At 37.7% G+C, this 144,179-nt stretch overlaps 7 protein-coding genes across 7 annotated transcripts; 2 read left to right on the forward strand and 5 right to left on the reverse strand.

The window, feature by feature from the left end:
• Positions 1–2,887: 2,887 nt before the first annotated feature.
• On the reverse strand, positions 2,888–13,710 carry LOC140142267 (uncharacterized). Its single transcript, XM_072164235.1, has 7 exons — positions 13,512–13,710; positions 12,228–12,475; positions 10,187–10,331; positions 7,717–7,823; positions 5,609–5,867; positions 5,279–5,328; positions 2,888–2,919 (listed from the first exon to the last, which is right to left on the reverse strand). The coding sequence occupies exons 1-7, from the start codon at positions 13,622–13,624 to the stop codon at positions 2,888–2,890; spliced, it is 954 nt and encodes a 317-aa protein (XP_072020336.1). The 5' UTR covers positions 13,625–13,710.
• A 2,850-nt stretch (positions 13,711–16,560) lies between these two features.
• Positions 16,561–26,259, reverse strand: LOC140142268 (uncharacterized). Its single transcript, XM_072164236.1, has 5 exons — positions 26,171–26,259; positions 23,795–23,877; positions 21,613–21,754; positions 19,698–19,750; positions 16,561–18,930 (listed from the first exon to the last, which is right to left on the reverse strand). Exons 1-5 carry the CDS (start codon positions 26,257–26,259, stop codon positions 18,320–18,322), a joined length of 978 nt encoding a protein of 325 aa, XP_072020337.1. The 3' UTR covers positions 16,561–18,319.
• LOC140142025 (uncharacterized) lies at positions 26,188–39,268 on the reverse strand. The gene is made up of 5 exons (XM_072163929.1): positions 38,983–39,268; positions 36,339–36,430; positions 31,026–31,197; positions 27,490–27,550; positions 26,188–26,463 (listed from the first exon to the last, which is right to left on the reverse strand). Exons 1-5 carry the CDS (start codon positions 39,066–39,068, stop codon positions 26,380–26,382), a joined length of 495 nt encoding a protein of 164 aa, XP_072020030.1. The 5' UTR covers positions 39,069–39,268; the 3' UTR covers positions 26,188–26,379.
• A 5,558-nt stretch (positions 39,269–44,826) lies between these two features.
• On the reverse strand, positions 44,827–45,348 carry LOC140142269 (uncharacterized). Its single transcript, XM_072164237.1, has one exon. The coding sequence runs from the start codon at positions 45,346–45,348 to the stop codon at positions 44,827–44,829; it is 522 nt and encodes a 173-aa protein (XP_072020338.1).
• An 11,799-nt stretch (positions 45,349–57,147) lies between these two features.
• Positions 57,148–86,031, reverse strand: LOC140141989 (all trans-polyprenyl-diphosphate synthase PDSS1-like). Its single transcript, XM_072163889.1, has 10 exons — positions 85,860–86,031; positions 79,583–79,641; positions 78,661–78,760; positions 75,996–76,129; positions 74,319–74,460; positions 72,432–72,543; positions 61,236–61,345; positions 60,543–60,737; positions 59,768–59,848; positions 57,148–58,665 (listed from the first exon to the last, which is right to left on the reverse strand). Exons 1-10 carry the CDS (start codon positions 86,028–86,030, stop codon positions 58,525–58,527), a joined length of 1,245 nt encoding a protein of 414 aa, XP_072019990.1. The 5' UTR covers position 86,031; the 3' UTR covers positions 57,148–58,524.
• On the forward strand, positions 66,907–68,822 carry LOC140142954 (zinc finger MYM-type protein 2-like). Its single transcript, XM_072164981.1, is given in 7 exon segments — positions 66,907–66,994; positions 68,253–68,485; positions 68,488–68,547; positions 68,550–68,638; positions 68,640–68,691; positions 68,694–68,734; positions 68,736–68,822. Coding segments are annotated over 7 exon segments (585 nt in total). The 5' UTR covers positions 66,907–66,971.
• A 2,691-nt stretch (positions 86,032–88,722) lies between the features above and the next one.
• On the forward strand, positions 88,723–116,730 carry LOC140141996 (ankyrin repeat and MYND domain-containing protein 2-like). Its single transcript, XM_072163895.1, has 10 exons — positions 88,723–88,905; positions 98,842–98,912; positions 99,751–99,889; positions 101,802–101,975; positions 102,774–102,859; positions 106,141–106,361; positions 108,045–108,180; positions 109,622–109,750; positions 111,935–112,130; positions 114,689–116,730. Exons 1-10 carry the CDS (start codon positions 88,830–88,832, stop codon positions 114,904–114,906), a joined length of 1,446 nt encoding a protein of 481 aa, XP_072019996.1. The 5' UTR covers positions 88,723–88,829; the 3' UTR covers positions 114,907–116,730.
• Positions 116,731–144,179: the final 27,449 nt, after the last annotated feature.

Genomic DNA, 144,179 nt, shown 5'->3' on the forward strand with positions numbered 1-144,179 from the left:
GAAAATCGATAATCGATAATCTTCCACTAGTGATTGCTCGTGCAATTAGTCAACATTTCATTCTTATGCAGGATAACGCCCGTCCACATATCGCTCGTGTTGTGATAAACTTCGTGGAGAATGAGGGAATTGAGACTCTGGACTGGCCTGCAAGGTCACCTGATCTGAATCCAATAGAACATGCTTGGGACATGCTTGGGACATGCTTGGTAGACGGGTAAGACAACGGCAACAAGTTCCAGACAATGTCCAGTCACTAAGAGATGCTCTGATTGAAGAGTGGATGAACATTCCTCAGGACTCTCTCCGCATCCTGATCCAGAGCATGCCGCGACGTTGTGAAAGGTGTATAGCAGCCCGAGGAGGTCATCCCATTACTAGGCACCATTTAAGAATGATTTTGATTTCAAAACTGTTTAAGTTTGGAGAACCTTTTGTAAGCAAAAATAATGCCAAAATTTGACAATTGGACACTCCGATACTCTGAGGACCAATTTTTCAATGTATTTAAGTTTTATCTTTGATGAAAACATGAAATATAGGTTTGTTCCTCTAATTTCTTGGAGTAGTGTACATATATATTATTATAGGGGCCTTTTTCATGAAGTCAAACAGGAAATCAACAACCCACTTAATAGTAGTTTCAGTGAGCAACAATTTCCCGGTATTCCCCCGTGAATACATTTTCTCAATACAGGAAATAATACAGTTAATTTCCTTCAACATTGGTCCTAAACTGTGGTAAAATGAATGTTTTTAAACAGATGTCTCAACAAAATAGTGACTTAATTTCATCACCACATCCGTGGGACTTCATCAGAATTGTAATGCTACTATAGAAAAAAATGAAGGTTTTATTTCAAACTCTAATGGTGACCCGCAGGTCAAATTGCTAGAATTGTACATTAAACACACCTAAACATACACAATGCAATTTGCAGGCAGCAGCTAAATCAGCGCCAATATTGCAACATTGAAACAAACAACTATATACAAACATCCAATCCAACCCAACCACATCCCCCAGTGAGGCAATGTGGATAAAGTGCCTTGCCCAAGGACACAACACGTTGGCACGAGCGGGGCTCGAACTCACAACCTATGCATTATGAGTCGGGCGCCTTATCCACTCGGCCACACGTGCTCCACATAGCATTAACAATAGGCCTTTTACGTACAACAGCACAATTTCGTAACACATTAACATTAACCAATTTGCCGACAATCACATAGCTTTCACTACATTTGCCGACAATCACATGGTTTTGACGACAACAGTCGATTTTTGCCGACAAAAATTGTGTATTGGGGGTTTCCTTCAACATTGGTCCTAAACTGTGGTAAAATGAATGTTTTTAAACAGTTCTCTCAACTAAATAGTGACTTAATTTCATCACCATATATGTGGGCCTTCATCAAAATTGTGACTAGAGCGGTAAAGCTAATCACGAGACTCAGAGGAGACCCGAAGTCACGTGACTTGACTAGACTATTCAATAGTCGAAGCTTGAGAAATAAAAGATACATTATTAATTATTAAGCTGAACTTAAAATTATAAACTTGTTTATCACAAGTAAAGTATTCGATAAATAGTCACGATATCTTGAAAAAGTGAAAAGATATCAGTCACAATGATATGATAGTTTCTTCTGGAACCACTGACTTGAACCGTATTCACGGTCGTTGTTTAAATAGGTCTGGTTTTTTTTTCAAATGAATGACATATTGAAACGACGTATCCATAATTTGCATTACCTTTGAGCGCATTCGTCACGCTTGTCCGTGTACGAACGAGCCCATGCATCATCAGTGGAAGTTTATCACTTGCTAATACTAATTAGAAACTTATATCTTTGCTTCTAGTCCACGGTCAAGTTCCATCATCTGCTGGTGTTGTTGCTTGAAGGTACCCATAACCTATATCACATCCCACCCCAGACGTATTCGGATCCTTTGGTCGATTCAATCCGTCACCATGAGCTTTCTTTGGAACTTTTGCGTAATCATTTGCAGGCATGGCATCTTCACTAACAAATAGTACACGATTGGAGGAAGGTGTTACATAATTATTTAGCAGAGTTGACGAAATACGTGTTACATTAAGACTAGAAGCATCGTGGCTTGACATTCCTGGTAAAACATCAACTGTGGTTACGCTATATTGATGATTATCAACCGAATCCACCTCTTCGTATGCAATTGCGCCGCTTACTTTTATAGATGCATTTGAAGTCGGTAATTGAGGATCGATGTTGAAATCAGGTATGTCATATGCTTGTGTATTGCCCGTACCCCCTCCATTTGATAGTTCCTTCGCTTCCTTTGGTTCCGGATAAGTTTGTTCTGCTGATGAACTATCTCCTGGAATGTTACTTAGATCGGGTTCTGCATATACAACAGAATCGTGCTTATTAGATAAATTCCCTCTCCTGGTTGGTGCCAGCGAGAGATCACTCACTCCAGCCTCGGCATCTGGACTATGCTGAGTCTGACTAGTCAGAGGAAGCGGAGCCGGTACATGGTAACGTACCTACCCAAACTCAGCTCCTGCAAAGTTACAGAAGTACTCGATTAGCGTTAAGCGGGTAAAAGATTAAGATGTCTCATTAAGAAATCAGCAATTAATAAAATACATGAAATAACACAAACCCCCTCCACAAACACCCATCCCCACATACACCCACACACATCTAGCATGTCTAATCGTAACAGAAACGCAAGTATTGCAAATACGAAACTCACAACGGAACAACAACATTCATTTAGTTGAAATATCAATTGAATAATCACTGTTGTTTTAAAAGAAAGAAAACCATGTCGATTTACCTGTCTGTTTTTGTCGGTTTCTAGCTTTGCTCTTATATTTGATAATTGTAGCTGTTACCATCATGACACGTAAGTATCGGGTGAGAGTTTTCCTGCATGATGTGGGATGGAACAAAAGAATTTAATAAGTCGAGGAAAAGGAGCTATTGCATACTTATAAGGAACGGATAAATGTTATCGCTACAAATACTGCCCTACACTTTGCTGTGTCAAATTACAGCTATTCAAATCCAGGGATTCAAATTCAATTTTCTCAGCTATTGCTTCAAATCTACATTTTTTTCTTGAAGACAGAGATCTAGGTAGGCAGAACAGATTTAAAAAAAGGATATGCTCAATAATTAAATTTTGAGATACAACCCGCCGTACGGGTTGGACGCTTTGAAATCGTCCAAACCTGAATCTACATGAAAAAAGGCCACGGATTTACATAGCGCAATTACATAAGATCCGGCGTTGCGCATTACAGAAAGTCGATGACCACTTTAACCCAAAACACACCTTACATACCATTTAGTATCATGCAGGGACGGAGCTCTATACAAGCGCAAACACTCATGGTCAGCCTTCATATAATAACCATCGCAGCCAGGATCAGCTCCCTGAGCTTCATATGGATAGACGGGGACAATTAAATAAGTTCCCAGTTGTGCCCAGGAAAAAGGTAGCTCAATTTTCCACGAGAACATTAATAGACACTGCAGGACTCGAACACGTTCCATCAAGAACTCTCGCACACACTCTTAATACGATCTACTCAGTTTTGAATAGACATTCACAAGAATGATGAGAAACTCGTCAACTAGATATTATTTGACAACATTGCTTTGTCATTTTAAAACGGCAATCTTGTCAAACATTATAGAATGAATAGACTCTAGTCGATAAATGACTCAACTTATCAAATTTGAGTAGTTTGACAGACATGACAGAGAGGGATTTAACAGAATCTTGTCAAAATGAAATGGATAAGCTTGTCAAATGTGACATGATCACGGGGAATGAGTCGCATGTCGACCCTGATCGAAAATGAGTTTTACATATATATATATGTTTCTAAAGAGGACATTTATACACTCTCAGAAAAAAGTTCAACTTAGAACCTTTTTTGTCATGTATGCAGAACCCTAAGCAGTAATAAGGTTCTAAAAAGAACCTTTAAAAGTTCTATAAAGAACCTTAAAGATTTAAATATGCCTGGGGACATTCTAATTCATTCATTCAGGGACTCATCACAAAGTTAAGAAAAGTAAAACGTAGGTGTTAACCCTTTTTGGTATTAAAAAATCATTTTCTTGGATAAAGAACATTTTTTTATGTTCTACTTAGAACCTTTTGAGGGTTCTTCCTTTAAGATTCCTTAAAAGTTCTTCAAGCTTAAGGTTCTACAAAGAACCTTTTTCTTGGCTACAGAACTTTTTTTGGTTCTACAAAGAACCCCATTGGGTTTCAATTGGGTTCTTTGTAGAACCAAAAAAGTTCTGTAGCCAAGAAACAGTCCCTGAATGAATGAATTAGAATGTCCCCAGGCCTATTTAAATCTCTATGGTTCTTTATAGAACTTTTTAAGGTTCTTTTAGAAACTTATTACTGCTTAGGGTTCTGCATACAGGACAAAAAAGGTTCTAAGTTGAACTTTTTTTCTGAGAGTGATAGAGCTGTCTGAAACTGAAAACCTCGTGTTGATACGATATTTCTTTGCAAAGTTACATCAATTTATCAATTGCTGAAAATAATATAAAACAAAAGAATTTTAAACAGTTTCTTTGCCAATATCTCAAAATCAATATTAGCGACATCCGACTCATTTCCCTTGATCGTGTCACAAATAATGAGTTGAAGATCTTGTTAATTTAAATGGGATCCAAAATAAATGAGTACGGATCTATTTTTAAAAAAATTACACTACAAAATTATGGACTGCATAGTCTAGTGCCTTACCGATTGAGCTTAGTGGACTGCTAAAACATTAGGCGGTCAACCACGTGTATTGAACAATTTTATAAATATAAAAAGCCTGAAAAATCCTAAGTGACACAAGGAAATGAATTTCCTTTCGATAGGCCATTTAAAATATACATTAATACTTTGCTTTAGATACTAGTTTGCAAGAATAATATAGGCCTATAATACAAACATTGTATCTTTGTATTAAAACTTTGTAGGCAATAATGTTAAAATAATATAATGATAATTCTAAAATCTTAATCTTATTTTAACAGCGTTTGCTAAACCAATCAAGTGCTTTCAAATGTACAGAAAACTTGATGGTATTCAATTGCCAAAGAGGGCGCTTTTCACTTGCACAATTTTTTTTGAGACAGGCTGTAAGTACAACGTTTAAGGGATGTTTTAGCATTCTATAAAGTTGCAGTGTCAGTCAGGATCATTATAAAATCTAAACCGCATTTTCTCAGCTTATTGATCTCGAATGCAAAAGAATTAGCTTACCTGCATTAGATTCTGGGCTGTATTCTGCACTTTCCTTAGACATGTTAGAACTGGAATGACAAAAAATACAGAGCAAGTGAATTTCCGTTTTATATGTTGAAATAATTGATCACAATTATCAATTTCTGGGAAAAAAAACTAACAGATAAACCATTGCAGTGCCGATCTATCCCATTGGCCATGTGATGATCTGCGTCTCAGAACTGACCAATCAGCTTACATATACAGTCATGCTATTATTAAGTAAAGAATGATGTCATTGGTTTAAAATCAATCGTTCGTCAATAATGGTTTTAAGTATAGCTCGACGACTTCAATAAACCAACTTACATTATACACTGAGTTGAATATGTATCCCTAAACTCTTCGGATCGTGCGCTTTTGTCGCTTTCACGTACGCTTTTCCCGCCACCTTCCGCAGCGTCAGAATCACAATCACATATCTTATTATCTCCATCTTGATTACAAATACAAAACATCCAAAATGTACAGTTGTATGTCTGGCCGTCGTAAAAATGACCATAGCCACTCGTCGGATAACATGTCCTGGTGTCACGAGTCATGTACGTCCCTAGATTCAAATCAGAAACTGAGTAGGAAAAAAGCATAATTGATACAGAGTGTCAAGAGAAATTTCTACATATTTTTACAATACAATTAAACGTTACTACCTGTCTTAAGTATTTGTCCTAATTAAACACACTTAAAACGACGGGGTCAAAATATCAACCCTTTTACGGGGTTAGTTTTATTTAACCCTATTCGTTGTTGAAACCAACTACGGTCGGGTCATTTTCTGTTGTTTGGCATCATCCCACCAAAAATTGCTTTTGTTGCAAACCCCCATATATAAGTGATTTTTTTTTGATGATTTTTTGATGTGTTCTCAAAATTCGGCAAGTGGATGTAAGTGGTTTTGAAACTAAGCTTTTCAAATACCCTTTTAATTATAATGAAAGACAGAGATAAAAAGACTTTATCGCGTCTGACGTCATCTGTCTCGAGCACGGTTTGTTTACAAGTGTCGTGATGATGACTTGCTGAACGCGGCGGTATAACCGGGTGCCTTAATTGTTAATTTTGCACCTTCAAACATACAAACCATCTCAAAAGTTAGGTCTTTATAGTAGGAAACTTTCGTTCCCGAAGGCACCATGTCAACAATGCCGAGAAAAGCTGCTTTTTGCCTTGTAAAAGTACGTAATTTTTCGCCATTTTCTGCTATTCCTTTTCTCCGATCGATCGGCACCAGATAAACCGGCCTTCCTTTTACGCGTTATTAACCAATCAAGGATCGTAGGGAATTTGATTGACAGTGACGTCAGACACGATAAAGTCTTTTTATCTCTGTCTTTTATTATATTACCGGGAAATTATTTGTTTTGGGTTGGTTTTTGTTGTTGTTGTTGTTATTATCATAGTTGATGCAAATATCAACTTCCACAATAGACATGGGCACACCGACATCGCCTGGCTAATAATTACTTGGTACAGCAGAGATACTAAAATAAATACCCGGGATCAATACACGTGAATGTGCTATGCACGATTTTGATATTCAGACGAAAATCTTTGGATACCGGGGTAGAAAATGATGAATATCTCCCGTAAATGATTTCGTCTGAAGAATCCAGATCTGGTTCCTTGTACTTGAATATACGTGTTGAACATATATGATAGTCGTTAGCTAGCGTCTTGAGAAAGAAGCTTGCGTCTTGACTCAAAAACTGACCAAAATTCTAATTTTATATTGCGTTGGTCCTGTATGGACTACAGCGCGTAGTAGGCTATATAGCTGCACTCACTAGGCCTATTCCCGTGGAGGCAGTATAAAAGTTGATGACCATTGAATGGCGTATACAAACTTACTCACGCACAGAGAAATCAATTACCCGGCTATTGTGAGTAGCCTTAGTCATGTCCTTCGGCTAATTATGCGTCTCAAAGGTCGGAACAAAATGGCCATGCGTGGCTGTGGATTCAACCTACCATGGCGATTTCTGCCATGAAGATATCGGGGCGATGACACTGTGTAGGGGGTATTTTGCCATGCAAATTAGGCTATTCCAGTTGAAATCCACACTACCCTTGTGGAAGATTTTGGAAATATCTTCCATAGGGGGAGTATGAATTTCAAATGTAATTGGTGAGGACTAATCATTTTGAAACCCATACTCTCCCTAATTATTGTTTTACCTATATCTTCAACAACTGGAGTGAGTATTTCAATGGAAGTTACTCAGTTGTCTATTCTATTTGAAACTCATACTCCCATGACTGTGGCTTCCATAGGGGTAGTGTGGATTTTAAATAGAATAGCACAATCTTAGACCATGAGAGGGCTTACCAAAATAAACACATATCAACTCATATTAATGGATATCCGCATTAAACCATTGCTTCTACTAGCACTTATTCGGGTTGAAAACAATGCTTACGTGGAATTGTGCAAGTGTCAGAGGCGTTTTCTCGAATGTTTCCTTCTTTCTGAATTGATGAAATCTGGCTGTGACGATGATTACTCTCTCCGCATGTACAATTGGATCTGTAAAAATTAGAATAAATAAATAAGTGAATAAATGAATATATAAATACATTTTTGACGCACTCTTCTCCCTATTAAGAAAACTTGGGTTTGAAACTCCTACACTCTCACTTCTGCTATGCACGTGTCACACTCACATGGCTTATCAATTATGTCTTTCATGTCAACTCCTATCATCTTCAGAATATACAGCTTCATTTTCCAGCGCACCCATTGAAACTGAAGGCTTTCTCAAAAACGAAGCAGATAAATCGGAATTCTTTGCCATATTCAGGGATTCTCTCGCTGAACGTCCTCATTACTCCAATTTCTTGGTACCACGGTCGTTCCTGTAGCCAAACTGGGGCCGGGGGTTTGCAATGACATTATCCTTATCCTTTGAATTCACCTGCTGGTTGACTGATTCAAAGAATTGTCTTTCAGAATCGAATCAGACATATGGTTCTGTAGTCTTTGCACTCTGTGGTATTTTTGGTTTTGGTTTTGTTTTTGTTTTCAGTAAATTCAGTGAAGCTGTCATGTAGTCATCTGGCCAGTCTAATGTGTAGATTTGCTTACGGATTTCCTTCAAATCCTCAGGGCCCTTGTCTCCAAGGTTCTTTATCATCTCTACTAGTATATCGTCTGTCACTTCTGCTTTCTTCTTTTTCAAATACTCAATTGCTGCAGGTATCTCTCTTTCAAGGATATCTGGGCCTTTGCTGTCATCATCAATTGCATGTGCTTTTTGCTTCCAAATTAATACTCGTATGGTTTACCTTCATTGTCTTATAAGGGGGATGTCATTTTCTTCGGCAGGGGAGGGGTCATGAATATGTCGGTGACCGGAGTAAATTTGTTTATGACCCCCCCTATCGCGGGCAATTTTTTTTTACGACCCCCCCCCCTTCCGCGAGGAGCGCACCAAAACTTTAGAGCGAAGAAAGTGTGCGGAGTGTGTTAAAATTTGATTGTGTGTGTAAATAAGGCGCAAACATTTTGCATTATATAACAAAAGATTGTGCGCACATTTTGATTGTTAAATTTTGAGTCAGCAGCCCTGAATAATTCTATAACCCCCCCCTCCCATTTTGGGTGTTGAAAAATCATACCCCCCCCCCTCCTATATTTGGCCTACAAATTCTATGACTCCCCCAGTATATTCATGACCCCCCCCGTACTTCAATCATCTCCGGTCCCATCAATAACTGCCCGATGATCTATGATTACATTGCATGCATTGGCTACTACTCTTCACTCCACCTATCAGATCTCTTATTTTGCCATAGACTAAATCAGATCTTCCTTTTCTCTCTAGATCTTCCAATTCATTACACTGTTCTTTTCGCCACTTTTCTCTTGCCTTTTGCTCCAACTGATCCTTACGCTATTGTACCTCCTTCTTCCTTTTTCAGAATTTATTTTCTTCCACTTTTTGTAACATTATCTGAGCCATATATTGTTTTTTGTGGCTCTGCTCTTAGCCAATATTGGTTTTTGCACACATTAGTTACTTGTTCCTTCAATGTAATGCATTGATCTCTGAGTTCCACTTTCTGATCCACTTCTGGTTTCTGGTTCTTTTTCAGCTTGTTTTACATTGTATGACTAACAAAGTTGTAATCTGTTTTGGCTGGATATGCACATTGCACATGTGTTACGACTCTTCCCACTATTCCTGTATTTTTACCTAACCAGGATGAATTTTATTTTGGTATCTTCCGGTGTCCCCTAGTGTCTTCCAGATGTAACGCCTTCTATTTGGTAGTGGGAACTTGCAGTTGTTTGGTAATCATCAATTTCCTTAGAATTCCATAAGCTTTTATCCCCTATTCATACTTTCACTTCTTTACCATATTTGCCTTCTCCCACTGACATGAATAGGTCATCCCAAATTCATGTAATGGTAATGTTATCGCTTCCTATTTCTGGCTCCTGAACAGCAGCACAATTTCATCATATATCTTAGTTATCTTCTTCTCTTTGAAAGCAGAAGTTAAGTACAATTAGATCAACCAGGCCTGCTTTTAGTTTGACAAGCAACATCCCATCACTGTGTTGGATAAATTAAACGACGCTCTTTGACGTTTCTTTATCAAGTAATATTACTACACCTCTCTGACTTTTCTGTCCACCTACATGGATCACTCTGCTCATTGATGAAGTCACCAGCCCCTCTCAACCTTACTTCACTCAGTCCAAACTGACAACTAGGTCTAGTTGCCTTAAAAGGACCGGAAGGAAAGGAATTGTTTAACGTTCAAAATTGCAATTACGTTGCAAACCCCTAAGAGAATATTACATTTTACACCGTCGCGACGGTGAAACATGTAAAATGTAACATGTAACCGACGCGTCGGTTGTCATAAATACTCATAACTTACGGGTTACAGTCACAAGTTAACGATAAATCTGGTGATGGACAGACTCCTTCTGATAGAGAACAGCCATCGTCGTAAAACTGTACGTCAAAACGTTCGTTCATACTGTCGGAGAAACCTTCAAGGCACATACAGGTATTGTTGGAATCTATAAGAGATTGATATAAATCATAAAAAGAATGCTGAAATCAGACAACTGACTTCTTTTAGGTATATGTATTTGAAGATGAATGTATATATTGTCAGTTCATCAACTCGTAAGCTGTCACGGTTACTGTGGCGTAGCGTCATGGGGGCAAAGAAAGGACACTCACCAATCAAAATGAAAATTAACAAAAATCCTATTGGAAATTGCCACTGGATGGACCCTCGGCTTATAATAGGCGAAAACAAGTTAGACTCATAACATTGTGTATTGATATAGAATAACATGTACGCAGTTGGGCGTAGCACTTACGCTATTTGAAGACCAAATTAAAAAGACTAGTTTGTGTATGACGTCCAGTCAACCAGACCAAAAATGCCGTACTGCGCAGGTCAGCAACCAATCACGCCACGCCTTTGCCCACGCAGACGCGAACTAGTGCTTTTAATTCAGTCTTCAATTATAGTTGCGAGTTGGCGTCACGCGAGACTCAGCACGCGTTTCTGTGAATTTACGTGAGCGTAAGTTGGTACTTAATTGACGCGCGCAGTAACAAAAACCGAATAATTTTACAGTCTAGTCACTGATAAAAGGGACGCACGGCATATCCGTGATTCGTCAGTATGAGCACATCAGAGCTAAGAGGTACGAAGAGGCTGCTAGCCAAGCATGCTAATAATTAGAACCTAATCACCGATGACATCATTTGTCACTTTTAACTAGTCCGTCGAGATGGAACCTACAGCGTGTCAGCGCGACAAACATCCACTATAGTTCTTCAACAGCCACGCATGGCGATTTTGTTTAATAGGCTCGAGATATGGGCCGAGGGACTCAGGCTAAGTATAACAAAAAATACGATTGCCGCACACCACCTGTACAATAGATACGTTCATTTCCCACTACGCATGCGCCGCTTCCCCTCATCAACTAGAAGGACTCATTTTTACAATATTCGCAGGCTAATTTCGCATATTTAATGTTACCAACTCAAGACTATTCGATTTTTGTCAGTTTATGTTTTCAAGGCACAGACTAGGAGTTTAAAGCACAGACAGAAGCTTACAATATTCTTTCAAAACCTATTCAACTGCAAGCGTTACAATAGATTTTTTTATAGATCGAAGCGAGGTCGCAACCGTCGCATATGCATATTTAGCCAGTTTTGAAGATTATGCACGTTCAAAATGAACGTGGAGACATCGTTGAAAATGCACGAAATTTGTCCATTTCACAATATGTTAAAGACAGTCAAATATAATGAACATACGGAGGAAAGTCTAATTATTATAATAATTTATTATCCTTTTTGTTTGTAACAAATCATTATAATAACGCTACAGCGATGTGTTAAAAATTGACTTCATTTATACGCGATGTTCATACGCAGAGATTGTCCATTGAAATGTGTGTGATACTTTCCGTATAAAAAATGACATTGCGATTTCACAATTTGGACACGGGTGGCGTTGATATGCTGATTTTTACAGCATGTCGAGGTTCATGCAAGGCGCCTAATTTTCACCACGAAAACGTCTCATTTTGAAAGTAAAGTCATGATAATGGATGCAACTAGAATATTTGGGAAGTACTGAAATACAATTACTTTTAAGCAGCATGTTAACCTTTTTATTTGTTTTTAATCAAAATCAAAAGCATGTATTGTAAGTAGGCAGAGGAATCGGTGACCATTAAATTTTCATTAAAAATCGCATCGCCCTCTAGTGGCCAGATCAGATGTTAGTCTTTGTTCCAGCCGCCGCCGTGTACTCCTTCGTGACGAATGAGCTCAATCCAGCTTTGAACCGAGACTAGCAATATTTAACGCCGGTTTGAACGTCGTATAAACGCGCGGCCCACGCATCACATATGTATCATCGCAATCTCTCTAATACCTACCTGGTATCCGGAGATCACGCCTGTAGTAAAAATAAAGAAACGTTCGCTCTTTTTCAAACCCGGCAGAAGTTGACGTAACATTGAAAATGTTGAGCCCACAGGGTGGGATTGTAATATTTGATGGGTTCGGTTCTATAAACATGCCTGATGTTGATGTCTCTGGTGTACCTATTATCGTCAAGTTGGTATATTGTGAACAATAAGAATCCAATCCAGAGAATTCAATCCGGGATCCAATCCAGCAGGCTCTATTCAAGATAAATAACTTGTTTGTTATTCGGTCAGATTTAAACGATTAAATAAATCATTTATTGAATGGGGACCTAAAGACTATGAGAAGCAGTTTTTGGCGGAGATTGTTTCTGATGTTCATGTTCTTAAAAATATCACCTCTTCTAATTTTCATACATCGTGAAATGATAACAGCACTCGTGATTAATTAACAACATGTCAGTACATAGTTGGAATTCTGTTGACTGTTTTTTGAAGTTAATTTCACTTGATTATTTCCATGAGTACGTTTCTCGTTTGTGTTTTTTTTTTTTCATAATCATTCTAATTTGCACTGTGATTTGCGATGATCGGTATGTTGCATTTTTCTCTCAAATTATTGTATAACTGCAGGGCCCCTATCCCCCAAATGCCATCCCAGTGGTTAAGATCTATGTGGACGTATCTTGGAGGACCATTGGCGGAGGAATCATTCCTCCAAATATGATCAGCACCAGTCAACGCCCAGATTTATTCATCATAAAATAACAACACCAAACGCATTCAGGTTGCCGAACTCACCATCCCTTTCGAAATGAATTAATAAAGCACATAGTAGAAAAATGGAAGAAAATAAATTTAGAAAAATAATGAACGATTTTAAAAAGTGTCCCGACTTCAGTTCAGAACCTTTGAATCAAATGTTTTGTGTGTAAGTTATTGATGCTAGCCTTTTATATAGCAATTTTTATGTTAATTTTTGGTTAAAATAGTCTGAAATTGGTTGTTTTTTTGCGCGCTTCGCGCGCATATTAATTGTAAAATCTGAATAATATATGCTCGTCTTCATCTAAATTCAATTTAATGCTTCCGCCGCCACTGTCTATAGACCTAGCTCAGGCCCCTCAAAAGGCAAATCCGGCACTGAATCAGGGTAAGTAACGGTTGTTGTATTACAACGTAACACTGATCCGTATTTACAACTGGGGGAACTGCAGAATGTAACTTGTACCGGCAATTTGATGATCTATGAAAATGATAAGAATAGGTTAGAATACAAAAGTATTTACTCACATTTTATCTGGGTCCGGTATTTTATCCCAGATTTTCTTCAAGCTGAAGCCATTGGCGCAATCCATAACACAGAATATCAAGCTAACTGTTAGACACCATCGTAACACATTCATATTCCGTAGTCAACAATCTGCTCGACTTATACTTAATCAATGGCGGTTTAAATATCAGCTAATATCACCTAAGTCGTCTTAGAAGCACTTCAGTGTTTAGTATTAGGATTTAAGAAAACATTTAGACGGTTTTTTTTTGCCACCGATGAATTTTGACCAATGAATGAATGGGTTCTTGACAAAAAGGAAACAACCTAGAGCATTGCTGGGATCAATTGCACTTCGCTAGTGACTGCCAGTTACCACCAACACAAAGCTAAAGACAACATTGTATCCTTTGGTGGAATATTTCCTGTTTTAATAGTAGAAAGTGAAAGTTCGAGCCAGCATTCTTGCGCTGATAAGAGTCAGAACTTTTAAGAAATAAGATCAAAGATTAATTAAACCTTTTCCTTAATTTAATGACATGGCAGAGTAATACTAACAAACTTTCAGATTCCGAAGTGTCCATCAGCGTAGCCAGGATTTTGGTATGAGGGGGCAAAGCCAAATTTTCGTCCCCATTTAGGGGGCAAGGCCGGATTTTCGTCCCCATTTAGGAGGAAAAGTCAGACTTTCCGTCCACATTTGTCAATTGTTTGTCCCATTTTGGTCATTTTAAGGACATTTTGCTCTTTACCGTCCCCATTTTGTCTGCCCCCTGCGCCCGCCCCTGGCTACGCCACTGGTGTCCATGTGTTTTTCCTCGGTGGAATTTTGGGCCAGACACCCGATCCTTTCACATAGAGCCCTAAGTTTATCGATTTACGGTTTCCCCTGCTTAGGTTACAAATACGTGGCATTCGTTACGGTACCTCGGCCTAGACAGGAGTATCTGTGCAATATAACAACGTGACCACAGGGTTATCGGCTATAGAATTTGGGTTATCATGGTTATATAAAGACCTGAGCGCAAGAAGACCGTAAGTCCACTTGGCCCCTCAACATGTATACACTCAAGATGCGTATAGTTTGGTAATGTTTTATACATGTTCAGGGGCCAAACCAAATCTTTCACAACCTTTTATGATGTTTTCACCCTTGAACATGTATTAAACATCATAAAACCCAAAGAAACTATACGTAACTTTCGTGTATACATGTTGAGGGGCCAAGTGGACTTACGGCCTTCTTGCGCTCAGGTCTTCATATAGGCTTGCTTTTATAGAGTTGTGGTTACTTAATCACAAAATACATGTACTTAATGTACTTCCCCATCATGAAATGTCGAGCACGTAAGCAAACTGAATACACTAATAAATAATTAGAAGTCCTGCTTCTTTTTCTTTAATAAAATCCCCATGAATCTCGCATACAATGTGATATACAATCAATAAACAAGGAAAGAGGAAACGTTAAAAAAATAAAACAATTTTAAAAACGTAAAATTTTATACACTTTAGGATTACATCATAGATATAGTTTTCGGAACAATAGTATAAGCAAGACACAATCGCTGGCTCTGCCAGGACGCCAGCGGTTGACCGGTAGTTGAGTTTTGAAGACATCCCTAACATTACTGCAATATCGTAACTACAAAATTAGACTTGTGGTGAACATACATTGCGTCATTCTGCTACGATAATTGCCCAAGTCATTTTTTTGTAATTTTTAGAGCAAGTACAAAATATGGTTCAAGCATGCATCAGTTACAATAACCCTATTAATTTCTGATTAGGCTATTCCTTTTAATATTGGTGAATAAATATGTTAAATGCACGTTTGAACCATTTTTTATTTGTTCTCAAAATGACAGAAAATAACCCCAGACATTAAAAGACTAGGCTAGTCCAAGAAAATATATACAAAATGTACTACATAGGCTAATTGTTTAACAAGAAATGTCTTTAAAAAGACAACACCATGGATGAAATTCATGTTTCATAATTTTACATTGACAAGTACTTGGAATGCTAGTAATTTTTTGTGTGTAGCACATGCACAACTAACCGCGTTGGAAATGTTGTTACCACGAATACCACCAATGACATACTATAAGCCACAACCCAGTCTGCTTGTGGCTCACTCGCAAACATACACGACAGAAACCGGCTGTGAAGGAGCCTAATGCACGTAAACAACTTCCTTATAACATGTATAATAAAATCCGATTTTGAGTATAATAAAGAAAGTCATGCATATGCAAAATGAAGCAATAACCTATTGCTAACTTGGTAAAATGCATACTCGTAGCCCAATCTTGTACATCATAGCACCCAATTTTGGTTTGTGGTTTCGAAATGTTGCAATTAAACATTAGTTCTTTCAAATATGAAACGCTAAAACCCAAATCTAGAACAAACAATCATATATTTAGAAAGATATAGCAAACTTTCCATGATAGAGATTGGGCCCAAGACAAAGTACACCCAAATTAAGTGTCAATTCAGAATTATCCCACCATGGTGGAAAAAATATACAGCTAAAGGAAGATTCAAATTGATAATGAACATAAACAGGAAATCATCAACCCCTGATAGCAACATCACAGGTAAGGTTAGTTGAACAACATTTTCTCGGTATTTCCCCGCAAACATAATAAATGTCTCAATACAAGACATTTTACACAGTTCTGCATGTAGTTAGGCATACATACCCTTCAACAGTGGTACCCACTGCCCTATATGTGAAGCAGTTGTAAAATACATTTTCACATGCTTAATTGTTTTACAATAACATTTTCTCGTTGGCCCCTTATATATTACCAGGAACAAGCAGATCCCCTGTAATAGCCCTATTGGCAGCCAAACTGTCTCACAAGCTTATCTTATGTACCTCGTTGACCAATCTCAGGGTCATGTACTGCTTTTGGCTATATGTGACCGTACACGGCGAAAGAGCCGTAAATTCCCCCCGGTCAATTTTATTTTATTTTGTGTTTAGAAAATATACATCATAAGCTTTAAAATGGTATATCATTTGACTTCAAACGATATCCAGAAGCGGGGTTATGTTACATACCTATACAAAATACAATGCCTGGTAACCAACCACTTGAACAGGTTTTAGCCAAAGCAAACAAAGACCAGAGCTAATACAATTCTATAGCCATCTAAGGTAGAAGCTTATTATCTACTTCAACAATAGGATTATTGATTGGTGTTTGACTATCAAAATGAAATACTTAAAAGATAAGTAGGGGATAGGATGTCCGTAAACGTTAAAACGAAAGCAAAACTTAGTATTAGCAACCAAATGTGGTTTTGAGCATCCCCTAGAGAAAAATACATTAGGAGCATTGACACCGTGGGAAAGCGGAAAGAAACTTACAGCCGTTAATGTGTTGGTAACTACGGCATACTGGCGAATATACAGTAAGCAAAAGAATTAAGGTACCAGTTGTGTTCACCCCTGTATATCCTAAATAAAGACAAATGTGTCCAAATTAAATGAGAATTAAAGAAACGGTGATCCAAAACCTAATGAAGATACGAAATAAAAAGTTGCACTTTTGTGTTCTAATCAATGAAAGCACGACGCTAGATCTCTTGTTCGCGAACAATTTGGCAAGCTGCAACTTTGCAAATTTGCATCTTCCTTGGGTTTTTGGATCGTCGTGTCTTTATTTCTTGAACAATTTCAACGAATGAGGTCTTAAATACGCGCTAAAAAATGCAGCTATTGGCCGTTGGTTCCAATTATGACATATCTGCCTTTGTTTAGGATATAGATGGGGTGAACGTAACTGGTACCTTAATTATTTGGCTTACTATATTACGGAACAAAAGTATTAAACGGTCAATATAGACCAATGAACGATACTGAACTGCACACAGAGTTAGACATGTTAGATGACGCGATTTCTTGAAGATATTAAACTCAATAAGGAAATCAAATATTGATAAATTGGTTCTGCGTATTTTGACCCCGTATTTAATTCAATATAATTTAAGCAAGTTAGGATATGGAAATATTGCAATTATTGAAAAGCCACATTTTATCGTTCAGCTGGACATTAACTGATTGAAATTGAGTCATATCGTGACAAATAATGTATCGAAATACGTGGAACAAAATTAATTTGTCTATTTTGTAGAACCATTTGACATGATTGTCTTATTGAGTTCGAAGTGTAACAATACCGTTGGTGTGCAGGGTAGTTTCATTAGACAGTGAGTATATAAATACAGCAGCACTAAGTTACAATATATTATCCTGCTTTACCAAGTGAAACATATATCAGATATCCGATAAGTACTTGATGTTTTGACATATATTAGATATAAACACAACACAAAAATAAAGTCCTCATTTATGTAACCCAGCATAAATCTAAACATGCAAAATATGTTTTGAGGATTTGATTGAAATTTGAAACAATCGTGTGCGCCATCTTGTTAGCTTTAATTTGATACCATAAATTCTACCAAAAGTTTTTGATACCAGTATATAAAATTTAGTGCATTTATGAATGTTGCAAATTAAAAAGGGGATGGTAGAGCCGTAGAGGTGAAATGTAGAGCGTGGCCGTTACAAAGCCCGGAACGACCGGTAAATATGGATCGCATCATGCCTACGTGTACAGCAGTAGACATGGTAGAGCATTTAACAGATTTCGAAGATATGATTTGAATGTTAATAAAACGGTATACATAACCCGACATTTAAACGTTTTCAATAAACATTTTGTGTTTGCTGAGTGGTGTCCTCAAAAATTAATATTGTTCCCAAGTCTACTCTGGGGAAAAGACTAACTCATATCAAATCAAAATTATGTCAATTAAGATGTTGATAAGTGTCCTCAGATATTGTCGGTTCCAATTTTACCTGTGCTGAAGCTTGACTATTGGCAGGACTGATCACATTTCCACGTTGAAAAGTATCATACTGTCCATTAATTTCACTTACATCCAGATAACCATAATTATCTGCTTCTCCATTATTATCGCCATCCGTAATAGTTTTCGCGTAATCCCCGTTTTCTTTAAGAGAATCAGCTCTTTCAAGTTGAAAATACACAGGGTCAGCCGCGTCGTCACTTTCTTGGAGATAACCATCGTTCAGTTCGACATTAGACTGGGCATTGCTTGGAACATGTGTGTCTTCCTGCTTTTGTACAGTCCCATTTTGATTTCGGTTGTCGTATAGAGGTTCATCCGAGGGTTCAATCGGTTCTTGTCTATTCGGGTTGTTGTCATAGACAGGTTTAATCGGGGTTTCAATCGGAGCGTCTTGTCTATTCTGGTTGTTGTCGTGCACTTGAGGTTTCAGTGCCGTGTATACGTTATCTGGTTGCTCGGTTTGGGTCATGTCGACGTAGCCATCAGGTCCTACACCAATGCTTTCGTCTTGACTGTCCTTTTTGTAAACGAAAGATGTGCTGAACGCTGTTATTAGAAAAAGCAATATAGTTGATTAACTCTTGGGAGCAACCTCACACGCATTCCCAACAAGTGGTGGAATAACATTCTGCTTTATACTCAATCAATGTAATTTATTACAAATCATCTTCACATTACGTTTCACTACCTGGAGAGAATTGATCAAATATTGAATTCCCTCCTGAAGTTCTGTCGATGAGTTGACCAGATCACAAGGATATCATTATATGCTATAGGCAGTATATAACACAAATGGGTCAATGAGTTACTTAAAAATGTAATATATTTAGTTCCCAGGAAGTGAGTTTTGCCTGAAACAATTTGTGGTTAAATGTTGATCCCTTACTACAAGAGTTATTACCATCAATTTGGTTGAAAATGGAGGTGAGACATGATCAAATCTCTCCATAATAAAACGTAATGATTTATTTTGTTTCCTTACACATAACAAATCCTTTGTGAAACATTTCGTAACAAAATGTAGTCAACATAGCATTACGAATCTATTTAATTAAATTAGGGCTAAACGAAGTCAAGTGATCCGTGGCAATATGAAAAAGGCATATAAATTTTCTTTTATCTTGTATCCTGATGAACACGTTCCTAACAGGGTGGATCCAGGTACCGAACAAATGACCAAAATACAGAGGGGCTGAGTTGCTACAAATTGGCTCAACTAAATACTGATTTTGCTGGGGCTAGAGCTCCCTTCGTACACCCATTAGCCACAGCTGATAATGGTTTTACAAACCAGTTTAGTAGATCGAACTTACCGTGTCCGGACATTTTTCGCTCTCCTTCATTCGTCGTTGGCTCATTTTTGTCCCTGAAAAAGAATAATGAACAATCAGTAAAGGTTATATTTAAAACAACGTCATGAACTTTAAAAAACGCAACTCAATAGAGTAGATCTCTGAAGTTCCACTTTCCAGACCACTGTCTGTATAGTGGCCTCAGGCCTAGCAACACACCCTCTTCCATTAAAACCGTCGAAAAAGTTGTGTTTTCTCTAAACTGTACATCTTCACATTGGAGATATAGGTAGTACAACACAATACACAGGTAAATAATTGTGATTGGTTTGTGTTGAGGTAATATGCTATTTTTAGAAATGAAGTATACTGATTAATGAGTCTGATTGGCTTGGGGTGATGTAATGATCTATTTTAAGAAAGAATATAATGTGCCATAATATGGGATGATTAAATGCTGTAATATGCCATAAATAGTTAAAAGCCTGATATGGGAAATGATCTTGAGAAGCGGTATTAAGTTCTAAGAGGGAACTCTGTGAAATTTATGTTAGCCAGTAGTGGTACAAAGGTTACCCTAATTGAAGTCTTCAAACTTCGGTTCGAGGTTCTTGCGTTGGAGAGAATAAAATACGCAAATGGCGGTAGTAGAGGTAATAGTGCTATTCTGCTGTCGACTCAAAGAAGCGGCAGACTGAAATATCTCCATCATCGAACTGTGGTATTTTACTGGACTAATCTGACTATGTTAACTGACAGAAAGCTTGCTCAAGAGATCTCACGAGAGAGTTTACGGTCAACATAGAAGACCATTTGGAATTAGGGACTGAGATTGTGGTAAACCATTTTGGCCTGGGCCATTTTAGTGATCATAACACTTCAAAAAACGAGGGGTTTATCTTGGGTAGACAGGATCTTGGATATTGCCGGATCTTGGATCAAGAACTGAGACCATCAAAGGAATCTCATCAGATCTTCAGCTGATCAAGATCACCAGCTGGCTTAGATATAAGTAATCGTAGTAAAAAGACATCTGTGTAATATGATTCTGTATTGTTATTTGATTGACAGCCATGCTGCACTAATAAATAATAATTTATTGTATATAATAAACAGTGTGTTCATGTGTTTGCTGTTGCGTGAACTCGGAAGCAGGTGATTTTGGCCTGGGTCATTTTAATGACCATAACACTTCAAAAAAGACTCTGGTACGAAGATAATTTTTGCTAGTTCGAAAAATAGTTCCGCAGATGAAAACCACCAACAGACGACATCGGGTGCATTACATATTGACGAAGCTACACAATACGGTAAAATCCATAGTGACGGATGTTGAGATTTAAAAAAAAATGTGAAATTCATAGTGACAATAACTTTTGCAATTTATTACATATGTAAGATGTGCGATTTCACAACATTTTATCGTTTTGAATATAACTTTCAAATGTCTACTTTAATAGACATATGAACATTAATGGCAAGTTTAAAATCTATATTAAAATCCATGTTTACTGTTAAAATCTATGCCCAATACAATTCACCACCTCAACGTTTTCCCGATGTCAATTTCTTGATAAATCTATCTGCGAACGACATCCGTCACTATTATATATGTAATGCACTTCGGATTTGACATCCGTCACTAATGCACCCGACGGACTCTCTCTTCATCATCATGTTCATTGGTCACAATGCTGGCCAAATACAACATGCAATTTGACACTTTCCTGTTCTGTTTAAGCAAACATTGTGTTTTGTTATATTTGCAGTATTTTCTTTTTCTGACTTCTTTTGCTTTTTAGTGCAAGGAAATGCTCTTCGAATTATATCTATAAAAGTTGTAATATTTGCATATGGTTTGAGAAATTTTTCAAAATGGTTAAGAACTCCTCTATAGGTTGATTTTAATTATCTGATACACATCTGGCACACTTACTGTTGACGATTCTTAGACAGGACGCAGCATAGAATTATAAGAAGAATTATGATGATACCTATCAGCACTGCTCCACCTCCTATACCTGCATACACGGGCAAGTCAAGACCTGACTGAGCCGCATTCCCGTTACCAGCCGGTGCTAAAAAAATAATAATCAAAGTTATTCTCAGAAAATATTCTATAAGTTCATGAATTACTTTAAGAGGGTACTACACCCATTGATTTTTTTTGCATTTTTTGCATTTTGTGAAGAAATTACAAAAAAAATGGACAAAGTGGTATGCAAAATGAAGGGGCAAATCTTCTCGTTTTATTGGTGGCATCGGTATCAACGTAGCTTACATGCTTTTAAAGGTAGAAGCCAAAAGGAGGTACATCACTGATGATTTAAATTCACTTCATTTTGGAAAGCTTACTATCAACGGATTTCGTTAAAATTTTGGATATGTGTTGCTAACACATTAGGGAAATAAAGTTGATATGTAAAATGGGAATAAGTGGTTCCTGATTTCTTTTATGACTTCATGAACTTGGTGCTCCACAACTATCAAAAAGGAACTGGTTAAAATGCTTCTATTTTCAATGTTGAGCTATATTTTGTATTTTTAACTTGCGACATTATTTCACTGAAACTTAATTAAGCCATTGGGAACAGGTTACCACAACCTGTCTACAGCAATGTTGAAATAAATTGTAATTCTTGTCACCTATATCACCATATTGGGTAGTTTTCCGTAAGCTTAACTTTTGTGATTTTGTTAACTATTTTATATTTATTTGTGAAATTGTACTCACCACTTACATCCCAAGGTATATTAGTATATCCACCTTGTACTTCTCGATATATATCCAGTTAAAGACAGAATATCAAAATTATGCCTCATTATGATATCACAGACTCTCACATGTGTATTCAAAATTGATGCTTAAATTTGACCTGAACCAATTGACCTATAACCTGACATACGGTGACCCTAATAGCCTTTTCTTCTCCTAACAACACATTATAGTATTAAATTGACTAATGACTAATGACTATGCATCCATTGTGTAAGTGTTTATTTAATTTATTCAGTGTTATATTTTGCATGCACCACTAGATTTTCTATAGATCGGGGGGAGAGAGTATAACAAAGGATTTAATGTATTCTATTCATGTACTCTACTTGAATATGTTCAATAGAATAAATTATGGTTTGTTATGAAACACACATCTGAGTTACTAGGATACAGTAAACAAAAATATATAGGGCTAAAATGACTTACTAAAATGGTTTAAAAACACTTTGTATGTAGATATTTTATAAGTTCAGGACATGAGGTGATGAACATATTTATGTACTTCATAAATTTGCAAGAAAAAAAAGAAGAGGGGTACTGATGAAAATCAGGGTATTATTCCCCCTTAAGACCAAGTCGACTGCATTACCTGTTTCATGACTGGGTATTGTAGACAAACAATGACCACCTTTTGGCTTCTGTTTTGGATGCCCGTACAATTTTAATTTTTTATAATTACGATAATAGCGTGTAATGGTCCACCAAATGGCTTCAATATAGCCTGCCTTTATTTTCCAACTTTCCCAGCCGAAATTGTACACAATATGGCAACAATGCAGGCCTTGCCGTCTAGATTTTAAAGGCGAGTGGTTAATCACTCGCTAGCATGATGCTAGGCGAGTGGTCGAATTTCCACAAATATCATTTATTTAGGTATAATCAAGTACAGCTTTGGTCTTAAAACGGTATGTATGAACTTATGTTGAAATGCGCGCGAAGCGCGCTAAAATTTGACACTCTCCGCTTGGAGAGGGCACAGAATCGATTACATGCTGAATTGGCTGAGTTCAATTGCTGATTTTGGTAGATTTGCAGCGAGTGATATTTAGTGTCTATGGCGAGTGGAAAATCGCTCGCTAGAAATCGAGTTTAGGCGAGCGGTGGCGAGCGAGAGCGATCGCTCGCCTCAAACGGCAAGGCCTGCAATGATCCACCAAATGGCTCCAATTGGGCTTTCAGTTTGATTTGTTGCCCAATTCTGAGGGACCTCCACCCTGCATTATCGTGCTAGGTTGTCATGGCATTTTATACATTTCGTGAGCACACATTTTCACCCGTAAAAACATTCCTGTACTATACGCCCTTGCTAGTGTTCTTGTATTAAACTTTAAAATCTTACTCGTGGTAATGCTTTCAGGCGATCCCGAACCTGCTGATGGATCTTCTGCTGAATCTTCTGACGAATCTTCTCCTGAAGAGCCACTAAAATCAAACAAAATGTGTACCACAACGGTTATGACATGCTATGAACAGTGCCGCCGAGAGCCATTACGGGCCCGGGGGCAATGTGAACGCACGGGCCCCTTTGATCATTGATGACGGTGCAGGACTTCATAAGTGTGTGGGGGGGGGGGGGGCAACAGTGGCATAAATTTATGGGGGGGGGAGGTTGGTGTAAAATCCTTGAACATATGTTGCAGCGGAGCGAAAGTAGCATGTTTAGCTACCAATAATCAAATATGAACATTGAAGGAGACAAATGCCTGCGAAGTGCGCACAAATTTGCAATTCTCGCTATTCGCAATAAGGGCGCCGCCAGCGGTTTGCGATGATCGTGATGTATCATGGGATGTAATCGTGATGTATCATGGGAAAAGGTCGACATCCAAGTCCGCGCAATACAAATATTACCATGCTATTACATAGGAACACGTGACAATATCGATACTCAATAATACTTAATAATATGATTTGAAATGTGCACAATTAATTTTTCTCTATCGATTTGCGTGTAATACCGTTATATTGACAAACTAAAAAATATTGTCACATGTTCCTATGTAATAGCATGGTAATATTCGTATTGCGCGGACTTGATGTCGACCTTTCCCATGATACATCACGATTACATCGCAAACCGCTGGCGGCGCCCTTATTGCGAATAGCGAGAATTTGAACGGCATTTTGCTCCTAGATTAAGTTTCTCTGAACGACTTCCACGCGCAAAAATGCAAAAAATTGCAATTTAAAGCCAATTTGAAGCTAAAATGATCCAAGTATGAACTGATGAATTGGACAAATGTGCGTGAAGCGCGCAAAATTTGTAATTCGAATTAGCGACGTTTGCTCCCAGATTGGACATATTGAAAGAAACTCCGTGCGAAGCGCTGAAAAATTGCCAATTTTAAGGTAAATGATAAAGAGCACAATGCGCGAGAAGCGCGCGAAAATTTGCAATTTGTGTTCCCACGATTAAGCTGCACTCCCCTGATTTCTCGACGATTTCATTGTATCGAGGATGATCATTTTGGCAAAAGCAAAGAGTAAATTCAAGTGAAATATTTATTAGAGTGTGTGCTTCAAAGGCTATCTTGTATTTTTTTATAACATGCACGTCTCTTTTCTTTGTTTTTTACGGGCCCGTTACTTTTGTTTAGTTTTTATGGGCCGTAAGCTAATAGGCCTATATGCATGCTGGCCTAGATAGCTTTGTTTATCAAAGCTATCTAGGCCAGCATGCATATATTAGCCTACACTGGCTATCCAGGCTTGTGCATTTGTATGAGCTTGGAACGGTCCATGGTTTTCCATGGATTAGCATGTGTTCCTCACGGACCAACCTGGGTAAACAAACAAACAAACAAAAGAGCAAAGAAAACAGACCTTATAAACAGGCCCGTAAAAATCAAAGAAAAGATACCATAGGCCCGTAAAGGAAAGAAAAGAGACCTTAGTGAGTATGTAAAAAAGCTTAATAAGCAAAGAAAAGATATATACCTTAATGGACCCATAAAAAAGAGACCTCGGAGGGCCCGTAAAAAGCAAAGAAGAGATACCTTAGGCCTAAGAAAAAAGACCTTTGTCGGCCCGTATAGTAAAGCAAAGAAAATGTGTCTTAATTGCAAGGTATCTATTCTGAACCTTTTACGGGCCCCTGATGTCCGCTTTCTTTGCTTTTACTGCCCCATAGTAAAGTATCTTTTCTTCACTTTTACGGGCCCCTAGGACCCCGGGCCCCAGGGTAACGCCCTGGTTACCCCCCCACTTGTCGGCGGCACTGGCTATGAATAAGAAGACATAACGTATGGTATACACAAAAAACTACATTGTATCAGGTAAGCAGAGAAAGGTTTCCGATCCGTTCAAAATATCACTCTTTTTATATCACTAGGCCTAATCCTATATACCATAGAGGAAAACAGACAAAAAAAGAGAGAACCCTTCAACGACATGGCACAATTCAATGCATTCAGAATCTTGAGTATAGGAGGCTATTACTCCCTAATATATTTTATGCTAATTTTAATAAATATTAGTTATAAAATAGAATTGAAAATGTGTTGCTGAAAGTTAGACTGCAAGCTGCTAAATTGAAATTGGTTAATTCCCTTCATTTAGCTTCCGTTTACTTGAACCGTTGAGTTGCAGGTGATTGGTAGTTATAGTTGCGTAAAAGGGAGGCGGATTAATCTGGCGCCTTCATCGGATCCCGGCATCTGATAAAAGGAATCGCAGAAAATGATAAACGATTTCATAATTTGGAATTTTATTATACTAGGCCCGTACCTTTGAAAACATTTTTCCAGTGTCAGTGTTGGTTCCTGAAACAGGATGGTAGTCCATCAGCTGGTTCTTCTTCAACATCACATTTGCATGCACCAGGGTATGGCTCCCTCAGAAATTCGCAAACGCAATATGTCCAAGTCGAAGCAACGCACCTTCCAGTGTCGAATTCACGAGGACAAGCAAGGCCGCGGCCGTTTATTAAAAAGTGCTCCTCACATAGAGGGAAGCACACGCTGTTGTCGTCAGTGACGTTTTGTCTGATGGCAAAATTATAAATCGGCCCTATAAATGGAAAAAATACAGAATCAATGTGAAAAAAGTGTACCCGTAATATTATTGACTGCTGAACAAATTGATAACATCCTCGGATTTTAAGGGACATTCCCAGATTTTGAACTTTTAAAAAATCAGTTGACAACCCCGCAAAATCCTGTGAATGTGCCTTTAGAGGATGTCTCCGGCAATCACAACATTATGCCTTATATATTAGAAAATTAATTATCAATCATAAATCGCGTGGTTTCATTTGAAACAAACTCATATTGACCATAAAAACGAATAAAAACAGCCGTCTCTCAACGCGCGATATTCAAAATTCCCGGGCGCCGAAATTGTCCAGTGCAATGACGTCCCAGTAATACAATGAAGGCTGGCAACAATTGAGCACAAATAACCATGACGTCATTGCACTAAACAATTTCGGCGTGATTGCCGGAGACATCCTTTAAGTCCCATTCAGTGATCCTAGCGAAAGTACAAAAAAAATTAAAATTGTGCATAAGTCCCTTAAAGGTCATATATATTGCTCGGACAACATCATATCATTGACAAGCTAATATTATGAGGACAATAAAAATGACTCTTTTTTGAGAAAATAGGACGTTTAAAATTGATATTCCGCAAAAACCAACTTAAGCGATGAGTTCTTTCGAACGAGACAGATTTGATCTAGAAAAAAGTTGACGTCATGAAATGACTGTGCCTGCTTTGCGAGAAAGGACTATAAACATTCTCAATGCACAGAACGTATGCTGTTGTTGTTCACAGAAAAAAAACCTCTGAATGAAGTATTACAACTTTAATGGATTTTAAACATATGGATAAAATCAGCCGCTTCTTTTTTTTTTTATATTAGTAAATTGTGATATTACAATTCATATGTATATCAATATCATGAGAAATATTTGGGCTAAAAAATTAAAAAAATAATTTGAGCTTAGAATGTCAGCGTGATCAATCTGAGACTAGCATATAAACCGTGTTAAGTCCAAAAACTCATGTATTTTGTGAAAAAGCAAACAAACTTACAAACTGTTTCAACTTTACAGCGATTTTCACCCAAAAATAGCATTCACACACTCCAGAAAATCTGCAAGACAGGAGAGAAAGGCATTTCACATCAATTTAGGCTAAAATGGCCCATACATCCATATCAAAACGATGCACTTGTCGGCTGTTACATGTGTCTCATTTTACATAATAGCTAGGAATAAGTACCAGACTTTATCTGAAGCGGAGGTCACTTAAATCATCCCCAAATAATAATAATAAATAAATTTTGGTTTTATAAAGCGCCTTTCTCCAGATCTTAGAGGACTCAAAGCGCTGTAATTTCGCTGCAATGGTGAATCATCACAATCAGATCGCATCAACTAGGTTGCTGCCGAACGGCGCACACCTATCCGCTGTTCTCTGTTTTCCTGAACCATGTGACTTGGAGACTTCTACTTCTTCTACTGCAATACTTGGCATAGTCCATCAGCTTGGATTTCCCGCCAAGGAATAAAGTTGTACATGTGCGGTGAAGGTGCCATCAGTGCAGAAAATTACATATGTGCGAGTAAACAGACCATGGGAAATTATGGGTTGGCTGCAGCTACTGCTCCCCTGAACACCTCATAAGATGGTGATGACAAGGTGCTCGCTGGAAGGGTATTCCACCACACCACTGTACGTGGGAAGAAGGAGTAGCGATACAACTGGATACGTGCTGGAATACGTTGGAATTTGTCGGGATGGTAAGACCTTGTGATGGATGGAGCCATTGGAGTGAGGTAACAGGCTGGATTTACTGCCACAATGCTGTGCTTGATCTTGTACAAGAGGAGGAGGCTAGATGTTTTACGCCGCTCTTCTAGTGAGGTCCATTGTAGCTCATTGGAGATGATTTGATGTAACCTCCACTTAAGATATTAAAAGTCTGGTATTCATTCCTAGCTATTTGTAAAATGAGACACGTGTAGCAACCGACAAGTGCACCTTTTTGCTACGGATGTAGGCCTACACCAATATAAAATTAATTTGGTCATTTACGCCTATCACCATTTCAACAAATCCGGGCAACAAATGAGGTCTTAGATGTATTGGCTTGTGGTTTTGATTTGAACATATTTTTCTTTGTTACAGGGGTGAATATAACTGGTGTATAGATCTGTACACGCCTAGCTATTTAACGTCCCTTCCGAGGGACGGAGTACTCTCGTGATTCATGTGCCCAATTTTAAATGCCCCATGGGGAGAGTAAAAGTTTGAATTTAATATACAGATGTTGCTAATTAAATTGATCCCCGTAAAAATTACCACCGTTGGGAACTTTCGATCGATTCACAATACGATGCGCCTCCAGCGTTTGCTGGGCTGAGGTCAAAATACGCAGTGCATAATGGGAAAATGTGGAAAATTCTATTGATCACACCGAATCCTTCGCACCTAGTCTTTGTCAAAGACTGACTCGCGATAGTATCGGACTCGCGATCAAGGGGGGGGGGGGGTTGTGAGCGGCGAATTCGAGCCGCGTAGCGAAGCGGCTCGCGGCGAGTGGTTTCCGAGAGTGTGTGGTTCCCAGTAGTTTCTCTCCCTATGGATAATATAGGTACACGGTCTGTAACACAGACTATTCGCACCGGCCCTTCGCAGAGCTGTTTGCAACATAATTATTGTCACACTCGCGTGAAAATCCAATCGGCGATGTCGACCCTGAAGGTCAAAAATTGGAATTAATTAGCTAGGCTCTGACCTACTACAAAAATACCCCAATTTTGAGCGCAAAATATGAGTTTCAACCCCGGGGGGCACTTCAATTTGAAATGGATAGGGAGAGCGGGAGTGTTCGCCCTAGGGGCAGGTTCGCCCACCCGTTGTTTCTCAGCACTACGGCTATCGGGGAATTTGGTGATGGCAAAATTAGGTGACATAGGTCATTATAAACTTCTCATATTAGCTACGCGACATATAGGGACGTGTTCATCGAACTGCAGCCAAAACAAAAAAATTACACCAAAACGTAATTTTTCTTGCATTAATAATGTTGTATTATCATTGATACATAAATACAGATGGTTTTAATGGAAATCTGTATTTGGAACATATGGGATTTGTAATTTGTTAAAGATTTAATGCAGTTAAACTCCTTATTCGATTTGTATTTTGCATACCCTGAAGAAAATACAAAATGAGCACAAGGGCACGTTCACCCTTTTGAGGATGGGGCTTGTTCGCCCTTGTTCTTCCCGGACGGACTTACCCCAAACTGCAGGGCGCGGCGGACCTGCCCCATCAGCGTATTATGCAAAATATTGATAATTATACCATTAAACAATGTAAAACTACTGAAAAGCATGTTTTTAAAGTTATGTGGTATCAGTATTACTCATACCACCGTTTATGTCCTAATCCATAATCCCCGTGAAGTTGTAAACATGATACGTTTAAGCTCACTTTGGACCCTTATACATTTTATCCTGACCCGAACCCTGCACAAATTTAGTGATTCCCCAGAAGAGAATAAATGCCCTGTATACTCTTGCAAAATGTTTGCATTGAATATGTTATTTTTACGCAATGTTTAAACCTTTTTTTTTGTGATTAGGGTGAACTTACCCCACCATATGGGCGAACCTGCCCCAATATGGGGCAAGTTCGCCACTTTGCAAAACTTTTTTGTTTGCTCTATCCTGTTGCTATTGTAAGGCCTATAGTTCTGGAATTGTGGTCGTATATAGCTAAGAATAAGACATAGGGCTTTCACATGGGCTAATCAGGTCATCCCTAACCTTACAATTGACATCGCTAGGCTGGTCAGAAAACAATATGGCGAACACTCCCCGCTCTCCCCTATAGGTGTAGGGCTGGAAATCGAATTTCTAGTTCTAAATGGCTTCAAATTTCTTTATTTTTTTTCAAAATTAGTAACAAAATCAGCGATAAATGAAAGTTGCTGTTCAAATTGAACTTGTAAGGGTCTTTGGGTGACAGATCAAATGGAAAAATAGGGGGTCTTCGGGTGACAGAGCATGTGTTCGTAAAAAAATATGGGGTCTTTGGGCGACAGCGATGCTGAAAAATGGGGTCTTCACAGCCCTACATACGCGTCACTTCCAAAGTTGGAGTGCCCCCCACCCCCGGGGTTTCAACCGTCATCCTGATGAGCTTTATATAAGAGCAACTACAAATTTTGTCTGCTGAGAAACTACACTGCAAAACAGCAAAGCAGCACTTAATAAACACAGAACATTTTGTTCGTTCAGAGAAGGTATAAAGGTGTTAATTTATAAACACCAACATATCACTAAAACACGTAAAAATAGAAGATGTTTATGTTTTTAACACAAGATAGTGTTAAGTGTGCTTTTTAACACTATCTTGTGTTGAAAACATAAACATCTCATATTTTACGTGTTTTAGTGTCATTTTAGTGTTTATACATAATGGATGTAAATGAACATCCTATACCTTAACTATACAAACAAGTGTTTATTAAGTACAAACAAGTGTTTATTAAGTGTTCAAGTGTTTATTAAGTGTTGCTTTGCTAATTTTGCAGTGTAATTTATAGTCATACTTACGTTTGGAATGGACAATCACATTTCCATACGGGTTGGTCAATCGAACAAAGCTGTTGGTTATTATCGTATTCACAGGGTCCAATGCTGAATTGAAATCCCGTTACTTCCCATTTGTTGTTAATAACAGAATTCAGACAGAGACACGTGTTATCTGGAGCTGTTGGCCTTTCTTCTGAAAGAGTAAAATGACATATCGCACCACCCGGGTAGGGCACTTCAATATTATGAGGTAGGTAGGTCTACAGGTGTTAAGGTCCGTTCATGCATCGCTGCATCTGCGTTGCGAAGTTACAATGTACCGATATCTCGATAACAATTTTAACTTCATTGCGATACTGCAATGCAGTAGGCCTATTTTGGGAAGAGACTGCAATATTAGGGTAACGCAACTCACCGCAAGACTTGCAACTAATATGGTTCCAGTATAAAAGAGCCCCGCAGGGCTTGAAAGCCAGACTAAATATAACAATTTGTGACACATATCAATGAGTAAATTGTTAAGGTAAAGCATCCCGGGAGTGTACGGGGGGGGGGTGTAACAAGTGAGGCTTGATTGAAGCGATTGAAGTTTTCCCGCACACACCTGGCATACAAAACAGTCTGGAACATTAATTTCTAGTTCTATTAAAATTGCTTCAAATAGAATGGCTTTGCTATTCAACATCAGTGGGAAATGAAAGTTGCTATTCAAATTTTTGAAAAATAAGAGACTAATAAGAATGCACACCAGTAAATACAAGTCTCCTACACCCTGGGAGAAAAAAACCAGTGTTTAAAACTAATAAGAATGCACACCAGTAAAAACAAGTCTCTTACACCCTGGGAAAAAAAATCAGTGTTTTAAACTAATAAGAATGCACCCCAGTAAATACAAGTCTCCTACACCCTGGGAGAAATCAGTGTTTCAACTTAATTTAATACATTAGAAAAGGCTTAATACTATTAGGCACTCGTTCATATTTAATCCTCATAGGCCTGTGAAATAGATTGTCTGTGAAAAATGAGCAGGATCCGACTTTTTATAACGATTTGGCTAAACTTTCAAAATGTGTTACATTTCAGAAACACCAAGCTATTCGTGAGGTGGTGTAAGCTGTAGGCCTATGGGCTATAGGGTAATCTAGTCGGCATTTTTCTGGGAAAAAATGCTGGACTCCGTATATAATTTCTACAATAGATGACTTCATTTGACCTTCTACTTGCAAAAGGGGTAAGTTTTGAAGAACTGAGTCACTCTGGAATAAAAAAAATGACGTTTTCCTGGACCCTGTTTGCACAGAAATTAAATTTACTGGTGTGCACCCATAAAGGCCTTTGAGTGATAGAGCAAATGGATAAAAAAAAAAACGCATTTTTTTTTTGGCCGTTATTTCCAAAAAAATTAACATTGTCAAATATGAAAATTTGACTTTTATTAGGCTATCCCAAAAAAAGATGCACACACCCACATAGAGGAGTTCAGATTTCCGGAAAATTATTTCAGAAAAATATTTAAAATATCCTCAATTTGAGAGACTTATTAGACAATTCCGCGATTTTTCATTCGTTTAGCTGCACTTCCAAGCTTTTTCCAGTAACCATGGTAACATTGGCAAGTGGAGCGCACAATATTTGGTGGGACTTGAAAGCATATCAGACACACCAAATTGCATTATGAATACGAAGAATATCCTGATGATATAATCAAATAATGTTGATTTTTTTAAAAATTCGCGATAGCCTATAATATAAATTTTATGGCAAATTATTAAAAATAGATATTTGTTTATATTTTTGATATTTAACAGTCCTCAAAGTAAACTTTATAAATCCAATGATATGTGCTTAAGGGTAGACGAGGTATTGTTGGTCGAAGCAACCTAAAAATCGATTTTCATTATCTAGATCAATATATTATTGAAAAATAACACCTTGATGTTTTGCAAAAGTTCATTCTACAAATCGTATACTTTGCAAACTTGCTTAATTTATTGTTGTTAATGAGTTATGTACGTTTTACAAAAGTGTTGTTGTTTCAGCCCTCTTTACAACGTAACTCAAGAACCGCAGCACCTATAAAAGTGTATCTGTGATATTTTAATTCTTCTACACACTCGCTATGAATTGAGCAATGCAGTTTTTGCCAAAGCTCACTACCATTCGTAAGATGCTGTGAACTACCAAATCACAACAGTTTAAAATAATTAATAACCTTAAGGGATCTAAAATGAGCGTTTATTGCGTTTCGACAGAGTTTTTTGGGACATGAGAGCACCTCAGACCTATCGAATTGCATTCTGAATACGAAGCATGTCTTTCTGATATCAAATAATTTTCATTTTTGAAAATCACAATATAATACAAATTTTATGACAAATTATAAAAATTTGATATTTTTCAAATTTTGATATATAACAGTCCTCGAAGTAAATTATATAAATCTAATGACATATTCTTAAAGTGTATGTAGCAGGGAGGAAAAGCCGACGGTCAATTGAAAATTTTAACCTTTCATATTGAAGATATGGATTTTTTTCCCAAAAGACCTAATTTTTTTTGGTGTTTTGGGAAAAAAATCCATATCTTCAATACGAAAGGTCAACATTTTCAATTGATCGTCGCTTTTCATCCCACCTACATACACTTTAAGTATAAATCATCAGATTTATAAAGTTTACTTCAAGTACTGTTAAATATCAAAAATATCAATTTTAATGATTTGCCATAAAATGTGTATTAAATTGCGAATTTCAAAAATCAAATTATTTGATATCAGAATGACATTCTTCATATTCAGAATGCAATTCGATATGTCTGATGTGCTCTAATGTCCCAAAATAAATACTGTCCAAACGTTCATACCCCAGCCCTTAAAGTAGCTGGGAGGAAAAGCTTTCATATTTAAGATATACATTTTCCCCTATATTTTAGGTGTTTGGGGGATGTATATCTTCAATACGAAAGGTCAAAATTTTCAAAAGATGGACGGCTTTTCCTCCCAGCTTCACACACTTCAAGTATACATATCATTCCCGATACCATTAGATTTAGAAAGTTTACTTCCAGTTCTGTTAAAGGCCCATTCAGTGATTTGCTCATCCGGACGATCGTAAAAATCATCAAAATTCAGATTTTGGTACCTTTGTAATTGGCATAGATGTGCTAACATAGCCTGCTAGTGGTTCGGTCGAAAGCCGTGTATTTTAGACAAAATAAAGCATTTGCATGATTCTGGACTTTTGCATTACAACAAGTTAACATGGGCAAGAGGACAAACTATAATTAGCTGATACCCCAATGCTTAATTTACATATAGCCAATCATAGTGCACTGCTGTTTCAGTAGTAATGAATAAACAACAGTTGTTGGTTGAGCTATCACGCATTGACCTGATGTGACCCCATGCGAGTAATCAATTTCGTATGTAAATGAGATAGAGAGGATCGCAAAGCGCATGCACATCTATCAGACTGCTGTGGCAACGCACAAGCAAATGAGGAGAAACTACAATCATTATTTGGGGAGGGGTGATGTAATTCGTGATGCCCTCGTCCCCCGCATGTTATTGCAAAAACGCAAATAAATGGAATATTTTTCTTCTTTAATATCTGTTCGTAAATTGTAAAGGCCTACGGAAAAGAAAACCAATAAACAGCATTTCCAAAATACAAAAACTAGGCCTATAAAACCCCGGTATAAAACATCAAGTCCGGCCAAATAACATTGTATCGTGTATTTACAGTAAATGAATATTTTATTTAGTTTATATTCACAGATTTTATTTCAACGTAATATTTCCCAAATTTTAAAACCTAATTTTGGAATACTGATAATAATTCATTAGTCCTAAAGTAAGTCACGATGCACGGAAAAAGAGAATAAAAACCAGGAACAAATTGCTTTAAACTATCAGTGAATATTATAGTACCATTAAAATGGCACGAAAAGCGATATAAAAGAAACCCCAATTGAAAATGCGTTCACCCAGATCCCATTGTGTATATAATGACGTCATGCCATTCATAACGTAACTATCACGCCCTGCACGGTGGGTCATTAGCATGTTATTTGATGGAATGTTTGAGATCGAAAGATGCCTATGAATATTGGACAGGTACCTATGGTAAAAATATGTCGAATGCCTTGATATTTGGCTCGAATGTGCTTTAGGGTCGACAGGAACTATTGGGCGTGTTACTATGACTATAGAGTACATGAGTGACACATAAATCGACTCTGGCCGCTGAGGTCTTGCTTCATCGATGGGTAGTTCTCATAGCATGTGTTTTCAATGGAACTTGACCGGAACAGAGGGTGGCGAGTTGTAAAAGTTATAGGTTTCGAAGCAATGGGTACATGCATATTTTTTTCACAAAAGAATACATGTTTGGTATTGATGGTTAGAGGAAATATTGAATTTACATAGGAAACAGTTACTTTATCAAAAATTTGTTTCTGTTGGGAACAGGAGATTCTCAAAAACGGGGTACATGCATTTAGCCCATACCAAGCTATGCATGAAATACGGCGTGTTATTGACAATGTGTTTTGCATTGAAGGATGTCCATTTACTTGTTGTAATGGATACTGACAGTACAAAAAGTCCGACTCGAGATCGAAAGAAGCTCACTCTCCACGTACCAACACGCGTTGCGTATTGTTTCTACTACTTATTACATCAGTAGCTACTATTTTAAACAAAATACACAATTTTAACTGTTTTTCATATTTGAATTGACCGTTAGTTTGCCTCGGTGATCTTTAATTGCTTATTTTGTTTTCTACTACAAAATTGTAGCTTAAAAGCGTCTGTTTTAAATCAATTTAGACTCTACTTCCCCGTGTTAGAAACACTGGACTAGGAAGTTTTTCCAGTCGATTGGTGGCGCACTGTACGAAAATCTCGATTTTCTCAGAGTTGAAGTAGAAAACCTTTCTAAAACTTCTGTTTTTTTGACTAATTTGTCGATGTATTCAGGGGAAAAGTGGTTTAATGAAATTCTGTAGACTTATTCTTTATTTCTAAGCAACTCTGACAAATTTCCATTTTTTTTAATGTTCCTGTGAAATCACTGAAAGGGCCTTTAAATATCAAAAATATCAATTTTTTAATCATTTGCCATAAAATGCGTATTATATCGCGAATTTAAAAAAAATCTAAATTATTTGATATCAGAAGGACATTCTTCGTATTCAGAATGCAATTCGATATGTCTGATGTGCTCTCATGAGTGTCCAAACGTGCATATCCGGCTCTTAAAGTGAAATTGAAGCCGTTGGTACATGTATTTGAGAATATCAGTAGGCCTACTCATTTACCAATTTGATACGCACCTGTACTTCTCCATACGGTAAAAATTGTTCGACTCTTTCGGGTAACTCTGTCAATTTGCGGAATTTCCTCTAGAGAGTCACATTCAATAACTCTGAAATAAAAAGAAAAAACGTAAGTAACGACGTCTCTAATTATGTTGGACTTTTTGTAATTATGAGCCCCTGGAGTAAAATTTCCAAACGGCGTGCTAAAAATTGCCCCCCCCGGTCGGTCTCGGGGGGGGGGCACAAGTAGTGCCCCCTTACATATGATAATATGACCTTAAAATAGTCACATTTTGCCCATTTTTGCAACAAAAGATCTTTGATATAATGTCTATTTAGTATGGAATATTTTTTCGCAAATTTCCAAGACTGGTCTGGAAGGGATCTGCATAAACCGCATGGGACAAATATTAATTGGGGTGTGTCGGGAGATGGTGTAAAGTAATTGTTTGACAGAAAATGTGCTTTCCATTAGTTTACATTATGGAGACCATAATGTAGTGAATTAGCCTAAAATGGTGGATTTAAGGAGACTGAATTTGATTTTTGTAGGGGTAAAATTTCTGAATTTGAGCAACGTTATTCTGATATTATCAAATTTAGGCCTATTGAGGTTTGAGGTGATATTTACTGAACCTAAATACCATAAGTGTTCGCGAGAACTGAAACGCACGTGTAATCTACCAGTTTGGAAAGTGGGAGGACAAAATATGGCTCTAAGTGGTACGCGCTCATAAAGTTTGAATGGCCCCCTGGGGTCAAATGTTATAAACTTACGGTACTGTACACAAAGAAACATCGTGAGTTCATTGGACAACCAAGAGCCCGCGCAGTTGTTTTGTACCGTAAGTTTATCCGCCATTTTAGGCCAGTTCGCTACATGTCATGAGCACCATAGGCCTATAAATGTAAAATATTTCATACCAAATGTCAAGTCTGTATTTCCAACCAATTAAAAGTAGGCCCTATACCATTCTGCATTAAACAGGAACTTCTGAGGGCCGTAAGCCTTAAGGGTAGATGCGGTATTGTTGGTCGAAGCAGCCAATAAAATCGATTTTTATTGTCTGTATCAATATATTATTGAAAAATAACACTTTGCTATTTTGCAAAAGTTCATTCTTCAAATCATATACTTTGAAAACTTGCTTAACTTATTGTTGTTAATGAGTTATGTACATTTTACAAAAGTGTTGTTGTTTCGGCTCTCTTTACAACATAACTCAAGAACCACAGGACCTACACAAGTATTTCTGTGATATTTGAATTCTTCTACACGCTCGCAAGGAAATGAGCAATGCAATTTTTGCCAAAGCTCACTAACATTCGCAAGATGTTGTGAACTACCAAATCGCAACACTTTAAAATAATGTATTACCTTAAAGGAATAATTTGATGTTTAAATAAGTTAAACATCAAAATAAATATTCCTTTTTTTCATTAGTGTGTAAGCAGAGGTCGTGACTTACGGCTAAATATCTGAATGTCTCGGATTAGTGTTTCTAAAAATTAAAAAGTAACTTCTAAAGCAACTTTTTCAGTTAAATAAGACAAAAATTGTTACTTTTTTCTTCGAAAATTATAGGAAAAGTTTTCTTTTAGAAATGTGCCAAATTGTGGTAAAATGGGACGCCATTGATTTACTGTGTGCTAACTCGCACTGTCCCATCTTGCCCCGACAAAAATCCCATAGTAAATCAATGGCGTCCCATTTTACCCAGCTGTCCCATCTTACCCCGCTGGGTCCTATTCTTTACAGCAACAATTTCGCATGGGGTAAAATGGGACGCCTTAATAAAATTAATTGTTATGTTTTTCTTTATATCTTTATTTCAATTTGGTCATATATTTGTATTTTGGCCGCTCCACATTTGTCATGGCCGCCCCACATTTTACAACCTTGCTACGGCCCTGTTGGTGATCACAGTGGTTGGTGATATACATTTTGTTTTGTAGTGGTCACTTGTCGGGTATTAGTCACCCGGGGGGGGTTCTTCGAAAAATTTTGTACGGGGGTGTGCCACGCAGACTTTCGGATGCTGGCTTTCTCTATACCTACTTTTTGCTGTTTTGCTACCCATCAGTATACCAATTTTCAAGAAAAAGCACCCAAAAAGCACCCAAATTTGCCATAATTGGGCGCTTTAATGGCATTTTTGCCCAAATGCGCCCAATTGGGCGCATTGGTATCCACTGAAAACCCACCCATCGATATACCAAAATCGCTGAAAAGGTACCCCAAAACCGTGGCACATCCCCGTATACCTTCAACCAGGAAGAACCCCCCCCCGGGATTAGTCATGGCCGGGTAAAATCTGGCGTCTCATTTTGCCACGTAGATGGACCAATTTGCCCCACTTCCCCCAACACCAACATACTATTCAACATAAGTTTGTGTTTTGTTTTGTATTTGACTACACCATGGACGTATTTAGTAGGCCTACGCCAATGACCACATACACCTTTGGTAAAATAAAATCTGAATCATCAACAACTTACTTGATTTTTAGTCACAATATGGCCAATTTTAAGATTAATAGATACATAAACACTGTAACATAATACAATGTAGGCTTCTTAGATATATATTATACCAAATGAATACAATTTTTATGTAACAATTTCCACCGTGAAATTAAGGCCTTTAGAACATACATACCTTGGTAGGCAAACAACACACGGAAGTACTGCACATGCTAAGATGAACACAATCACAAGGAACACCGTTGAATATTTTGATGACATGTCTTTCTGGAACCGGCAATGAACAAGATGCTGCTGGAAAACTGGTGCTGGACTGTATCCCAAAGACAATTTTTAATATTTGACATCTGCAGTAGAACCTATAACTATTATGTACATGTAGACCTGTTTATATTCCGGCAAAAATGTGTCCTGGTTTGGCTGTGATATGTTCACAAACATGACATAATACGTATAGGGCCTACTTGAGTGAAGTGGCCTCTATGTGAAGTGAGGCAAATCCACATCCCTATTTAAAGACACTTTAAACTTTAAGCTAACAAAAGTTACAATGGAAATCTTTTGATATTATGATGAGCTACTCAAGGTTGATCCATAAGAATATACGTCATTTATTATTTTATGCCTGATAATTTGCTTATTTTTGTCCAACAATTATCAAGGATCATTGGACTGATCGGACGAAGTAGTGGCCCCGGTAGTGGCCTGGTATTTCCTTGACACGGGCTGGCTGAATTATGCCTTAAAAGGTAGCAAAAATAGTGAATAGTATTAGTTTATCTAATTATAATAATACTGAGATATAGCATAACAAGCACTAACCATGCTAACCCAATTTCGCTTATTTCAAATTGCAGAATAAAAAACAAACAAACAAACGAACAAAAAACAAGAACAATTCTATAATATGCTTAAAGCCATGCATTATACATGCGTGATTTGCGCAATTTGCGTTTATGTTAACAATTATTTCATTCTGTATTTTAACTGCGTTTGAAAAACACACAAAAAAAATAGTAATAAAAAATTGTTAATCTATTAATTATTTTAATTTTACCTAAAACAAGTATCACACATTAATCTTTTCATGCTAAGCTTATCATTTTCTCAAAAGTGATATACCGATTTATTTGTGTGATTTGAGAATGTTTTCAAACATAACAACAACAACAATAATTTGATTGCAAAAAACTGAGGCTGCTCAGTTTTCGAGAAAAACGTGGTTTTATGAAATTTCCTCGCCACGGTGTTATAGCAATTATAGGCCTACAGTGTTTTTTTAATGAAATCTACCATCGTAAACGCTCCAAGGCAGGTATTACGGACGAGAATTTTTTTCTTTGCACAAAGAATGTGCAATTTATACAAATCCGGTCGAAAAACGGGACTGTGGATTTTTTTTTTCGATGTTCGCGGGAAATTGTGATTTCATAATTCATGGGTAGGTCTATAGTGTATTTTTAGGCCCAATAAGGGAGTGTTCATAAATACTTTGGTGGGGGGCTGGAATTTTTTTTTTCATGTCGAAAATTTCTTCGTGAACCCAAAACTTTTTGACCCCCCTCTTAATGGACCTAAAACTTTTTGACCCCCTCATATTAGGTTCAAAACTATTTTGACCCCCCCCTCATTTGTACACTATTTTCGCCCATGATGGGGATGAAAATGCCTTTATTGTGACAATGGGCGCATACAGCGCGCAAACGTTTTGTATTTTACACTATTTTGGCCCATGATCAGGGTGAATTTGGGTGGGAAGGGGTTCCTTGCCACTATTCTTTTCCTTTGCCCTCCAGATTTTATCTTTCATTTTTCATTCATCTTTGTCATGGGGGCACTTTCCCCTGGCTACGCTACTGCCGAAATGGGGTGTTTTGCTATTTGCTGGGCCAGTTCGTGTGATCGCGAAGCGCAAAATTGTGCAATTTTACCCTATTTGGGCCCAAAACACGGTGCTTTTCGATGTGCTAAAAAAGTTCATAGGGCAGTTATTGTTTTTTTTCTCCTACTAGGATCTTTAGGGGATGTCCCCATGGAAAAATTAGGGGTGGAAACGTGTACCCCGGTTCTCCAAGATTCCTCCGCCTATATAATTAAATAGTAAAGCAACATGATTTAGTTGATAATAAATTAATAATCTGTACTGCATGAAACATTATTGTAAAAATTGTCAACACTAAAGAAGAACAAAGTTATTGCAGTCTTTTGGTGATTAAAAGAGCAGATCAGAAGGAACTGACACAAACCTCAAAATTAAGTTATAGACAACAAGACAATTTTTAACACTTCATGATACTTATATTGAATGACTTTTCAAAATACATAAAGGACCTGATCAAATGCCCTTATCTGGAATGAACTTTTGTTCTGGTTTTAGGAGAACATTTGCGCGCGTAGCGCGAGAAATTTTTTTATATATTTTTTGCTTCAAGACTAATGTTGCGAAAGTTTTACACCCCCCCTCTACGTGCCCCAAAACTTTTTAACCCCCCTGTTCATACACCCAAAACTTTTTAACCCCCCTCTTCAGAACTCCTAAAATTTTATGACCCCCCTACATATTTTCCAGCCCCCCTACCAAAGTATTTATGAACACTCCCTAAATATAAACATATTTCACGTCCCCTCATACACGCTTCCTTTTTTTTAGGTTTCTTCAATTATAATTTTATTTTTGAAATTCAATTATATCTTCAAAAAATATGATGCTTTCTATAACTTTGCTAAAATAAACACTTTTGGAAGGTGTTCTGCCCGGTTTTCTGATCATTAGAGGGGGCATACCTCTCAGAACAACACAATAAAAAAGCCCTCCTTCTTTTTCAGGTATTATTGTATACGCTAAAACAGTTCTAAGTACACCGATTTTGCGACAACAAAATAGAAAATAAAAAGGCCCTCTTCCTCCTTTTTTTTCGAAAAGCCGGACGTGAAACATGTTATTCATTTTACTTGGCCTTTCCATAAGTGTACCATGAAACATGTTTTTCATTTTACTTGGCCTTAATACCACAGGCCTATACGGTTAACGGTTTACATTTTTTGTACCATGAAATATGTTTTTCATTTAGTGGACTTGATAAGAGTACCATATATAGGGTTAGGTTTATGATTAGGGTTAATAGCGGTTAGGATTTGTTTAGGGTCATGGTTTGTTTGGGTTTGAGGGGACAGGATTATATTCTTTTATATTAATTTTCAACAGTACACGTTTGTATCAACTTTGGATGACGAATCTGAAACCAGTGTCGCATGTTACTCTCCAAAGGAGTGAGAAGAGTGACCACTCCAAAGGGAGTGAAAATCAATCAAGTCCTCAAAATAGTGAAAACCACTATTTTAAGGTATGATAGCAGTGGTTTTCACTCTTGTAGGTGTGATTTTCACTCCTTTAGGAGTGATTTTCACTCCCTTTGGAGTGGTTTCGCTCTTCTCACTCTTTTGGAGAGTGAGTTTACATTAAGCGCATCTAGATTTCCATTTTGCAGGTAAATGAAATATCACTCTCTCAGTCGGGCTCTCGGTCTCATCTTTGTGTTAGAATTTTATTATTTGTTCATTGAACTTCATTCGTGATTTGATTTTTTTTTACATATTATGAAGCCACAATGTTGGGCAGGTAGCTTTTAAATGTTGACTGGCTAGTACTAAAAAAATCTGACCAGGAGGCGGGGGAATACACTTAGGTTGCCAGCTATCTGCACACACAGAATGATAACTTGCCCTATTATCATGACTACATTAAGTTACATCATGCATTTTATTCATCGAATACAAAATATAGACTAAAAGGAAAACCTAAAGAGTATCAAAATCATGTCTTAACAATTAATCCCTTACAATTAAGACATGTCTTCAAGACTATACAAGAAACAGAATTATGAGTCTTGTCTGGTGAAAAGGTAATCAAAGACTCGGACACAGTTTCACAATTCTACAATACACAACAGTTGCAATTTGCCAACACAATAACAAGCAGATCATTTTGCAGTCTTATGGGGGGGCACCAGATATGTGCTCTTGGTCTTTAAACCTGTTACGTTTGCACAGTAAGACACACGATTAAAACTTGCACCGTCGTTTTGTATCGGTGTTCGAGAAGAATGTCACAACTTGATTTATCTTCATATAGGGGCAAACTTGCTTTGCTCCCCTGGTTAGTAGAAGCTTGGTACTAAATAATACAATCTTCGATGACTCGGAACCAACAACAAAAAGTGACACAAATCATCACAAATCCAAGGATACACTTTAGCTGAAACGTATCTTGATGATGTTTATTATCTTCACTTGCTATTCTTCTTCTTCTTCTTGTCACAAATATAATTATGTTGGTTCAGGTAAAGATTAATTGTGTCTTTACCGAGAGCTTCTACACTACAATACTTCAAAAACCAAGATGACAGCCTCCAGTGCCAAATTCGGCACCAAATTACATGTGATTGATGGGCTGCAGGCTATGTTTAGCTTATACTTCAAGGGCGCTCATCACATAAACAAACATGCCATAGGAATGCAATGATTAAGGATGCACAACACTTGAACAAACTTTGATTTTGGTAAATGGCATCAACATTCCGGCGCCTAATTGTCTGCTACCAGCAACAATTCTTCATAAAACATAGTTTTGGTGTGCCATTTACTGACAAAACTTAACCTTTTACAAGAGGTGCCTTTGTGACCCCTTAAACTTCAAAACATCAAACTTGACTGATTTTGAAACATGAATAAATTTATGAAATCAAAACCTTTATCTGAGATTCACTTGTGTGATAAAAAACTTGTATCAATGCTAATGATTCAAGACAAAAAAAACATTTCAAAAATTTCAAGTGATTTGATCCAAAAGAAAAATAAACTGAGTTTTGGAAATTTCAAAAGTGATTTTAACTTCACATGAAAGAATTATTTTCATTTTACAAGATAGATGATGCTGCACTCAAGAGATAACTGCCCATGCCAACCAAAATTACTTGAAACAAAACCAAACAAAAGCCCACACAAAAGGCAAATTTGGTGAGATTGGAAAGCCAACTGAACACATGGGAGATACTATTTAAGTGCAACATGATCACAACATATTATCAACATGAACACAACAATGTTTAGTTTGTAAACTAGAAATGCAGTCTGTAGCTGTCCTTTTGATGAAAGTACATAACTCCTTGCATGCGAATATCTTGTTTGGTACACCTTGTAAATGAGAATACAACTTGATATAATATGACTGCCTGTGCACAACCATAGCAGCCATGAGAAAAACACAACTTGATATAATATGACTGCCTGTGCACAACCATAGCAGCCATGGCCCAAATTTGCAAATTCAGTCAATCCAGGTTATAGTCAAAACACCAGATGCTGATAGGATGCATTTACTTGCAAAGTACATGTAGAAAGGAATACACAATTACAAACTTGAGTGAAATTATTTTGGACCTCGATCATGCATACCCTTTGATAGATAGCAGAGCAATAATTTCAAGAGAAATCAAATTTGAGCATTATCGAGATTCCAAAATACACGCACGGAACATACTTTCAAAAAGGTGTATCCCAAATATGGTTTACATGCTATACTGTACACATCCACAAATTGTGCACACATTTTAAGCAGTAGAATACGATGTAGAATCTTGCAAATTAAAACTCCATGGGCCTGTGGTGTACCAAACTTTAAACAAACTTGCTAATTATGCACACTGGTTCCATCGGTACAAATTGCATGCATAGGATTCTTCTTTACAAAATCAAATTCACAGATGTGCTGATCTAGGTGTCAAACATGTTCATTCTTGATCTTGACGATGAGTTGTATACGAATCTGGCAACTTCACACTAAACGCAGACACGTCGCTGTAGAGACGAATCACCAGTCTTGACATCTGTAGTACAGGTAGGTTCATCTGTCGTCACATCTGGTAGATCTCATGATGAATTTGACAGTTTGCATCAGTTGTTCTGAAGCGAAAGTAAGGTGTCAGCTTGCCTTTCGAAGCAAATTAACGTAAACTGATGTTTAGTCTGTGACTTCTGATTCTAACAGCAGACACAGTTTATCAATGGGTCTGGTGAGAATGCTTGTCCTAGTTTTCACTCGCACACGTCGAACCAGTCCATCACATGCAGGGAGTGTTTCAACCACCCTGCCTAGGGGCCATACGTTTCTGGGAGTAGATTCATTTACAACCATGACGACATCTCCCACCTTGGCATTTCGCTGTGGGTGAATCCACCTTTGTCTTTGTTGTAACTGAGGAAGGTATTCTTTGATCCATCTGCGCCAAAACAGGTCTGCCAGATACTGGACTTGCCTCCACCGACGCTTGGCATACTGACTCAGCTTTCCTGCAGCAGCGGCTGGTGGTAAGATCATGTCACTCTTTAGTTGAAGAAGGTGATTTGGTGTAAGTGGCTCTAAGTCAGATACTTCTCCTGGAACACTGGTGAGTGGTCGGCTGTTAACTATGGCTTCTATCTCACACAGTAATGTATGAAGAGAGTCATCTGTTAGTGTTTGTTCCTTTATAACAGAGCACATCACTTTCCTGATTGTCCGTATTTGACGTTCCCAGATGCCTCCATGGTGACTTCCTGCTGGTGGATTAAAGGTCCACTCAATCTCTCTTTGCAGAAGGTAGTCATGGATTCTGTCTTGATTCAAGCGGCAATTTCTCGGCGTAACTCTCTTTCTGCCCCTATCAAATTGGTGCCATTGTCAGAGCGGATCTGTTTCACTTGGCCTCTTCTGGACACGAATCGTCGTATGACATTTACGCAGGCATCAGTGTCCAAAGATGCTGCCATTTCAATGTGTATGGCTTTGGATGCAAGGCAGGCGAACACTACACCATATCGCTTGACTATACTACGGCCTTGTTTAACTTCTAGGGGACCAAAATAGTCCATTCCAACTCTTGAAAATGGTGGCTCTCCTGGAGTGACTCTGTCTTTGGGAAGATCACTCATCATCTGCTGTTGTACCTTTGCATTCCTTTTTCTGCAGGAGATGCAACTGTTGATAACCTTTCTAGCTGCTGCATTAGCATTTGTTATCCAGTACTTCTTGTGCAGATGCGCCAACATGTGGTTTCTGCCCCCATGTCCAGTTGCTTCATGAATGTCATGTAAAATCAACTTTGCAATGTGGGACTTCTTTGGTATGATTGATGGAAATTTTGTCTTTTCAGGTAGAGCTGACTTAGCCAGTCGACCACCTACTCTGATTACTCCATCTTCTATAAATGGATTAAGTCTGTAGAGAGGACTTGCTTTCTTAATCTTGCTAACTTGTCAAGTTGTCTTCTGGCTGACTGTCATTACTTCTCAATTGCAGCTCTTTTAGTGTCTTAATTTCTTCTGGATATGCCTTGGTTTGGACATATACTATCACAGCTCTTTCTGCTTCTTGCATGTCAGCAACATTAAGCAAATCTGTAATGTTGCCATGCTCTTCATTCTCATCATTCTTTCTACCATCATCATCTCCATTATCAACTCTATCATCAACTCTATCATTATCTCTATCACGACAGATCTTGCGGAGATGTTTCTTGACTCTGAGGATCCATGCAACACAACGACAAAGTTGATACCATGAGGAGAATCGTGTAAGTAGTTTCTCCATGGTCTCTGTTGCTTCTTCTGTCAACGCTGTGTTGACTACTAATTTCTTTTAACTTCAGGATCTTCAGCTAGCTCTTCAGAGCTGTCTCCAATGGTAGTCTTCGGCCACTGGTTTTCTGCTTTGTGTAAGAAATCTGGACCATCAGTCCACCTTCTATTCTTGAGGAAGCAATCAACGGCTAAGCCCCTTGAGCAGTCGTCTGCAGGGTTTGAGCTGGTTCCTACATACTTCCATTGGTGTGGCTGGGAGCCATCTCTAATCAGTGCGACTCGATTAGCCACAAAGGTGTGGAATCTGGCGGTGTCATTGTTAATATACTTGATCACGGTCTGACTATCAGTCCAGAAGTATGTGCTTTCGACTTTCAACTGTAGTTCGTTTTGCAACATGTTGTTGACCTTTACGGCCATTGCAGCTGCAGTTAACTCTAGGCGAGGTATAGTTATGATCTTCAAGGGAGCAACTCTTGCCTTGGCTGTCAGGAGAGTAAGATGCACTTGACCCATCTCATTAACAAATCGTAAGTAGCTCACTGAACCATATCCCTTCTGACTTGCATCACAGAAGTGGTGCATCTGGACTTCACTTTCTTCAAAGTCCTTGGGCTTGAAACATCTTTCGATGGTGAAATCTGACAATTTCGGTACTTCATCAAGCCATCTTTCCCAACGGGTCAGAAGCTCACTAGGAATAGGCTCATCCCAACCAAGCTGCAGCTTGCTTAAGTTCTGCAATATTTGTTTTGCTGGCAGGATTGCTGGAGCAACAAATCCTAGCGGGTCATAGATGGAGCTTACAGTTGCTAGGATACCTCTTCTGGTAGGAGGTTTCTCTTTCACTTTAATATGGAAGCCAAACCTGTCGGTTTGTGGTGACCATAGCAACCCCAGCACCTTTTCTGATGGTAATTCTTCATTCTTCAAATCTAGTGTCTTTGTAGTCTCAGCTCTATCGTCTTCAGGGACTGACTGCAACACTTCTCTTGAGTTACTCAACCACTTTGTCAACTTGAAGCCACCATCCTTACACAAGCTGGTGAGATCACTGACGAGTTGAATAGCTTTGCTTTCACTTTCGATAGATTTGAGGTAATCATCGACATAGAAGTTGGACAGCACTGTGTTGCATACTTCTTCACTGTATTTCTCCTTACCATCATCAGCGGTCTTTCTCAGTGCGAAATTCGCACATGAAGGTGACGGTTAAGTTGCGCCCGAACAAGTGCACATTCATCCTATATTCCTTCAGAGGCAGACTCAGGTCACCGTAGGGCCACCACAGAAATCTTACTAAGTCTCTGTCTGGTTCTGGCACACGCACTTGATGGTACATTGCTTTTATATCTGCTACAACTCCAACAGGGTGCTCTCTAAACCTCGTCAACACACCTACCAAGTTGCTTGTCAAGTCGGGTCCTTTTAGTAACTGTGAGTTTAAAGACTGGCCCATATACTTCGCCGCACAATCAAATACAACTCGCAGCTTGCCCTTGGTGGGGTGAAACACCCCATGGTGGGGGACATACCACACCTTGCCATCCTTTCTATTGCATGCATCTTTGGGCACTTCTTCTGCATAATCATTTTTAAACATATCATTCATGAATGCAGTGTATTGGTCGTTGAAAACCGAGTCCCTTTCTAACTTCCTCTTAAGATGGCATGCCCGCAATTCGGCTTGATGTATATTGTTCGGCAATTTCATGTCATCATCTTTGAGCGGAAACCTACTTGGTAGTGCCCATCTACATACTTGATTGATGCTTCTACTTTGTTTAGGAATTGTCCTTCACTCACGCTTCTCTCTGGTTTATCGTCAATGATTCGCTCATTGAACTCAGCATTGTAGAGTTTCTCTAATTGCTGGTCAATAGTGTCATGTGCCTTAATTCTGTGGATGACTGATGTCCTTTTGTGTTCTTTATTTTTGACACCATACACTGTCCATCCGAGTCTAGTTTGGCAGGCGAAAGGTCCTTCACCTTGGCTGTTTACTACATGTATTGGCTCAAATGCTTTAGGCACATTATTTCCTATGAGAAGACCAATATGGCATTGAGATTCATCACTTAATCTTCCTAGCTTAACTTCTTCCATATAAGGAATTGCATCAATATCATCCTGGTTAATAATGTCAGCCAAGTCACCAGGGATCTTATCTTGTGTGTATGCCTTTGGAAGAGAGATGATATTATTTCTGTTCATGTCAGAAACTTCTAAATCTTGGATGATTTCACTGTCTACTATGATATCATCTGTTATGGTTTCAATTTCCAACTTGGTTTTCTTGCCCTTAACATGCAGTTCCTTTTGCAGCCTTTCAGAACAGAATACAGCATCACTGCCGTTGTCGAGATAGGCATATGTTTCTACAGACATTCTGGAAACTCTTGAGTATACTATGACTGGTATAATTGTGGGATATGATTCGCTAGATTTAACTCCGGCGCCTGTAAGCCCACATGTCTGATTAGCAACTTCACCAGACTTCTGTGTCTCTTCCTGTTTCACATGTAGCACTGTTGGATGGCGCTTTTTACATGTCTTGCAGGTAAGCTTGTATTTGCAGATTTTACTGTAATGTGTTGCTTTCTTTAGGCAGCCAAAACAAACTCCCAACTCTCTCAGATACTGCAACCGGTCACTTATAGGCTTTTCCTTTAATTTGTTACACATTTCCAAAGTGTGATCTTTACCCTTGCAGTATGTACATGGCTTGTCGGCTCCTGGGCTACTTGTCGACACATTTGGCCTGGCTCCTGGACTATATGACATTACATTTGGTCTGGCTCCTGGACTATTTGATGTCACACTTGCCGACACAGCTTCTGTGTTTGTTGCTAGATTTCTTCTAGCTTTATAAGTCTGATAGTTTGGGTTTTTTACCCTTTCTTCCTTCTTAGTACTATCTTCCTTCTCCGTCACACTTCTACCGTAGGCAGCATTAGTTGCGATTCTAGCCTGTTTTTCTAAGAAGGAGGTGAAGTCTTCAAATGTTACCACTTTGTTTCTTTCTTCTTCTACATAATCTACTTGTCTCCTCCATCTGTCTCTCATACTATATGGTAACTTCATCATCAACATTCTAATGTTTGCTGTACTTTGCAACTCATTAGTATAGCCCAGGCTGGTCATGGTATTTTTGCATTCTAACAAAAATAATGACAAATCTTGTAGCCCTGAACTATCACCCTTCACATTCGCCACTGCCTCTCATCTTCGCTAAGTAAGCCTCTGCAATCTTGTGCTTATTACCATATTTCCTTTCCAACAACCTTTTTGCTTCCAGGTAACCAACCTCATCATCCATGTGAATACAACTTTTCACCAAACTGTTGGCTTCACCTCTTGTGTACTGTTCAAGATAGTACAGACGGTCTCTATTACTTTTGCTCTTATTTTCGATTATGAATTCGAAGGCTCTTATAAACGTAATATACAGAAGCGGGTCTCCAGTAAATGTCTGTAATGTCCGCTTTGGTAAACTCGCTTGTTTATGTTGTTCCACCAGCAGCCTTGTTAAGTTGTCTTGGTTGCGTGCCAAATTTTCTATACTGGTATCTTCTTTCACTTCTATTGGCTCGCTATTTACATGTTGCCGTGGCAACATGACTTGTTTTTTCTTCACATCAGGCTCTGGTGACAAAGTTACTCTATGACCGTACGTTACTGATGAAGGCCCTTCATGTTCATACTGTTCACTGTACTGTTCTTGACCATACTGACAATACTGTTCATCAATACTTTCATATTTAGTGGCAGACAAATAATGTGGGGGTATTCTGTCCCCTGTACTCTCTGATTCCTCAGGTGCTGCTGCAGGAAACAAGACTTCACTTTGTGGTGGAAAGTTGACTTGCATAACTTGACTGGTTGTTAACCTGCTTCTTGGTTGAACTTGTTGACCTAAATCAGTATGTACTTTACCATCAGTAGTCATGCCCACTGCTGGCTGCTCTTTTGCAGGTCCCAACTCCATATGTGTGTATTTTGGTCTTGCCCCTGGATTTAGACCTACAGCACCAATTGTATCATGTTTAGCTAGGAACTTGCCATCAATTTCTTGACCTTCTCTAGTGTTGTGGTTCAACCACTGCCTCACTGATGTGTTTGTATCTGGTTGAGCTTCTGTGAGGTCATCAAGCACCGATTTTGGTCTACTTCTTAAGCTCTGGGATTTATGTTCATAATCCTCCAATACATCTATTTTGGCTTGCTCTATGTTTATTTCGGTCTTCATTTCCAACCACTCTCTTTGTTGTTGCAAGTCCCTTGCCCTGGCTTGCATTTCTTGTTCCAAGTCTCTTGCCCTTGCTTGGATATTAAATTCCTCACTTTCTAAAGCTTGTTTTTCCTTCAATGCTTTGGCTCGACATTCTAGCTCTACCTTTCTCGTTGCTGCTTGTAATAAAGCATATTCTGTACTTTTAGATAGTGCATCACTTTTATAAGATCTTCTGCTTCTTAATTCGGAACCGCTTTTATGACTCGACATGATGTTTTCGATAGTACCGAAACAAACGAATTAATCTAAACGGCGCCGATGCAAGCAACGAAGCTTAAATATTTTTCTAAAGTGAACAACGGTTCACTAATTTATGTGAGAAACTATCGTAGGACCTGTGTAAAGTGTGGTTTGTGAGGCTACATGTGTCGAAACCTGAAATAAATATGAATGTCAGTATACACGAAACTTCGCTTGAATGCAGGCCCTACGTTGCTTACCGACGGGTGGGAGAAAGCTCGATCCACTCGCTTATCGTGTGCCGACGGGCGGGAGTAAGCTCTTTGCGCCCGTTTATTGATAACAAAATACCACAAAACTCTTTTTTAGGTAGAAGTCCTGAGTCAGTGTTGTATGATTCTATGAGTCATTCCTGCACAACGGTGCAAGAGATCTAATGTCAGTGTTAGAAATGTACATACAGGCACTTTACTACCAAACTTTATTTGAATTGTCGTAAGCGACTCGCGAAGGGTGGGAGTAAACTTGTTACCCCTTTATTAGATATTTATTAAAAAATACCACAAAGCTATTTTTCAGTAGTAGTCCCGTGTCAGTTTGTGCTTTTGTTGTCGTAAGCGACTCGTGGGAGTGTTAGAAATGTACATGCAGGCACTACTACTGATATCTTTATTTGATTTCTACGATTCGGATTCATAGGCCTTGATATAACTTCTTTGAAGTTCTAATCTATAAGCTTCTACCAAGTGTGCATTTATCTTCATGCACACTCATTAATATTTGCTATATTCAGTGACGTCTGACATGACTGGAGGCTGTGCCGGCTGTCTGTGCCAATGCAATGTTTATGTTTACACTGCTGACACGACCTTAAGCTTTTAGCTATTTTTAGGTAAGCTTACAAAACAGACACGCAACTGAACCTTTATTTGGTAACTATTTACCAACTATAGCATCTTCTTACAGATAATTAATCTTTACAAATATAGGGGCAAACTTGCTTTGCTCCCCTGGTTAGTAGAAGCTTGGTACTAAATAATACAATCTTCGATGACTCGGAACCAACAACAAAAAGTGACACAAATCATCACAAATCCAAGGATACACTTTAGCTGAAACGTATCTTGATGATGTTTATTATCTTCACTTGCTATTCTTCTTCTTCTTCTTGTCACAAATATAATTATGTTGGTTCAGGTAAAGATTAATTGTGTCTTTACCGAGAGCTTCTACACTACAATACTTCAAAAACCAAGATGACAGCCTCCAGTGCCAAATTCGGCACCAAATTACATGTGATTGATGGGCTGCAGGCTATGTTTAGCTTATACTTCAAGGGCGCTCATCACATAAACAAACATGCCATAGGAATGCAATGATTAAGGATGCACAACACTTGAACAAACTTTGATTTTGGTAAATGGCATCAACACTTCAAGTAAAATATGACTTGCTGGAAGACCTGTCTCAATTGACTATCATTAGCTTCAGACTTCTGCTGCTTTCAGCCGAGAATTATTCTACAGTGCAACAAACTTTTTTAAACAATCATTCATACAAACCTAAGACATAGTATAGCATGAATGTTCTTGTTTCTAATTATTCTAAATAAATAATTGCGTTTTGTTTTAAAGCATAATTAAATTAAAAATATGATGAAATAAAATATTCAATTTCAATATAACTTTATTGGTGAATCATCCACACATTGACTTACTATTCCATTTGAAGTGCATACACCTTCAGTGGCGGCACCAGGAATAATTGTTCGGGGGGAGGGGGGAAAAATTGATCAATTGTGTGCAAAATTATTTGCCCCCCCCCAGCGCTGCCACTATACACCTTCTATGGAAGACATGACATTCATCTTCCACACAAGGGGTGTGAATTTCAAATGGGGTTACCTGAATATAGGTAATTCCATTTGACATCTACACTCCCTGTGTAGGAGATTAATATTTTGTATTCCATATGGAATGTATGGATTTCAAAAGGAATAGCCCAATTAAATTCTTCCAAGCCTACACAATTCAATCTTGTATGTATGTACAAACAGTATTTCCTCCAAATTACCTTAAGGGCTGGGGTATGAGCGTTTGGACAGTATTTATTTTGGGACATCAGAGCACATCAGACATATCGAATTGCATTCTGAATACGAAGAATGTCATTCTGATATCAAATAATTTGATTTTTGAAATTCGCAATTTAATACACATTTTATGGCAAATCATTAAAATTGATATTTTTGATATTTAACAGTACTTGAAGTAAACTTTATAAATCTGATGATTTATACTTAAAGTGTATGTAGGTGGGATGAAAACCCGACGATCAATTGAAAATTTTGACCTTTCATTATTGAAGATATGGATTTTTTTCCCAAAACACCAAAAAAAAATTAGGTCTTTTTGGGAAAAAATCCATATCTTCAATATGAAAGGTCAAAATTTTCAATTGACCGTCGGCTTTTCCTCCCTGCTACATACACTTTAAGAATATATCATTAGATTTATATAATTTACTTCGAGGACTGTTATATATCAAAATTTGAAAAATATCAAATTTTTATAATTTGTCATAAAATTTGTATTATATTGTGATTTTCAAAAATGAAAATTATTTGATATCAGAAAGACATGCTTCAGTATTCAGAATGCAATTCGATAGGTCCGAGGTGCTCTCATGTCCCACAAAAAATACTGTCGAAGCATAATAAACGCTCATTTTAGATCCCTTAATAATATGGAAAAAATAATACACTTGAGCAAATTGGAACTTTCTCACAAAGTTCATATTATATTGTTAAGGATCATTCCAAAGGTTTTGCCTCCATCCAAGCTCATTAAGTTCTGTAAATGGTACCCTCTTGACAAGTAAGAATGGCCACACATACTAACGCAGGGTCACTGCTCTCCTCCCAACATGGCCCCCACAAGAAATATGCTAGCTCTGGCCACTGACAATGCTGACAAGATACTGTTAAAGAACTGGAGAATAGGTGAATTTTGCTGCCCACTTCAACAGCCCAAAAAGCTAGTAGGCATTAGCAACCAAAAGACAAAATTTTTTATGTATAATTCCATTGGTTTCACAATTTTCATTTTTACACATTTTTGACAATTTGTCTGCCCCCTCCCCCCGGATAAAAGCAGGGGGAAGCAAAAAGAAAGGGGCAGCAGAAGAATGAGTGGCAATAGTACTTTATGCCACCCATTTTTCTTCTGCCACCCCTTCCTTTTTGCTGCCCCTTGCTATTCCCCCAGGGGCTCTGCCCCAAAGCCCTAAATATATGCGCATGATATAGGTACTTTATAAAGAATGGCCAATAACTACCATTTACATTGGGACTGACTTCTGTAAATCCAGAGATTCAAAAAAGAAAAGAGATAAAACTATTCGGAGGGAACCAAAACATTTAGGGTTAGCAACTATTTTAAACTGTTGCAATTTGATAGTTCACAGCATCTTGTGAATGGTAGTGAGCTTTGGTAAAAATTGCATTGATCATTTCATAGCGAGTGTGCAGAAGAATTCAAATATCAAAGATATACTTTTGTAGGACCTGTGGTTCTTGAATTATGTTGTAAAGAGGGCTGAAACAACAACACTTTTGTAAAACGTACATAACTCAAAAGCAACAATATATCAAGCAGGTTTTCAAAGTATATGATTTATAGAATGCACTTTTGCAAAATATCAAAGTGTTATGTTTCAATAATATATTGATTTACATAATTAAAATCGATTTTTTTGTTTGTTTGCTTCGACCAACAATACCTATTTACCCTTAAACATAATAATTATTTCATGATTTTCATAAAAATTATACTAGATACAATGACATGTATCAAGGGCTCAGTGTAATACTGGCTCATCTACATTAGCTCCCCTGTGTAATGTTTTGTATAAATGTAATTGTGCTTATGAATATATTACGCAGGGCAGCTAATAATGGTAGATAAGGCATTGTTGTACTGAGCCCCTTACAAGGTAGAAACTTCTGGTGACAATCCACGATTGTAATATGTCAAGTTTTACAATACCATGAAAATGATCAAATATAATGGTTTTTGAACACCAGTTACCTGAATAATTCTGATACATGAACACCAGACCTTCATTTTTGAGGAGCTCAATTGCACCAGAGCTCCTACAGCTCTCCTTAAGAACATTTCAGGAGTATGATTTACTGAGCTCCTCACTACTTGAATCTCTATGTTTTAATACAGATATTAAAAGATTGAGCTCCTTGTTGAGCAGCTTAGTAAACTCAGGAGAGTGATTAACAGAGCTCCTGCAATTTTTAAAAACGAAGGCCTTGAACACCCAATTTTGAGATGAGAAGAGCTCATACTACAAAAGTGGTGAAGATCTTGTGTGCAGTTAGTCTATTTTACACAAGTTCCAAGTTTCCAGACAACTTCTACTTAGATTTGTGTTTCCTGAGATATGATAAGTTTCATGCTGCAGAAAATGACAAAATAAATAAGGTTAAAGGTGTGTGACCCGAATAATGGCCCACCCTACCCCTCATACATGTGCAAGGTAGAAATGCAGGGTAATGTGACATGATCTGATCCACTAAGACTGCATTTTTACTCCTTATTTTTGCTTATACTTCAATGTGATTATTGCCAACTTTTGTCCGACTGGATCAGATAGTGTCACATACAAAAAATCAGACCACCCAACCTTTAATTTTGCTTTATCATATCACACATGGAATGAATGTTCCTGAATACTGTCTGATTCTTTTCATCAATTAAAACAAATAAAAGATATGCAGAAAATTGGTAAATGCAGACTTATGGTAAAACAAATGCATGGAGGTATGTGTGTAAAAATTTAAAACACAAATATTCCTATGAATGTGGGGGGGTTATGTGGATGTGGCTCTTTTTGGAAGGAGACAAAATTGAGATGTTAACGTAAGTCTTGGAACATTTCAAATGATACAAACATCCTGGCAAACACAAACATGTTTAAAAAAATTATATGTGTTGCAGTCAAGCAAAATCAGTCGGAACTCGGAAATATTGATTTTGAGATATAGCCAAATAAAGGAAATATTTCTGTTTGTTTCCTGTTGTTTTGAAAACTCTTTAATTGCTCATATGTTTGGAACTGGTTGTTTAATTTCAATGGATTTTTCTTTTTACTATCCAACAAAAACAGAAGATTTAATATTTCAGAGTTCAACTGATTTTACTTGATTGCATCACATATACAGGTTATAAACAAGTCTTGGTTTTGGTTCAAAGCAATTTAGTAACATTTAAATGTCGGGTTATAAAAGGCCATGAAAACATTTTTAAAATGTTTAAGATTGCATTATTATTTTTAAAATATTTTCAAAATATATTATTGTGAAATATTTTTGGCAAATATTTTGCAAAATATTGTCAACTCTTACATACTGTTTTGTAGCAAGATTTCAAAAATGTTTTTAAAAACATTTTATACCTTTTATATAATCCCACATTTAAATGTTTTCTGTATTGTGTTTGCTCTGATCAAATTTTATCCAAAAAACTTGTACATAATTTACAACATACATCCTAAAAAACGTTGATGCAGATCAAGCCAGGTAGTGGCCACACCAGCCATGATTTTCAATTTCAATTTGAATATTAAGGACATTTCAAATTGCTCTTAAAATTGAACAATTCAAAAGCAAAACTGGTCTACAACTGTCTCCAGGCACAACTTCTGTTCAGGAAGCTAAACTCACAAGTTTGATTTTTACATCATATGACTAAATTGACAATAATCAAAACCCATTTAACAACATTTGCCTAATGCTCTAGAGTTTAGTCACAAATGAGAACTTACTGTAAATATCCTATAAGTTGTACAACTTAAAATAAAACAACCAATAAAAAGTATCAACATTGACATTGCACTGCAAGTATTTATTTCAAAAGTAACTTGGGGTTGGGGCACTTAAATACTATCATGTGTTGTCATTGTGATCCTCATGTAGGCCAACACATGGCCAACCTAAGTACTGACCTACTTCATGTGAAAAAACCAATCCTAATCATTGACCTTCCTTGAAACATTCTTGAAAATTAAGGGAGCTCTCTTCATTTTGGATGAAGATTGTTTTTTACTTTTACCTTGTAATCCCTGTTTTATTTTATTATTATTATTTTTTTTTTGCTCTTTACTTTTTCATACCATCGAAAATAAATTGGGTCAACCTTTTCGGGCTGTTGATGGGCGACAAATTTACCTTTTCTGCCCCCGGTAGAAGCGGCCACGGTACTCCACTGCCAATAGACAGTCACCCCATTTTACCCCATCAAAACACAGATTTTGGTATCAGGTGAAAGCTTCTATTTTTCTCAAAACCCCAGTGATATTTGGGCGGTATGAACAAAAGCATGATAGTTTGGTGACCCACCACTCCGGAAGTCATGTGCTGCTCTATGAGCCACTGTGATACACAATTTCGCCAGAGTAATTTAACTCAATACATAGAATAAAAATGTTTGAGTGACAGGCCTCAATATGAGGTAAAAAATGTCATAATTATGTAACAATCGGATCACCCCAATCTGTGACCTTCTAAAATTAGCCATTACAAATCAAAGGCATTTCTTTACATAAAATAACTTGGGGCTAATCTAGTAGATGTTCATATACCCCCTATGGAAGACATGACCTTAATCTCCCACACATGGAGTGCAGATTTCAATTGAGTCACCCCCAAGTTCAGGTAACCCCATATGAAATTCACACTCCTTGTGTGGGAGAGTAAGGTCATGTCTTCCAAAGGTGGTATATGGATTTCATCTGGAATAGGCAGAATAGGCCATTAGTACAAAAAACAAACACAAGGTAGACTTTGAATGCATCATATTTTGCATTTCAACTCTCATTTTACATTCCATTTTTTTATAATTATTACTATTATTTGGTACAAATAATATGGTACTATTATTTGGCATTTGCATGGTAAAGCTGTGAATCTCCATTTTTAGTGCTTTTCTCGCTTTTAAAAGATTCATTTCTACTACGAAAATCTATTTCTGTGGCGCATGATTGCAGAATTCGACTACCGTTACAACTGATAAGCTTAAAGTTTGACCCAATTTTCCAGCCTGAATTTGCCAAAAAAATCCATTTTCTGGCACATCCAAGCAACATATATATTATTATGTGATATTTTACTACACAAATCATTCAGTATATGACCTTATATTTTGTGTATTTTTGGTCACTCACCACATCAATTCTGCTCAAGCAATATAATGGTTAAATTCAGAAATAGAGGGCAGTATTTTATTTTATTTTTTTATAACTTTTATTTTTGATTTTCGCCAATTTGGGGTCCTAAATCGTGCGCTTTTTCTCGCATTTTGCAGTTGCCATCTCGCATTTTTGGTCAAAAAATTGCGGGTTTTTTCTCTAAGCCTAGTTATAAGTTAGGGTGAGGATTCGGTTAGGGATAGGATTAGGATTAATAATTGAATTATTGTGTTTTCAGACTAATGACCCTTCAAACTATTGACCTGTAACTGCTAGATGCGGTAAATACAAAAAAAAAAAAAACTAGTTCACATTTAAGGCACAAAAAAAATAAATAAAATAATAGCGACTAAATATAAATCTTCAACTCTATTTGACCCTTGTTATAACCCTGTTGGTAAGTTCTATTAGTGCCTGACGTTCTGGGCTTGGTTTTAGTTGAAGTATTTGGCGTTGTGCTTCCTCGCTATGCTGTTGTGCCAGGTACCGTGTTTGCTCAATTCCGTCCGTCTGAAAAATGTAAAAGAAAAATTTCGTTTTCCAAAATTTAAATTATATTTATTCTACATACATTATAACCCTGTTGTGATAGTAATTGGCAAAAAACTAGAAATTTGTGGTTCTCGACCTTAAGTGTCCATCACAAGGCCTCCATCACAATGCCTCTTTACATTGTTGTAACAATTCAAGAAAATATATTTTTGAAAAAAAAGAAAGTTGAAAAAAATATGCAACTTAGCTCTTTATCAAAATAAAAAATATTTAAATTAGACCCCTCAAAAAGTACCTTAAGTTTCTAACTGGGGCCTTCCTATCCTAAAATATCCGCCTATCCATTCAAGAGCTACAGAATGTGGACGGATGGAGATGCAGACGGACATTGCAAAAACAGTATGTCTCTTGAAGGAGTCATAAAACTGGCCAGGATACTATATATTGTTTGATAACTATACAAAACTACAAATTCAGTTGTGGCCATAGATTTAAACGAACAAGGAATTCTTGTTGCCCCATTGAAGGGGTTGTTCAAGAAGGTGGCCCCCCATCTGCAATAGCTGCCAGGTGTCATCATTTTAGATGTGTATACTATAGAATGCAGAAATTAACTGTCAAATGTCTAAACAGAGGAAGAGGATTACGCATCATACACTGGAACATGGAAACATTCAAACATTGTTTAAGTTCCATGATGCGTAAGCCTCTTCCTCTGTTTGTATGATTATATTAGGCTGGCGGGTAAGCATCATTAATTGATCTCGTACACTGGTGTGTAATGTGTTGTTTGTACTGTTCACCCTTGACTGCTCATATCCATAAGTACCAGACTTGAGTCCTGTTTATCAGGGACAGTCTGTGTAGCTCAGTGGTTGGAGTGCTCGCCCGACAAGCGAGAGGTCTGGGGTTCAAGTCCCCACAGGGAGGTATGTCGGAGTTTTTTCTCTGGTATATCTGCCTATGCATGTTATGTTTCCATTTGTAAATTCATGTTTAAATGTGCTAGTGTGCGATGCGTAATTCTTCTTTCCCCTGTATGTCAAATGTCTATTTATATTATAGGGCAGCTATTGCAGATGGGGCTTTCTTTGTATACATAATGTCTATTATTGTTTACCTTTGCTACAGCATTCCTAGCTGCCTCCACATCACCAGGTTGGTTAAATCGCCTTAATATCATCACATTTAATTCTGGGAACTGCATGGTATTGAAAAAGAACACACCAACTATGTCACTTTCTTTCTTTATGATTTTTTCCATCAACTGGGATGAAAGTGGGCGATATCCGTATCCAAAAAATGACCTGGCCCATGGAAAGGTGAGCGAGTCCATGTGTGTGGCATTCAGCATTCATGGGGTGGCTTGTCCAGGAAAGAATACATGGCAGAGATTACAGCACCGACTGGGTATGTCCCCTTCGAAAAACAAATCTTTTTACACATCATCACAAAACAAAACTTTTTTTTAATTTCCAGGAATATTTTTTCTTCATGCATCCATTTCAAGAAATCCTGATATGTCCAGATGACATACATGTACATCACATGACAATGTATTTATCTAATAAAATAAAGATTCTTATATTTTTTTATCAGCTTGAAACAACAGAAACCTCTACATTTTCTGCATGAAGAATAGAATAAAAAATTGTAACCACATTTTTTAAGAAAAGCAATTTTGGTACCGGAGTCAATAATTATTATTCTTAAGTGAACTCCCCTTTCTTCCACTCCACCATTGTTTTATCACTTTGAGAGAGGAATTTAATAAAGATTTCTATTTTTAATCAAAGTGGCCCATTAAAAATTTTTTTTAGTGGGCTGTAACCAAAATAACACCAATATTTTATATCTTTCATGACATAATGGAGGAGTGGATTTTGACACCATACCTTTTCTGAAGCAAATAACACCGGAGCTGTAGCTAAACCGAGTTTCAAGTCGGCAGATGTAGGTTTGCCCATGGTAGCATCTGATGAGACAAAATCTAATACATCATCTATGAGTTGAAAAGCCATGCCTATATTCCTGCCGTATTGGTATGCTATCTCACACTCTACTGCATTGCACTCCCCTAATACTGCAGCCTGTTGTAAAGTATAATAAGTGTTAAATAAATAAATGTTGGCATTTATAAGATACAATGCTTTTCACATGTATTAAAGGGCTTTACATTTATTCCGGTGTTGATAGAATATGTCAGCTGCAATACAATACTCAAGACATGCACACATACCTTGGGTGGCACTCAATGGACAATATTCATATAACAGCTCCCCATTTCACCCCTGGATAGAGAGAGGCAAGTGAGGTAAAACACTTTCCTCAGGTGCACAACACGATAGCACCACCGGGGCTTGAATTCCCAATCCTCCAATGTCAGGCTGTACTACTGCACCACAATGACCCCTGGGTAATTAAATAACCCATGAGTGGTCTTCTTCCTTTGGAAGGGCAGTTTGCCTTTTCTCTATACCATGACTGTACTTATTAGAAAAATGCCTTTCAAATACTGATACATGTTTGTACCACAACTGTACAATGCACAGTCTCCACATATCAAGGTACCCAATAGTTATACTTACAGCTTTACAGCTTTGAGCCATCAGGCTAGCTGTCTTCTTGTAGGTTTTCTGGAGGTAGTGACTAAATCTATCATTCTCATTTTCTTTGGATCCTAGTTGCATAAATTCACCTGCAAAAGTTACAGATACAATAGGATTAAAAACATTAAAACAATAAGCAAATATTATGGAGTTAACAGCCTAAATATATATACAAAAATGTGTACCTTTAATTTAAAACAAAAGGAACAAAAGAAAACTGAAACAAAAGAACTGATAAATAAAATTAAAGTTATGAAAAGTACAGAAAAGTAAAATCTGATATAACTGTTTTAAATAAAGCTTCATTGAAGAAATGTGTTGTCTCTTATATCGTGTTTCTATTGAGGCCCCTGCATTTTGCCGGAAAAATTGTTCGCCGTCAAATAGTGGCGAGAGACGGATAACGGTCAGTTTCCATTGCACGTTGTTTACCGGTAAACACTTGATGAACAGCGTCGCTTGACACGCCTCGAAAGTTTGCCGGCGAAAGGTCGCGCACTGGGGTCAATCCCCGGGTCAATCGCAAAGCATTGTGGATTTTAGTATTGCAGTATTTTTATCTATGCCCGTGCAACGGGGCATAGATATTGTATTTGTTCTGTTTAGTTTTCTCCTTTTCCTTCTCCTTCTTCTCCTTCTCCTCCTTCTTCTCACGCTTCCTTTGCACTCCTCTAGCTCAGAAACTAAAGTAGCCTAGGGGCCCATACTTGGTACAATGATGGCCCATGACCCCTAAAAGTTTCCTAGGGTACCCCCGACCCCAGAGGTCAAAGGTCATGGGCTACAGGGGGCAATATGTGTGTACGATCCGTCCAGAAATTATGTAACATAAAATGCATTAACATAAATGTATGTTGAAGTGAAGTCGCCCGTAGCATTGTAACATAATTTAAAAATAAAATAATATACACACCGCCAGCGTATAAATTGCACAGATTGCGATATTGTCTAGAATCACTGATGAGTTATTGCAGTACTGAATGACGACACATGTGAGTTGGTAATTTCTAATTCTAGGGCCAAGGGATCGGTAAGAAATGCTTCAAGGGTGGTGTGTAGAGATATGCCATCGGTGAAATATGAGGCCGTAGAAGAAAAATTTGCGTGGGGGATAGGCATACGTCCGCGAAGCGTGCCTCTCGTCGCGCTTTGCCATGGGTGGTCTGGAGTCGTCGGCGCCAACTGAAGGCAATTAGTGGACACTTATTACACTGTGATTGAAAACTATGTTCCATAATATGAAGACCCAATTGAAGCAGTTTGTAGTCCATTTCTCATAGTAGCGTAGGCTACCTTGACTTTTTGACGAGGGGGGGGTGAGTGAGAGGCAAAGAAAATTGCCTCATAGGCGCGGGTTTATTTGGCGTGAAGCGCCCGCATAGAAATTTGCAATTTACACTATTTTTTACTCAAGGTGTTTATCAAAATCGTGGCCTATTTAAACAAAACATGACTAAAGAATTCCCTTTCTGTTGGGATCATAGGCCTACTGATAATATTTTTCGGCTTCGTCGTGTGTATCTGCGTCTTTTTCACTTCTATCAATCTTTATACTCAGGCTAGGCCTATCCCGGATAGTAGGCCTAGGCCTATCACAGATCTCCTGAAAGTTGGGCGTCCTCCTCCATGCGATCGGTCCTCAGCAATAATTACAATATTTATGCAGATGCTACTGTTTTTACACAAATAATCTTTGATTGAAACCCCAATAGGCCTAGGTAGGCCTACCCTAAAATTTATATCGTGGTATTAAAATGATGCACAAAATTAAAATCTTTTAATTTTGTGTAATATTGTAGGCCTATGAAAAAACCCAGACCTACTATCCGGGATAGGCCTAGCCTGAGTATGTGTTTTAGAGAGTGATGGTCTGATGGGGTATAAGAGAGAATGAAGGCTTGGTGGGGTATTGGAGAGAGTGTGGGCCATTCCTGTTGGTGTTTTAGAGCGAGTGAGTGTCTGGTGGAGTATAAGAGAGTGAGGGTCTGGTAGGGTATTAGAGAGAGTCTGGGCGAGTCTGGTGGCGTTTTAGAGAGAGTGAGTGTATAGTGAAGTATAAGAGAGAGTGAAGGCTTGGTGGGGTATTAGAGAGTATGGGTCAGCCTGTGTGGTGGTTTAGAGCGAGTGAGTGTCTGGTGGAGTATAAGAGAGAGTGAGGGTCGGAGGGTTATTAGAGAAAGTGTGGGGCGAGTCTGGTGGTGTTTTAGAGCTAGTGTCTAGTGAAGTATAAGAGAGTGAGGGTCTGGTGGGGTATTAGAGAGAGTGTGGTCCTGACTGGTCCAGTCTAGTGGTGTTTTAGAGAGTTTGATGGTCTGATGGGGTATAAAAGAGAGTGAAGGCTTGGTGGGGTATTAGAGAGCGTATGGGTCAGCCTGTTGTTGTTTTAGAGCGAGTGGGTGTCTGGCTTGGTAGGGTATAAGAGAGAGTGAAGGCTTGGTGGGGTATTAGAGAGAGTATGGGTCAGCCTGTTGGTGTTTTAGAGCGAGTGAGTGTCTGGTGGAGTATAGAGAGAGTGATGGCTGGGTGGGGTATTAGAGAGAGTTTGGGTCAGCCTGGTGGTGTTTTAGAGCGAGTGAGTGTCTGGTGGCGTATAAGAGAGTGATGGCTGGTGGGGTATTAGAGAGAGTTTGGGTCAGCCTGGTGGTGTTTTAGAGCGAGTGAGTGTCTGGTGGAGTATAAGAGAGAGGGTCTGGTGGGGTATTAGAGAATGTGGTCAGTCTGGTGGTGTTTTAGAGAGATTGATGGTCTGATGAGGTATAAGAGAAAGTGATGGCTTGGTAGGGTATTAGAGAGAGTAGGCCTATGGGTCAGCCTGGTGGTGTTTTAGAGAGAGTGAGTGTATAGTGGAGTATAAGAGAGAGTGAAGGCTTAGTGGGGTATTAGAGAGAGTATGGGTCAGCCTGTTGGTGTTTTAGAGCGTGTGAGTGTCTGGTGGAGTATAAGAGAGAGTGGGGGTCTGGTGGGGCATTAGAGAGAGTATGGGTCAGCCTGATGGTGTTTTAGAGCGAGTGAGTGTCTGGTGGAGTATAAGAGAGAGTCTTGGTCTGGTGGGGTATTAGAGAGAGTGTGGTCCAGTCTGGTGGCGAGTGAGTGTCTGGTGGAGTATAAGAGAGTGATGGTATGGTGGGGTGTTAGAGAGAGTGTGGGCCACGGGCATAGATATTCGTGTTTGGTCAAACACAACTGTGGTTTCTAGTCTTAATTGTTTGGCTAAAAAAGAGGTAGCAAACTCGAGAAAAGAAGACTGAAGAATAATTATGTTTTTTTTATTAGCGTTGTCATTCTCTTATCACATTACGTCATTGGGGAATCCCCCCTCAGTTCTTTGTTATCGACCGTGAATATTCAGTATTGTTGCGCGCAAAAAAATAGGTCTTAGAATTTGATCTTTCACAGTTTAAGTATAGGATAATGGCCAAGGATTAGAACGTGAGTGGCTAAGAATGGCCATGGGCCGAAGGCCCCAGGCCATTCTTAGCCACTCACGTTCTGATCCGCGGCCATTAACCGACTTAATACACACTTATGACGTCGCGCTATTGTTTTACCGCTCCATTATTTTACACGAATGGAGTGTTATAGAAATAGGTTGCTCATTTACAAATTGATCAATTGCTGATTGATGCTGGACAATGCTGTATACGGAAATATTATGCTGCAATAACAATTGATTACGCAGTACCTTAATATACGCTAATAACGGATAAGCTGGCTCACTGTATAGACACGCTCAATGTATATACACATGAATGCAGATGCGAGTGCATACAAGGGTTCAGCATTAAGGGATGGGGTATGAGCGTTTGGACGAAAGTGCGTATTGTGGGACATTAGAGCACACCAGATATATCGAATTGCATTCTGAATATCAAATATATAGGCCTAATGTTGATTTATAGAAATACGCAATGTAATACACATTTAATAAAAAATAATAAAAAATTGATATTTTTGATATTTAACAGTATTCGAAGTAAGCTTTATAAATCTGATGATTTATACTTAAAGTGTATGTAGATGGGATGAAATGCCGACGATCAATTGAAAATGTTGACCTTTCGTATTGAAGATATGGATATTGTCCCAAAACACCAAAACAAATTAGGTATCTTCAATGTGAAAGGTCAAAATTTTCAATTGATCGTCGGCTTTTAGTCCCAGCTATTATATACACTTACAGAATATATCATTAGATTTATAAAATTTACTTGAGGACTGTTATAGCCTATATCAAAATGTGAAAAATACCAAATTTTAATAATTTGTCATAAAATTTGTATTATATCGTAATTGTTAAAAGCGAAAATTATTTGATATCAGAAAGACATTCTGCGTACACAGAATGCAATTCGATATGTCTGATGTGCTCTCATGTCCCACAAAAATACTGTTGAAACGATCAAAACGCTCATTCCAGATCCCTTAATGTAAAATTTATATAGAATTATATGATCCAGGTCCCCGTCCACGTCTTTGTTTCAAATCATTCTCGAGACACGCCCCAGAACATGCAAAATACATGGAATAATACGAGGTCATACAAAAGTTCTACAATATCCATCGTCATCTCTCTGTTATCTTACGTGCCAGGAAATTGAAATTACCTCTGATTCTACTCTTAAATCTTGGTTATAAAATAAAAGTTATTTGATTAAAATCTGATTTTTGGTTGTTAAGATGTCTTGGTTAAATTTTATCTTTGTGAAAATCATTACAGATTTATTTCTGAAAATGATTAAATTGCATTATTTTTGATATTTATCAATATCTAATACTTGCAGCTAGTACAGTTTACTGGGTATCGTGTCTTTTGCACAACCAAACCGATACATGTTCAGAAAAGCCTTCATATGACCTTTTTCAGGTTGTTGACTTCGATAGGATGAGCACTTATTGGTTCAAGTCGTATATATTGGTTTATAAGTTAAAATCAAACAAGTCGTATACACAATTTTTGTATTTTGTAAGTTTAAACAAGCTTTTTAACAAATTGTTCATCTTATTCCCACGTCAAGATGCACCCATTTCTGAATAAGGACGTAATTACGAATTACTCTTAGTCACGTGGTCTAGTCGAAATATATGTAAACAACTAAAATCACATTTCAATCAAATAACTTTCATTTTGTACACTCTAAATTACAAGGATTTAAAAATAAATCCTTAAGGATTGCAATTAGGGACCAATCAATTTTAGATTTAAAATTAATCTTATAGATTTGAATTTTAAATTTGAAAGACTTAATTTTAAATGATGATGATGATGATGATGGAAGAACTTTTGAATGACCCTCGTTTTATTCCATGTAGGCCTATTTTGCATGTTCTTGGGCGTGTCTCGAGAATGATTTGAAATAAAGACGTGGACGCTTTTTGACACATAATTTAAATATCAAAGCAGTCATAGGCCTATATTTTTGAAGCAGAACGCGCTTCTCATTCGACACACCCGCTAGACTCCAGGAATTTTAACATGGACTACTCCGATTCCGATGATTCGTTAGGACTATTTCTAACTCAAAATAGCTTTAGAGATGAAGAAAAATCTCCAATTACACAAAACTTGGCTACGAGTGCAAAAGCAGTTCGAACCTATCGTTTGGACGTTTCAGATGACGGATGATATCTGCGACTGTGGCTCTTGAGGAAGACGAAAGACGCGAAGAAGGGAATAAAGTATCATCGCGGTTTGGAACACCAAAGAGAGATGAGGAAATGAATAATGTCACTCGACGAAGGTAAGAATAAAAAAAGCTCAGATTTTTCTCATTACTCCAGTAAAATTTAACGGGCGAGACATGTTCTATTTCAATATGGTGTCCAAAAACTAGATCAAAAGTGCTAGTGGTAACGGAAATTATGTCATATCCTACACGCCAGAGGCGTAGCGAGCACTTTTTCAGAGGGTGTGCAAAGAGGCGAGACAACTTTGACGAAAATGCTAAGAAATGGGCTAAAAATTACAACAAAAAAAGGCACCCGCTGTTTTGGTTTAAAATAGGTTAAGCTGAATTACATATTTAATTAATGGACTCCAATTAGTGAAATTGAATAACACATAATTGAATGACAGTGTAGAAAGTGTTGCAAATGTGAAAACATGTTAGGTCATAAGATGTAGACACAACTTTATTTCATGACATTTTAAACATGTTTAAAACATAATACAGTTTTCTTGTTTTTGTTTAAACCATGTGTCTAAGTTCCTTGAACACATAATAGTTTTATACCAAAAAAAACCACATTTAACATGTTTAAATGCTCTTTTTATCCTAGGCCTATAAAGGGCTCGGATATTGACTTTTGCCAACTATTTTTGTGGGGCCTGAATTGCATTCTGAATACGAGAAATGTCCTGATGATATCTAATATTGTGGATATTTTAATTGGCAATATAATACAAAGTTTATGGCAAATTATTAAAATTTGTATTTTTCACATTTAACAGTCCTCGAACCTGGGATCCTTTATAGCTGGGATGAAAAGCCGCCATCAATTGGAAAATGTTGACCTTTCGCATTCAAGATGTACATGAAATAAGTGACCTAAAAATGATAGCTGAAACGGCAAATGCATTTTACCCCCTCCCTTGTTTTATATATTTGTTTTAGTCGTAAAAAATCATGACATTTTGAAACAAATTTGGAAGAAAAGTTACTTAAAAGTTACTTAATTCGATACTGTGCAAGGTTGGGTGACCTACCCCTTAAATGAACCCTATAACAATATGGATCAATCTCCAAAGTGAGGGTAAAAATATCTTTTATAAATACAACTTAGCCAACAATTATAAGTTGCTCATATTGTTCTTGCCTTGATTTTCACAGATTAGCACCGAGTACCGAGAAGAAGGTGAAATGGGCTACCGATCTTTTTCGTGAGTGGCAGCTAGAGCGTAACACGAAAGCTGTCTCACGAGTCATCACTGAACATCAGCCCAATAGATGTGGACCTGGATGATATGACAAGGGATGAACTGAATTACTCTCTATCAAGATTCATTTGTGAAGTGAAGAAGGTAAATGGGGAAGACTATCCAGGGGAAACACTCCATGAGCTGGTTATTTGTGTCCAACTACACTTTGATCTAATTGGAAAGCCATTGAAATTCTTAAGTGACCCTGACTTTCTACAGGTCAAAAATACGCTGGATAGCGTTATGCAAGATCGCGCCAAGTTAGGGCTTGGCATACGTGAGAAACAGGCCCAAGTAATTACAGTCCAGGAAGAGGGCGTCTATGGCAGCAGAATGTCCTGGGTTGTTCTAATCCAACCCAGATGCTCAACACTCTATTTATATAATCGGGTTGCATTACCCCTTGCGCGGGGGGCAAGAACATCGTGATCTCAGATGGAAAAACTCTCAAATTCAAATGCTTACAAAGCGAAAATGAAGAAACCTTCCTAAGATATACGGAAGACGCCTCCAAAACAAACATGGCGGCTTAAAACACCGGAAGTTACAACCCAAAGTAGTGGGACGCATATGAAAATAAAAAGGATAGGTCGCGCTGTATAGTCACCATATTCAAGAAATATAAATACCACTGCCCCCCCAGAAGATAAACGGCCAGACGCGCTGTATCTGCGGCCATTAGTTAAGACAAGGGGGGCAGTGTGGTTTACATGCCAACCACTGGGAGGGCATAAGTTGGCAAATATTGTAGCTAATATTTGCAAGCAAGGTGGCCTAGGGGGTATCGTACCAATCATTCGCTCCGCGCAACAGCAGCGTCACGTTTGTATGATCAAGCCATAGATGAACAACTTATATGTGAAGTAACGGGACATAGGTCAAATGCTGTTCGCAATTATAAGCGCCACGACCACCACCCTAAAACGCAAAGTCAACTCGGTTGTTCAGGGTATATCGTTATCTGGAGCATGTGGAGTAGCCCCTAAGAAGCCCGCAACACATGCACCCTCTTGCACTGTTGTCGCGCCCAAGAAGGCTGAGCCCACACCACATAGTGCACCTTCTTGTCCCGCTTCTTGTTGTAGGCCTACATCCACTGTTGTCGCGCCCAAGAAGGCTGAGCCCACACCACATAGTGTACCTTCTTGTCCCGCTTCTTGTTGTACATCCACTGTTGGTGCGCCCAAAACACATAGTGCACCTTCTTGTCCCGCTTCTTGTACGTCCACTATTGTTACCGAGGATAGAGGAGGAGGAAAAAGCATTACATTTACCGTTAATTTGAATCTATAGTTTGATCGTACATACGTGACGCTGCTGTTTTCAAACTGAAACAAAGAGCTAAACACATTATATAAAAGAACAATTGAGAAGACAGAAAGTTCATAATAATTTTCTTTTAGGCAAAGTCCAAAAGGGCTTGCAGCGCGACTTATCCTTTTTGTCAAATGCTAGCTAATTTGACCAAAAAAAAACCCAACACAGTATACAGGTATAATAGTTTTCACGTAAAATGATAAAATTGACATTGCTATAATAGTAGTTTTCACCATACGAGGAAAACAATGAGGCCCTTTTTGATTTTCTTATTTAAGATTATAGAGTTACACAAACAAACTTGAAAGTGATTCATGCTGACTAAATATCTTACTAATCAGCATGAACATTTATTTAAGTATTAAAAACTTAAATTTTAATCTAAAAAGTAACCAAAAATATGGAATGATCCAAGAAGTCAGAAGGGTGGTGGGTTTGAAGCGAATGAATATTTTTATTTGGGCTATGTCGAGACAGGTTGTCGAGATAATCTATGTCATAAACATGCTTTGTAAAATTTCCCCATTGTTTTTTCAGCTGAATTGTGTTAATAATTGAAGACCTGGCGCAAGAAGACCCGTAAGTTCACTTGGCCCCTCAACATGTATACACTCAAGTTGCGTATAGTTTCGTATAGTTTGGTAATGTTTTATACATGTTCAGGGCCCAAAACAAATCTTTCACAACCTTTCATGATGTATTAAACATTATAAAACCCTAAGAAACTGTACGTAAATGTGGTATATAGCCTACATGTTGAGGGGCCAAGTGGACTTACGGTCTTCTTGCGCTCAGGTCTTCAATTTGATCTGAACGTTTGAATCAAAGATTGTTTATTTATGTTGCTTTTTCAATCAAAGTTGATAAGATAATGGGGCAACCATTACTGATTTTGATTCATTATTGTTGATGATTTGAAAAACGATTTCAAAATTAAAATAGTTTTAAATTAAATTAAAGGCACATCAGTACAAATGTTGTTTTGCCAATCAAACAAATTTATTTTTGAGGCCTTACTACCATTTCAGCATTTTTGAGTAAAGAATAATAAGAATTTGGCGCTAATCGTACATTCCCAGCAAACACGCAAGCGTTTTACAGAAATGGTTCAAATGTCGGTTTATTTAAGGTTATAAAAGCGTTTTAATAACATTTGAAAATGTAATGCAAAACATTCTAGCAGAATGCTATTTAACTGTTGACAAAATATGTTTGCCCATTTTACAATAACATTTTCAAAACACGACATTTAAAAGTTAGGCCTATTAGATTTTTCAGTTTGCTGGGTTATGGCTTTAAAGTAGAATAATATTTAACATGTTTGAACTAGTATCTACCTGGCTGTGCAGTAACTGCACTGCAATTTATTATAAATTTATTGTGGTAATATCTGTATGAATGCATTATAGGTCTACTGGACCAGATGAAAGTTGATTCTTGAAATGTAAACCTATTATTGAAAATGTTAACATAAAAATGTTAAATTAAAATATTAAGTTAAAACTTTGAAAAATGTTATGTTATGAAAATGGAACCAAATGTGTGTAATATTGATATATCTATTAAATATTGATGTTTGATCAATGAATATTCAACTGTCAAACTGTAACTTTGTGATGCATTGTAAATTTACGTTTAATTTATTGTATTAATGAAAATCTCGTTCAGTATCATTGTTTTGCATGAATGAAGTGATGATAAACAATACTGCACTTTTCGCAAAGACGTTTTACTATGTTTACTTGCCTTTCTAATGTGCAATTGTTATTAATCGCTACATTAAGTAAATGCGGTACTTTTCCCTGAAAAGTATTTGCTTTTCAGTGAAAAGATAAAGGCATTTACGAATGGCGTGTTATTGTCATCATCGCTCCATTCGTGTAAAATAATGGAGCGGTAAAACAATAGCGCGACGTCATAGGTGTGTATTAATTTCAGTTAATATTCGTTTCAATAAATAATAACAACATTTAACAACATAATATTATAATCATGAAATCTTTCTAATCTTCTGAAGCACTCTGCCGCGGATCCAAGTTGATTTCTATTTATTTCTGACGCACAGCTGGATTCATCCGCTGTTGTTGTTGTTGATGTTATTTAATGACTTTTACTCGGGTCATAAATCATAACTCATGTTAAATATTTAGCATCAATTATGTATAATGCATTACGAATATTTTTCTGCCATTTTCTATTAGCAAGTGAGTCAAATATTTGTATGTGATTAGGCCTATATGAATTTTTGCGAACGGAATAGTAAATATAAACAAGCTAGCTCATTGATGATGCAGAGGTCAATTTCGCGACTAAACTTCCGTTTTCTTCCCTGTATGCGCATTCAATCGGAACAGAGTGAGTTTTATTGGAGTCCGCGGTGAAAAGCGTCCCGCTATTTTCCTTCCTCAAGAAGGAAAACGTTACCGGTAAACTCTCACCACTATTTACCAGTAAATAGTGGGGAAGGTCAGTTTCTATTGAGCAGAATCCTCTTACCGTCTTTTTACCGGTAAATGGTCCCAATAGAAACACGCCTTTAGTTGCACTTGTTGGAATCTTTTCGCCAAGCTTGTATAGGCCAATTTGTCAAAAACTGGACCATCGTGTAATCTTGTAGCTTTACTTTTTCAGGTCACATTGGATTCAATGGGGTATCATAATGTGCAGGATTAGATCAATTTACCCAAATATAGTTCAGTTTTAAAATTAGGATTTTATTCCAAGTGATAGGATACTTTTTTGGTACAGCAGTATATCTTTATCTTATTGCCTTTCAAGTTGCATCCTTTTACCATGTAAGGGTCATTAAAAAGTTAACCTACATGTATCCTGCACATTATGACACCCTATGGCAAAAGTAACCTGTTAATGCATTAAACATAAGATACACCCTTTTTATCATATTAAGGCTTGTACTTCAAGTAGCCTTATACCATACATACCTCTAACAAGGTCTTCAATAACTTGTGATAGCACCAGTACAACTTCTTCATTACCTATCCTAGCTAACATCTGTGAAGATACTGATAGTACAAAATCGCCTCCTAGAATTGCCTACAAATGCAAATGAAGAAAGGTGCACTGGTTAGGGATGAATTCAAAACTCGACCGGTGGTTCCATCTGGTTCCGTTCAGTCAGCATTGTTTAGAACAATAGCAACCAGACGGAACCGGCGGTCAACCGGCGGTCGAGTTTTGATTTCATCCCTTAGTTTACCCACAAACAACATTGTAATCAGTATTTCGAAGAAGTGTAATTATAATTATGTTAATTTATTAAAGGATGAAAATTACTGAGACCATTTCAATCATATATATAACTCTGTCCACAAAACATCAAAATTACTTGAAATCTAAATATTGTACTCAAGTTTTTAAGTTATTGAACATTTTTAATTATTTTTAAATCCAAACTTGATTGTTTGGATTGCGTGAATGCTGCTATGATGTGTTAGTTATTAACAACTAAAATCAACACATGTCCCTCCAATGACCATATCCAGGGTAGCGTTAACCCCGATCGGGGTGAATGACCCCTAAACTTAAAAATATTAATTTTCACCCTCCATATATTGGAGATGTGCAAGCTCGGGGGTGAACTCTGACCCTCTACTTTTGGACCTTACTCCTACCCCTGACTACACTGCAAAATATTTTTCACCCCCGAGATTTAATTTTTACCCCATGTATTTCGATTTTCTGCAAGCTTGGGAGTGAAAACCACAGGAAAACAACCCCCGACTTTCGGGCCTTAATGCTACCCCTGACCATATCCTACCCAGGAAAATATGTATGCGGTGTCACTGGAACTGGAACTTAATAATGCAAAGCATGATATTTTGGGGGAATTAAAATTCTGCATTTTGGAAAGAACCAATGTTTCTGAGACATGAAAGTTTCACAAATTTGTGCAGGAAGTAAAATATTTGTGTGCATGAAAATTTCCCGAATCAACTGCACTTACGAAATTTGTGAAATTTTCATGCATGTGAACATTTCATGCTTTACAGAAATATATACACCATTGACTTATCACTAAAATAGGTGAGAAGGAGAAATAGGAAGAGCAGGGGAGATAAAAGTAGAGGAAGAGAAAGTAGAGAAGAGGCAAGAGGAGATTGATTTGGAGCCGATGATGTGGAGGAGAACGGAGTGTGAAAGGTGGAAGTTGTTGCTTTGGTGACAGGTTGCGTAAACCTTTTTCTGACTCCAAATCAGAGGAGATGAATGTGTATGAAGTGAAAGGATGTTAAGGAAGAAGGAGTGCGGCAGATGGCAGTGGTGACTTTGGTGACAGGTTGTTACCTTCTTTCAACCCCACATTTGAGGAGATGGATGTTGAGTGAGACGATGTGGTGGAGGAGGAGGGAGTGCGGCATATGGCAGTGGTCACTTTGGCGGCAGGTTGTTACCTTCTTTCAACCCCACATTTGAGGAGATGGATGTTGAGTGAGACGATGTGGTGGAGGAGGAGGGAGTGCGGCATATGGCAGTGGTCACTTTGGTGGCAGGTTGTTACCTTCTTTCGACCCCACATTTGAGGAGATGGATGTTGAGTGAGACGATGTGGTGGAGGAGGAGGGAGTGCGGCATATGGCAGTGGTCACTTTGGTGGCAGGTTGTTACCTTCTTTCGACCCCACATCTGAGGAGACGGATGTTGAGTGAGAGGATGTGGAGGAGGAGGGAGTGTGGGTGATGGCAATGGTCACTTCGGCGACAGGTTGTTACGGTACCTTTTCTGACCCCACATCTGAGGAGATGGCCGAAGATGTGGAGGAGGAAGGAACGTGGGAGATGGCAATGGTCACTTTGATGGCAGGTTGTTACCTTTTTCTGACCCCACATCTCGTTGATTGCTACTTTATTTCTTCTGGTATCAGCTGCATCTATGACATCATCATGCATAAGACTAGCTGTATGGATCATCTCTGCTATTAATGATACCCTGTGCTGGGATGATAACAGGTTACTGAAAATAGAAAAAACAATTCAAATTTAGAGAATAAAAGATAGAAATGTTTGCTGACAAAAAATTAGAAACCAGTCAAATTTAGCACATATAAACTAAACCACATGCACTGTTTAAGAAAGTAATCTAAAATTTCATTCTTAAAGAGGAAGAATTGTTGACCAGGCCAACTCTGGCCATGAAGGTAGCCAACATCTGCTTTTGCGCAGTATCAAGTACCAGCAATTAGGCCAAAAATATTGTTGTGTTGCCCTCAAGTGGGAAAAATGGGAAAGTTGGGTCGGTCGGTCAGTCAGATTTTTTTTCTTTTAATCTTCAGTTTTTAAAAATTCCCTCAAATTTTAAATAATGCTTCTTCAATTATGGGACATTTGTCAATTTTGACTTCTGGATACTTGTTAGACATGTTAGATAATCAATTAAGACTAGTCTTTCAATAAAATATTAATTTTAAGTGAAAAACATTGATTTTTTGAACAAATCTGTAAAATCATCATTCAAAAAAAAATGCGACCCTGATTTTTCAGGACTTAGGGTCGGTCAAGGGCAACAAAACCATTTTTTTCGGCCTTACTAAATATACTAGGATTTAGGCAGGTGACCTTATCCTTACATATCACAATGTTCTTCTACACTAGTCTGGACCTTGTCCATTTGGACACTCAAAATATCTGGTTTTGCCATAAAATGTTGAGCGGCTGTAACACTTTATGAACACAGTACATTCAGATGTGTTAGTTCCTCTTTAAGAACCTGCTAGTGTGTAAAATACTTAATATAGTAAAATGATGACACATATGCGCACCTTTGCTTCAATATATTGACTACAATACATGAGATGTACATTAGTAATGATCTATTTCAATCATTTAAAGCCATATTATAACATTTTCAAACAAAATAGTTTAGCATTTATTTGCCATAAATGTTAGCTTTTACTGTCAGATATATCCCTTTTATTTTTGAGCCGAACAACTACGGCAAAGCAAAGAAAATTGGAATTTACTACCAGCGCACATAAATGCCAATACGTACCACTCCTTCGGTCATGTTGTGGTACGATCCTTTGTTGTGTATATCACCGTGGCACGCCGTGTACGTACTGTGTGTTATGAACATCGTGTATGCGTTCGATTAATAATTCCATCGTAATAATAAAGTTCTGGTGTTTTATTCAAAATCTCAGATTTTGACAAAACTACAGCACCTAGAGTCTCGATTTTTGCAGGGTATATTGGTTTAATAAAGTACAATTTAATCGTTTAAAAAAAGGAATTTTAAAAATTCAGTGAGGGCGTCTTCCTCAGCAAATGTTATAATATGGCTTCAATCACAAAAATCCAGTTTAGCTACTTGGTGACAGAATTATGACTGATACTTCAACATTTTGTTCATTCAGTACCCAACACTTAATTATCTTCTTTTTTTAATTGTATAATTCCCAAAAATCTTGTATTTTCTTCAACAGCAACTGTAGGCCATACCTACCATTCAATTCACTGCTATTCACAACATTTTTTTCTCTCTTTCCTTACCCATTGTTAACATTATTATGTATATTGCATGCCCTAGCCATCAGCAGAACCACCATGGGACGGAATGCTTTTCCTTTGCCATCAAAGTAGTACTGGGACACTTCTTGAAGCTCTTTGTTATCACATTGTAGTTCCTGAAAGATGAAAAGAAACTTGGGTTGTATTATTTACTTTCAAAATGAAATCTAATGAGGGTTTCTGACAATGGCCTAGTTTGACAAAATAAGAGATCATGATGAACTTCAACATTTAAGTACATTAGTACGACGTGGGAGTTGACAAATAGTTGTCAAAATCCATATGTGCAGGCCTCAAATTTTTATTTATTATTTTTTTTGGACAGCCATTTTCAAGGCCACTGGGCAAAGACAAAGAAGGGCACCAAGGCCAACAAAATGATGAAGAATGACTTGAAAGACAAAGATCTGGAGCAGCAAGGTCAAAACTGAAATAGGGCAAGTAATGGCCTTGGTGGCCTCCCTGAAATTTGAGCCCTGTACATTGCTCTTTAGTGACATGACCAAAGCATGTGTGACCAGACCTCCGATTATAGCCTTGGCGTGCATATATTTTCAACAGTGGGGCCACTAGTCCGCAGGTGTCAATTTCCCCAACTGCTCACAAAACTTTCCAACAGAAATATTTCTTGATGACTTTAATTGTAAATTGTTGAGCTCAAATCTGTTGCATTAGGATACGGTACTCAAGAATCAAAAAGTGGGGGCAGCTAGGGGAGACTCAAAAGGATTTTCTGTTTTATTTTTCAACTAATCAACTTACAAAATTGTATTACAACATCGCATTCAAGCAGCATTACACATTTACCACATTCAACATTTATATGATGTATGGTAGCCCAACAAATTTCGGTGCATTTCATTTGACAAATGTGGAAGCCGTGCCCCTTCCCCTGCTCTCAACTTGGCACACCACTAGCTGTATCGCATTGCAATTTGTACTGCAAATTGGGCCATTGCAATACAATTTATTTTTAAGTGGGGTACACATTTGCGACACAACTTTTTTAAACCCAATGCATTCTGTCTTCATACTGCCATTTTCAAACTACACTGCACTTCGACTTCAAACTTAACAATGTAGCGACATACATTTTTTGTAAGTTGGAAGAATTGTTTTAAGGCTTGTCTATCTGTGAATAGGCTAGTCCAGTTTTTGTAAGTTGGAAGAATTGTTTTAAGGCTTGTCTATCTGTGAATAGGCTAGTCCAGTTGAAATCCATACACCCCCTATGGAAGACATGACCTTAATCTCCCACACAGGGAGTGTGAATTTCAAATGGGGTTACCTGAATGGGCAACTCCATAGAAATCTACACCTCCTGTATGGAAGATTAAGGTCACGTCTTCTATAGAAGTGTATGGATTTCAACTGGAACTAGAAGGCTATATATTTGTACACAAATACGGCTATACCCGCATGTTATCGGTGTACCCAAACTTACAGTCCTTATTTGCTGAGGACTTAATATAAAGAAATTGTAAAAAGTCGCCCAATTGGGCAGAAAATGTGTAAAAAGTGAAAGTCCAAGTCACAAGCTTTAATTGAATGTAGGTTTCACTGTCGTAAATTGTAAAAAGTCCCCTCCCAGGGGAGTCGTCTCTCTTACTCTCCATAGGTTGCTGTTGTCAGTATCTCTTACTCACAGTGAGGCTATGTAATATGATTAGGGGAAACTATTCCAGAGGGAGTATGTAAATTAAATGGAACAGCCATTTCAGAGGGAGTATGTAAATTATATGGAACAGCCTTTTTTGGGGCCATTTCAGAGGGAGTATGTAAATTAAATGGAACAGCCAATGGGTATGTAATTTAACTGGAACAGCCTTAACGCTTCACGCTGGTATTTCCAATTATGATATAATACGATCATATGTTAAAGTATGATTCTCAAGTGCTATCAGTAGACTCAAGCTGGGCATTGTAGCTTATTGTAGGGGGTTATATATACATATGACAATATAATACTAAAAGACCTCTTTGTGTACCAAATCTGAACCCTGTAGCTACTTTATTTGCTGAGAAACGGCCGGCCCTTTGTTTTAACATTAGGGCCCTGGGGCCCCAGCCTTGTACATCTGGGGCCAAAATGGGCAAAAGGCACATCTACAACTTAGGGCCCATACATATGACACATATGAGCCCTAGTGATCTTGTACTTTTAGAGCTAGCCTTGTCAATCTGTTGCCCCTTATTTTTAACATTTGTTGCCCTGGGGCCCATAATATATAACATATGGGGCTCATGTATACTTGTAAATATAGAGTACCCCTGGGGCTATCAGTGCACCAACACACGGCCCTGAGGCTGCTTCATTTGATGAGAAACGGCATGGTTTGTGTTTTTACATTTGGGCCCCTGGGGCCCGTGACCTTTGACCTCTGGGGCCAAGATGGGCAAAAGGCACTTTACTGGGTAGGGCCCATAAGTGTACCACATATGGGCCCTGGGGCCCTTGTAGTTTTAGCGCTAGCCTTGACAGAATGATGTGTTTGATAGGAGAAGGAGGAGGAGGAGGAGAATAAGGAGAAGGAGAAGAAACCACAGGATGGCAATATACCCGTTCATGCTTCGCATGCGGGTATAATAGTCCATTATGTAGGATGCTTGAATAGACAAACAATCAATGTACTTGGATGTTACTTACCTTAATAATATCTTGATGTAGTGTTGCCAACTCTACACGAGTCAAATCTTCAGGGCTACAGGTTTCCTTTGGAAATGAACGAGTATCTGTTGATAGAGGCCTGTGTGGATAATACAATGGGAGAAAATTAAAAGGTTTAAAAAAAGTTTGTTCATAAACATTGGTATACTGAGGGGTATTTGATCTCCCCCCACACACACACACATTTTATTCCTTTGACACTATAGTCTGAAGATCGACTTGCGTGGTGGGTGGGGTAGACAATAGTCCTTACTGCAGTTACTGTGGTCCTGTGATGTTGGTGGACTCTAGGCTCGCATTGCTCGCATGTCTTGCTTGCCTTTGGCAGGGATAGTGGTCCTACTTCCAAGTAGCAGCTTATGGTGGGATTGGTGACTTTTGTGTGTGATACTCGGAGTGGTATTGCTAGTATTTTTGTAGAATGGTCTAACCAGGGATTGGCCTTACTAGACATTTTCTTTACTAGTCACCTGCTTGGGTTTATTTTACTCAGGGGGCCCTGGACCTTCTATGGCATTGGGCAGGCTCTGATCAAGAGCTAAAAAATCTTGCTAATTTGCCTACTATTGGATAAATATATTTTAATAATTTGAGCGAAAATCACGCTGGGCTCATGTGATTTTGAGTTCTGTTACAGTGCATATTTATATTAAGCAACTCGTCCCTATACATTTGAACAGGAGCCAACCATTGTTAACCGGTATTCAATCCATAATATTTTAATTACAAAATTGTATATCAGGCGAGCAAAAGTTCACAAAAGCTCATTTGCAAGTTAGTACATGTAGGTCCATGGTTTAAATGTGAAAAGTCTTGTGTGTGTCCAAGTTTGCAAGCATACACCAATACACCCCAAACCCCCACACACATTTCATCATGTTCTGAACATTTTTAGAATTACCTGTTATTTTGGCTCAATGGCATTCCTCCATAGGCTGAGAACTGGTATGGTACATGTATCTTCAAAAATGGGAGGAAAAAAGGAAAGAAGAAGTTATTTTATATAGGCCTCAAGAGAACAAAACAATGAACAATTACATCAACTGACATTAAAATACAAGTCTTGTGTTTTCTATGAAGTACTTGTAAAACTAAAATTATGCACCATTTACATTGGGTCCATATTCGATATTGATTTTTAGTTTCCAATTGATCTGGTGCCTCAAGATAAATGTTTCCATTCGAAATCTTGATGCCAAATTGGACAAAAGAAGCACATGGTCCTACTTCACAGTTTTTTAATCCCCTATTCATGTTGCGTGAATCACTCTATTGTGGACCATCCTTTTTGATACATCTTAATCTTCATTGGGTTACACGGCAACAGAACAAAATTGGTTCCATGACACCGCGGGGTGCAGACAAGCAAATTACTTGCTTAGGGATGCTTTAAATTTCTCCAAGGTTGGTTGCGTGGTGGAAACCAGGGGTAGTCTATTCCAATCACGAATAGTTCTAGGAAAGAAGGAGTTCTGATATATATCTGACAGTTGTTTCAATAACTTTATGCATCTGCGGTGAGGTGCCTACTGGAATGATTGGTATCCCTCTGTTGAAGTTTGGTGAATGTGTTGGGAGATTCTCCCTTGTGGACGAAGTAAAATTGACATATTCTGGCTGTTTTTCTTCTCTCAAATAAACTTTCCCACTCCAGCTCTTGAATCATTTTGAGTACATATACTTGAGTATTTGGACAAGCGGAACAGTTTTGACAGGCCTTTTGTCTAAATTGTACCTCTCTGTTTGTAAACAAATGAGGAGGTCGAAATTGTCCGCGAATACAAAACTTAAGTCAGCGTTAAATAGTACGGCACTAGATACGCACCTGTACTTGACCAATGGCATGCTGAAAAACAACCATTTTTAATTTATCTTTTGGTCGTTATATGACTATCATTTGAGGACTGAGTTTTTACCATACATCTTCCGAGGTGCAGTTTCAGACAATAGCTTGGGATTATTGGGGCAGAGGTTATCTATTGAATCCTTTCATGACCACTGAAGCATAGTCAAGTCTGCCAAGGACACTCGGCATGAATTGAAAGACCACTCACTTTCGACAAAAGAATGCATGCATGTGAAAGGTCATACGACACCAAGTGGTGTTTGTTATGACACCAATTTGGTGTTTGTTATGCACCTCGAAATATGTACCTTAAAGTCTGTGTCTGCGTAGACTGGCTTACTAGCCTGTATCACGTTTCAGGGAAAGAACGTCTGTAGTACATACATTTGTACCTGTTTTTAATGACGTTGCAACAACGTTTCTATTGTCAGCAATAACACCTTGCAGTCATATTTTTGAGTTTGTATGGTGGACGTTCGTACACATTATAAATAAATGAAATCAGAATATCCTGAAAGGAATTTAGGTAACGAATTGAACGACACTGACCTCGCAGCAGCTAATGTTTTCATGTAAACATGGCAAATGAATGACGTCAATAGACATTTTTAGCCTACGTTTCGTATCCTACTATCGGATCGTTGAAACAAGAAAATCTCATTCCCCGGCCTCATTCACGAATTCACTCACCTTCCTACACCACCAGTTGAAATAAAACTCAAAACATCCCGTGTTATTCCTCAAAACTACATGCACCTTCATTAATACAAAATTGAAATCCTAGTAGAAATCCGTTATCGAAAATTGTTTGATATAAAACGTCAACAAAAGTAATTTTTCTGAAGATTAGATACCACGTTGCAAAATGGCGGATCGCAGTCGCATCCACAGTGTACTCAGGTCACGGTCTGACTACGTGACGAACACTCAGGGTCAGAGGACAGCGCAACCTGTCTGCTGCCATGCCGTAATATATGGTCATTTTCACAGTAAAGGGTGTAACTTTTGATTTTTAGGGTCAAAATTTCAAACCACTTAAATATGTTTCTGTTTACTGAAATCATGCATAGAAGCAACTTAAATTCCAGTAAAATAATGTTTCAAGGCTTAAACCTTTTGATTTCTAATAAAAAAATTGACATTTCCATAACATTTTGGTTAAAATCTAAGAAAAATGTATTTTACATAAGCTCAGAAAATTATGACATGAAAGCTGGAATACATGTGAAATTCCATTCCAAAGTAAGTCAACAGATATAAGTTACATTTTATACCATGTTTTGCTATGTTTGTAATTGCAGTTTTGAAAATTTTTTACATAAAGTGTCATTTACAATGGAAATTTCCCAACCTTAAACATATTTTTTAAGTTTTAATTGGGTTCGCAAAATAATTTGAATGTCTAACTTCATGTACAAATACTACTTAATAAAAGGAACCTCCCAGCCAAGTTTCACAGAAATTGGAGTTATTTTTAGAATTGGCAATTCAAGCGATTTGTGTTTCGGAGGCTTCAGTTAACAACACAGGTGATCATAAAAGTAAAATATTTGGCTAACTACTGCAAGTTGACATGAAAAAATAGGTAAAAAATATCACAATTACCAATTTTCATGCTTTGCTTCTAAGTATTGAATTTCAGTTGTGACAAAAATTAAATTATCACAGCAAGTCATTTTTTTGTTTCGTTGTCTTCATGTTAACAATGGCTAAACATTGCAGAAGTAGTTTTTTTGAAAACAACACTGTTGGGATCATCTAAGCTGTTATTTTCTTGTGTGTATTGAATCAATGTTTCTATGCGGCAGATATTGTAGATTTATAACATGTTAACTTTTTACCCATTTGTTAAGTATATGGTGTTTTTTGCATGTGAAGCCTCCGAAACAGGCTTTTTGGGTATCAGTATATTTTTCAAACATTAACCATAATATCAAAAAATTTTTAAATTTATGACATTCTGCACATACCAAGTAACAATTACAATGCAGATATCAGTATGAAACACTAATCTAAATATGCATAGATGATAATTAATCTTATTGTTGTTTCGGAGGCTTCATTTGTTTCGGAGGCTTCAATTGTTAACGGAAAGTTTGTATTGGGTCCCATTTTCAAACGGTGATATATATCTCCACGATTTAAAAACAAGTGACTTGAGGATCTACTTTGCTACATTTTGATAAATAGATTGGATGAGCTCTTTTATTTATATTTGCCCAAGCTTGCTGAACAGTTTGTTTCGGAGGCTTCAAAAAGTTAACGGAAAAAGGGTCTTTGAAGTCAAGATTTTATAAAAATCTTAAAAGCTTGCAAATCAACTAATTTTTGTTACCCATTTCAAGTTAAGATATCAACTGTTATGAATCAAGAAGAAGTGAAGAAATAACCAAGAATTATGAACCAAAGCTATACCCACAAAGTTTGTTAACAATTGTTAACGAAAAATGAAGCTTCCGAAACGACAAATATCGAAGAAAAAAAAAAAAAAATACAGGGCTGTTCACAATTAAATCTAATGTGGCAGTGTTTACTGAACATATGACCATACTTTCAGGATAAGAAAAATTATCCATGAACTAACTGAAGAAAACACAGGGTTTTACAAAAATGTTACTGTTTTTTATAGTTTTTCAAAATGGCAATACTAAGTACATTTAAGCCTGCTAAAACTGAACGCACTAACTACCAAAGATGACTATGCTACCCAAGGTAGCTGCTAACTAGATGACTTATGTGGCCAAAAATCATGGAATTCTGTGGCTTTATTAGAACACTACGGATCAAAATGTTAAAAATCCAAAGTTACACCCTTTACCGTGAAAATGACCATATGCGTGACGTGTGCACAACAACAGCCTCTTATGCAGGTAAGAGCTCACGCTGTCCTCACTTTAGCGATTAGGATCGACGAGCGTCAGGCCGACACAATCTGGTTGTATGTAGGAGACTATCATCGTGATGCCCACGTTGGAAACATTGGATTACGGAAGAAATATTCATATCAGGTGTTATTCAGGACTGAAGCAATGCGGCCATTTCTATGTTTGTACCGGGCAAGTATCGGACATTTTTCAACACGGAGCTAGCGGAAATTACAACAAATTCGTCCAAAGGTAAGCAAAGGGTTGGGGATCGCATTTTTAACTTTGACTAAACTGTTTCGGAGTTAAGGCACACTAAAAGTAGACCATTTCGGTTGTTCGAAAATTTCTAACTTTGGTATGAACAACCGATAGCTTGTGATACAAAAGTTAGAACGTGGAAGTATACGTGCTCATGTAACGTACCTTGTTTGGCACATGTACACGGTTGCCATCCAGGGCCCAATATCATGCATATGAATAAAAACTTCTTCCTCAAGTTAATTATTGTCTCAAAAATATGAGGATATTGTTATTGAAATATTAGTGACACATGTGCTATATTCCTTCATCAATTCACCTTGACGATACTCACGAAAAAACATCATTTTTGTCAATTTTTCTCGAGTGATCGCCAGACATCACACAGTCCCCATTGTAAATAGGTGATCGACACATGTAGTGCTGGGCTCACATGTTCAAGAACCGGAAGGGTATCACCATCAGTTTGCAATGACAAGTCAACCTTTGCAAATCGGAACTTCGGAAGATGAATTGATTTGCCCAGCACTGGATTTTCTCAAATCTTTAATCACCGACGCAGTTGGCAGTTGTCAAAACAACTATGATCAAGCAAGGTTGCCGAATTAAACGGACTCATTATATGGTCGGAATTTATACTTCAGCGCCTGTGTTTCGGTTAAAAGTAAGCATACACTTCAGCTAAGATACATAAATGTTAGCGAAGCTAAATTGAAGCCAAATTGGACAATCTAAAAAATTGTTTTCATGCGTTTTAAAACTGAAGACGCTACGCCGACTGGCCGTGGTATACCAGCAATCTCTATCTTCTATCCACACATTAACCATCGTGTCGTCGTGGATAGTAGTCCTGCCAGCAAGACTTCAGTCTTTATCATAAACATAATGACATATACGGACCTGAAGTCTTGCAGCGGTACATAGGGATGCACTGTACGTTTAAGAAATCCAAACTTCAAGCATCAAGAAATATACCTTGTATTTGTCAGTTTTACCTCAGAGATGCTGTAGACCCTCTCTACACAGTGTAGAAACATCACAAGTAGAATGCTGCTCAATATGATAAATCCAAATCATGAAAATCAAGACATTTTTCAGAGCAATATTTTGACCACTTTTGCACTAAGTAAATTACTGAATACTCCCATGAAGATTGCAGGTTTTGCCAACTTTGAATTCACCCAAAAGATGAGATCAATGTAGATCAATCACCTCAACTTTGTGAGTATAGACTAGTACAGTTGGATTAAAATCATCCAGGCACACCCAAACCCTGGTACAATGGGATTAAAATCATCAGTGCATGCTCAAACTGTCCTTGAGAGAGTTCCTCAGCTACATCCTTAGAGCCCAAAAGGAGCCCACATATTGTGATGTTTCTTATTTGTGCAAAAGATAAGAATAGAGTGCCCTGTAACTCTAGGTACGACGAGTTACAGTTACTGGAACTACGTGGATAGTAGATAGATTTCTCGATCAACATTTCGGGGCTGTATTTGGTGTACATGTGACGTTTTGAACAGAGTAAAAAACGACCATTTATTCGCTATTGCTGATATATACTCGCCGAATCATGTAGCAATACTAGTCACGATTATCGCACTTTCAGTTTCCCACGCGTTTGAACGGGAATTGGATTGCGAACTTTTTCGATGTCTAGTGAGCAAATTTTTTAATATTTTGAGAAAATGATGTCAAATTTTCTATTCTGTATTGTTTGGTAATAATGTCTTTTGCCAATAGTATGTTTAAAGTTGTAATTTTGTGTTTTTGATCGCAAAGATCGGATATTTTCGCTCCTCGATTCAATTCTGAACCCTTTCAAGGGTGCCGATTTCGCAGAACTTTGACGATAATTTTGCCTTTTTGGACACTAAAATGCGTTCGATCCTTAATTTTGTTTCAACCGAGTCTTAAATTAGCCAGCACAATACGGTTGGTACCACTTTTATATACATTGATGAAATTTTAAAGATTTTTTTCAAGTTTCTAACCGGCGCAAATCGTTAAGTGTGTATTTCCCATTGACATCCAAAATGGCGTAAGCCAGTCCTCAATATACATAGGTACGGCGTATATAGGACTGGCAAGCGAGTCTAAGCAATACCAAGGACAAGGTATTGCTACATGAGATCAGGTATAGTGTCTGCGTACAATCATGACAATGTCAATGATGCGTAAATAACGAGCCTACGTTTTAAGCTTACCTGTTTTCTATTATGGCATTGGCAACCACAACACACGTTTGACGCTCTACTAGTATTAGCAATCAAAAAACTTGACAGTTTTCTGGAGGGTTGGATTTGTGGCAGTTTTATCAGAACACCAGAAAAACGACAGAAACCCACAAGCTTACACAACTTCATGTAGGCCGCCATATTGAATCTAAAATTTACGCCCAATTGGGTGCGCAATTAATATTTGGGCGCCAAATGATTTTATTTTACGGTAGGGGTACCACGCTTGTATGGTCTTGGGTATAATAAAGTGTGTCAACTCTGTATGGTGAGATTATTAACCAAGCCCGGCAACCAAGATCCATGTGTTTGCAGTAAATGTTAATTCAGTGCATTGGAATGCATCTAAGAACTGTTTAAAGTATTCATTCGTACTTTGCCCCCCCCACCGGGCCGGCCAAAAAATCTTTGGTACATGCCAAATTTTTTGGATCCCAATTTGCAAACCTTAATTATACATGTTGCTGGGACATGTTGCGAGCACATCGAGCAGGAAAATTTGCATATTTAAGCGTTTCCGTACTTTCCTAAGCCTTTTTAGAGCGTTAAAAGGTACCCCAAGAATGTGTGCCAAAAAACCCTTGCCCCCCCCCCCCCCCTTCTCAGCTTAAAAAATAGTTATAATACAGCCTTATACAGGGTGTTGACACTGTGCAGTATAGCACCATGCACCTGCTTGTTTGACCCCTTGATCAGGGGCGTTAGGCAGTACATGATGCAGTCATGTCTACAGTAGAATTCATCTCGACCTTTGCAGGACTTAACCCCATTAAAAGCTATTAAACCAAGATAACACTCATTGAAACAGCTCAACTGATTAAATCGGATCTTCTCTGGCTGTGCACATGTGACTGTTTTCATGTGCGATATCGCAATAAAGTTTGCGTATTATAGTTTCAGTTGGGTAACCGATTATAAAGGAAACGAAAGGAAACAATGGTATGTGTACTTTTGTTCACGAAATGAGACAAAGACCTGCTTTTTGTTAACCAGCATTCTTCAAAATGAGCAACATAATGATTGAATAATTTCTTCATATTTTTGGTGTTATCTGTCGTTTACATATCCTTCCTAAAACACAAAAGTGCGACCCTCTCCAAACATCTAAATTATCTAAAAATTTAGGACTAAAAATTTATTTTCTAGAACCTATTTAGAATAATTTAAATGTAGCTTTTACTGTTTTTTTTTGTGGCATCCTTCAGATGCAGAAGTGAGCGGTCCGATACCAATATTTTCGGTCAAATCTCCATTCAATTAACACGGGGAGTTGGCTAGCTATGCCTTGCCCTCACTCATATTTTACAAAAGTGCGACCATTTCTGAACATCTAACCTAGCTGTAATTTTAGGTCATGTTAGAGAAATATATTTGCTAGAAGTTTTGGAGAATAAATAAAATATTGGCTGGTTATTTTTCACACAGTGATGTTAACTAGGCAAGTGTCCATTCTCCCAACATACATCATTTGTAGAGGTCACGCGACAATGGTGAGAGCACTGTGTATTGTGTATAGGAAAACGGACAGTAACTGCAGTATGACGGTACCAAACCAGAACCCCTGAGAGAACCAGAAATTGAACTGAATATTGAAATGATTTTGGGCGATTTTTATTTCAATGCATTGCGGAATTAAATTGGAATAAAAATGATTTGTCTTGGGCATGAATTTAAAAAAATGGTAGGGGCCTATTGGAAACCGTGAGCAATGAAGAATTGAATTGGATTGGAATTGAAATAATTTTGAGTGATAAAGAATGAAGTGGAATTGAAATAAAATTCAGCTTTGATTTCAATTCAGCTATTTCGGTCTAGTGACGGTAGACCTATTTATGTAGGCCTATTTAGGGTCTATGTTGAAATGCGCGTGAAGCGCGCTCGGGAGCGCGCTAAATTGTTTGACTTTTTACGCTTGGAGGGGTACAGAATCGGCTGAAATAGCTGATTTCTCAACTAGGGCCCATGATGTTTCGGGCTACAACCATGATGGCATGATCCAGCCAGGCCAGGCTTCCACAAATCGATGCCACCACTGATTTACCGTCACCACCTATGTCAGTCGTGGGCCTAAATACTAATACTACTTTTAGACCTGAGAAGCCCCACTTGGTCAGTTCTACACAGAAGAACTAACAATACACCTGTTACTTTGATGACAGACAAAACTGAATTTACATGGATACATTTTAACCTTGACTAATTCCCCAAGGAACTTGACCCAAAAGTGAGGCTTTCACTTTAGGTTTGAGGCCTAAAGCTTGTCTCAAGTTGGCCTATCTACCGTAGGCCTACCATCTTGCAGGCCTATTTTTGGACAAACAAGTAGAGATCACTTGTGAGCTCTTTTATGATATTAACATCATCAGCAAAATCAATGTCCCACACATCCATGTATTAATAAAGCCCTGGGTCTATCAGCCAGTCATTTCTAAGTTCCCAAAAATTACAGGGAGTTGCTCCCCTAATATATTAGCAGACGACGTACGCCCAATATTTTTGATGATATTAAATATCTTTTAGTGTACAGAAGTTATGCTAGTCATAAAAATTAGCCATACGTTAACTGAGAACCATAGACTAAGAAACAACCGCATGGTTGGTGTACTACTTTATATATATAGTTCTTATCGTTTATTATGATATTAAAAACAATAAGCAAGTATTGTATAAATAATTCATAAGGAATATAGTTATTATGTACCAAACTTTTTATTTAATTTTGTTATCTTGGTTTAACTATTCACAAATTTATTTATTGGTAACTTTTAACTTGGCTATTTTAAACATTTTATTCATCAACACTTCGTTCAATGTAAATACTGTGTATTCTGAAGATTCTTCGCGAAAACACGGAACGAACGGCAATAAATCTGTGCACAAATCTGGCAAGAAATTAGGAAAGTAACCCTGTAATTCCCGTTAGATTTATACATAATAAGCATGGCACCAAAACGTATCAAGGGACAGCTGACGGAGCATGAACGAGAACTGTTTGTGAATCTGAACAAGGAGAAAGGTGAGTTGTTTTTCTGGGCTCCCAGTTCCAAAAAATTGATGGTTCTGCATGTCTCTGAGTGAGACTGATTGAGTGCTGAATCAATGCTATAGCTAAAATAATAATTTCTCGATCATCAGCGTATGAATGTACTGCGTGCACTGCGTAATGTTGCAAGTTTAGTGAAATGACACGATAGCGCGATCGATACTTGGTACTTGGTTGATATCCTCCTGAGAACGCCGTAAAGGTGCTTTGACTGGAGGTGAGGAGAGTGTGGTCTAAGGTAGGTATGCCCACATTGCCTATCATAGAGGGCTCCTTCAACACCCAACTTGTGACCACAGAAATGGCTTAACTGTGTAATCCCCATAGGAAAGTACAAAAATTTGAAATTTGGACACCAGAAACTTTACGTAGAAAGTCAAAAACTGCGAACTGGTACATACCTTGATACAAAAGTTATCATACAGTGATAGTAGGATTTTTTCAAATAAAATCGCTTTTGTGTAAAATGGATCGCCGTGCTGAAAAATGCTGCATTACTTGCTTTTTTGTACAGTAATTCATTTAAAAGGTACAGTCGATGATGGTCACAGAATTTGGAAAAAGACATTTGTCCATATCTTTGCTAATTTTTGTCCTACAGACATGGTTGACCCCTCATTTTTTAAGTTAAATAATCACCTTTCCAAATAAAACAATTTCCAAATGAAATATCCTGCTTGAAAATTTGATGATCATACCTATCTAAGGTTGTCCATTGGTGTCACGTAGCTTCTCGAGGGCAGCTTTAAAGGCGTCGGGCTTTGGTGATGAAACTAGGTCGGTCGGTAGTCTGTTCCATGCTTTGATTGTACGGGGGAAGAAAGAATTTGCATAGGCATCTGATTTTGTATGGTGTTGTTGAAATTGGTTACTGTGTCCGCGTCTGGCTCTGTCAATTTTGGGGTAATATAGTCCTTGTAGTCTATGTCCATGAAGTTATTTAAGATCTTGTACAAACAAAAGATCCTGTAGTCTCCACGTCGCTCTTTCAGAGACGTCCAATTTAAGGATTTCAAAATGGCAGAAATGCTGGAGTCACGTTCATGTGTTTGTGACGAATCTAGCTGCTCTCTTCTGGACAGACTCGAGACGATTTATATTGTTGGAGGTATACGGATCCCAAGCCGCAGAGGCATAATCTAGATGTGGGCGGACGAGCGTATGGTAGAGCTTCTCCTTGGTGGAAGCTGAGGTGTGGTAGAAATTTCTCCTGATGAAATTTAGAATCCTAGTTGCCTTTCCAGTAGCATGGTCAACCTGGCGGTTCCAGCGAAGATCTTTTTGGATCTGGATGCCTAAATACTGACAATTGTCAGTATTTTCCAGGTCGACTCCAAGCATGTTGTAAGTAGGAACATCTTGGTCTCTACGTCTTGTAATTCTCATGGTCTGGCATTTACTCGGGTTGAATCTCATACCCCAGGTCTCAGCCCACTTCACCATGGTGTTTAAGTCATCCTGTAGAATCCAGCGATCTTCGGGTGTCTTGATGGATCTGTAGACTAGACAATCGTCAGCGAAGAGCCGGGTGGTACTGGAGACGTTTTGATGAATATCATTTATGTGAAGAAGGAAGAGGTGCGGTCCCAAGACCGTACTCTGGGGTGCACCACTCAACACGGGGACCCAGTCGGAAGTTTTTCCATTCACAACCACACGTTGGAATCTCTTGGTCAGGAAAGTACTAATCCAATTTTTGGTATTTGAACGAACTCCGTAGTAATCTAGCTTGGTCAGAAGACGTTGATGGGGCATGACGTCAAAGGCTTTAGAAAAGTCAAGTATAGCCATGTCGGTAGAAAGTCCTTTGTCAATATTTGATGCTAAGTCATGGGTTGTTAAAATCAGCTGTGTTTCACATGATCTGGCTCTGCGAAAAGCGTGTTGGTTTTCAGCAAGAATATTCCATTTGGTGAGGTGCTTCATGAGGTTACTATCAATGATGTGTTCGATAAGTTTGCAACAGGTACACGTTAAAGAAACAGGTCTGTAGTTTGCTGGTGCAATGGTGGAACCTTTTTTGAAAATTGGAGTTATGTTTGCTCTACGCCAGTCCAGCGGAAGATCACCAGTGTCCAAAGTCTGCTGAAAAATATGCTGCAGAATTGGCGCTACTTCATCAGAAGCAATCTTTAAGGCCTGGTTCGCAATCAGGTCAGGTCCGATGGCTTTGGATACATTGATGTTCTGAAGAAGTTTCCTGACACCATCTACGTTGATCGTAATTGGAGGCATGTCAGGATACGGACTTGGTTGCATCTGAGGCAGTGTTGCGGGATCAGGATCTTCATGTGTGAAGACACTTTCAAATTGCTTACCAAGGACTTGAGCTTTTTCTTGATCATCTGTGTAAAGTGTATCATTAACCTTCAAAGTCTGGACACTAGTGCTGTAATCGATTGTCGTAAGTATCGATAGTCGGAAAATACATAGACTTCCGACATGTCGAAACACTCAATGTCAGTATCGATACACAAACGACATGGCACACATGCTTAGATTATCTCAAATCAGGTCTCAAATTACCGTCAAATACTCAAATTACCGTCTCCCAATTTAGTTTTAGCTGTTAGGCTTCAATACACTTGTTGTTAACTTGTTTCTGGAACTTACTGATAATAAAATTGGTAAACTCAAATCCGTGTTTCAAACTGCGTGAGTATCGATAATAGTATCGACATGTCGGATGTTTGCCTCCCGACATATCGATACCCAGAAAGCTTATCGATTACAGCACTACTGGACACCAATGTTGTCGCTTCTGCGAGAACGGACATATCGCCAAAAGTCTCTGGGGTTATCAGATTCCATAATGTTTTTAACATAAATTCTGTGGGCACTCCTAATCTTCCGGTCAGTATCTTTTTGCACTCTGTGATACTTCACCCAGTCGGATTTCTTTCCGACTTCTTAGCTCTGATGTAAAACTTTTCCTTTTTACTGCACAGCCTTTTTAATTTTGAAGAAGGAACCAAGGAACACGGTTGTTCCTCTGATTAGTCTATGGGGAACATTTGTAAAGACTAAGTTGGTTAAATTGTCTCTGAACCAAGTCCAATTTTCCTCAACTGTTTTAGAGGATGGATTTCTCTCAAAGAAGGCTTGCTGGAGATCATTTACTTTGGTCTTGAAAAGATCATCATCCACGGACTTCCAAAGGGGATCTTACGAGATGGTTTCTGCTGAAGTTTAGTCTTAGCAGCGAGGTTGGCCAACACTATGCTGTGATCACTTATGCCAGCGTAGGGTCTAACATCAGATACCAAGGATGGGTGACTTGTGAGCAGCAAGTCAAGGACGTTTTCAGTTCCATTTGCGTCCCTTCTGGTAGGGAAATCTACTAACTGAGACAAATGATTGTCATCTATGACATTCAAGAGAGTCTGTTGCATGGGATTTTTGTTCGCCATACTGGGGGTTTCTTGCCATGTCAAACCAGGGACGTTAAAGTCACCACCAACTATAATTAGTGGTGAACTAGATGAGTCAGTGATCTTACTGAGTGAAATACCAAGTCTTTCAATGGGTTCAGCGGTGTCATCTGGAGGTCTGTAAAAACTACCAATGAGAACGGTTTGCCCGGGTAAGGTTGCCTGGCACCAAAGGAGTTCAGTGTCATCCACAGAGAGATCCGTCCTTTCAAAACAGGGGATGGTGTTTCGCACAGCCACAAACACTCCGCCACCATGGGAAACTCGGTCTTTTCTGAAGATTTGGAGATAACTCGGAAAAACTTCAGCGGATGAGATGGTAGAATCTAACCAAGACTCAGTCCCTATGATAATGTCACTGGTATTTGTTTGCAGAAAGGTTTCAAGGAGGGCTGCTTTGCCATGAATACTACGGCAGTTCACAATGGCAATCTTCAACTTGCTGGTTGAATTAATTGTCTTTTTATTTTTGTTTTTATTTTGAGGGGGATTCGAGCGAGCACATGGTTGGTCACTGTTCCGGAAGGGGGGCAAGACCCTAGCAGATGTATTACCAACAGGGGTATTCATCGGTCCATCAACACAACCCGACGGTTCACCGACAACTTTCCATTCACCTTCAGATCTTTTAATGGTGATGGGAGGAATAGTAGGCCTATGCTTGCTTGCTTTTTCACACTTCCAAAGTCTGTCAGATCTGCGCAGTTTGATTGGCGAGACCTTAGCGTTCGGGGCACACCTCGTAGATTTAACAGGGCTAGAGGTTGCACCAGGAGGAATATCAGTATCATTCAATGAGTATAAACTATCAAAAGAGTTGCTAAGCTCAAAACTATCGCTGACACTGTATGCAGAGATGAAAAATGTTGAGTCAGTAAGGTTAACAACACTACACCGCTGGGCAATGCCAAACAGCATCTGGGTTAGCCTCATGAAAAATCAAGGTGGTATCGGAGGCTTCGGAGCAGTTAAAGTGGAACCAAGTGTCACAATACGAGCACTGGATGCACTCAGTTTTTACTCCATATCCACAAAGACCACAGGGCCATTTAGGTTTTCTTCCTCTGCGCTATGCGCCATTTACTGCCGCTGATGTTGAGGGAATGGTGGTACTGACATAATCAACAGATGGAGGACCAGGGTTCCAAGTTTATGTCACCTGCAAGTAGGTTAACCAAAATGAACAGGGGAAGCCTTCCTCTGGGGTAGCCAGTAAGAGGAGATGAGCTAGTTTTTAAACCATTGGCTTGAAATTGTTTGAGAGCACTTGAGTTTGAGATGACGTACGCTGACTGCAAATTTACAACAGTCGAATTTGGCAGGGATGGAGGATGAGGAACAACAAAGTCAATGTCAATTGGGTTAAAAGTTGCATAAAAAAACGGAAGGATCCTACCGTAATTACAGGAACCAAAGGTGAAGGATGTAGCATTCAAATCCAGGCGGAGACGCAATCCAATAAGACCAGACACAATGCACACTTGTAAGCAGTTGTGAACTGGGTGGCGAAGTAACCTTTCCGGCGATGTATCGTCGATTTTAAAACATGGCACCCAAAATTTGTAAACAACAATGGCGGCCGGTCACGTGAGCCTCGTTCACAATACACAATTAATTAAAAACTGCAGGTAAAAAGTCACTGGTTAAAAAGTCACTCGAAGGCGATATCAAAATGGCGAAAATGTAATAACACTTAATCAATAACGAGACGGTTAAAATCCACGGATGAGGATGGCAAGAACAGTGGCCAGAAAATTGCGGTGGAATTGCGATGAAGAGAAATTTCACAACTGCGGAATTCAGCAGACTGTATGACGCAACTGCATATGGCTTCCAAATCCAATGGCGCGAAAACAAAAGTCAGTTAAAATACAGCTCCTGTGGTCATCAAAAATCCAGAAAAATGTAATCCACGTATGCGCAAATGTTCATATAAACTGCGGTAGGGTAAAAATCTCGATGAGAAAACCAAAAAAGGGGGAAATTTATACAATTTTAAAAACTAAAATGGGAGCTTCTGAAAAGTACGACCACTCTCCTCCGCGACCACTCTCCTCCTCATGAAAATGCAGCGCGTGTGGTAGGCGTTGTAGTGGTAGTACGCCGACGCAATTGTCATTGCGTGTCTATTGAGCTCTCATGATCGAGAAAATGTTATTTTAGCTATAGCTCACATGCAATGCATGAGAGCTCATCATCATGCATTATTGCATGCATTTGCCATGGGCTGGAAGCCTGGCCTGGCTGGATCATGCCATCATGGTAGCCCGAAACAACATTCATGGGCCCTAGTTGAGAAATATGGGGATTTCCTCAAAAAAATACATTTTATTAATTATTTTTCAATTCAAGAAATTAAAATTTACCATCTTATGACAGTTATGTCATGTCATGACGTCATCATGATCTTGATAATTGAAGAAAATGTAGAATTGCGTCATGCAGCAAATGAAAAAACAGCGGCAATCTTTTCTTTTAGACCACCCGAGTTATAAGGTTAAAATTACGATTTTCATTTTACCATTTGAATTAAACTTTCACAACAAGGTTTTACGTTCTTAGCTATACAAACATACCTTTTATTTCGTCGAATAAGCTTTATTTTGTTCCAAAATCCACGTTTTTATCGCAATTTTTGACGTAAAAGAGCTGAATACTAAACCGGTGATACAAACTCCAAAACTTTCGCGTAGCACAAGCGCTTGATGTACGCTCATTTTGACGGTGATTTACGCTCGCGTATCAAGCATTTTTTTTAAAGCGCGTTTGACAGTATTTTACTGCATGACGCAATTTTGTATTTATTCAAGATGGCGAATTTCTCTAAAAATACGATGTATTTTTCTTTTAAAAAATCCCCCATTTCACACATCTTTGCCACTTTTCACTCATCTGATCATCTTTTTATGTGACGGAAGTGATGCTGATTGTATGAAGGTATGTTTTTTGCTTTTCCGATCATTTTTAAATTGTTCTTTGAGACAAAAACTTCTTTGCAGAATAGCTGTTTTCACATGTTTCCAAAAAGTTGTTTTAACCTTGTTTTTTACCCCATAATTTCCCTCATTTATCGAAGCCCTGCCCTCCTTCCAATACATTAAACCTTGACTTCAAAGTGTTTGGCAACTGTTTAAGACAGCGTTCAAGCTTTGACTTGCGTTTGGCGGACATAATGGTGGGAACTTAAAGTGAAAGATATCCTACTTAAAGGAACATTTTCTGGGGTGTAGAAACTGAATCTGACATAAAAAAATGCATAATTGTCAACTTGAAAATGTTCCCCATAGCACTGTACAGGCATATTTCTGCCCGAAGTCTTCAAATTTGAGCGAAAATTGGCGCAAAAAAAATAAGTCCTTCAAAACTGGGACTCTCAGGGCTAAACAAACATAAACTTGCTCTAGCTTAGGGAGGCCTTGGCTATAGCAAGTTTATATTTGTTTAGCCTTAAACCTCACAGTTTTGAAGGACTTATTTTTTTTATGTAAGGCATTTATTTTTTCACACCGCTTGAAATGTTAGGGGTAGGGGTAACATATTACTACTTTAATTTTGTCAGTACATTCAACTGTGTCAAGTTTTATACCACTATTTAGCTAGTGAAATACTGAACATAAAGACACAAAAAGCATCTCAATAGCTCATACCATTGAGGAGTTATGGCTTTTTCAAGCTCAAAATAAGGGGTTTTAAGTGCCAAAATCTGAAAATATGTGACATTTGATTTTACCCCTAGAAACATTTTTAAAGCAATCAAGAATTTTGACTGTTTTCACCCCTAAATATTTTTTTCACACGCGTGTCCGCCAAATGTAAGTCAAAGCTTGAATGCTGTCTTAACCTTGATGCAAAAGTAAACCTTGATGCAAAAGTAATAATTTAGTCCCTATATAGCGAGGGTGGTCTAAAGGAAAAGATCGCCAATTTTAAAACAGCTGATTTTGACTTTGACATTGTTTGTAACTTGAGGAATGTTTTAAGGGGATGTCATTTTCTTCGGCAGGGGCGATATATGTCGGTGACGGCTGACCGAGTCAATTTTTATGACCCCCACATGCCTATCATGGGCAAAAAATTTTACGACCCCCCTAATTTTTATGACCCCAAATAATGGGCTAATCTAATTTTAGACAGACCTACATATTTAATGGATTTTATAGATGTGATAGCTCTAATCATGGTGTTAAAACAGATGATTTTAAGGGTACATGTATTCTGTCGGTCCAATATCCGAGCTATCTCTAGTCTCGGGCCCAAACTGCATGTGACTCACGGTTTGTTATGAACAACAGAAACCGGCTATGAAGGAGGCTACATAGCGATGTTGTTGGAGTGACATTCAATTTCTGAAAAAACAACACTTGACCATGGAATTTAATTTTAAGTTTGTCAGTAGGCCTATATAAACGGTAAATCAAGTAAGTTTCTTCCACTCTGAAGACTTAGAAACGGTTGTTTGATTCCACTGACTATTTGCGATCGAAATTTACATAACACCAATGACAGAAATCATCAACAAAAATCGAATCAGGGACTTGTTTTCACTCGACCGTGAGTCGCATCATCATACTTCCGGAAGTGACGTGGCACGCACTGACAGAATATTATATGAACTTCGGACTAATTCAAGTGACATGTAAAGGCCAAATCAGGACATATTTGAATCCAGTGACCCTTCCATGCATCATGCACGATATAGCTATATAGACAAGTTGTTTTAATTTTGAGGGCCAAATTTTGGTATAGATTGGACAGGTGATTTCTCATTTCTGGCTAAGACTCTGCATGCTACACAGACTCAAGACAAATTATTCATTGCCGTAACAAAGGCGAGGAGCACACCAAAACTTTAGAGCGAAGAAAGTGTGCAGAGTGCGTTAAAATTTTGATTGTGCGTGTAAAGAAGGCGCGAAAATTGTGCAGATTATAACAAAAGATTGTGTGCACATTTTGATCTTGTTGAATTTAAAAAGAATGCGCATTGACATTTGTACATTGTACACTTCACTGTATTCTATGGCATAAAATTGTGTACGTAAACCAAAGTGATCAAAATGAGTAGCATTTTGTTCCGCGATACCGGCTACGGCCAACGCTGCAGTCGGCAAGGACCCGAATACCCCAAATTTTCTCCCCATAGCTGACGGCACGAGTGTACGTGGCGGTATATAGGGAGTCCCGGTTCTCCTTCTCTAATTCTGTGGTCACATTTCATCAATTTAGCCTTACTGAAACAATTGCCTTTGTGGTCCCTTAGCTTTGAAATATCGCTCATTCTACAAAATCCGGTGCCAATAGCCTTTTTTCCGTTCTTTGGTCAACAAACACTTTGTCGAGCATTTAGGGCATCAAATATGTTGTTTTTCTGGTAGAACTCAACGAGATCTCCACGGACATATATAGTTTTCCATACTTTAAATGCTTTCTTCAGCCTGATTAACCCTTGCAAAGGCTCAAAAATCGCTCAAAATGCGTTTCCACTGCTCAAGTGTCACATCTAACCCTGAATAGTTTCTTTGAATAAATACGATTTCTTTACATATTTGTTGTTTTTTAATTAGATAACGCACCATCATATTGTTTATCAACATGATTTTTTAGTGATTAAAACGTCTTTGTGTAATTCTAAAATAAATTGCACTTTCCACCAAAACGCTGTGAGCTACGTAACCCCTTTTTAACACACGTTATTGGAAAGAAGTAAAACAGAGGTATCAATGTAGTTTGCGGTTTTTGAAAGGAAACACTCATAGGTTTTAAAAATCACAGTAAAAATCGTGATGCTGTAGCATTTTTGGCATAGAAATGTTGTAAACATTAAAATTTCGACCGACCATGTTAAGATTGGTGAGCTACGTTACCAGGATTCTATAGTATGCACTTGTATTAGATGTACTTCCTAATAATATGTGAAAGCTACCAGTGGTCGAACCCCATTTATATTATAATTAGCCGACATAACGTTCTAACGTTCGCAAATCACATTAAAAACATTAAAAACCAGTGAACTACGTTACTGTGAGCTACGTTACACACTCATTTACGCATCTTCAAAACTTCTATGAAATGGTGAAATCTGTTTTACATTTCACTCAAGTGATCTTTAGATTGCTTTTTATGACCTTGGATTGAGTAAAACCAGCCCATTTTGTAGTCGGTAACGTAGCTCACATTACATTGAGTTTTAGTGTTAAAAAACATTAAGAAAAATATGCAAGTGGTGTTGGCAATTTTTTACATCTGAAAGTAGTGATACATTTACTCTTAATAAACAAAAAAGCAGGTATTTTTGAACAACTTTTATTTTTTCTATTTTTTTAGTGGATTGGCACCGGATTTTGTAGAATTAGCGATATACACTGATCATTTATACAGTACAAAAACATGAGGTATTCCAGATTTACTCTTTTTACCTTAAAATTTCAATATCCTGACAAAAGTAGGCCTAACCTTGGTGTATTCTATTTCATTTGTACAGGCGAACTTAACTTGGAGGTGATAAGGCAACTCCTTGGCGAATCTGATGTTTATGTGGACTGTCTTGATGATGTAAGGATTTGTTTGGATTATCCTATATATTTGCCTACATTGTACTCATAATAACATAGGCTAATTGTTGTTTGTATGCTTCTTCCCTAGATAAATGCTACCACTGTACCACAGATTCTTTGTATTTTTCACTTTAAAGTACATACATTTATGTTGATAAAAAAATACATTAGGGCTCATATTGAAATTCCCTTACTTTTACACAGGAAGGTGTGCGCCATCCTGCAGCTTTCCTGTGCTAGCCTTCTTTTGTTAAAATCCTGGGCAAGGTGTATCACTGATGCATATAATCCATCCGTTTTATGACTGAGCTTTCCTGAGGCGCGCGCTTAGCGAGGGGAATCCTGCCTTCTTTCTGTGTGAAAACGTGGTAGGGTATTTCAATATGAACCCTTATTAAAAAGAATACCGGGGTACATTATTATTTTATTGTTATCATGTGCCTGTACCCAATACATGTGATTACCATGCAAGATGAAAAAGTATATATGTGAATAAACTACTTTGAATTTGAATTGTAGTTTTAAAGCTATTAATTCTAGTTTAGTTTTGTTTTATAGTTTTCATTTTTTCCCATAATTTCACTGTAGCTGCAGCAGCATTTCTTAAATTAAACTGTTAACAAATAAAGTTGATCAACTTCTCTGAGAATGCTTTGAATTGCAACATATAAACGCATAAAATAATTGATAAAATAATTGATCATCATCTGAAGATGATGATAGGGGTGGCAGTTAATTAATACTTGTAAGTTTTGAATGAATTCTTAATCCTTAGAGCTAAACTATATACCGGTAGCAGCGGTAGTTGTTTAATTTATTGGTCTATTTTTCCCCAGCATGGAATGACTCCATTGCAACATGCAGCATTCAAAAACAACAAAGAACTGTGCGAGTTATTTTTAGCTCATGGAGCGGACGTCAACTGTAACGAACATGAAAATGGGTACACCACACTGATGTTTGCTGCTTTATCAGGTACATGTAGGATATCACATGATTGTACGACAAAAAAAGTTACTGATGCCTAATTTGAGAAGATGCAGCCTGTGCATTACATCAAATATGAAATGTGTTCATTTGTTGGAAACAAAAAGGTCTGGTTGACATTATACACAAGGCGATTATGATACAAACCTGTCATACGGGCCCCAACTTTTTACAAAAAACAACCGATCCTACTTGAAAGGTCCATCCTCCCATAGAACAGGTTTTTAGGTTGCTTAATATCTGGTGGAACCAATACAAATTGCATAATTTATATGATGAGTAAAGATGCAATTAAAAAAAAAAAGCGCAGTGATTTATAGTGCGCTATGCACAGGCACAACGCCTAGACGTTGATCCACAAGCCTCAGCACACTTTACAGGTTGTCGCTGACCACTATGGCCCCACATCATTCCATAAATCATTAAACAACAATTCAGGGACTTTGCTGCTTCAAGAGCGCACACCCTAGACGTTCCACAAATAACCATCGCAACCAGGATCAGCTCCCCAAGTTTCGTACGGGTTACAACGAGACAAATTAGCAGTGAGTTCCTTATCCAAGGGAATTTCAAGCTAACTCAATTTTTCCACAAGAGCATACTAGGCAATTTAAAGTACCGGTAATTAATGTGAAGACTTGTGTTAAAAACATTTCTCATATATGCCACTGTTGCATCATGCAAATTTAATATTGATAATTAGTTTTTAAAAATACAAAGAAATGTCAAAAGATTTCACAAATAAAACAGGAATAGAAAAAATAGAATATCCATTAAAACAGAACTAATCTAATACAAAATGTTTTGACAAAACCAAAATTTTATTTATAACAAAAGGCATTGTGTGAATATATTGCATTTTGGCAATGTTTCTATTTTATACCCCGGTACAACTACATGTAGAATCCAAACAATCCTGGAGGTCAGGGACCTTGGGTCAAATTTAATCTTAGCTAGATTCATTTGCATCATATTTGTCTTTTAAATAAATTTATGATATTGGATTAAAATAAAAAGCAGAAAAATATATGCCAATATTGAATACTATGGTTGTCATTCTATCATCTATTTGTACAACAGGCAGGAAAGTATTGTTTGAAAGCTTCTTCATCACTGTACATTATAGGGTATCTGCATCTTTATGTCTTCTAATTGTACCAAGCATATGGTGGTTGAATGTTTTGAAGTTATGCATGTTTGGGTTAACAAAAGTAATTTTTTGTGGCTTCATCGTTTGGCTGTTCCAGTTGAAATCGATGCTACCCTCTGTGGAAGAGATGCCCTTATAATCTTCCACACAGGGAGTATGAATTTCAAATGGGATTACCTGAATGCGTGACTCCATTTGAAATCTACACCCCCTGTGTGGAAGATTAAGGTCATGTCTTCCATAGGGTTTATGGATTTCAGATGGAATAGCCCATTAATAATGAAGTACATCTAAACAGTAAAATGATCATTGGAAATATTATATCCTTTGTTTATTACTTACATTTTTCTAGAATTTGAACACACCTATATTATTATTACCAAATCGAGGGTTCAGAACCAGAAAGCCTTAACTCACTATGACCAGCTCTAACAAAATGAGCATAAAGTTGGCTCCTTGCTTTGGTCTTCAAAAGTGAATATTTCCTCAACAATCTCTTTTTGTTTTCTATTGAATTTTGTCAAGACTAATGGATTGTTCATGTATCTTCTATTAGTACCCTGGCAACTTCATGCTCATTTTGTGGGAGCAGGTGATTGTGAGTTGAGGCTTTCTGGATCTCAACCCTCAAAATAAATATTTTTATTGCTATGCATTTACCTGTGTCCATGACTCATCAGATACATTCTTTTGCAATTGATTATAATTTCTTCACAAAATTGATTATATTTATCTTTTTTTCATAAATAGGTAACACCACTATAACTAAGCTAATGCTTGAGGCTGGTGCCAAGACTACACCCACTAACTCAGTTGGCAGGACAGCGACACAGATGGCAGCATTTGTAGGTCAACATGCGTGTGTTAGTCTAATCAATAACTTCTTCTCTCTAGATGACTTGGCATATTACACCAAACCACAAGGTAATTTCATATTCTCGATTTTCTTTTGAAACTTGCAGTTGCTTTCAACCAAATTTGGCATCACTTAAATAAAGGCCCTGCATGCTTTTATCGATTAGCTCCAAACAAAGGGTTTGAACCAGTGTCCTTCATCGTAATCATGAAACAGTGCAGTCCATTCAATCAAATGTTGTCATCAACCTATTTGATCGTAGTGCATTTGTTTTGTGTGTGAGACGAACTGTCACGGTAGATTGCAAGCATGCTTTTGTTGAATGCATTTGATTAATCCGCCATATGTACGGTATGATACGTCATAGGCACAACCTCTATTAAAATATTTGCTTTTCATACATTGAAAAACTGAAAGAGGAAATTTTCTAAAGTTGTCTGGTTTGTTTAATTTTGGCCTGTTTGATAAATTATATTTTTTCAAGTGCATTTAGCAATACTGTTATCTATTCGTTGATGTAGTGCACATTACATGTAGTATCCATTGGTTCCTGATTCAAGCTTAGGCTCATACACATTCCAAATTATGATATGCTGGTAGACTTTGTGCTGTGATCATTTCGATCAGTGGTTCATAACAATGAAAGCATGAGCTAGTTGACCTAGCAACAGTCATATTCTAACATGCACTACACCAGCGAATATGAGGTTATTGCTTACTTTCTTTTATAATCAAAACATTTTTAACAGGATTGAAAAACATGTATCATCATAGTCTTAAAATTCAGGTGGAGGTAGGCAAATTGATGAATAGTGTGAATATTATGTTAAAGATGTAAAGCTCTTTCTCTCCTTTTTGGATTTCAGGTTTTGAAAAGGAGCCCAAATTATCACCAGACTTAGCTCCAGCCCTGCATAAATTTGTTTTAATCAACAATCTCAACCCAATCAAGGTGAGTGCCACAATGAAACAGTTCATCAATTTATAACTAGTGCATGTTGGTAATAATTTATATGTGATACCGGAAAGCAAGATGAGTCAATTGGAAGAGATTTCTTTATGCAATAGCTGCCAGGTGTCACATCACATGCATGTGCACAATATAGAATGCAGAAATTGATAAATATCTATAGGGCAACTATTTGCAGATAGGGTCTTCTTGCACTAGCCCCACGATAATCATATCTTGGAATTCCAAATGAAGTGTAACTGTTCAGAATAGCATGTAAAATAGGGTGCTGGTAGGATGAAATGCTGACGATCGGTGCCTGCTGTACTGGTGGATACGGAGGTGTATAGCGGCAGGGTGCCGGTAGGAAAACCAAATATCTTATTTTGCACTCGCACACTGTGCATAACATATAATAATAATACCAGCACTTATATAGCGCTATTACAAATTCAAGGAATATGAACATAGCACTTTACACAAAAAAGAAAAGAGGAAACCAACAACAAAAAATCTTATGAGGTGAACAAATGAGTCTTTAGATGGCTCTTGAAACTGCTGACAGTGGGACATGACCGTATGGATGATGGCAAGTTGTTCAAAGCAAGATGAGTCAATTGGAAGAGATTTCTTTATGCAATAGCTGCCAGGTGTCACATCACATGCATGTGCACAATATAGAATGCAGAAATTGATAAATATCTATAGGGCAACTATTTGCAGATAGGGTCTTCTTGCACTAGCCCCACGATAATCATATCTTGGAATTCCAAATGAAGTGTAACTGTTCAGAATAGCATGTAAAATAGGGTGCTGGTAGGATGAAATGCTGACGATGCGGTGCCTGCTGTACTGGTGGATACGGAGGTGTATAGCGGCAGGGTGCCGGTAGGAAAACCAAATATCTTATTTTGCACTCGCACACTGTGCATAACATATAATAATAATACCAGCACTTATATAGCGCTATTACAAATTCAAGGAATATGAACATAGCACTTTACACAAAAAGAAAAGAGGAAAACAACAACAAAAAATCTTATGAGGTGAACAAATGAGTCTTTAGATGGCTCTTGAACTGCTGACAGTGGGACATGACCGTATGGATGATGGCAAGTTGTTCCAAAGTTTGGGACCAGCAATGCTGAAAGCCCCACCACCAACCACCCGGTGATTCCGACGGATGACAAGACGAGAAGTGTCTGCAGCAGATCGTAGACCTTGTCTACCTGATTGATATATGGTAATGCAGTCTGTGAGGTATGAAGGAGCCTGATCATTAAGTGACTTGAAAATGTACAAAAGTGTCTTGAAGGCGATTCTATCTTTAACTGGGAGCCAATGAAGACTAGCGAGAAGAGGAGTTGTAGAATGGCGGCGAGCAACTTGAAAGATTATGCGAGCAGCCCTGTTCTGCAATCTCTGAAGGCGGGTGATGTTGCTAGAGTTGCATCCAATTAAAAGTGAGTTGGCATAGTCTAATCTGGACAGAACAAGGGCTCGCATGGCATGGCTGGTTGTGTCCCTGTTGATGAATCTTCTTATACGAGATATGTTCCAAAGAGAGAAATGTATAGAGCGACATAATGATGTGATGAGATGACATGTTCATGGTAGAGTCAAAAATAACACCCAGGTTTTTTACTGTGTTAGATGAACGAATGATGTCAGATCCAATGTGGATTTCAGTGTCCTGTAATCTGTTCATATTATGTTGAGAGGCGGCAATAAAGAATTCAGTTTTGGATTGATTTAATTTCAACTTATTGCTGTTCATCCAACGATGTATTTCAATCAACACAAGCAGTTAGCTTAAATAAAGCGCAAGCACTATCACCGGTATTGTGGGATTAAAACAAACATACAATTGGATGTCATCGGCATAAATATGAAACTGGATGCCAAATTTACGAATGATGTTAGCAACAGGTTGAGAGTACATTGTGAATATCTTAGGGCCGATTATAGAGCCCTGAGGTACTCCAAATTTGCCTTTCAGACATATTACCACCAACACATACTTGAAAATTGCGATCAGTCATATAAGATTGAAACCACTCGAGTGCTGTGCCTTTGATACCAAAGTCACATTCAAGTCTGTTAAACAAAATTGTGTGATCAAAGGCAGCAGAAAGATCGAGCATGACTAAGAAAACAGCTTGGTTCTCGTCAATGGCAGTCATGATGTCGCTTTTTGACAACGAGCAAAGCAGTCTCAGTGCTATGCCTGCATTTGTAAGCAGACTGCAAACTTTCGTCCAAACCGTTACTCTCAATGTGCTCATTGATCTGAGATATGGCTGCTTTCTCAATCACTTTACCAATATAGTTGACATTTGAGACAGGCCTATAATTGGTAAGGTCGTTCCAGTCTAAAGAAGATTTCTTTAGTATAGGCGCCACAATAGCTTGTTTCAACTCACTTGGGAAAACACCACAGTGAAGGGATGTATTTACAATTTCAGCGATATAAGGTAAAACAACACTGATATTGCTGTTTAGCAACCAAGTAGGAACACAATCAAGATTACAGGTCTTGTCTGCAGAACTGGCCACAATCTCATGAACCTCACCGCCGTCATCGAGCAATTTGAAACTTGACATGTGGGTCTCGAGATTGACACCTATATTCTGAGCGATATCATGACGTATAGACAAATCCTTATGATCAGATACAACATTTTTATCAATACCAGATTGGATCTTGACCACTTTCTCATTGAAAGAAAGAGCAAACTTGTTACTCAAGACGTCTGGAGTGTCAAATGACGGAAGAGCTTTAACATTCTGGTGCATAACACTGCCAAGTATTCTGAATGTCTGTTTGGTGTCAGCATCTTTAAGAGCATCTTTGTAGTAACAAGCTTTAGATCTATCAATCAACTTATTTACATGCATACGTTGCTTGTTAAAATTGTCCCTATCACACTGGAGATGAGTTCTCCTAAACCTTCTTTCAAGTTTACGTGTTTCCCTACGAGCTTCACTTATTTCTTGTGAGTACCATGGGAACCTTGGTCTTATTTTATGTGTTCTTGTACTTGATGGGACATGCTGATTAAGGACACGAGTAGAAGCAATATTGAAATTGTTCAGTTTCATGTTTACATCGGCATCAGGTTGAGCTTTAACAGCAAGTTCTTTTTCTAGATCACACTTGAAGTCTTCCATGTTGAGATCACGATAGTTCCGATATAATGCTGTGCATGTATTAAACCATGGTTTACATGCACCAGTGCATGTAACTTTTTTTTTATTATGAATTTATATCGCATTTATTTCAGTTGTGTCAATTCCTAGAGGCCCACTCACATCTTTTCAATGAAGCTGCCCAGATAGCAAGAGTACTAGATTGTATCAGTGAGAAACAGATGAAAGGACCTGGTGATCCTAATGATGTGCTGTCCATTAAGATGCACTACCTAGCCTGCGTTATACGTGGGTGCCATAAATGGGATACCATAGTGGACGATTCGGGAGCTGGAATCAAGGGATTCATCAAATAGTAAGTGTCTATACTGTAGGCCTGCACGGCTAAGTCGCCAACAGTCAAGGTCGCGACATTGCCAATTGGCGACTATTCCTGAAAGTTCAGCAAGCAACAAAATTGAAGCAAAGACAGGTTCTAAAAGTGCTAAAAATTTGTCTAAAAACTTGTGCTACCAACTTGAAAATCTTTGTGAAAGTTTGTTGTAACTTTACCTATTGCTCATTCCTGTGTATATTTAATGTCATGTTGTGCTTTTGCTTATATGTACAGCTTTATTGTTGTGAATAAAATGTTCCAATGTGCAGATTGTACTAGTTCGCCATTTGCATTCATTTGTTTTGGTTTAAGAACCCTCATTTCGACAGGAACACCAATGCAGTGAATGTTTTAAAGTGAATTCTGAACAACAAAAAAAGTAAGCTTGAACTTCAAGCAAATTTTGACCCTTGATAATCACCAATAGTCGTAGTTGCGACTATTTGGGTGACGATTAGTCGACTTCTAAACAAGCCTATGTCGTGCAGACTACTATACTGTGCTTCGCCTCAAGGTTGGTAGTGACATGCATGCAGGGTCTTAGCCAAAAATTTGATGTTTGCCTGTCATTTGAATAAAATTACCTGTTCTAATTTGACCTTTAAGGTCCGTATGCACAAAACAAGTTAGACCAGACTTGTACGAGTTTGTAGAGTTCAAATATGTGTTGCTATGGCCTTGTTTTGCAAATCTGGTCTGACAAAAAGATCAATAGCCTTTTTCAACACTTACATTTATAATGTAGTATCTGTCAAAGGCATGAATTTTGCCTGTCCCAGGAGCAAACTCCCAGTCTAAAATGGAAGGACAGATGGGTGGTTAGCTAAGTCACTGTGTAGATTTTTGATGATTTCTATACGTCCGCTATGGAAGACACATCCTTAATTTCCCACTTACGGGATAAATGGAGTCAACTCATTCAGGTTACCCCATTTGAAAAATTTGAAAAAATTGTAAATGGTTTATTTTATAATAGTAGTCTGAGCACTTTAACTCAGTTTAATTATAGGGCTATTCCAGTTGAAATCCATACATCCCTATGGAAGACATGCGGTAGCCTTAATCTCCCACACAGGGCATGTGAATTTCCAATGCAGTTAACCCATTCAGGTTAACATATTTGAAATTCACACTCCCTGTGTGTATAAGGTCATACTCATTGCTTGATTACTTTGAGACAAGATCTGGTATACTATTGAGTGAACATTTTTGCACAATGAATTTGTTCCACTTCGCCAAGTTTGAACTGTCTCCCTTGTTAAATTTGCAAATCCAAGCGTCCTTACATCAAACATTATTAATTTTGCAGCACAAAACTTGTCCACTTGCACAGTATATTGAGGCTTTGACCCCAAATCCGTAAAGATTTTGCATTCTCATTATCCAGTCCATTATGATCAGATTATAGTACTCACAAAAACTTTGCTACCTTGGAAAGTTGGCAAGTCAGGGGAACCTGTTCAAGAATGTAGGCTAGAAAACAATGCACATTATTTGCAGTTTTGTTTCTTTGTCTTACATCCCAGGAGCAAACTCCCAGTTTAAATGAAAGACAGATATAGATAGATGGGTATCTGTTGTTACTGTTATTACTGATGGAATATTTGATTATTAACCCAATAACTAACATGAGGTTCCTATATCATTTAATCTTATTGCTAGCCTTTTACGAGGAAGAGAAAGTGATGGTTTCCAATTGGGAATGGAGAAGTTTATCCGAGATTCCATCAAGGAATTCACATATTACGAGTCTCAACTTCTGCAAGAGATGGTCAGAAATATCGCTGGAACAAAGCCTGTAAGTATACCCATTGGGCTATTTCATTTTAAATCCATACACCCCCATGGAATCGAAGACATGACCTTAATCTTCTACACAGGGAGTGTGAATTTCAAATGGGGTTACCTGAATGGGTGACTCCATTTGCAATTCACCCTCCTTATGTGAAGGTCATGTACAGTAAGCCAAAGAATTAAGGTACCAGTTGTGTTCACCCCTGTATATCCTAAATAAAAACAAATATGTCAAAATTAAAACAAGCAGCCAATTCCTGTACTCTTAGGCTCTGATTTAACACCTTATTGGTGGAAATTGGTTGAAAATTGAAGAAACGGTGATCTAAAACCTAATGAAGAAACAAAAATTGCACTTTTGTGTTAGTTATAACCTGCTAATCAATGGAAGCATGGCGCTAGTTCTCTTGTTTGCGAACGTTTTGTGTACAAATCAATAGGGCATCAATGGAGCAAACTGCAACTTTTAAATTGGCATCTTCCTTGGGTTTTTGGATCGCCATGTCTGTATTTCGAATTCCTGAACAGTTTCAACGAATGAGAACTTAAATTCGAGGTGAAAGATGCAGCTATTGGCTGCTGGTTCCAATTATGACATATCTGTCTTTATTTAGGATATACAGGGGTGAACATAACTGGTACCTTAATTCTTTGGCTTACTGTATATCATAGTGGTGTGGATTTCAAATGGAATACCCATTGTTGTCAAGATTTTGTCATGTGGCTTATGACATACCCATACACGCAAACACACACACCCCTACATGTAACCACCAGCAAACGCAGAGAGTGACACATATTTTGTGTGTATACTTTCCTACTACGGATACACAATTTTCATGTATAAATTTTATTTGCCTTATACTGAGAGTTGTATTTGCGTCAGCACAAACAGACTCTCTGCGGACATTGTTTAAAATTCATTGCTATATGCTGTTTGCAATTTATCAACACAGGACACTGCTGTACTGTCAGTGTTTCAGTTCTTATCCAGAACAGAATATACTGATGTCAAGATCAGAGATACATTACTGACTTGTGTGATGAGTCATAACGACTCCAAACGCCGGGAAATTCCCATCCGTTCCGTCACTTTTGCATGCTCGCTCACATTGCCACTGTCTTACATTAAAATAAGTGTTAACTCTGCATAGAATTAGTGAATGCTGCAGAAGATCTGCATTCAAACTACTGTTTACACCAATAATCATTGGGTACAATTACTGAATAGGGTGCAACTTGTTAGACTTGAATCCAGTCCTCGTTTACTGAGTTTAGGGTTGGGGTAGGGTAGTCTTGTAATAAGACTAGTATAGCAGACTTGCACCCTATTCGGTAATTGCTCCAATCATTGAAACTGTTAGCAATCAACTAATCCAAATGGTTAGAGATTTTATTTTTCCTCATTAGATTTGTGATCTTTCCATTCATTATTTTGTTCACAGGGAGATGATCCAACTGCACTGGTAATATTGACACAAGGCATCAACGGTAGTCGCAGTGTAGATACAGAGACGATGTGCTCAGCTTGTGGGGAATCAAAAGCAATGAAGAAATGCTCTGTGTGTAAAATGGTTAGTGTAAAATCAATGTCAAAGCCTGTCATATTCTGTGACATATACACTGTAATATATATAGCAGCTAATCCTAATGGAAAGCACAACTTGGGTGAAAGAGGCACATCGCAGGGTAATGTATAAAAGTATATGAAGTGCTACCTCCCAACTTTCCCATTTTATCCATGTTTGTCCTGTTTTCTGTGTGTCCAATCAGTGAAAAACGGGTGTGTCCCATTTTTTTTATTCCAGGAAGAAAAGAAAAACGGTGCTCCTGCAAAAAAATGGGATTTCCACATGGTCTCCTTGATTTGTGCCCCATTTTATGCAATACAAAATTGAACATCAAAACTCCACAGAAACCAAAAAGCTTGATAACGTTTAAGGAGATTATATAAAGTGCAGTTTTCATGAATTTCCGAATCACATCAGGGGAATAAATTTGCATTTTGTAGAGTTTGCTGATTAGCTATAAAAATCATGGCTGGAAGCGTCCCGGTTTTGGAGTTTCAAATGTTGGCAGGTATGCATGGAGACATACAATATAGAAGAACATAACATTCTTCACCTCCTAATTATGAAATGATAAACTTTCCCAAATTAAAACTGTTGTTCAGCATATATATGTATATATATCTTATATTTCAATTGAGGCTATTCAGACCAGTTTTAAAAGAGTAAATACGAGGGTTGGTCAATAATATCCCGCAACCATTATTTATCTCCGCTCATGCATGACTTAGATGACTGTTACTTACGATCAATAAAGTTTGTACCTTTGTCTTTCAAAACACACAACAATTACTATCAGAGTACCTTTAATTACGTAATCTCATTTGCATAAAGTCATTGCCATATGTACACTGACAATTGTCAACATTGGCGGGAAATTTGAATTGTAGTTGAGGAACGTGTAATAAAAAGAAGCAGAAGTGAGGACCAAAGCAATCTACAAGCCTTATTTTTGGTATGAGGTAATCTGAGTATATTCAATTGATAATTGTGAAAGAAGAAATGTATTCGTCAACATATAATGAAAGACACTGTCTTTTAACTTCACCAAAAATAGGCCTTAACGACAAACAAAAATGGTGTGAAAATCGGGAGAAAAGAGCCCACACGGTAGAAGAAATAATCCAAATTATCTCCAAAATAAAACAAAAACAAATATGATTATTTGTATGGTATGAGAGATCATAGTCAGGACAATAGAATTTGTTGCAAAAAAAAATAGAAATATGCGTATGCGCTGATGGTACGTACGCATGATTGAAAGTACCAAAAATGTATGAAAAAAGTAAAATTTCATCAAAAAGCGCTAAAAATATGACTAATACAAGGTTTATGGAACAGCAGCTGGGTGAGTGAATTGCTATATCAAGTCTTATGCTAGAATTAGATATACCTTTCGAAATTCAAATTTCTTATTCAATCCAGAGCCTCTCTATGGTGTGCTACTTTGATTACAAAAACATGACCTTTTGAAAACAAGGTTTGATCAAGAAAGAAATGTTTGTGACTTCGCCACTGGGATCTCCCTTTTAATAATCAGTAGATACCCAATCAAACCAGGTACCATTTGTTAAATTTTGTCATCGATTAATCCTTCTATCTCTTATTATGTAAAGAACAATGGGTGATAAAGCCTACTCAAAATTGGAGATATTCAACACGACCTCTTTTCTTTAATAAAAATGGTATAGATCTAAAAGAGTACAGCATCATTCCTATGTTATCGGTCTTAAAAGTTGCAAAAACCGCGCCAGATTCCATACTTTTATTCTCGAGATATTTGGAATTATGTAACAATACCTCAATTTGGCGCGAGATTTCCTTGACTATTTTTCACCATAAATCAGGCAGTGCCCATACACTATTGTGTTTATGCTAATGTCATTACGTAATCAAGTATTCAGTATCGCTAATACATATTTGTTTTGAAAGACAAAAGTACAAACTTGTATTTAGCGTAAGTAACAGTCATCCAAGTCATGCATGAGCGGAGATACACCATAGTTGCGGGAACTTATTGACCAGCCCTCGTATTGGGAAAATGGGCTCTTTTCTTGGAGTAAGTGGCATGAAGCCAGGGGTACTATATGGTATTGAGCCAGCCGTACTGCTTACTCCTTAATAGACAATGCATATCAGGAGAATTAAAATTAATTGTTTGATGTTTCCTATTTTTCATTTATTTATCAGGTAAATTATTGCACCCAGGCATGTCAAAAACTACACTGGTTCACTCATAAGAAGTCATGCAAAGCCCTGGCTGAGCAGCACAAGATATTTGTTGCTGCCCAGAATGCGCTAGAAGAAAGAGAGGCAAAGGAAAAGAAGGAGAAAGAGGAGAAGGAATGTAAAGAGAAGGAAGAAAAAGAGCCACAGCAAGAAGAAGGTAAGCCCTAAACTGGTGTATTATCAAATCAAAGTATACACAAATTACAGGCGTATAAATTGCTATGAAAGATAAGTCATTAAAATTGTCGTCAAGTATTTTTGAAATGAAAACTTTTGGCAAAAAATGAATAAAATTAAGTTTTTTCAAGCATCTATATCTCAGATTATTATTTGTGACATGTTCATATCGTGTTTCATATCAATGGATAGCTACATTCTTTCCCTTTAAAATGCCACCACATTTTGAAACAATCACCTTTTTCATGGTTGAGTACACGTCTTGTGAATGTAGTGGGGTCTCAACACAGAATGTGCCAAATTGACCATTATTTTGTGCTCAAATAACACTAGTCACTAACATCAATAGCGGGTGGAAAACCATACAAGCCACATCAGCCAGCTCCTCCCATGCATGCTGCACACCAACCTGGTCACACGTTGCTGTAGAATGGCATTCCATTCTTCAACCAGGTTTCATCGCAGGTCATTCAATTTGGTTGCATTGGCTACTCTGGCATGCACAGCATGACCAAGCTGGTCTCACAAGTGTTTAGCAGTGTTGATAAAGTTGAAGCTCAATTCAAATACATAACTAATTTCTCTACTTAAGTAGAGATATTACAATTTCATGTAAAATGTCCTATTTTGTCTGTAATACACGGCTTTGGGCTTAACCACTTGCAGGCTATGCTAGTACAGCTATGCTACAAACAAAGGTGCTAAAACGTAGATTCAGATGATTTTCTGAATTAGCCAATCGCTAAATGTGACACGATCTGGTCCATGGGGGCCAAAAGCGGCAAATTTGAAACTGAGATAAAGGCAAAAATATGGAGTAAAAAACAATAAAAAACATAAGAAAATATGTATCACAAAACCTCATAACTTTAGAACCATGCTAGACCTTTGGTGTTTTCAGTACAAGATTGCCTAATGTTACTACAGGGTAATAATTATAAACTGAGCTCAAAAAGAAACTTATAATTTTTCACAAGGTCATATCTTGAAATCTCTGTCCATCAAATTGAACCAAAATTACACACAGATTTACTTCAATACTCTACTCTTAACACATGTCAGTAACAAGCAGTTATCAACTGACACAACAGCAAAATGCACTGACATGGGACAGCTTCCTGGACCACATTCACAGCCCAGCCCTGTTTCATGAAAAAAGTGTATGAAAAGCAGAAAGCAGCACCGTTTTATCATCTGTGCAAGGATCTTGTGTGCATTCTCACAGATTTTTTGTCCATGTACAAATGTTGGGCTGTGAAAGTGAAGGAAGTCCAGGAAGCTGTCCCATGACAGTGCATTTTGCTGTTGTGTCAGTTGGACAACTGCTTGGTTACTGACATGTGTTTTGAGTAGAGTATTAAAGTAATCCTGTGTGTAATTTTGGTTCATTTTGATTGACAGTATTTTAAGATATGACCTTGTGTTTCACAAGTTGTAAAAATGTATAAGTTTCTTTTTGAGCTCAGTTTAGTAACTCAATTTTCAAAATGCCTCCTTTGGCCCCCATATGGAGCAGATCGTGTCACAAATAAGCCTTTAATTTTGTTCTTAACAAGTCTATGTTAACTTTGGGCTAGTTGAAGTGTCTTAGCTAGGAATTGAGGTTTGCCCCACATTTTATTTTTTTAATGAAATTGCCCATCCTGATTTGACCTTCAAAACATTAACAAGACTTCTGCAGTCTGTTGGGGGTTGAAGGGGTTCATGTGTTGCTATGACCTTCTTTTGAAAACTTGATCTATATAAAGGTTAAGTTTAGCATAAAGTAGACTTTCTCAAGAGGTCGCAGGCATTGAATTTGCCCATCCAAATAGCAAATGGGGAACAGGTGGCTAGATAAGACATAGGTTTACTTAAGTGCTGTGCAAGGATATTTTCCGGAAACTAATTCTGAAAAATTGGGAAAAACACGAAAGTGTGGGGGAAAAACTTTTTAAATTTTAATGGGGTGATCCCGACCCACTCTACACACAAGCGATTGGCTTACTGGCCAGGTCAAATTTCTGCAAAAAACTAGAAAATGTTACCCACTATACATCCCTGGAGGTAGCGGATGCATGTAAAATCCATGTAAAAAAATTGTAAAGCTACAATCAACGAAAAAAGTCTTGGAACGCTTGCGTATAAATAACGGAAAACTTCAGCGGTTTCCCAATGTGTTCCAACATTGATTGATGGGGAGAGGGAAGGGTAAATCATTGTTGTAGATGTCATGCTTGTTCCCAGGCAAAATATACGTCATTTCCATGATCATATGAAATTCTGCACGGAATTTCGACAGAGTGTACCAAGCGTTCCAAGGACTTTTTTCATAGATTGTAGGTAGGTGTCTTAAAATGTATTGGCATCTGCCGGATGGCCTTGGTCACGGGTGCACAGTACATGGTAGTCTCTGGTTTCACACAATGGAGGTTGATGCACAGCTGTAGCATGCCATCTCAGATGATCTGAGAAAAATAATGTGAATCTGCCCTCTGGATAGCAAATAAATGTTAATTATTCTTTAAACATAATTTGTTGTATTTTGTCAATCAACAGATGCCTCAAAGCCAACAGCCAAAGATACAACAGATGAGTCAAAAACAGAACCAGATGATACTCAAACAACTGATTGCAAAGGAGACGGTACACCACCCTCACCTGAGTCAAGCCAAGATGCCATCACTAAACCGGTATCGGCATCCGATATTAACATTGAGAATCTTGGGCCAACTGATGGTGCATCAGAGACAATACAGAATGGTCACTCTTCGTAGTGTTTGTTTGCAATGTACAGTTGGATTTTGATACTTATTTATTGATCTCTTGTGCAAGTGATTGCGTATCTGTGACCAATGATAGCCAAACATGCCACATGCCTTGGATTATATAGATTCAAACGCCCCTGTACACTTCTATTTTATTCATTGTTGCTTTGCAAAAGTCCACATCATTCCCAACCACAGAGATGCCACTTTTCAGGTTTTAGCCTGAATTCAGATTTTTTTGTGAGTCCAAATTCCCATGTTTTTATTTATTTTCAACCCATTTTGGGCGTTTTGACCTGCATTAACGTGCTTTTTCATTGAGCAAGGTCTATCCTTCATGTTAGCAATAGCATATATGCAATTAGGTTATTGTCAAGACTTCATGGATGAATTAGACAGCTTTATTCCGTAAGCAGTATAATCCTGTCTTGATACTAGGCTAACTTGAGTTATGCTGATACAGTGAGCTATGTGATACTGTGCACTTAAGAATGCTTTGAAATTGAGAGGCATGAAGGCCAGGTCGTAAGGGTAACATAGATCATCGCCTTTGTGGCTTCCTTGAATTCCAAGGCCTGAACTAATCTGTTTCCAGGAATTGGCCCATTTGGCTAATTATCCAGGTCTGTGAAAGTGCTGATGTAACCAATTAAAAGTAAGATAGTGTACAGTAGATGTTTCAGTCTATATAATCCATATTTTTATTAACAACACTATTATGATACCATACCTGTTATTAAGGGCACTCCATACTTCTGCTGTTTCATCCATTGCCAGTCAAGTTTAGAATTACCTAGTTGATTGTTGTAAAGTTCTTGGTAGTTTTACCTATGATTCCTGATGGGTTCCAATCAGAGAAGATAACTTACCCTTCCCAGAATCCTTTGCAACATGATACATCACCTCACTTCATCAAATGACATTCCCATTTTGTACAGGTTCTCTTTGTTTTCATTTTGAGACTAGACTGATATAAAATAGGATCGATTGAGCCCATATTTATTGGTCTCGCTATGAGTTTTAAAATCCAATAAATATTTTAAAACTCATAGCAAGACCAATAAATATTGGGCGTAAAGCATCCAATTTTGTCATTATTATGTTTTGGATCCAATATTTTCACACACTTGGATTCATCAAAACATAATAATGGTTAAACATGGATCGATAGTCAAGAAATTAACACATTTTGCAAGATCTGGATGTGCTCTGTTCAATGAGGTACATTCATCATTATCGACCCATGATGCACTAGAAAACAAATCAGTACAGGAAATTGAAATATGAGAACTGCATTGTGGGAAGCGTAAGATATCTTCTTTGGGCTCCAATTAATGTCAAGCTGTGGAAAGACATTTAAAATTTCAGCTTTTGAAGTTTATGAGAGAAGTCAGGCGTTAATTCAAATAATTGGTATGCTTTCTAAGTATGTTCAAAATCCCTTGGGCACAATTGTCAGGCTAACACAACGTATAATATCAGGTTGCAATTTTGTATTCATGGTTTTTTTTATGTTTATGTGTTTTACTTATTATGGCTTGGACATTTGGGCAGACTCTCAGGTACCCTCCTGACCCTATGGCACTGGGTCTTAATTTCAGGCCTAGGTTACTCTATTTGATATATTTACAAGCTTTGTCCCGGCCTAGTTTCCAGGAAAAATTTGCCTTAAATGTGCAGTTTGATTTATAGAAAGTGCAACAAAATTGGGCTCTTGGATTGGATTCCACTGTTTTCCACACATCTCATTTATTCATGAAGTTATGTACATTTCTGATCTTAGAACAGTTTGTTTTGTTTACTTACTAGTATGTCATTTACTAGTTATCCCTTTGCTTCCAGTCCACACATGGGCCATGATGAATGGTCCTTCCAAATTTGGTGTTGCATATACCGGTAGTTATATTCTGCACACAAATCAATAGTTATCTGCACAACTCAGTCTTGATTGAACCACTTCATAAACATTGCCAAAACATGGATGTCACAGAAATATGAACATGTTATTCTCTTAAAATCAGCAGGTAATATAGAATATGAACAAATTTAATTTCCCATTATTCCTCTGGAAATATCATGTGAAGTAGCAATCTTTTCTGTGATGTATACAATCTCCCTGCAATCATCTTATCTTGCAATATAATAATAATAAAATTATTATTATACTTAAAATAGCACCAGTATCCGTCAACCAAACAACGCTCATGATGTGTACATATAGTATACACTTATGATATAAAACACATAAAAATAATTTTACAGAGTACTAGCTGTGGTAGTGATGTCAGTACCCATTTCACTAGAAACAGCCTCAAATCGCTAGGGTTTGCTCAAAGGGCTGTCATACACGCATATGAAGAATCGGCAAAAAAGCTGCCTCAACGTCGGGGTGCAAATGGTATAGTTCAAATGATAGGCATCCTTACATAAATGAGTGTTTGGGGTTTTGTTTAAAAGATGACATGGTTATAATATGAAGTGTTCCATATAGTTGCAACACCATGTATTCCATGCTTCATGATTATACTGGGATATCTCATAAAATGATAATATTCCACATTTAGTTAAAGTAAATGAAATATAAAATTTTGAATATCAGTCATAAGTATGAAAATTATAGAAATTAATTAATTCGTAATAAATGTGGTGTATTGTTAGATGTACTTTTTTGTGCAATAAAACTTGTTATATGCCTTTATGATAGATGAAAGCAAACAAACCTGTTGCCGAGTTGACACAAACTGAGAAATCCACAGACAGGTGTACTTCTAACAAAGTACTGTTTTTTGTGCAACAAAAGGTGAAGGAAGAAGTGTAAACAAAATTTAGTGGGAAAATGTGAGCCCTTAAGGGCCGGTTTTTCGAAGCATGGCTAGTGGTAAAGCTTCCTAAGCCATGAGGCTTAAGCCCAGTTAGTCCTATATACATGTACCAGTGCTTACAATTTCACACCATCATCTAGACAGATAAATCAATAAAATGGATCCACATTGGTAGGGATATCCTACTGGCTTAGGAAGCCTAACCACTAGCCATGCTTCAAGAAATCTGACCTAAATGTCCATTGAAAAGGTTTAAGGCCAACTTTTCACAAAAAGGTTCTCATCTACACTGGAATTCCTGAGCTCTTATACTTCCTCAATCAATCTTGGCCACAGTTCTGGAAGCAACATGACAGACATTTATGGAACAGTTTGGCATAATTTGATTTGAAGCAATGTTGTAACATTTAAAGAAATATAGCCATGTATTTCTTTTCCACAAAATATTTAGTTTTCACTGTCATATATGCATGTATGTTCCTTTTAATTTTGACCTAAGGCTGAGCAGATGAGGCAATAAAGAAAATCGCTATTTAATTTTAGCGAATATGTCTCCAATGCATGTCACTCTTATCGATCATGACGGAGATCAGTCCCTTTGATGATCTTCCTGCATGCCAAGTACAAAATGATTGCTACCCATCAGTTTTTTTGGTGTTTATTGACAATCCTGCTGCTGCAGTATGCAAAATTAGATCCTCTTGAAATGCTCATGAGTGATATTCTTATGACTTTTTGTAACATTCATCTATAAATAAGTTAACTCCTATTTTGCATTTTGAAGTGAGTAGTCTTGTCTATAATCACTGGAAACTGATGGGTACCAATCATTTTGATACATCCTGTACATACAGTTGTATAAACATTGGTATGTGACGTGTTTGACTAATATTTTGATCCTAATAATGTTTTATTCAAACTCTTGGACTCTCGGCTAAGCATCATTTAAATTTCAATTGTACACATTAAATCCAAAACCTGCTTTAACTAAGTACCAGGCTCTATTTATAAAAGAAGTAGAGCCTGCTGGTTCATATGATTTTGGCGTGGACCAGGAGCCAAAATGTTATGACCATTGGGTAAATGGCTCCTGGGTGTCTGGTTATTTTGAAGCTTGCTCTCTCTGATTTGTCACAACTGTAGCACCTTAAGTCTTTATTATTGCATACATACTAGTTTACGATAGTACATTGCAATAATTGTGTAAATATCCCAATGTTAAAAAACATTCAGGGTGTCCTCAGCAAATGTTACAATATTGCTTTGATCACCATGCATTTCGTTCAAAAAATATGCAAAATTATATTTTGATGTAATATATATATATTTAGTTTATATTGAGCAACTCAGTGAAAATGGTTTTACCTGCATGTAGGCAGTAAAGGACTAAAGCAGTCACATTAGGGTTAGGAATAATTGGAATAGGATTAGGTTTTATGGATCTCCTATGTTTTGGAAGTGTTTAGTGTTACAACTTGAGTTTATCTTCACATTTTTGGTTAAAGCACAAAATTTGTGGGTTTGTTTTTTTCAGTGCCGATTGTGTTAAGTTTTTATGCTGCAATTTAATTCTTTTTCAGTTGTTTGAAGTACATGTTTTGTTAATATACTTTACAAGAAGTGAGCAATGTTCCTCTTGGATTGATATCCGTAAGATTTTTATTCCGTACCTGTATCAATGATGATAAATTTGAGTTATCATTTTGTTGGATGATTTAATTGTATTTTATCATGAATACTCTTTCAACGTAGATAAGAACATTCCCTTCCAGACTGGATTTGAATTTTCTTATTGTATGTGGACTGGAGACCCAGATGAAAAGAGATTTTATAGGTGCAGTTTTAAGAATCCGCAAAATTTGAGTTGTATTGTTTTCAGTGACAATTGTGTTAAGTTTTACTTTGATTTTTTTTTTTTTTTTTTTTGAGTGCATCTTTTTGTTGAAATGCCTTCCAGAACGAAAATGATAAAATTTCCTCATTTGTTGTTTTAATAAATGATAATAAACTGAATGGTGATTTATTATTTTGTTGAATTACATAAATTGTATTTTGTTGTGAAAACATATTGTATATACCCTAGATCTATTAGGGAAGTTAAAGGTCCATGACCAAATCAACAGTCTCATCTCCCGTTTTTTTTCATCAAAATTGAGATTTTGGTATCAGAAGAAAGCTCCTATTTTTCCCATTATCCCAGTGAAATTTAACGCCCAAGATATTTTTCGTTTAAGAGTGGTCTTAACCCTGGAAGTATGGAAATTTGTGGGCCTCATAACTGCTAAATTATTGGTTTAATGTATATAAAAGTAGTGTATATTTAGAATTGCAAAGACTTGAAGAATTCATCTGTGAGGTCAAATTTGGGCAAAAATGCTCATTTTGGAGAAAATCCCCCCCGAACCTTTATTTAGCCCAAATTTGTTCGGATCATATACATTTCTCAAATTTGTTCAAAACTCAAAAAAATGACAAAATGGGGCCTAGATATTTTTATCTAGTTTTTAAACATTAATAACAAAATTTGTTACGTGGTCCGAAAAATTTGGGCCATAAAAAAACGGTTTAAAAAAAAAAAACATTTTCCAAAAATAAACAATTTATAAGGCCCAAAAGTTTCCGTAATTCCAGGCTTAAGACCACTTTTAAAAGGTGTGAACAAAAACGTTGTGATTTGTGGTGTATGTACTATCCTATGGGGCATTGTTGTGCGCATTTTTTGCTTCTCATATCAAAACCGCTGGAGCAATACTACTCAAAATTTGTAAACATTGTAAGCCTCAATCTAAGATTGAAAAGTATACAAAAAATCGGAGTGGGCCTTTTAAGTCACAAAATCATGAATAAAGAGTTAGTGTCAGTTTTAGCTACAAGGGGTTCTCTACACCCTAGCTCTGCAAATTTTATAGTGAAGTAATGTTGTAGAGGATATGTAAAAGAAGGAGTGGTCCGACCTGAGGGGTCAAGTTCCCGCACATGGACATAACCACCATGCATTGAAGCTACATGGATTAACCTTCTTGCATTGAAAATTTCGTAATATTTTTAATTAAAGTTGGTATATTATAAAGTGAGCTCCTTATAACAGAATGTGTTTAACATAAATCTATCTTTATTTTTAAATAAAATACTATTAAAATAGTATTTTCAAATAAAGATGGTATTGTAGTTCAACACATTGTGTTTAAAGAGTAAGTTAAGTCCATTAATATTGGACTCCTTTATAGCTTAGCAGTATGTGAAAATGGCAAAACAACCATTATTATATTAAGCATCACTGTTTGCTAAACATATTTCCATTGTTTGGATGAGGTGGATATTATTATTCATGCACTTCAATAAATTATTTGAACAATGAATTAAACAAATCCTGGTATTTTCTGGGTCTGTGTAATTAACATACTTTCAATTGGTTATTGCTTTCAACAGCTTTCCTGAGGGACCTACATGTAGATATAAAATTTAATATCATGCTGTACTTATTCTTTTCTGGAATCAATTTAATAATGCACTTAAATCATTTCATGAACAATATTACTTGTGGGAAAAATATGTTGTGTATTCTTTTTCTATTGTGTAGGTTTTTTGTTTGCATAGCTTTTGTTTGATTTTTTTTTGCATGAGTGTTTTTTAAGCGGTTAAAATATGTATTATTATTAAGATTATTGTTATGATGAGACTTTAATAGCACTTTGGCCCAAAGCATCAGACCCCGGGGAGGCACTCCCTATCTGAAATGGCAGGGATGTGCCTCGGCCATGTTAAAAGTAGGGGGCATTCAGGTCAAATGTACAATTACAAAAATATGGGGTCATTCAGTACACAACCTGAATAAAAATGGGGTCATTCGATATGAAACTTTGAAAAAAGGATGGTCATTGGGGTAACAAAAAGTAAAATGGGAGTCATTGAGTACAGGATTGCCAAAAGAGTATCATTAAGTACACATAAATAAGTGCCAAACTGCGTAAAAACAACTTGGCCACCTTGGAAATGTGAAAATCTCATTTCTGGAGGAGAACACAAATACCACCTAAATTTGGGAATTAAAAGGGGGGTCATTGGGTATAGCAGGAAATAGAAAAAGGGGTCATTGAGTACATGAATTTTTTTAAAGGGGGTCATTGGGTAATAGGTAGGACCATAACACAAAAAGGGGGTCATTGGGTACAAGCCGGTTTGAAAAAGGGGGTCTATCCCGAGGCACATGATGCATATCTGTCATGGAAGTGCCCCCCCCCCCCGGCATCAGACAATATTTTGTTATACAAGTATATTACTACATATTAAATTCAAATGGGGAAAATCAATCTAGGGAATAATTACAACCATCCGCATAAAATCACGCGCTCATTCATAAATTGCGGCGAGTCTGGGAAAGGTGACATCAGTTTGGTGTCAGAACGTTTCGCCCCACACCAGTACATACCACTACCAGTTCGCCCCAGTACACGTACATACCACGACCAGTTCACCCCAATACACGTACATACCACGACAAGTTCGCCCCAATTCACTGTGTAAACTGTAAAGTGCCGTGAATGCAGTACATGCGGTCATACGGCCAATCAATACAACTTCCAATTGTTTGCATTTAGGGCCTATATATTCATGTATTATGGTATAATCAATACGACCTCCCATCGCTATTCAGCGTGTCACCTCTCGAGTGCATGGATGTATTTTAGTGTGCTTATAAATTATGAATATGCATAGTGGTATCATCTGCAAAAAGGAAGTGGACCCAGGATTGATACTTGCGGAACACCACATATAATATCGCATGATTCTGATTTATAAGAATTATAATAAATATATTGTTTTCTGTTGCTTAGATAGTTTCTAAACCATTCTAACACAATACCACGAAAGCCATAGTGTTCTAATTTATGTAAGAGTATGTTATGATCGATTGTATCAAAGGCTTTTGACAAGTCCAGAAATATTCCAATAGTCGAAATGCCAAAGAAGTGAGCAATTTTCCCTCATTTGTTGTTTTAATAGCGCCTGTATATTAATGATGATAAACTTATGCTTTTATTTATTGTTTTCTTGAATGATATAAATCGTAGTTTCTTCTGAAAATATATTTGTTTCCACCTATATATTGTAAAAAATATCCCAATCGGATGGAAGAGAACATAATTAGCTGGTCAAACTATTACAAGGCTTTGTTCTTGTACACTGAATCCCGAAAATAAACAGTGACCATAATATGCAAGCATAGGAACCTCGGCATTATTTTACAAAACGCCGAGCATCGAAAAAATAATGATACATGCAGGGCGTCCTGCAGCATTCGTTGGACCAATTGCATGCAAGACAAGCAATGATTTCGCCTCAGTTCGCGAATCAGTGATAAGAAAATGAGTGCACCCGATTGGACTTCGTGGCAGGTAACCGTACTTAGAAATCGACAGTGACATTGATATAAAGCTCTGATTCTAGATACTGGCCCGGGGATACTGGCGACGATAAATGCAAACTATTATCATGATTATACTTGCACAGATACGATACGAGGATTTCCTGTACTATGAAAATATTGACTGAATTTACTAAAAAATGAAGAAATAAACTTGTTTTGACTGAAATCGACTTAATATGATTAAAATGAATAAATACACTAAGCCAAAAAAGAAACTTATAATTTTTCACAAGGTCATATCGTAAAATCCTGTCCATCAAAATTAACTAAAATTACACACAGGATTGCCTCAATACTCTACTCTAAACACATGTCAGTAACCCAGCAGTTGTCCAACTGACACAATAGCAAAATGCACTGATATGGAACAACTTCCTGGACCACATTCACAGTCCTATTGGCACCCAGCAAAAGAAAACTGCGAGAATGGCATCTTGAACCACAGGTCACAGCCAACAATTTTAACAACATTAAGTTAAAAGCATTAAAGAGAGTCAAAACAAACTTACCAGGATCATCATGTCACATGTCCAAACAGTAACGGGAAGCATGGGGCAATCTTCCCCAGGATATCATCAGGAACTTGGAGAAACAGGTGCACAGCATGCGTGCAAGCGCATGGTGGACATATCCGTTACTAAAGGACTTCATTATTTGTTTGGACATGTGACATAATGATCCTGGGAAGTTTGTGATTTGTCTGTATCTGTTGGTAAGTTTGTGACCTGTGATTCAAGATGCCGTTCTCACATATTTCGTTTGCTGAGTGCCAATAGGGCTGTGAATGTGGTCCAAGAAGCTGTTCCATATCAGTGCATTTTGCTATTGTGTCAGTTGGACAACTGCTGGGTTACTGACATGTGTTTAGAGTAGAGTATTGAGGCAATCCTGTGTGTAATGTTGGTTAATTTTGATGGACAGGATTTTAAGATACGACCTTGTGAAAAATTATAAGTTTCTTTTTTGGCTTAGTGTAAATTAATTAATTAATTAATTAATTAATTAAAACCGTTAAAGCTTCTTTTTTTTTTTAATGGTGCAAGACAACCCTATAGGTGGCCTCTCTATATACCATTAACATGCGGAAGTCGTTTGGGAAGATATCATTACATTTAAACTAAATGTATATAAAACAGCGTTGGCAATAAACAGTTTCTTTTCTGATCAATTTGACAATTGTCATGACTACGATCAATTGATGCGTAAACATAACAGTAATAAACGAATTTCCTTAAATTGCTAATGGGATATCGTTATATCATTTTATGTAAACTTAATTGGAAATTTGTACTTTAGTAGATTGTATTTCTATCATTACAGACGTTAATTATGTACTGAAAAATTGGGACTTTTTGACTTTTTTTTCTATTACGATAATATTATTGTATTGAAATTTTTTTTTTTTCAACATAATAATGGTTAATGAATTCTCCCTTATTCAGCTCAGGTATTGATGTAGGACTGATGGACGGTAATGAACTGCAATGATTCAATCATGCCCGTTTTTATATTTGTCCAGTTTATCATTTACAAACAACATTGAAACACGTACATTTTCGTGATTTTCTCTTCTCATTTCAGACATCATAACACCAGTAGGCATCTACCACGATGAGGCAGACAAAAAAAACAAGTTTGTTTCCTGGAGCGCGCGCATTACGTTTTTGACGAGCTTATTTTGCGCATTAGAATTTTTTTTCACTTTTTAATGAAAAAAAAACCCGGAAAAATCGCAAAAAATAATATAAAACACTACTGGAGTAAACATTTACACATTGCACAACAAACGAGCGTAGTTCGTTTGTTGTGCAATCTGCAGGTTGAAAGGGGATCATAAATATTCTTGAATATGTTTTTGTGTGTGTCGGAGAGACCCACTGTAAATTCCCATTCCAATTTGCACCAAAAAAGGTATTTTTGTCATTTGAAGACATCTAGATATAAAAAAAAAAAACGCATTTCGCATTTGACCTTTTTGACCTGCTACAGGCAACAAACATGTGGTTTTTTTTTGTCCTTATGTTACTAGCATTATTATTAAGGGACCCTTCAATATTTACGCCAGGAGGGCATGGGAGTTTAGCAAAAAAAACGACGAAAAAAATTGCGTTCTCCCATCGCGTCCGCTCAAAATTTGTTTCCCCCTTTTCTCCATTTAAAACTTAACAGTCCCTCCTCATGCTTCAAAAAAAAAAAAAAAATCCGATTCCCCCTCAAAATCCCCATTTCTCGTCCCTTAAAACTTGCACTCCCTTAGCGTTAATATTTGTTATCCTTCGCTGAGTTCATGGTATCCAGTTTTTTTGTCTACAATTATGTACCCAGCAATACAAAAAGAGGGTTTTTTTTTCACAATATTCGCAAAAGGTTTGAAACGGTTAACAGAAATCGTGTAAATATCGGGTTATCATGGTTAGGCTATATATGTGATATAAAGATGAAACGATTTCATAACATTTAGAAATATTGTTGAAAGTTTGCTACAATATCTGCTTGCATAATGTTACTGTTGATAAGAAATTACGTGTTTGAGGGCTCTTAAAAAACGACCAAATCTATATCACGTTTGATAAGATACTACTAGAGTCGAGTAGTGGCGTGATGGGCTTTCCGTTATAACAGGCAAAATCACTTTAAATCACTACTTTTACCATTAAGTCTGCATCATTCGAGTGGGAGGTAATTGAGTTGCTATAATTATATTTTCATAATTGAAAACATAATGTCGTTATATAGGTTGGTTATTTTAACACTTTAATGTAGATTTAACATACAAATTGTAAAAAGTTCATTTACAAGGACCCAAATGATCGTTCATGCATCAATAACATAGATTCAAGGCTTGACTTGCTAACGTCGGAATTTCTTATTAAATTTTAGTAACAGAAAATAATTTCAATGAAATTAAATAAGTCTTTCATTTTTCTTCAAAAAATTATGTTGGTGAACATGATGAGATGGTGTTTTCTAATACACGTTAAAAGCAAATTCGACGAGGACATTTGGAAAGGTCGAATGGCCCTTCTTGATGTGTATCAACATGATAAAAATAAACCGGCATTCTAAAATGTTATTAGGTAATACCTGCTGTGGAGGAGGTGTAGCGATTTCCCCACAGCAACATTTCACGATGGAGTCTGGCCTAATCGCTAACGAAAGCGAGATGGGCACGCTGTCCTGTAATAAAAGCAGGTTGTTTTTACTGGCTCAAGACCTGTTGAGTTCATGGGCGTCAATCGCGGGTTGACATGTCCCCCTCCGTTCGGCAAAATGACCCATTTCTTGTACTTTGAAGCCACATTTTGACAATTCAGGCCGACCCCCCCCCCTCCATTTCACTTACACTTAAGGTATGATGGGAATAATTTTTTGACCCCATATCCATTTTCGCTCTTGCACCAAAACTTATCAAGCTGATTCTTGAATTGGTTTGTTGTCGTTAGCTTCTACGTCTCTACGACTGTTTCTGGGAGGTTGTTCCACTCTATTGCTCGGACTGAGAAGAAATTCTTCTTGCAGTTGAGGCCCTTCTTCAGTGATGACTTGTACAACTTGTAGTTGTGTCCTCTTCCTCTATGCCTCTGAGTATTCAAGGTGAAGAGCTTCGTTGATGTAATCCCTTCCAGTCCTTTCATGATCTTGAATGTTTCAATTAGATCTCCTCTTAATCTCCTTTGCTCCAAACTAGTAACTGTACTGCTTCATCTTCTGTAGTCTTTCTGGGTAGCTCAGATGTCTAATGCTAGGGATGAGTTTTGTGGCTCTCCTTTGAACTTTCTCCATCATAATAATATCTTTCTTGAGGTATGCTTAGTACTCCAGGTGAGTACGGATGTAGGTTTTGTATAACATTGTGAAGCTTTTCTTGTCGAAGTGCTTGAAGGTGCGCTTTATTACTCGTAAGCTGTTCATCGCCTTATTCGCCGCTGCTGCACACTGCTTACTCGTCTTTCCATCTTCTGTAATTATCACTCCAAGATATTTCTCTTCCGTGCCATGTGGTATTACCTCATCACCAATCTTGTATTCAGTGCATTGGTTTGTACTTCCCATGTGCATTCTTTTGCACTTACTCGCATTGAATCTGAGTAACCATGTATCAGACCATGTTTGAAGAGCATCTAGGTCTTTCCTTTCTAAATGTTGTTTCTGTCCTCTTCACCATCCATATGCCTGTACACATTGGTGTCATCAGCAAACATCTTGACTTCTGATTCCACATTCTATGGCAGGTCGTTGATATAGATCACGAACAAGATTGGTCCCAGGACAGACCCCTGTGGTACACCACTGATAACATCTGTCCAGTCTGACTCTGCATCTCCTACTGCCACCTTCTGCTTTCTACCAGTAAGTCGCTTATCCAAGCAAGAACCTTCCCCTGAATTCCATATGCCTGTAACTTTGCCAGTAGCCTCATGTGTGGAACTGAATCAAATGCTTTTGAGTAGTCCAGGTAGATCATACCAACTCCCCCTCCATCACACGGTTGTTTGAGGTGATCATTTATTAGTTTTTCAAACAAAACATCATGTACAACCCAATTTTAGGCTTAAACAGCTTAAAGCGGTACCATGCTAATGTATTCAGATGCTTTAGGGTCATTTTCAACACTAATTTCCTCTTATTTACAAGATTATTCACTTTCACGGCATTTTTTAAAGCTTTTTCGGATATAAAATGTATCTATTTATGACAAGATTGGTGGCGCTATTTAGATACTGGAAATTACTCTTTCAGGCTTTTACAAATAATTCCTTTTATTTTTTGATGAAATATGTTTATACAATTTCTTTGTTGCTTGTTTCACCCATTCCACCTGTTTTAATGGCAGTATTGATTACCTACCCCTTGCATGCAAATAAAGAAATATGATTTATGATAAATAGCGCCACCTATAGTTTGCATTTACTTAATAATGAAGCTAATTCTATATACATCAAACAACCGTGATCATCAAGCATCCTTGTCACATCTTCAAGTGTTTCCAGAAGATTAGTTAGGCACGATCGCCCTTTCATAAATCCGTGCTGGTCGTTGGATAATAACTCGTTGGCGTCAACATGTTCCAAAATCCTCTCTCTGACAATAGACTCCAAAATTTTGCATGGTACTGATGTAAGGCTCACAGGTCTGTAATTCCCTGGTGACTTCTTTGCCCCCTTCTTGTAAATTGGCACTACCCTCGCAGTCTTCCAGTGCCTTGATAACATCTTTCTTGGTTTTGTTCCTTTGCTTCACATACTCGCTATAATCTTTATATCTCTGTGTTCTCCTGTATTTCATATACAACTGATGCTTCTTCTTCACCGACTTCTTAACTCTGGCTTTCATCCAGAGTGGCTTATTCTTAGCCCTCATTCTCCTCTTGGGTACATGATCATCTACAGCTTGGTTGTATTCAGACTTGAACACTTGCCAAGCATCTTCACATTTCATGTCACCCATCTTTGATTCTCAATCTACATTGGCAAATCTCTGCTTCATTGCATTGTAGTCCCCTTTGGCATAATTCAGTCTGTCCTTTGTTGAATGAATTGTGTCAGCTCTACAAAATGTAAGTCCATATAAGGCAATCGTGGTCACTTTTGCCAGCTCCTGGTGCATGCTCAATATCTTCAATTGAATTTTCATCGCTTGTAAACACCAGATCTAACAGGGATGGTTTCTGCCCTTCTCTATGTCTGGTCATCTTTGTAACATGCTGCACAAGCAGAATATCTTGAGTAACGTCCATAAAAGCCTGGGGCTCCGAGTTGATCCCTGCATTCACTGTGTTGAGTTTCCAGTTGATTTCACGGAAGTTAAAGTCTCCAAACACAAGTGTATGGTTGATATGGCTGAGAGTAGCAGTTTCCAGAAGTAGTCTTCTTAGAGCTTCGTTGTTCTGACTGGGGCTATTTGGGCTTCTGTATACAAGCCTAACATTGTGTCCTCCGTATTCAGGTTAAATTCACACCATACTGATGATTCCATCTCAAATTCATCAAACTTGTAGCTCTGTACTGCATCCAAGGTTTGGTGTATGTAAAGCACTACTCCTCCTCCTACTCAGTTGCTCTCTTCCTTGTCCACTCTAAACAAGTTGTATCCGTTGAAGGCTATCTCACTGTCTAAAATACCTTTGTTACACCATGACTCTACAACCCCAATGATCTTGGGTTAGTAAAGATCAATTATAACTTCCATCTCCTGTCTCTTGTTCATTATACTTTCAGCATTTGTATAATAACACGCGATACCTTCAATCTCTTGAATTCCCTCTTTATCTATCTGATTCACACTTTCCTTAGTCGTATTCTTCTTTTCTTGTGAAGTGATGTGCGAGGTCCTTCTCATCTTGAAGGTTACTTTCACTGGGCTTCTTTGCCGCCGTTTGACTTGGTCTGCTCCTTTGCGACCTGGTGATTACATTATTACTGCTGTTGCGTTGTCTTTTCGCATCAGAGTCTTCATTTTCACTACGTTTCTTTTTCGTAGTCGTCTCATCTTGCCTAGAATTTAAAGGCTTGAAGGTGCAAGATTGTGCGTGCTGTGCCTCTGTGCTGTCAATCTGAGGATGATGATTACTTGAAGGCAGTGGTGCCTCCTTGGCTGCTCGGCTGGCCCCCGGTTGCTCCCCCTCTGTCTCGAAAGGACTGGTCACCTTTCACAATCCTGCCATTACGTATGATAAGATCTTCCTCGCCTTTATTCTTCCTAGATGTAAGCTCTGTTCTATTCGCTTCCTGCTCTGTCCCCTCTCTCTAAATGTCCGGTCAGGCGTGATGTACACATTGTTCCAAGCTGTGTTCTTAATGGCTTTAAGCGTACTGGCTTTGGTTAAAGTTTGTTTCTTTACTTTGGTGCTACTTAAGTTACTCTCAACAGTCGTGGCTTGGTGACGCCATCTGGTGTTGTTACCTTCTTTCCCAGACGAGTAGGTTGACGGACTGTTTCGGTGGTTTCAATCTCTAACTCATCAAGGATCTGGTTCACCTGGTCTACATCATGTGCCTTTCTATCATCTATATTCTCACTACTGCTTTCTGGTATATTATGGAAAATCAGGTTGCACTCTCTATCTTCTCTCTCTTTCTTCTCCTGGAAATATTATTTCTCAATCATCTCTTAGCTTCCACTTTATTCTCCCTGCCTACCATTGCCTTCTCTAATCTCATAAAACACTCAATCACTGTATCTAATTTCATGTACATATCATCATCTTCTCCGTGGCTCATAGCACTGCCACGGGATCTTGGCGTTGGTGGTGTAGGACCTTTACCTCTCAGGAAAAAGTTAACTATTGGAAGACAGGCATCACAAAACCACATGAGGTTGTCTATGCTTTTCTTTGTTAGTGTCTTGTACTCGGTAGCATTGAAACTGGAACATGACTGGTGAATCCACCTACCACACTTGTTGCATGAATTGCATTATTCCTCAATTTTTTGTTGACAAGTCATTACTAAACACTTTGGCTCACCATCATGATCGCTACTCAGTGGTTTAATCATGTAGTCACCAGAATCACGATCTGTTTTTGACAACAGAATCTTGTTTACATTTTGAGTCTCGCTACTTCCGCTACCACGGCGGCCATCTTTGATTTTGCCATTTTTAAGCTTTCCTTTACTACCAACTTTCTCTGGATCATCTGTGGTTACAGACTCCGAACGTTTTGTTTTTACCATGGTTGTGAGATGGGGTCTTAGCTTAGCCTTACACTACACACCATCAAACCTTTATTGGTCCTCTTCTTTCTTCAAAAATCAGCTTTTTCTTGGCAAAACCGGAGACCTCAAAATTAACACATCTGGTCACTACATACAATAGCGCCCTCATAACGCGGATTGGCGCTAATAATTGAACCATTTGTAATCAGTTGTGATACGTGGATTGTGCAGTCGATACAAGATCATTTATTTTGCACAATTCACAACAAAAAAAACCAAATAAACAAAAGCATGATATAAAACAAAATTTAATGAATCATGATGGGGATGGCCTTCCTCAGTGCAACATTGCTAAGCTGAATCGTATACAAAATTGTGCGGATAGATTGGCACCAAGGGCCAACTATCACGATCACATTATGCCAGTTCTTTTCGATCTTCACTGGCTACCTGTTGTGTACGTACCGTATTGAGTTCAATATATTGCTAATCATTTTAAAAGCCTTTTAAAATGGTCTTGCTCCATATATATTGCTGATCTTTTATTCACATTACAATCCTGGCCGATCTCTTCGCTCTAGCGTCAGAAAACCAACAAGTAAAACTAAATTTTATGGCAAGCGGCTTTCCTTAATGCTTCACCCCTTCTGTGGAACAAACTTCCGGTTCACATTAAATCGTCTTCATCTCTTGCACACTTCAAAAGTCAGCTCAAAATACATTTGTTCAAAATTGCTTTTACAAATTCATAGGAGCCTTGACGTCTTATTTAACTCTATAAAGACGTTGCTTTTCGAATTTTGATTATCTTTGCTTCCGCAGTTTGGCTCCCTGCGTTTTGATATTGCCTTTTTCTTGTTTAATTTTGTTAAATTTTTAAATGATATTACTTGAGCTTTACCTTGCGCATATTGTTTGGTGTGCATGATTTAGTTGGTTTCACAGTATCTAGGTTTTGATATTGCTTCTTTTGAGTTAAAGGATGGAATGAGCGTCCTTGAAGATCATCCAAGGTACGAAAGACTTACTGACGTCACCATTAATGATACACTTGCTGGTATAGGGACCACTGAAAGCCAAACTGGAGTCTAGGTGACTCTAAAAGCAGAGTCCAGCTACTCTGCGACTCTATGTCTAAAATGACTCGTAGTCCCATATCATACTTTGTGAAATTGCTAAACAAATAGTATTTTATTTTTTATTTTTAATACTCCTTGTATCTTGCACGCACTGTGGCTGTGTGCGATCGCCCATTTCTGAAGTGTATTATGCAATGTTTTCCTTTCTTCTTTTTATATTAAATATTACTATTTTAAAAGTGCAATATTAGTTTCTGTAAATGGAAATTTTACATATTCTTTATAATTGGAAATTTAAACTTATGATATCAACACAAAATTAAGACGTACCTCAAATTTTTGGTCACAACTTTGACATTCATCTGGAGACTGGCAACCCAAGTTTGGGATCAGTGACCTTTTGGACACTTGACCCCAAAACCCGGTCGTACACTCTTGGTAACTTGTATCGGCCCCCGTCGCGGTTGAAAGATGGTTGGTTGATTCCTTCACACCCCCGGTTCACACCCCTTTCAAAGCAGGGGCTATTTTAACGTGCCCCCTGGCACGTTCGTGCAGCGAGATTAAAAATCCGTGCAGTGACAATTAAAGATCCGTGCTTGATGAAGGTGAGATGCGTAGAAGAGCCTTTGTTATGATTACTTTCAGGCAATAGCTTAGCAAAGGGGGTAAGGGAGTATATCCTGAGTGCCGTCCAAGCGGTAAAAGTCAAAATTTTGCGCGCTTATTTTCGGGGAAAGCGGTCACTGGGCTTTCCCAAAACAACGCGTTGCTTATACTCAATTCAGAGGCGCTCAAGCCTAGTTTTGTTTGGTCAATCATATCGTCGCTTTGAAGAGGTGTTGGCTATGTCCATCCCGCAGCTTCCCGCCTCCACTTTTACACAATGAAAAGAGTGAACTAGCTATGTCACAGTCCGGTGAACACAATTCCATTCATTCTGAATTACATGCATAGTTGACTGATCCCAGTTCTAATCATACATACCAATGCTGTATTGTTCCATCTCCTATGCTTTTGGTGTGCAGCTGTACCTCCTTTTTCCACCTATGGTGTCGTATGTGTGAATGCGATACCAGATGAGCCACAGAACAAACTCAACAAGGAACCTGTAGGCCTACTACTTACACCACTGCCAAGGCGGGATGTTACTGTTGTTAAAGCTAGGGGTTCTTAAAGCAACCGATGTTGTACTATGGAAATTCATTTAGCTCATATCATCCGTACAGACAAGTAACTCTTAGCAATGATGTTCAAGAAAATCCGGGTCCTGTTTCTAATCCATGTGCTTCATGTGAACGTCCAGTAGCAAAGAACCATCGCTATGTTCTATGTGACACTTGCATGAAACCTTGCCATGCCCTAGACTATCCCTAACCGATTATCAAAATATCACAAACTGGATATGCCCCCGATGCGTGCTACATGAACTTCCTCGATACTTTGATGAAGAACGGCCGGATGTCCATACACCAGGAGCTCACGACTCTTTTTCTATCGCTGCTAACTTGAAATCTATTAAAGGTTTAAGAATTATCAATTTAAATATTCAGTCACTCTACTACAAATAAAATGAAATTAAATTAATGGTACTAGAAAGTGACCCAGACATTATTGGCATCACGGAAACGTGGTAACATGATGGCATAGATGACTCTGAGGTGCATATTCCCAACTACACGATGTCTCGTAATGACCGTGCTGATCGATGGGTACGGTGCACCGTACCCATCCGCACGGTCATTACCGCGGTGGTGTGGAGTTCTACATTCATAACAGGCTTGAGACAAATTTGATTCATCTGTCTCAACCTAAGCCAAATAAGGTTGAAACCTTATGGATGAAATTAACCCTGCCTAACACCCGCCCGGTCCTTATTGACATTGTGTATGGGCCTTCAGTTTGCAATGAATATTTTGAGAACCTGGAATTGGTTCTCGGCGAAATTAGCGAACTCAGTGTGGAATCAAGAACACCTGCCGAAATCCTATGTCTTGGTGATTTCAATTGCGACAATTGCGTGTGACTCAATATTCTGAAACATGTATTGACCATATCTGGACCTCTCGTCCAGAAATGTTTGTTAAAATGGTGTCATTACTTTTCCATATAGTGATCATTCGCTTGTGTTTGCTGTGAGAAAAAATCACAGAAGCTTGTGAAGGGTCCTCCCGCAATATTAAAGCAAGATCATATCGTTCCTTTGATGCTAGTGCATTCATAAATGACCTAAAACATATACCCTGGGGTAAAATTGAGGTTTCGGATAACCCGATTTAGCCTGGAATATTTTTGAAGACGTTTTTATTCCAGTTTGTGATAGCCATGCGCCCTTGAAGCAGATTTAGATCACAAACAAACCTCCATTCTGGTTTAATGAAAAGTATCTTCACCTCAGAAAAGATCTTCAGAGCTTAAAATTAGGGCTCATAAAACTAGGTCTGAGAATGATTAGGCAGCTTATAAAGCAACAAGAAATAAGGTCAACAATTTAGCTACCAGGCTAAAGAGGGAATATTTTGAGACCTCAATTAGGGAAGCTGGTACAGATTATTGTAAACTATGGAAAACCATTAAGACAGTGATTCATGCTCCCCAACATAAACCGATAAATAGCTTAAAGGTCAAAGATGCCGTAATTAATGATGGTGAGATAATTGCCAATGAGTTTAACAGCTTTTTTCCAACATAGGCAAGGAGCTTGCTGAAGCCATCCAGGTGGACCCAGTCCGTGAGGATCATCCATGCATAGGTGCATCATCGGGAGCTAGACAGTTCTGTTTTTCCAGAATGACTGAGGAGGATGTTTATAAACTTCTCAGAAACCTTGATGGGGGTAAGGCCACTGGCCTTGATTACATCAGCCCGAAACTCCTCAAGGTTGGTTATGAATATCTGGCTAAACCACTGGCTTATATCATGAACCTAAGTCTGGCAACCGGTATTGTTCCCTCTGCATGGAAAGTATGCCATGTTTCACCGATCTTCAAGGAGGGGGATCCCCTTGATACTAGCAATTATAGACCAATCTCTGTTATACCTGCTTGCATGAAAATCTTAAAAAAAATTGTTCACACCCAATTATACAACTTTGTTAACAGCAATAATATTTTGTCTTCGAACCAGTCGGGATTTAGGCCAAAGCATTCCACACAAACGTGTCTTGTTAACGTCTCTGATTATTTGCTTGATATTAATATCGTTATGAATTCGGCAGAGTGACGAATCGAGAATTTTGAGCAAATTGAGTATTTGTATGCTTATGATTACGTTTCAGGTTATCTTTTATTTCCACCAAAAATTAATGGTAATTCTTATTCAATGGGTGCGTCTTGTAAAGAATTCACGTAATTTGATTGGTTTTCTGGTGTATAATATCTCACAATAGTTGATAGTGATATTAGTCAGGGCGCGCGCCGCCACACAACGGCGGCACGCTTGTTGCTCCTCAATGATCGCGAGATAATGCGTTCGCGTAATACACGTGCGAGAACCAAGAACGCGATTCGGCGGCTTAGATGTTCGTGATGGGTTCGTTCATTTAAAACAACGGGGATGTCCTCACAAAAGTAACTTTATTTTTTCTGAAAAAGGCAGTTTTTCTCGCAAAAATTACATTAAAACTGAATAAGAATGAGAATAAATGATAGGATTTTGTCTTTTGCCTATCCAATATCGTGTCATAATGGATGGGCTGGCCAATATTTTGCCCCGGCATCCACTACTCAAAATATTGGCCAGCCCATCCATTATGACACGGATATTGATAGGCAAAAGACAAAATCTATCATTTATTCTCTAAATCTTACTCACCGACGTAGTTATTGAAATTTTGATTTGGACGAATAGCGCTAGCGGGAAACCCCGAATTTTCTGTATTACATGTCCTATACTAATATATATATTTGATACCAACGTATAGCTGTAGGTATCTTCTATCCAGTGATACCAAAATAAGTACAAACATTCCCCACATGATATTCCTGTGGTTTAATAATCTGAGTGCGCGTCCGTGAAATTGGAAAATCCCGGAAAACCATACGCAAAATATAGGCCAATATTGCTATTTTTACTTTAAAATCATCGAGTTTTTGCTAATTATTACAAGGATGACTATTTATAACTTATATAGCAAGTTAAGTCTACATAGCCTTAGGACAACCTATGGTTGCTATGGTGCTATGGTGCTATGGTTTACACGTAGTTGAATGCGTATTCGACCTCTCTCTGCGCAGTAGTAGATACATTTTGGATACAGCATAAAGCCAAATAGCTGTTAAAACGCGTTTTGAGGGATATATCGATTATTTCAGAACATGCAATTATTACCAATAATTCGTGTACATTCACTTCTATAATATGCATTTCAAATGAGTGCTCACGAATGTTCTAAATTTTTAGAAGGACCAATGGAATGGTACCAAGATTTTCAAACGCCGTTTACTCAGAACAGCAATTTTGCGTATTCGGCACTCTGCCGCGTTCATAACGATATGAGCTCAGGTCACTATACAGGTGCAGTCTTTCTGGACCTTAAAAAGGCCTTCAACACGGTCCATCATAATGTTCTTGTTGAAAAGCTTCAGAGTGTAGAAATGCATGGCGTAGAACTTGACTGGTTCTCATCGTATTTAAATAATCGTTTCCAAATAACCAAAGTGGGAGATCATTACTCTACCAAGGCTCCCGTAAATTTTGGCGTCCCTCAGGGGTCAATCCTTGGCCCCTGCTTTTTACAATTTATATAAATGACCTCTCTAACCACCTTAAGAGTACTGATTCCAAGGTCTATTTATATGCTAATGATAAAGCCATTTTTGTAAAGGGTAAATCAGTCGAAGGGATTAATAGAACTCTTAATTCAGAGCTGGATCATATTTCAAAATGGTTGCAGAATAACTACCTCACTTTAAAATGTCAAAAAAACTAAATCCATGTTGTTTGCAACTCAACACAAGTTAGGCAGGACCGAAGAGTCTCTCAATGTTTATATCAAAAACGACCCCATCGAAAATGTAAATTGTTTTAAATATCTTGGCATTTGGTTAGACCCCTCTCTCACTTGAAGTGTTAACACCGATAAATTGGTCTCTAAAATAAATAAACGTATCGGTTTGCTTAGGCGTGTTCGCAATATCCTTCCGCAACACACACTAAATTTGCTTTTTAAATCACTTATTGTCCCTCATTTCGACTATTGTGACGTTGTATGGGGGAATGCATGCAAGACTTATCTATCCAAAATTGACAAACTTCAAAATGCAGCTGGTAAGATAATTCTCGGTCTTCCTCGTAGGTATCGTACCAACGTTTTGCTTCGCACCATTGGGTGGCAAAAGCTTCATGATCCATTTCAATGTCATGGTTTTCAAAAGTCTTAGATGCAGTCTTCCTTCCAACCTGTGCAATATTTTTAATCATGTTCATTAAACCCATAATCACATGAGGAGAGCATACTCTCAGGGAAATCTGGTCCCCCCTTCATGCAAAAATAATTCTAACAAACGCAAATTTATATCAAGAGGGGTGATGTCTTTTAATGAATTACCTCAAATAGCAAAAAAATCCCCTTCCAGTAAGTCTCGGAGCATTCAAGCATATTTTATATTCATAACACAATTTTTAGTTCATTACTTTTCCCCGTGCAATTTTGCTATTTAAAATGCTCCTTCACTATAATTATGTGCATCTAATGTAATCCCAGCTGGCATGGGTATTTAAATGTATTTTTACATAGTGTTTTTATAAAGTATATTGTTTGTGCAATTCTATGTTATTATCTGTATTTCTTATATTTAATTTTAATGTATGTGTTTTAAAAATATTTTTGATGTGTATTTTGTTTGACCCTTGGGCACCCCTGAAAAACAGTTTGACCCTTGGGCACCCCTGAAAAACAGTGCTTGCACTGATGGGGTTTCCCCAGGCAAAATAAGAACTAATAAAATAAAATAAAATAAAATAGTAGTACTAGCTGTCTGTAAACACGTTGCTTTCAGAAGGCGAAAGCAACGCGTTGCTTTCCCAAAGCAACGCGTGACTTGTGAAAGCTAAAAACGCGTTGCTTGTGAAAGTTAAAAGCTCTATTTCTATTGGCTGGCTTAGCAACGCCTTGTTTTCGAAAGCAACGCGTTGCTTTCCCAAAGCAACGCGTTGTCGCAATACGTAATGCTTGCTATTACGGTCTATTCTCAACATACGTTGTTTGCTCTTAGAATTCATCAAGTCAAGAGTTTGTCTTTTCTCATTTTCTCTGGTCAAACTAATATCATGAATAGTGGCAGGGCTCGTAAAGGGGTGGGGTGGGGGAGAATTAAATATATTTTGCTTTATATTTATCGGAATTAATTCCAGTTCACTGCACATCTTACAACACAGGTAACTAAGAATCGAATATAAATTTTACTATTGTTACACCACAGGTCATAAAAGCTTTTATGAAAAGCAAGTACTATAAGAAACTTATGAAAATTAACTCCAGTTCAAAGAACATCTTACAACGCAATTAAAAAATAGCTACAAAAATTAAATATCAATATTGTTACACTACAGATCTTAAAAGCTTTTATGAAAAACGAGTAATACAAGAAACTTATGGAAATCAACTCCAGTTCAGAGAACATCTTAAGACGCAATTAAAAAGTAGCTAAAAAAATAAATATCAATTTTACTATTGCTACACTACTACTACTAGTAGTACTACTAATAATAATTAAAAAAAACACTTTTATAAAGCGCATTACATACAAGAACATATCCCAATGCGCTGAACTACGGATAAAAGCTTTTAGAATTTTATTCCGTCTCTATTAGCAAATACAAAATAAAGAATAAAACATAAAAAGAATTAAATATAATTTCGTTATTGTTACTTTTTTGGTTACCCTACAGATGAAGCTTTTAGAGCTTAGTTCCTTCTTTAGTGAAAAAACTTGCTGAATTAAGTGATCAGATAGGAACGTTTGCACAGTATATTTTGTGGGACATGAGAACATATCAGACACATTAAATTGCATTCTGAATATGAGGAATGTCCTGATGATATTAAATAACTTAGATGTTGTGAAATTTGCGATATAATACAAATTTCAAGTCTGTCAAATAATTAAAAATTGACATTTTTGACATTTAGTCCTCATAGTACACTTAATAAATCTAATGATGTGTACTTAAAGCCGGGGGGGGCACTTCAATTTGAAATGGATATAGGTGTAGGGCTGGCGCTTTCGCACTAAGGGGCACTCGGTGAGAGCAATATGTAAAAAATATGGGGTCATTGGGTGAGAGCATGATTTTTGGCATTCGGTGAGAGCAAAATGTAAAAAATATGGGGTCATTGGGTGAGAACATGACCTTTTTTTAAATGGAATCGTTGGGTGAGAACCAAAACAGCGGCACAAAAACCTTGAAAATTGAATTTCTAGTTCTAAATGGCTTCAAATTTCTTTATTTTTTCAAAATAAGTAACAAAATCAGTGATAAATGAAAGTTGCTGTTCAAATTGAACTTGTAAGGGTCTTTGGGTGACAGATCAATTGGAAATATAGGGGTCTTCGGGTGACAGAGCGCGGAGCGAGCATGTGTTCGTAAAAAATATGGGGTCTTTGGGTGACAGCGATGCTGAAAAGGGGGGTCTTAACAGCCCTACATACGCGTCACCTCCAAAGTTGGAGTGCCCCCCCCCCCCCCTTAAAGTGTATATGGCTGGGAGGAGCAGCCGTCTATCATTTGAAAATATTTTATTTTGACCTTTCGTATTGCAGAAAAGTGCCCCTCTGACAAAAATCAAGAAGATAAAGAACTATAAAAGGGGCAAGGAACCTATTTCCCACCAAAATTTACACCGATAATGGGGCAAAATTGTGTCCTTTTTCTTTGTACAGTTTCTAAAAAACCGCTATATTAAAGTATATTATACCACCGATAATATCGGGTAAAATGGAAAATTTTATTTTGCCCCATACAATCAACCACCACGCACCACCACAACCAAGAAAGTTGCCTACTCCTATGGCTACATTGCATGTGTGTGTTATGGATACAAAGAACTCTTTCGTTTAGAGCACTAATAGGGCGAAAATGGTGCACCAACACTTTTTTTTTAATGATTTACTCATTTGGTAATCCTTTGGTAGCCCCCACCCTCCGGCTTGGCTAGATCTGCGTTTTGCTAACAACAGCGACAGATAGGTGACTCCGGAAACTTTCCATTTACCGGCGTGCAGTGACTCTTCCTCCCTAAAATAGCCCCTGTTTCAAAGTATATCTAGCTTCCCGGTCAATGATTTTGACCTCATCAAAATCAATCATTCTTTATGTTATACACATGGCATTCTTAAAAATTTTTGATAAATGTTAATAAAATATGAATTTGAATATAACTTTGCACATATTGTTTGTTTCACAGTATTTGCTCTCGTTTGTGCAATGTTGGCTTATTTTCTGCAGTTTTCAGTATCATATCAATTTGCAGTTTGTAAGCGTTCGTTTCACAGTTCATTAAGTTTACAACCGTATGACAAAACAGGCGAAAATAGTAAATTTCTGCACAAAATTTGCAATTTTAAGAGAATTGGCCATTGCTCATTCTAGTGACGCTAGTACGAACAATATAAGTGTGCATTTTCATTTAATTACATAAAATTTGAAAAATATTGTAAGGAACTTATATCGAACACTCGAGGTTTTGACTTTTAAAACCTGCATTTTGGTCAAAAAATGTGCTTGGATAGGAAGTTTTCAACAGCACATTCGCCTTGCTATAACCATAAATTGCGTTATCTGTTGACCTAGTGACGAAAAGTGTTTTTAGGGGGAAGTGTTAGTAATATTCGTTTGATATATAATAAAAATCTGATTGGATGAAGGGAACACTTGAGGTTTCGACAAAAACCAATCAAAGAGGCCCATTTTCAGCTAGAAGCTCCACAGTTCTTTGATGCTATGCACTCAACCGTGTAGTCAACTGTAGTGTAATCAATGACTGTAGTGGAGACAATCACTGATTGCATGAGAGCTCTTGGACGAAAATGTGTGCTCGTGTGTATCGAGGTGGAAACTGTGTGCATGATGGTTTATAAGAGAATCGTTTTTGTATAGAAACCTTTCCATATGAAGTTTCAATCTGGTTTTTGTTTAGTTTTTGTTTTTGTGTGTGGTTTTATCCAGTGTATAATATATAGCTTTTTCTGTATTTCAGACTATTTTTGCCCAAAATAAAGGTAGTTTGGTAATTGATGGACGAAATAGGAAGATATACAGAGCAGCTATTGCTTGAATTTGGGCATATAGTAGTTGCGCCTGGTGACTATAATGTGCGGGTTATTATAATATTAGGGACGGTTTATAATCTACTACAATGACGACACATTGTAATTTTATTCCGTGACCGTTAAATTTAATTGGTTCCTTACAAAATGAATCATATAGTGCAATATTGCTGTTTTCACATACTTTGTTAAGCAATCATTGATTATAGTGCCATCCATGACCATTAGTATTACTATTATAGTATTTTCAAGTTCACTTAACGTAGTGATGTCACATGTTATTAATCATCATCCATTAAAATGACCGTTTTGTTAATTTTACTGACATTGTAGCGGAGGTTTGCTTTGAATTTTTAAAGGTGTTTACGTAAATATAATTGCGACGTGTTTTGTTTTCCTTATTAAATTTGTGATTGGATGATTTTTCCTCTGAAAAATGACAGCAAATACCAACATGTTCATTCATTGTAATAATTGTTTTGAAAACCTGCGGACGCCACTGCCACGTGATCATGTTTGTTTTTTTATTTCTGAACCTTAATAGTTTCCCATGATGCAGTCATGTCTACAGTAGAATTCACCACGACCTTTGCAGAACTTAGATCCCATTAAAAGCTATTAAACCAGATAACACTAATTGCAAACAGCTCAACTGATTAAATCAGATCTTCTCTGGATAAATCCACACAACACATGTGTCTGTTTTAACTGTGCAATGAGCTGGTATTATTGTTTCAGTTGGGTGAACGACAGAGGATGATTTAAGCACTTCCCACCAAGTCTTGAGGTTAGCACAGCTGTGTGAGTGAACATGACACCACTGCCCGGCCACTGCATACACACGTGCATGGTTAAATTTGAATTTGGACAGATATATTTACAGTAAAAACACCTTCAAAAAGTTCGATTTCACATTTCATGTTATCTACAGAAGGTGTGAATTATCCTTCATGCATACATCACTTTAGATCTGAAATCGACTAAGTAATAATGACACACGGGCAATTCTAAAACAACATCTTTTGCACATAGTTCAATAGGATTTGAAAAGTAAAGTGGCGGTTGAAACTCTATAACACTTTTACAGTGCATGATGGGGCTTCCTTAAATCATCCTCTGAGTGAACGATTATAAAGCGAACGCTAGATAACAATTCTGTGCGCGCTTTTGTTTACGAAATGAGACAATACTCTGCTTATTGTTAACCAGCGTTCTTGAAAATGAGAAGCATAGTGGTTTGCAGACTTAACACGGTTTGGAAATAATTTCGTCATATTTTTTGGTGCTATCTGTCGTTTACATATCCTTCCTAAAACACAAAAGTGCGACTATTTCCAAACACCTAACTTAGCTAAAAATTTAGGACATGTTACAAAACTATATTTTCTAGAATTTCAGAGAATACTTTAAATATTGGCCGGTTATTTTTTGCACAGTGACGTTAACCAGGCAAATGCCTATCCTTCTAACGTACACTACTTGTGGAGGTCACGCGTCAATTGTGAGAGCTCTGTGTATTGTGTATAGGAAAACGGACAGTAACTGCAGTATGCATAACGAGATATTGAACACTGATAGATTTATGTAAAGACTTCACACAAAATTATTCACAGCCGTTAAATACGCAAAAGGTTCAGAACTATTAATCGAATTTACAATATTTTAATATGAAAAAACGATGGTTTATCTACACGCATTTTGATACCCCATTTGTCAATTTATATGTTTTGATTAATCCAATTGTGAAAATATTGGATCCAAAACATAATAATGATAATATAGGTTAAAATTAAACAAATTGTGGGCTCAAACCAGCTCAAAACATAGGAAGATGCACATCAGTGGCGGTATATTTTATGTCAGTTTTAGTGGGAAATTTTCGAGCGAAAAGAATATTCAATATCAGACTATTTTAGCTAAAAAGTAAGGTAAGTGTGGTATTTGTGATGAGCCACAGCGCGCACAATTGTGCAATTTTACTCTATTCAGGGCCCAAAGACTCCAAAGTACGGTGTTTTTCGGACTAAATAGGAAGATACACAGGGCAATTATTCCTTGAATTTTTCTTCTATTAGGGGTTTTAGGAGGGTACGTCCCCCATGCAAAATATACGCTTATGATGCACATCAACTGTTGGTCAATTTTGACCTGTAACCAGTGAGCTTCCTCTACAGAAGTAAAAATGGGTTGGTATTTCGAGCCAGGGGAAACATGCACCCCTGCCCGGGTCGGTAAGACTCTGCTTTAGTCCAGAGGTATTCCCTAACCAAATACGCAGCTAGGGAGAAGCAGAGCAACTGTCGGTGTCATCGGAAAATTTTGACTATAGACGAATCCAACTAGCCAAGTCATGGTCAGGATTTGGTCGGCCATCTTTGGTTTCCCGCTAGCACCAACCTGGGGTTTTGAGCGCCCGATTGTGCAAATAAATGCCGCCTAACACCTAGAGAAGATGCAAAGACGAGGAGGTTAATAGAATAATATATACAATAGAGGTAATCCTGTCGCCTCTATTCATACATATTCCTTTTGTTCATCCATTTGTACATCTAGGCCTATGAATAGATGCGACGGGATTACCTGCGGAATTATCTCTATTAATTAACCCTCCTCGACCTTCTCTAGGTGTAATGCGGCTTTTATTTGCACAGCTGTTGGAACTGTATTGTGTGTGCATTCTTTTGTCTACCTGTGTTTTCGCGGAAGGTGTAAAACGGGTGATGGAATGCAGTTTAAAATTTCCGCCAAGGCCGAATCAATTCACATTTTGGATGCATTGTAGCCGACGGGGACCCAACTAAAGGCTGCTAGTCAGGTGTAGGCATGCGTGTATTTGGATTCCTCTATACCATTAAGGGATCTGGAATGAGCGTTTCGACAGTATTTTTTGTGGGACATGAGAGCACATCAGACATATCGAATTGCATTCTGAATACGACGAATGTCTTTCTGATATCAAATAATTTTCATTTTTTGAAATTCACGATATAATACAAATTTTATGACAACTTATTAAAATTTGTTATTTT

The sequence above is a fragment of the Amphiura filiformis genome, chromosome 20 (genome assembly GCF_039555335.1).
Source record: "Amphiura filiformis chromosome 20, Afil_fr2py, whole genome shotgun sequence".
Lineage (NCBI taxonomy): Eukaryota > Metazoa > Echinodermata > Ophiuroidea > Amphilepidida > Amphiuridae > Amphiura > Amphiura filiformis.

Excerpts from the sequence above, each read along its gene's own strand:
- LOC140142025 (XM_072163929.1), bottom strand. The coding sequence starts at position 39,068 with ATGTCATCAAAATATTCAACGGTGTTCCTTGTGATTGTGTTCATCTTA. Across the intron at positions 27,551-31,025 it reads TGTGATTGTCCATTCCAAAC|ATTTTCTGGAGTGTGTGAAT; the intron begins GTAAGTATGACT and ends CCTGTCTTGCAG. Across the intron at positions 26,464-27,489 it reads CTGTAAAGTTGAAACAGTTT|GGCCGATTTATAATTTTGCC; the intron begins GTAAGTTTGTTT and ends TTCCATTTATAG.
- LOC140141996 (XM_072163895.1), top strand. The coding sequence starts at position 88,830 with ATGGCACCAAAACGTATCAAGGGACAGCTGACGGAGCATGAACGAGAA. Across the intron at positions 108,181-109,621 it reads ATATCGCTGGAACAAAGCCT|GGAGATGATCCAACTGCACT; the intron begins GTAAGTATACCC and ends TTTTGTTCACAG. Across the intron at positions 112,131-114,688 it reads AGAGCCACAGCAAGAAGAAG|ATGCCTCAAAGCCAACAGCC; the intron begins GTAAGCCCTAAA and ends GTCAATCAACAG.
- LOC140141989 (XM_072163889.1), bottom strand. The coding sequence starts at position 86,030 with ATGGCGGCCTACATGAAGTTGTGTAAGCTTGTGGGTTTCTGTCGTTTT. Across the intron at positions 76,130-78,660 it reads TACATCAAGATATTATTAAG|GAACTACAATGTGATAACAA; the intron begins GTAAGTAACATC and ends TTCATCTTTCAG. Across the intron at positions 61,346-72,431 it reads TATTGAAGACCTTGTTAGAG|GTGAATTTATGCAACTAGGA; the intron begins GTATGTATGGTA and ends TAACTTTTGCAG.
- LOC140142269 (XM_072164237.1), bottom strand. The coding sequence starts at position 45,348 with ATGTGCTCTGTTATAAAGGAACAAACACTAACAGATGACTCTCTTCAT.
- LOC140142268 (XM_072164236.1), bottom strand. The coding sequence starts at position 26,259 with ATGTTGAAGAAGAACCAGCTGATGGACTACCATCCTGTTTCAGGAACC. Across the intron at positions 21,755-23,794 it reads GCCTGAAAGCATTACCACGA|CACCGGCTGGTAACGGGAAT; the intron begins GTAAGATTTTAA and ends TTATTTTTTTAG. Across the intron at positions 18,931-19,697 it reads GCGAAAAATGTCCGGACACG|CGTTCAGCACATCTTTCGTT; the intron begins GTAAGTTCGATC and ends TTCTAATAACAG.
- LOC140142267 (XM_072164235.1), bottom strand. The coding sequence starts at position 13,624 with ATGAATGTGTTACGATGGTGTCTAACAGTTAGCTTGATATTCTGTGTT. Across the intron at positions 5,868-7,716 it reads TGACACTTGCACAATTCCAC|TTTCTGATTTGAATCTAGGG; the intron begins GTAAGCATTGTT and ends TTTCCTACTCAG. Across the intron at positions 5,329-5,608 it reads TATTCAACTCAGTGTATAAT|TTCTAACATGTCTAAGGAAA; the intron begins GTAAGTTGGTTT and ends TTGTCATTCCAG.